Here is a 128,336-nt window from a genome sequence, read left to right on the forward strand (position 1 = left end):
TCAGAAATACCTGTATACAAGTCTCCAGAAATGTCTACAGAGGCTGTCCCAAGGCTGGTCCTTGGCTCGTTCCTATAGAATGGATGAGTTCGTGAACCTAGACCTTGGGGATGTTTCCACCCAATTGTGGTGATTCTAACAGTAACTGTAAACTCCAGAGCTTCCCTGGGAAACAACAGCCAATGAAGCCTTTACAAAGCTACAAGAATGGGCCACAGCGTCCATAAACTCCATATTTCTCCTGAGAAAATTACTTCATTTCTACTCAGAGGAACCCTTCAAATAAGCAGGCCACCGCAGATTAAAATTGCTGGTAGAACCATCAAACTGGCAAATAAAGTACCATGGGGTAATTCTCGACCCCAAGCTCACGTTTTATCCGCATCTATACTACTTTCATCGCAAAGTCAGGAACTACACTGCAATGGTAGCGAGGATCAGCAGGTCTGACTGGGGCCTAAATCGCTGCTCACTGCAAATGCTATACAAAGCTGTATTTATCCCTACTATAACATACTGTGCATGTGTCTGGTCTGCGCGGGTAGCACAGTGGTATCGTCACCGTCCACCCCACACCGAGTGGAAAAGGCCTGGGTTCGAATCCCGTCGATGACGCGAGGAACTTTAATGGGCTTTTTCACTCCGTGGCTGAGTTAGTCGGTCTCAGGCGTAGATAACAAGGTTTTTTCTCCCCAGTAACTGGGGTTTTTTCGTCCAGCAAAACAGGTAAATCGACAATAGAACATAAGCAATTTACAGACACAAATACGGGTTAATGTATTTAATTACGGGCAACCCTAAAATAATAATAATAATAATAATAATCTTCATGTGTCTGGTATCATCGAGCACTCCTCACTATCACCAGTACCTGCTGCACTGTAAGCAACCCAGCGCTCCAAGTCTTGGCAAGAGTTCTCCCTCTGGACCTGCAGGTAATTCGCAAAGGCATGTACTACCGGCTCGCAAAGGGACTCCCTACCACCATCCTGGATTTCAATACAAACCCAGCAAACACCATCAAAGAAGAAAAAAAGCGCCTTGCAGTCCACCTTCTTAACGCCTGGCAAAACAGATGGAATACCTCCCACAAAGGTTCCATCACTAAAAAAATTCTTACCTCAAATAACCCAGATCTACCCTAAAGCTCCAGCATGGTACAGCCCAGGTTTATACACCACTTTCCTGATTAGAGGCCATGGATCCATAAATCACAAACTTGCCTCTATGAACATCGTGGATGACCCTCGCTGTCTCTGTGATGTAAACGAAGATTGGGATAACCTATTCTATGTTTGCCCGCTCTACGAGGACCTGCGAACGTTGCTCATAACAAAAATGCATGCCTTGCCGCGAGAAAATGAACATTTTCTGATCAATGAGGAAGGCGAGTACCACGCTTTCTCTGCCTTCGCCCATGATCTCTTAACCAGAAGAATCACTGGTACAGCGTCCTGGAACTAATCCACATTGATCAGCACCCTTTTCTCATATACTGAACATTCTCCACCTCAGATTCGTCTGAATTCGACTGTCTTAACCCGACTGTGAACATCTTCACCTAGATTGTGATCACTTCTAGCTATTGGACTTGACACTCAGGTCGCTTGAATTGTTTCATCCGTGTCTCACTTGATACGTGACTGTCTTCCCACCCTCTAGAGGGCCCTATTCTTCCACTTTCTACTTAGGTGAGAGAAATCCCACTCAACCTGCGGAGGATGCCTTCCCTTACATCCTCCGTTGCTCTGTCTATACCTCTTTTCCTTTACTCTCTCCAGTACATCCTGTCCTTCCTGTACCCTATATCTTTTTTTTTTTTTTTACTTGGTCTCTTTCCAGGAAGCTCAGGCGACCTGGAGGAGAATAGCCAGAGAATTATGGGCAGCCTGGCTACCTCCTAGTGGTGTGTGCGGGCAACGTGGGGTCCCACTAGGGGCCCTGCAGTCAAAAACCAGGACACCCAACAGAACCCAGCACAATACTTCATTTGCAACACATAACACTTTCTGGCTTTCACAGTCATACTGTTTGTCTCTACAGAGTTTATATGGCGAAAATGTGGGAAACCACCTGAGGCACCTTTGCCCCAACACTCTGCACACTATGTAGCTGCTATCAAACGGAAACAGATACAACATAGACCAGTTAAGGGGTGGACACCTCAGCTTACTCTAATGAAAAAACAGGTATGTCCATGCTATCGCTAAACGGAAATATGACTGCTGGAAAACGTTGGTGAAAACAGCAGGAAATAATGAGCCTTGGGGATTGGTTTATAAAATTATTACTGGTAAATTCAGAGCAGCTGCTGATGTTGTATATTCAATCGCAAGCGCACCACTGAGACGTGTAGTTGGGAAGATTCCATGAGTGCAATCTTAGATCACCTTATAGGTGATGATAACCTATGTGTTAATCTAGAACATCGTAATATGCACGCGTTGAATGAGTCGTATGCTAACGACATTGAAGAATTACCCTTTACCCATAATGAACTTCTCACCGTTTTTAAGTCCATTAAAAATAACAAATGTCCAAGTAATGAAGGGATAAGTAATCAAAAAGTTCTCTAATCTTTATTCGAACGAATTGTTACAAGTTTTTAATAACTGTCTATGAGATGGTGTATTTTCGTCTCCTTGGAAGGATTTGCTGCTCAAGATTATCCTAAAACCTCCAACCAGTTCACTTGCTTCATATAGACCTGTTGCTTTGCTTCCTGGTCTTGGTAAAGTTTATGAGAAGCTTTTAGCCATGCGGATTGCTAGCTACCAAAGGAGTAATGTTGGCGTTTCTAACAAACAATATGGTTTCACTCCTGGTGTAGGTACTGAGGATGCACATCACTCTTTAGTTCGCAATGTTGGGGAATCGGACTATAAATATACCTTGTGAATTTTTGTAGGTTTTACTGGTGCCTTTCATTCCATTAGTTGGGACACTGTACTGATGATGTTGTGCATGGCTAAACGTTCTTTTAATATTTTCTCTATAATTAAAGAATACTTTAGGGATCGCACAATAACAGTTAAGTCGAATTTGGATCAATTAAGCGTCGTGTGACTCGAGGCTGTCTGCAGGGATCTGCCTTTAATGTAGAACTTGATTGGCTGAAGAGAGAATTTGACCACTCACACACAATAGCTTATGCAGATGATATGGTAATATTGTGCACGGAAACACTAGAAAGGAGCTTGAAATTAGGTCAGATTGCATATTGAAAGAATTATGCAAATGGTGTAATTTACATAGATTGACAATCTCTACATCCAAAACTAAAATCAAGATGTTGAAAGGTAAATTGGCTCTTATAGACCTCCGCTCGTAAGGTTGAATGGTATTTCCTTACAGCAGGTGTTAATGATTAAATACTTGGGAATATGTATTGCTAGTGGCTTGAACTTTATCCCGCATATTAACTATATATCAGAGAAAGTGAAGAAATTTATTGCAATGATCTCAAGAATAACGCGGGTGGAATGGGGGATAAATGGGAAAGCACTCCATTGGATTTATGATTGCATTTTCTGCCGATTGTTACGTATGGTGCATCAATCTGGGTTGGCCATGCAATCAAAGTAAGAACATCAGAAAGTTCTATTCTATACATCGAGTTATGGTTACTCAAAATGGTTATGGCCTGCAGAACGGTTTCCACAGAAGCTTTTTACGTGTTAGCTGACAAAATGCAACTTGATTTGCAGTTAGTGTTTAGAAGCCTATCCTTTTATTGGAGAAGAGGTATAAAATCCGAGTTGCTGGCCATCGAAATTCTCAAAATGATTTGAGAAACGAAAAGAAGAGGATTTGGAAGCTCCTTTTACAAAAATGGCAAAACAGATGGAATTGTTCGGAAAAAGGTAGAATAACATTCAAATGTTTACCTTATGTTAATGGTGTAAATTATATTAAACCAATCTGGTTAGTATCAAACCTACGGTGTGCATTCTTACTAACAGGTCACAGATCATTTTGTACTAAACTGAATAGTCTTGGAATCGTAGCAAGATGCAATTGTACGTGTGGTGATCTGGAAACATGGGAACATGTTGTTTTTAATTATTTGGAATATTTTGGAATATTTGCGTTCGAAGGATTTACTGAATAATGTTGATAATGTAACTCGCCTGGTGGATGACATTGAGCCATTACTTATTAAAACAAGGGAAACATTTATTGCCTTTCAAAATTTTGCAAATGTAGTTTTCATAAAAAGGAATATACTTTTGCAATTGGAAGAGTTAAGGTTGAATAATGGATGAATTGGTAGACTGTACCCTCTTCTTTACATGGAACAGTATGTTATTTTTTATATGAGAACAGAAATATTTTTTTTGCAGAGGTGGACAGGATGTTGGTACTCTGTTTCCTTAATGGGTGGGTGTCCACTTCTGCTCCTGACAACGTAGTTGGCAAGAAGCCCTAGTTGTTGTTTTTCTTGGACTTGATCCTGCAATAACACCTTCTTCCAGCTTTGTTTTGCTGGTTAATATGAGTAACTTCTGTTGAGCTCTCTGACTGCTGGCAGATGGCTGTTCGTTGAACTCTTATCTCTTTGGAGAATACCGGCGATGATCAATCTCTAGGATGTGATGCTTGTGCTCATCTGTGAAAGTGTCTCATCATCGGTTTCTGCTGTAGCCTACTTGCCAGATTGTTGTGCTGTAGCTGAGAGAATGACCATTGCACAGTATAGTTGATTTGTAATGTGAATGTGAAATTTGTATTGTTAATAATTGTATACTGTACCATACTATTTCTATATGTATGGTGGATTTGTCAGGTTTTTTGGCTAGGGGGCCGCTTTACTCAATAAATTAAAAATATATATATAATAGAAAAGTTTGTCCACTTTTTTGAAGCCTGCTTAATTTAGAGATGTAAAGTTGCCTGGTTCATGTTTTTCTCGATGGAGCTACAGTGACTGTGGTTATGATATTAGGAGAAACATACACTAATTTTTTGCAGAGGAGAGATATATTCGCCTATTTTATGAGTAGATGCAAGGGCATGTGTGAAGTTCTTTCACATAAGAACCTCATGCTTGAAGTTCTTATGTGAAAGCTTGTTGGAAATCTTTAAGTCTGACGTAACATGTAAAATTATATCATTGGGTTTGTTTAAAATAGGGATTCTAGACCTTTTTTCTTATAGTCGACTCCCTGCTTTAAACAAACTCAACGAGGTAATTTTATCTCATTGGGTTTGTCGCCACTCTGCCCTTATTCTATTTCAAACTTTATTAATTATTAGGAAGTCCACTCTATTATGAAGGCAGCGGGTTGCGGTTGACATCTTCGGTTTCTGTTCGCTGGTCACATGACTTGCCTGTCAATTAATCGTTTTGATTTCATAGTTTCATTTGCCGAAATTAAAAATTAGTGACGCAGGTTCTTCCTCCCCACCTCTTTGAATCAGATGTATTTCATATAGCGAGAAATATATGGTCAGAAAAATTCAATTTTGAAAACACCTCGTGGTTTGAAGCCACAATCTGCCTATTACAAAAACTTGAAAAGAAACAGGTGAAAATGAAGCAAAAAATTTGTGCGTATCTTATCTTGGAAGACTTTCTTACCTCGACTCTCTTAAGCGGACCATAAAGGTTCAAACAGATAGTCAAAACGTGTTTATTAATTAACACATTATTCTCAGTTGGGACATATCACTACCACACAAAAGCATATGGAGGCCTGAGCGGCGAAAGTGGAGGAAACACCATTGTGGTCAAATTTTATTACTTGTTCTTTAAGAAAAGTAGTCAAAGCTGACTGCAGCTGTGATCATGTTTTATTACATGAATCTTAAAGAACTTAAATCTGACCACACTTGCTGCGAAATTTTATTACTTGTTCTTTGAAAATAAGTAATGAAATTTTCTCCAAGTGCCAATGGTGTTCCCTCACTTTCGCTGCCCACGTCTCCATGTGCTTCAGTGTGTGTATCCTAACTAGCATAAATGTGCTGATTATACAGTGCTGATTAAAATTCAGGGTGATTCATATAGATTTGACGTCGTTAAATTCAAATATATTTGTATAAATATGTTTGTGTATAAATAAATATGTTTTCTGAATTCGTTTGGTCAGTTTTGTTGTATGGTGCCGAGACGTGGACACTGAAAACTAACACCTCGAAAAAACTAGAAGCATTTGAAATATGAACGTATAGAAGAATGCTAAAGATACTATGGACAGCAAGAGTGACCAATGAGAGTGTCCTGCAGAGAATTAAAAAAAACCCCGGGAATTGCTGAAGGACATAAAGAAAAGAAAAATGGAGTATCTCGGACATCTGATAAGGACGAACAAATATGCAATTCCACGGCTAATTATTGAGGAGAGAATTAAAGGAAGAAGAAAGCCTGGGAGAAGACGTACATAATAACATAATATACTATGTATATTATGTTATTATGAGGTATTTTTTTAAAAGTTACAATAAGTGCATGGGCAGTTTACAAAATAGCCACAATATATCGCTTTTAGTTTTATTTAAGAAAATCGGGAGCATTTTTAGGCCTTCTAGGGCTCTAAAAGTGCTTCCGGGATTCCACCCTATGCTACTTAAGTCCGGCACTTCTTGTGCCATTAAACTGGTCTGTTTGGTCAATATTTTGCTTTGTCACTGCTGCCAATTTTCTGTAAATAATTAAATCAAAATTATAACGAAATATTTATTAATTAATTATGTAACATGGAGACTGATTTAATCGAAATTAAGTAAATATGTCTCCAATTAGATTCCTCAGAATGCCTGTAGCGGGAATCGTATCATTGTAAAAAATGTGTGAATAAATAATTTTATTATTATTATTATTATTATTATTAGAAATAATAAAATAAAATTTAAGATGAAATAAATGAAGAATCTGATTTTACAGAGAAGTTAGCAGAGCAAAAAATATGGTCAAGAAAGACGTCTTGACATCGTCTTGACTTAGATGACATCGAGGAAAGCACTCTTAAGTTTCTCCAAACAACTGACTTTCAGCTTAATGGGGAAGTCTCAATTTGGTTCCGAAAAGTGACCTTTCACACCTCCTATTGAAACTCGGAAGCAATTAATCCCATTGAGTACTGTCTCATTCCTTTTTTTATAATTCGGAAAATTCCCGATGCTCTGAGACAAGCCATAGAACGAGATACAGCGAATTAAAGCTCGTGACAAAAAGTTGATAAGTATTTGTTTCCTTTATACACAGTAACATCTTCCTTCACTTGAAACAGCTCCGTGGCTTCCCTAAAACAATACGGTTAAACCCAAGCCATTAACTCGCATGTTTACGTCATGTTTTGCGTCATATACGACGCCAACGCATTCTTGCATTTCTTAGAGCTCCACAGAATTTCAGTCTCTGACTTTGAAAATCTGGTTACTGTAGTTTATAACTGCCTTTTCTGAAATAAAATGGCCAGCATTCCGTGAATCTGTGTATGTGCTAAAGATATTTAGGGCACGTTAGATTTGGGCTCTCTTTCTCTTCAGTTCTTAGTAGAATTATCGAAAATAGAACAAATTTTCAAAGAAACCAGTAGATAATTAACACCATTAATAAAGTGTTAGTATTAGTAGCGGCAAAATGAGACAAGGATACACGCCTTATGCGGCATCAGTCAAAAAAAATTCATTTTCCCGTTCTTTATAATAAGCTGTCTAATCTTTCTTTAATTTTATTCAAATTCCCACTTCTGCAATACTATAATCTGCTGCAACAATCAATTTCTCTTTTGCAGAAAGCAAATTTTCGCACGTCTATCCTGCAAGCATTCTTTTTTCAACATGTGTGTGTGTGTGTGTGTGTGTGAGAGAGAGAGAGAGAGAGAGAGAGAGAGAGAGAGAGAGAGAGAGAGAGGGTATAAGGATGCTATTAAGCATTTAGCTTATTCAATTCATTTAAAGTGCTAAGCACTTCAGTCAAATCTCCTTGCAAGTGCCTAGTTTCCAGATGTATCCAGACATCTCAAACCAGTAAATTAAATATTATTCTAAAGTAGACTTTAGAATAATATTTAATTAATTTAATTACTGTAAGAGAACAGTTATATATGTTTAGTTTTTATAATAAGATAAAAACTAAACATATATAACTGTTCTCTTACAGCGAGATCACATATTCAATAATCCTATTCATTCTGGATCAGTTTTGAATGAGGTTTGTTTTCATGATCGATCCTTAATTTGTTTAAGTTTACGTGGGCATATTTGGATCGAATAACAGAAATAGCAGAGAGTTTCTCAGCTTGCACTGAACCATAAAATGGAATTTGACATCACGAATATACCAAATCAGGTGAGAAATTTCGTTATGACTAAGGTTATTCGCTTCACGGTGCAGATTGTCAAATGCTTGGTACGATTTCCTTGCTATTGACTGAACTGGCTAATGATTTCCACTCCTGATTACTTCTGAAAGGTGCAAAGAAACACTTTCATGTCTTGTTCTCAGATTGCTCGATTTCTTTTTTGTAGTGTACTTCTAAATGACTTCGTAGACAAAACTTCAAATAATGACGCCACTACCCAGAAAGAAAGGAAGAAAGAAAGAATGAGAGACGTGATCAAATGTGATAAAATCTGGACCAATTTCTGGCATTTTTAACTTGCATGGAGAGTCTAACGTCTTGGTAATGTAACGCACTTTTCCTTGTCTTTTGTGGGGTAATGAGTGATAATAAAATGCAATTAAGGCTAATTAGCCAAGGTTTCTTTTGCCGCTAATTAAACGATCGTTCCCCAGCTAATGAGCTTTGTGAAAATTGATGCTTCAAGAATTCTAAGATTGCAGAAACGAGCGGACAGATATTAAACATAATTAATATGGGAAAAAAAGTAGTCATTAACTTACAAAAATGTGATAAACATTTGTTCATATATAAATATGTTTGCTTTGGGAATAAGGTTTTTCTAAACGAGATCAAGGATTTTGAAAATGTTCATTCAGATTTTTTTTTAAATCTATAGAAACCAGTCTGACTGTAAAATAGACTTTCATGTATGTTACGTGGAATGAAAAACTGGAATAGCTAACAGGAGAAACCCTTCTCCCTCCGCTTCAAATCGACTAACTACAAACTCGGTTGAAGAAGATTTAGAAATTCTTCTAGTCCTAGACGGGAATCAAACCCAGATTTCACAAAACGAGTGGCAGACTGTGATGTTTCGTGGGTATTTCAGATTAATGCGTTCCATGCTCTATCGAGTCATGGAGGGGTTCACTATACATATTTAAATTTAATATTAAGAACAAAAGGTATAGGAACAAAATTAAGTGCTACGTGGTTGCGAAATAAACCAACTAGAAAGGGTATACGTTTTCCGGGCCATTTCTTAAAACATCACACATAAAAAAGTAAAGTGCCGCCATTATCAACCCACTGCGGGATGGAAGCCTCCTCAACAATTTATGTTGAGGGAAATGGACCATAATCTGCCTCGCTGGTCCAGTGCGGGTTGGCAGATCGACCGTAATCAGCAGTCAGGAGCTTGAACCCCGGTCTACTCAAAGAGCGTGTGCTACTGTACTTCCGCTCCTGCCCACTCGGCTACAGAGCTACAACAAAACATCACACATACTTGTTACTAAGAATTACAAAAGCCAGTCCACTAAGTTCGAAGGGCTAATTGTGTCATGCCAATTTAAATCTGCTCGCATTGATATTGCAGTTATATTCCCCCCCCCCCCAAGACCCGATGCTGAAACTATAGATGAGATAACCAATTGGCTCATTCATGGGCTTCGTCACTCGGCAAGGCATGTTATCTGTGGGGTCTTCAACTCTTCCCCACAACTTCATTATCTTCAGTCCAGAATGCTAAATAACCTTCACCCATTAGGAATCCATCTAATTAATAATCTCTCGACCAGGGGTGACCACCATCTTGCTCTTGTGCTGTCATCAAGCAACTGTGAACTTGATTCTACAACAGAAATAGCTTTTCATTCTGATCCAATTTTAATTAATTTATATTTTCCGACTCCAAACTACAACATCTCGACTCGAGTCCACACCGAGGTAATAATGAGCCCCAAATTACTCAATATTAGTAAATGTTTAGAAGCAGCCACTGCAATTCCTTGGAATGCACTTGAGCAATATGATAATCAACTTGCCTTAGATATTTTAACTCGCTGGCTCGTCACAATTTCTAATTATGCAGCCTCAAAGAAAATAAGGATCCCCGAACGTACGAGAGGATGGTGAACTCCTGAGCTGAGCAAAGCTTTAAGCTTAAACAGAAACTCTACAAACAATAGAAAATGACAGGACCACTCTCCGACCGAATTGCGTACTCCAAAGGACGAACAAGCTTCAACCGCCTCAAGTCTCAAACTATAAAACATCACGTTGAAATCACACTTCGTAAGGACGATCCATCATACCCACAGAAGTACTGTGAACTTCCTCCACAGTTTGATCCTAAAGTGTGGATGGACTTTATTGCACGAGTTCAGCAAAATCACCATGAGCCCAGTGATATTCTCATGTCTGATGATGTGCCCAGAGATTCACTTGAAACCATCGAATTAACAAGACAAGACCTTTTATCGCAATTAATAAGTTGCCTGCAACTGGTATAACGGGAATCGAACCTGGGAAAAGTACCACAATTTATCATTAAATATTTGAGCCCATATCTAAGTGATCCCCTTCTAGTAATTTTAATACCATATTAAAAGGAGAATTTTTCCCTCCAATATGGAATATGTATTCTATTAGGCCACTCCCAAAAGTTTCCCAGCCAACTGAAGCCAGGCACTTTAGATCCATCTCTCGTTCCTCGTGTTTATTGAAATTGCTTGAAAAAAATAGTACTGAAAACACTTACTACGCACATTCTCCTTTACAGGCCTCAGCAAATTCATTATTCATTGCAAAACAGATCAACAGTTAGTAACCTGATTATGACTTCCAATGACATCCTTGGATCGTTTGAGGTGAAAGAAGAAATGGCAATCACATATCTAGATTTACAAGCTGCGTTTGATAGTGTTCACATCCCAGCCTTGCTTAAACATCTTCGAAATTATTATCACATCACAGGCAAAGTACTGAAGTTTCTGACATCCCTTCTTCAGAATAGAACAATCCAAATGTCCACAGGAAAGGAAAGGTATACTAGACAAATACAAGCAGGTGTTCCACAAGGAGGAGCCCTGTCTGGAATTCTTTTCACAGCTATCGTCTACCCGCTAACACACAATAGAACAGATATGATATCATATGCAGATGATTTAAAGATCTTAACAAAAATAAATTCGAACAATGAAGCAAGACACCACAGTAACCATCAACAAGATCTTATCAGAAGTACAGCAGTACCTCACGAAATTTGACCTGCAAGTGTACTCTGAGAAATCTGCCATCATGGTATTCTCACTTAAACCAACACCAACCATAATTCAGCCTGCGATTGACGGAGTCCTGATTCCCTGCGTCAAAAAGCAAAGAGATCTGGGTGTGATCTTCGACAGAAAATTAAGATTCCATCATCATACAGAAGAACTCTGTGCAAAATTCAACAAGAAACAGTGGGCTGCCAAGCGGCACTTGCTACACATTCAAAACATAAAACCTCATAAAAATATACATCAGGATGATAATTTTTGGAGGGTTACTGTATGGAGTAGAGTTGTGGGGCTCGGCTGCAAAACCCCACAATTAAACCATTAAAAGCCGCAGAATACTGGCTCCTGAAGTGGGCAACTTGGAAATGTTATCTCCCACCACAGCAGCACACAACGCAGATGGCCAAAGCGCTGAATTTAACCAGGTTTTCAGCATTAATGCACGAGAGAAGACTCATCCTCACTGCAAAAATCATCGCAGAAAGAGTCTCAGCGCCCAATATTTGGGACACCGTATGCTGGCGGATCCGCCAACCAGCTCTCCACTCCACTCCCAAGCTTCTTGCTCTTCCTTCGAGGTTACATTTTAAAGATCGGTTCCTCCCTTATCAGAAGCTCCATCTGGTTCAATTCCTGGATGCTAACTTGTTTAAAATAATATATGATAAAAAAAAGTATAGACGGCTTATCCTAGATCTGCACGTGGTCTCCACCTACCAACTGATCTCAGATCGTTACAGCTGGGCAAGAATCTCAGAAAACTGGACTCAAGAAAAACTATCTTTTGTTATCGCAATTTGTATTATTTTAGTCATTTATTTTTGTATTAGTTTTCCTTCCAAGTCAATATTATCTGCTATAAGATTTTTTTTAATGTTTTTATTTATATATACATAATCTGGCTATAATTTAATCTTTATACTCACGGCGAGGTTATATCTGCTCCCTGATAACCCCTGACATGATTCCGTGAAGGGTATTGTAGAGTCGTTGTACCTGCGTGTACCGTGAACCTTACAATAAAAATCTTATTTATTTATTTATTTCTATATAACACCAGCCAAGCCGATATGATGCATGAAAGATTTTTAGAAAACATAAAAATACTTAAAAATTGACTCTTACATAAATTTTTATTTGCAGTCAATTTATGTAATAGTGAATTTGTAGTGTTTTTTTTTTTTTTTTTTTGTTTTTTTTTTACAGTGAAGTTTGTATGCTTTTATATCGATACAGTATATAGTTAGTATCATACAGAAGCAACATGGATGCAGTATATAGTTAGTATCATACAAAGGCAACATGAATGAAATTTACTCTTCTTTGCTCTATTCATAATTCTCTGTACAAGCGAAATAATGAGTTTATTATATGCATATGACAGTTTTGTTTCTTACAGTAAAATATTAAATATAATAACGAAAAAAAAAACTTCAAAATAAATTTCGGATAACTGGAATTCCACTGTAATATAATTTTGTAATAAAATCATTAATGTGATTTTATGTTGGACTCAAGCAATCGATTGTGCCAATCTTTATCACCCGTCGTTTATTTTATTTATGAATGTGGCCACTTTAAATTATAGTCAAAGTAAGACCCCCACCTTACTCTGCTATTTCTCGTTTCAAGAACGACAATCCTCAAACAATTATCCCCGAAAGTTCGGCGTGGTTTGCGTTTCGTGATTTGTGACCATTCCTCAGGAGACCCACTAGTTCCACAAATGCGACGATCCCATTTCTTTTGCTTTAATAATAGATGGATAGCTTCTGTTGTTTTGCTGTCTGCGCTTCAAGGATCCATTTTCTTTTTTATTTAATTTAATTTTCTTTTTCCCGACCCTGCAACTGAGGAGCTAATAGCTCCGAGAAATAACAACAAATCTGTAAACTTTGTAAAAGTGAATATCGTAATATTTGTGGTGATTAACACATCTATTACTATTGTAATAGTTATTTGATCAGAAACGATTCTCGCACGAAAATCCGGGACTTTACAATCTGAATTCTTTAAAATTTGGCACATTTTACAAAAAAAAATCATCGTTTTACAGTCCGGAACTTGTATCAACGATCCACCGCACTTATCTTTAAGAATCTATGCAAAAACCAAAGAAAAAAGTATTATTTCTTTGTTTAGTGTCATTGCTTATTCAGTAAACTTTGTAATTTAGTGAGAACTGTGCTCGTGAAAATTACAGCTATGTGACTGGTGATGCAGCGCTTGTGTGAACCCGTGACCAGCTTGCCTTTACTTTAGCACAGCTGAAAGTAAAGAAAATTAGCCCAGCATACACTTTTCCAGCTGATGCATCCAGATGAACTGATGTTCAGCTGAATGCTTCATTAAATCTGATGTTAATCTCTTCCATAAACAGCAACTTACTGACATGCACAAAAAATAGATTTCATTCCAAACAATCAAGGCTTTTGCTGCATTATAACTAGTCATACAGCTCGTTAGCCACACAGTGACGGCAAAAACGAAATAGCGTTCTTATTATTATTAATAATAATAATACTTATTAATCATATTAAGATTAACTATCTCAATAAATTAAGATAGTTTAATACCTGCAAAAATTAATCGAATTTTTTCACATTCCTTTATTAAAATCAAAATATCACGTAAATTGATGAATATTGCACACACCTCGTTATAATTATTCCTAAGAGGAATAGTTAATTTTTTTTTATCCTCCAACGCGAAAGTATTTCTCTGGAGCACATTATTCATTAATACTTTCTCTGATACTGTAGTATCATTTTCAACATTTTCAACTGAGCGCAACATTTTCTGAGAGGTTGTTTATTGTCATCGGTTACATTTAACAATTTGAACTATTATTTACGTTATAGCACTACCTTTACATCATTATAAAAATATAAATAAGTTCAGTTATTGCTTAATATTCATTGAAACATGCCTCTCCAAACTGCTCACCGCTATACCTCTCTGAACTCTGGAAAATTTTAGAATCCAGCACATATCAATCCCTGAGAGTTACGGATTTTAAAAAGGTTTACCATAACCTATACACGTGTATATATACAGTATATGTTAAACTCTACAACTGTGAACTGTCCTTTCATTTTAACTAAATGAACCGCAATCAATGTATTTTCTAAACACGAGTTTTTCCAATATATGTGTTTCTTTATCACAGTTAATGAGATATACTTCTATTCCAAAATTTACGCTTTAAAAAACTGAAAACTACATTTTGCGAACTGCTTGCAAAAATTAATGAAAATTTTATAGCCTTTCCATTAATGTATAGTCAAAAAGTCAGGACAACTTTAAAAATAATAAAAATGAATAAAACAATTAAGTTTACATTATTCACAAACATAAATTAAACACATAACGTGTCTAACAGGTCCGTAATATCCTCGAGTTCAGTTCTGTTAAGCCTGAATATTAAGGAAGATATATGGTGGTAACGGGGTATGAATGCCTCCTTCCGCCTTTGTTCCTCTTCCCAAATATAGTTGTTCAAAATCTTCTGGGATAACACTTTCGGGATCTGCTGTGACACGTCTAACTTTCTCCAATCTATCATCGAAGGTGATAGACTGGAGGAAGTGGGACCACGCCCTCTCTAATAGGGCCCTAATTACGCAATTTTTATGAGTGTTGGCGTGTACCATACTGTAATACATGTATTGACGCCAACACATAGGTTTCCTATAGACTTTCGTCTTCATTTTAGGGCCATCCCTACAAGCCAACATGTCAAAAAAAGGGAAGATACCCTATACCTTTCCCCCTTTCATTCGGTTTACCTCGAGGTAAACCGAATGAAAGGGGAATCCCATTGAAAAAATTAGGATTAGTAGCGCATATGATGCAAGAAAGCAAGCTTATATAGGATCAGCCAAAAAAACTCCCTTCCCATTTCACCCATCCAATCACTTCAATTGTTGGTCTAGTTCTGCCTTGAACTTATTTAAGTTGCTGACCTCCACTACAACAGATGGAAGTTTATTCCAATTATCAACCACTCGCTGGCTAAGGGCGAATTTCCGCATATCTATTCTACAATTGTCTCTTCAATTTGAATTTATGGCCCATCAGGTGAGTCAATCTGAGCAAGAGGACGAATCCTATTAGCATTGAGCTTGCGCAATCCATTCAAGGCCTTATATACCTCAATTAGATAACCTCGCAGGTGTCTAGTCTCCAGAAGCTGCAATTTGCAGAACTTAAGCTTTCTTGGTAACGCCAACCTTTTGTTCCCCTCACCAATCTCGTTGCCCTAATCTGTACTCGTTCCAGCAGCTCTATATCTTTCCTAAAATGAGGCCTCCAGACCTGTACACAGTTTAACTAACAGCATAACCCCTCCTCCCTTCCAGTGTTGTCTATCCTTTCTGTACACATTGCACTCCTCAAATTCGAATTCTGATGCAGAACAAATTGTTCTCCAATTCAAATGGAGAACTTCGTCCTCTCCTCCCATCCGTATAACGGTGAACGTATCATCGGCATGGCGTTTCCACACACGTGCATGGAGGAAGCTAAACCGATCAATTAAAATTTCTAGAAGCTAGGATTTTTAATGCCTAAATTAGCAACAAGAGCACTCAGAGCCCATAGCTCCGCCATGAACCTGCTTATACATAATACCTTGGTATAACATAGTACTGCTAGAGATACATAATTCAACACTGCTGCAAATATTCTCCGTGCTATAAAGAATCCTGTCCCTTAAAGTGGCATCGCCCCTCCAATGCCACATGCACATACCTCACAGCGTGCTCAACGGGACGCACGTAAAGAGGGCGACACCACATCGAAGGACACTGTTGCCCCACATTCTTCAATTACCGGAGAGCGTAAAAAATCAACAAAGTATTTATTGTTCTTAATGGTAAATCTGGATCGCTTTAAACAGGGGATATCAATTTGGCCAGGAATCAGGAGAATGCATATGTTAGCGGTCTACAAATGACACAAAGGGCCTGAGCAGAATCTCTACCTTATGAACTTTCGGTAGGTCATAAAATCTAGGCAAATAGCAACCCGTGGCGTGCAACCTCCACTGGCTGCCAGTTATGTGTGTTAAACAGTGACGAGAATGGACATCGTAGCTAACGAAGTACGCGTTGGACTTCCGTGGTTTTGAGTCAGGCACGAGTCTAGCTCAAAACCACTGAAATTCAGCTTAAAAGGTGACCCGCAGAAATCCCTTAGTGGAACTAGAACGTCGTGTTAATAAAATCTTGCAGGGTTGGCTGAATGCCGGGAAGATTTTTAAGGACACATATTGGATGTTACATGCCACGAATTGCAAGTTGCCTAGATTTTATTTCCTCTAAGACTTTATTTACTCTGTTCCCTCCTAAAAACCTATCCATTCTAGTCCATATTTTCTGCATAATTTAAAGTAATAAAACAAGTGACATACTATTTATATACTGTAGCTGGATATCTGTATTCCTGAAACTATATTTGACATTGATTACTGAGATTTCGCCCATCAGCTAAATTACGTGCTAAATTTACGTGGACACCCATACACCTGACGGGATGATTTATCTTTTCTTTTTTTATTTATATCTATTTATATCTTTTCCTTATAAATTTCTTCAAAAATCTTTAAAGTCGTTTATAATATATAGGAATTCTCTATGCTTTTGACCTAAAATATTTATCACTTCCACCTCTAAAAATAGCAGCATTGAATTCCATAAAATATTTGCTGAAATATTTTATGGAATACTACTAAATACATTGTCAGAACCATATTCGACACTTATCTTATAGCAAGTACATTGCTATTTAATTTTTAGGAGGTCAATCCAAAGTCTCCCAATTGTAAGAATAAAAAGCTTGCGACGTCATCCCTCACACAATCAAAATACAAGTTTCGGAACATCAAATAATAAATTTTCAGTTATACTCCCAACAGCCACATAGGATTAGAGGGGGATTTACAAGACTGGGAGAATATAATAACAGCACAGTATTTAGCAGTAATGTGAGCTACAATCACGATAAACACAAATGCGTTTACTACTGTACCCTAGCGTTCGAATTACCAATTATCGTATTACTAATATTATAGTAGTGGAGAGATGATTGGACAATCGTCTAGCCACTTAAATACTATCTGGTATTTTAGTTGTCAACTTTCTTCGAAGCAACATTGAGTCAGTCCCTAAAGGGAACTGGGAGAATATAATAAGAGTGGTATTTGTATTCACCGGTCTGTATTTACTGTTCTATGTGCTGACGGCTTGTCTACCCACTCCCGTAATTTTTTTTCATTTTGGTCTATCTTCGTTTATTTTTAACTCCAAGACCTTAGAGTACTTGGAAAGTGATATAAATTCTACAGTAAGCCGTGCGGGAGTACCAGTATCATCATCCACACATAACATTGCGCTATTGGCATAGGCAACGGAACTACATCCCCCGAACAGCATCATTTCAATATATTTTAATAAGTAATGTCTCTAGAAAGAAAGCAAAAGTAAAGGGATTATAAGACACCCTTGCTTTATTCTCATCTCAATTTTATGCTTTGCAAAATTTTCCCATTATTAAGAAGTCGCATGTGCATAAAGATTTCTCAGAACTCTAAGTAATTTGCTTATCATATCTGTTACCCCAAGTATCGAGAAGAGTTAATCCTAATGGATTTTAACATAAAATGCCTTCTCCGGATCTATCGCAACTAATGCTCAACTGTAGTTTTTCTGTCAAAGGTTTTTTAATAAATCCTTAAGTAGTCGGAAGTAATATTCTATCAGGTTTGCTTCTGTTCCAAAACAAGGTGTACTACTAATGACCTGACTTAAATAACACTTAAATTTGCAGATAAAACCTTGGTAAACAACTTGCAATCACAATTTACCAACTTAATGGGCCTCCGGTTACCAATTTTTTGCAAATCACATCGCTGCTTAGGTATAAAAGTGACGTATGCGCTTAAAAATTCTTCTGAATAAACTCCCACGCTAATCGGGTTAAGAAACAGATTAAAAACTGCTAAAAAAAGATAGGAGCCAATAAACTTAAAAATTTGTTACACAATTCAAATCCCAAATCGTTGGACCCGGGTTTATCGAAATTTACATTTTTAGTATTATCATTTCCGCCCCCCCCCCCCCGCTACTGTTAGATTTGTCGTATTATTTCGCCAATATGCAGCTATGCACCATTGGCCGGACCGCCTAGTAAAATAACAAAAAGGTCCTTTTTTGTGCAGGTATAAATCGTCCAGTGGCCATTACGAATTATCCCTTACCTTGTATAGTCATGAACATACTTTTAAGTAATAATTTACAAAGCAGTCCATCATGGTGGATATTGTCGAATATGTTGCGCTATCTTCAATTACCTGGTTACTGTCGTAGCTAGTTTATGCACCATTTGTCTTCCTTGATAAAATGCCACTGAGAGCCTATCAGTTTCTTGAATTTGCAGCTTCATCTTCCGAGCATTAAACTCGTATTTCTCCTTCTCCAATTTCATTCCATCAGTGGTGATCTGTATGTACCACTGCTGCTCCCAATATTTCTCCACAGTCTTGATACAACCTTTTCTCCTGTATTAGATCTTTCATACATTCCCCTTTAAAATGAGGTTTCTGTGTCTACACTGCTCACAGAACTTCATATCTGGCTGCGCAATTATCCCTAGGTCTTTTTCGTTCTCCACTATCACCCAATTGATATGTTATTCTGGTATTAGTAATACTCGTATACACTATCTTGCATTTATCAATGTTGCCACTTTTCAGTTGCCTCAGTTGCCACTTTTCAGCCTATTTGCCTAATTCATTTTTCTGGGTCTTGTTGCAGTAGAATACTCTGATTTCTATCATTAACCCTCCTGTCACCTTTGTATCATCAGCAAACTTAGACATTTCCCCCAATATATACTAAGTGATCACTGAATTATGACCACCCCTATGAAAACTGAATGCGACCCATTGACCAAGTGAGGTACAAGAGTGCGCAGTTAGTCGATCTACGTAGCATAGATGTCAGTGTCAGTGGTTCAGTAGGTAGTAAAATTCCGAGCGTGATGGGTAAAAGGAAGGATTTATCGGACTTTGATAAAGAACATATTGTGGGTGCTCGACGAGCTGGTGCCTTGATTTCCCAAACGGCTGAACTGGTGGGGCGTTCGAGAGCCACCGTAGTTAAAATGTACCAGGACTGGCGTCAAAATGATCAAACAATGACCCGACGCCAAAACTGCAAAGGTCAGCGAAAGGATAATGTTACAGGTGAGCGCCGGGTCTGACAACTCGTGCAGGCGAACAGCCTCAGCACTGTTGAAGAGTTGACTATCTAGTACAACATGGGCCAACCCGGAACAATATCTGGCATCACCATGCATCGCACGTATGGGCTATACCAGCAGACGACCCCTACAGCATCCTGTCCTAACCAAGGTTCATCGGCGTAAAAGACTCGCCCGGTGCAAAGAGTATGCAAGTTGGACGATAGAAGACTGGAAGGTGTGCTGGTCGGATGAGTCACGTTATTTACTCCACACCGTGGATGGTCGTGTACGTATTTGGCATCAACAACATGAGGCTCTTGATCCATAATGCATGGTATCGAAAGTGCAGGCCGGTGGAGGCGGTTGTATGGTGTGGGGCACGTTTCACTGGGAGGAATTGGATCCCAGGTGCATGTGGAACAACGTATCAGTGGTCTCAACGTTTCAGTATCAACGTATCTAGACATGTATAGTATCTTATGTAGAACGGCACCTAAACGTCAATTCATCTCCGCCGTATCTATCGTCAACTGCTTGCTGACTGTGTACACCCCGCTATGTTACACTTTTTTTCCAAATGGCGATGGTGTCTTCCAAGATGACAATGCGCCGAGCCATCGGGCACTTGTGCAGAAATGGTTTGAGGAACACAATTCTGACTTTCAGCATATCGAAGCACGAAGATTAACAGATCTGTCTCCCGTGGTTGCCCCCAAGGATCTATTTTAGGTCCCTTGATTTGGAACCTAGTTCTCGATGATTGGCTGCTTAGGACTCCTGAATTTCAAAATGTGCAACAACTTGCGTATGCAGATGACATTATCATTTTAGTGAATGGAAACTCAAGATCTGAATTAGAACTCTATGCCAATAAAGTACTCTTTGAACTATCGTCCTGGTCCTCTAAGAACAAATTAAAATTATCCCCAACAAAATCGAAGATCATGATTTTTAAACAAAAATTAGACTATCGCAGACCACCAGTTGTAAAACTTGACAAGAAATCACTTCCACTTGTCCGAAGCACCAAATTTTTAGGAGTCATCATCGACGACCGCTTTTCCTTTACTGAGCATATTCAACATCTGTCTGTCAAAGTTAAGAGTTTTACCGCGATGCTGCTCCAAATTACCAGACAAGACTGGGGACTGAACACTAAAACCCTACATCTATTTTATAATGCTGCCATAATCCCAATTACAACCTACGCTGCCAGCCTTTGGTTTAGACGTACTGCACTCAAAACAGTACAAACCAAGTTATCCACTATTCAACGTTGCTTTCTCCTCAGCCTACTTCACGTTTGCCGAACAGTATCAACTCCAGCTTTACAGACTCTTGCAGGCACCATACCACTTGACTTGCATGTTGTGTTTAGAGGGCTTTGCTTTTACATCCGCAAAGGCATTTCTGCGGAATTTCAGGGAATCATTGTTAACCCTCAGACTGATCCCAAAACTGAGCGAACCAGATGCTGGAATTTGTTAGTGAATACCTGGCAGAATAGATGGAATTCTACCGAAAAAGGAGCTATCACCAAAAACTTCGTTCCCGACGTAACTGCACTACTCTCATCATCCACCAGAAAATGGTTTTCACCCTCACTGTTTACCTCCTACATACTAACTGGGCATGGTTCGCTTAACGCAAAACTCTACCAATTCAGACTTTCCAATACAGTCTCCTGTCGATGTGGGCTACCGGAAGACTCTCCTCACGTACTTTTTGAATGCTCCATTTACGAGGATCTAAGATCGGCTCTTAAGGCAACAGTACCAAACTTGTGTCCTGGAGGTGAGAAGATACTCATTTCTGTCAACAATTTCCAGGCCCTTCAAACCTTCTGCAATGCTGCTTTTAATCGCAGGAAGGCTCTCAACCTCAATGTTAATTCAAGAAATGAAACTGAAAATGCATCATAAATCATAATACAACTGTGCGCTGCCTCGTCGTCCTGATGACGTCATATACAAAATTGTTGTGGCTTTCAAGAACACGCAAAGATTTTGACAGATGCTGCACTTCTCTGACTCATCCTTTATCAAGACTCTGTTCAACTAAACCTCTGCTCAGTGATACCGTCATCTACCAGAGACTTCTGACACCACTCCAGTTTAACAGAATTCAGAATTATATCTAGAACTTGTTCCTGCCGATCATGATTGAATGACATTACAACTTCTGTTTGACAATACACCTTTTCTCTTTGTGGACCACTTTGGGCAGCACTGCATACAGATGTGGGCAAGAAATGGATAAAGATTTTATTTTATTTTTTTTTATTTTTTTTTTTTTTTTACTTTATGCTATTCTCATCCTTATTTCTTCGTCTTCTGCTGTCCCGTCTCCTGGGAGTGTGTGTGTGTGTGTGTGTGTGTGTGTGTGTGTGTGTGTGTGTGTGTGTGTGTGTGTGTGTGTGTGTGTGTGCGCGCGCGCGCGCTGTTGCCGGCTTGCTGGCGCGGGGTTCTTTTGAATGGCTCCAAACCCTCTTTGGACATTCAGTACGTGACTATTGAGGTTGGCCATGGTTCTTGCGCAGTTGTGGCCTACCTCCCCGTGGTGTAGACGGACACTGGGCAGGCTTTCCAGGTGATCGCCTGCCCGGTGACAAAACGGCCAGAAACAACTAAACAACACAACAACACATACACTGCACGAACATAACGTTACACACATTTCTGGCCTGTTACAGTGCTTTCTGTAACCATCACAGTGTACAAAGACGGAGTTGAACTTTCGTTCAGGTGCCGTCCTACATAAGATACTATACATGTCTACATGTCTACATATCGATTGGTCTCCTAACTCCGCCGATATCAATCCCATAGAGCACTTGTGGGATACGATGGGAAATCATATCAGGCGTCTGGATACACCAATCACCTCCATACCTGCATTGCTGATCGCATTACACACAGCTTGGTCGGCCATACCTCCCGAACGCTTCCGACATCTTGTTGAATCAATGCTACGTCGGACAGCTGCTGTACTGAGGGCAAAAGGAGGATCTACGAAGAATTAAGTAGGTGGTCATAATTCAGTGATCACTCAGGGTAATATCTCAGTCGCCTAAACAAATTATTTCTTCTTGGTATAGTATTTGAACTATTACGATTGTTTAATCGTTAATAAATATTGAAAACAATAAGGGGAACAGCACTGAAACCTGAGGGATTCCACTAATACTTCAGTGACTTGTCCAAGAACAGCAGTACCAACTGAAACCACCCTCAATCTTCTCCCACACAGCCATTCTTTTAACAATAGCAGTAACTAGCTTCTAATGTCACACTGCTCCAATTTGAACGACAGTCTTTCATGTGGAAGAATGTGGAATGGGGTATTTCATCTAGTCCCTTTGCTACTACGTCGTAATCAGACAAGGCATCCCCGACTGTTATATTTTTTCAATTATTGCATAAGCTCAATATTCTCTACCTAGACTTCCTCAATATTTGCGATTTAAAGTGACATCAGTAAACAAGTCCCCATTCCATATTACCGCCATATGATCAGAAATATTCCCTGCAAATTTTACGAGTCGTATCAGGCGCCTTTTATTCGTGTATCGTTGCATCACATAAGACCACTCAGTCTGCGTCGCAAAATTGTTAGGTATACTGGTGTGGCTCATTTACCTGAGTTTCTGCCCCTTCGAACATTTACTAAATCTCACTTAGTGCACATTGTCTGTGGTGCAGACAAACATTGGGGGGGGGGGAAATCTTCTCCACCTGTGTCTCCTTTGCTGGTTCACCTTTTGTCATTCACCTCCTCCAGCAAAAGTGCTCTGGCACATCGCATGTTTAATGTGTGAAGATTGCACACTTCCTACAGTTAGTACAAGTAGCCATTGTATTGATTTATGCCTTTGCAGTTAATGCAAACTGATTTTGGTATTTCCCCCCAACATTTCAACTCCACCGCTTCAAACATATTTGTTTGATTCTCTGATAAGGACGTGACGACCCATCAGATCTATAATATTAATAGGCACAGGAATTTTCATAATGATACGCACATGTACCATGCCCTAGAGAACTGCACGGGCCACAATTACAATTTTATCCGGCCCGAAGAGAGTTCCGCCTGACTCATACTCGAACCAGAAGGCTACTGTTGCTGCGCGATCCGTGCCCAGCCCTTGGCCGAGCATGAAGACCAGGTCCACCGAGCCCGTCTAGACCTTTTAACTTGGTTGTCAAGTGGTGTACCTTTCCATACATACTGCCAATTTCGTTAAGATTTTTTTTTTTTTTTTGTACATCAGAGCTGTATCATGTGATTAATCAAGTTATTTATAGTTATTCAAGTTATTTAAGTTCTAAGAAGTCATAACAATTCCCTCTCTCACTGTTTTTTCGCGGGCTTTAATGATCTAACGTATAAATGATATGAATATTGATCCGTTCCATCATTGTGCTAAAGGTTTAGCAGACACTAATTGCACAGTAGCGCTGTCTTAGATTTAAACTGCTATGATTTACCGAATTTTGTTGAATTATTCCACATGGCAGGAAGCATCTGTGTGAGCTTGTCTGATGTTTCCACACTTATAAGGTGCTGTATTCTGAGCATTGTGCTGTGACTGTAAATAAATGCAGAAGTTAAACATGGAGATATACCGATGATTAGAACACACTAACCTATATTTCATTACAGTCCTTAGAAAAATAAAGAGAATTTAAGAACTTAAAGCTGATTTATGAAATGTGAGTTATTCGCATGTGCAATGTAAATAAACAAATATTCATCCAATACAGACTGAAGGAAAAGCGTCTCAACTGGGATACCACGCAAACAAACTAATTCAAAGCTACAATATACTGTATATGTTAACATAATAACCTGCGCGTGTGATCTACGTAAAAGAGTGATTAAAAATAGTTTTACTCATGATGCACAAAACTTATTGTTAATGAATAGACAATTAAAATCACATATATTCTGCAAATGCGTTTAGGCAGAATATTTCAGAGGGGAAAAAGCTACAAAATACGTAAAAGATTATTTTAAAATAAACATGGAGTTGCAAACATTCAATGAAAGGTTAAATAATTCTCAACTCACCACATTCAACGTACGTTCGGGCTGAACATTCTCCGGGTTCATTTTGTTCCATATTATTGAGTAAAATCAAAACAGAACTAAAACTTTCACTACTTAAAGAGGTTCGACGCTGCTGCACAACGATCTTGACTAAAAGTGATTTCACTGCTTGCGCTGATGGCAGATACAAAATACATGCTTGGTAATTCTAGGTAGAAAACTTAAATTCCTGTCCATGGTTTCTCCACCAATCAATCAAGTCATTAAGTTCAACATAATCTACGTCAACATTCATATATTTCTCGATTTCATCTTCCTGACTTTTCGACTCTTCATTTGCATCTTAAAACATGCTGAAATCCAACATCTTCGGCTTCTTCTTATATGTTGGTTACTGGTACTCGCACTTTCCTCGCAAAGATTCCCCGATGTAGCGTGTTCGGAATTCGTCGTCACGCGCAAACTTTTCAATTAAATTTCGCACATCGCCCTTTGTTTCTTCTTGTTATTATCTTGAAAGCATTCCTAACTGGCGGAAATTTGGCCACAAGAACAAAGCGAACCTGTGCAATTTATGTGCTTTGAATTTTTCATTCAGAATCACATGAGCGTGATTTTTTAATTCAGCCAGTTCATGAGTGTCCGAAACCAACAAGTTCAAGTGATTTAGTAAATTAGATCGTATTGGCAGCACAAATGGAAGTGTGGCATACGTATCTGCTTCCAAGCTGCAATGAAGCTTCTTTGAATGGTGTCGACAGAAGCCTGCTTATAATAATACAGGACTTCCGCTTTCTCTAGTACCAATTGGGTGTTCTTAGTCCACGTGTTGTCCTCGATTGCAGTATAAATAGTGACGGATAACTTTATGACCTTTGTTTTCTCTTTCACGAGCTACGTGCTAATACAAATAACTTTTTCTTTGGAATAAGAAAATGGCTCCAGGAAGCCTGAAATACTTCTCATAAAGTTTCATAAAATTTAAACCCAAATATTACCCGACTGTGCCCGAACTCGAATGCCATCTGTGCTACTCAGTCCGAACAGAGCCCGATTATGATTTGTGCTGCCAGGCTCGAACCCGGCCCGAGGGCCGAGTCGGGAGTAGAGTTTGCAGATGTCATGATCCCTCACTATATGACTTGATACAGTTATACAGGTTTTCTGAAACCTTGGTGTACTGAAGACTCCATAAGATGCTGCGTCACCAAAGACGATCGAATGTACCAATAAAATTTATCATAATAACTTATAATCAGTGCGTGTTACTGATGTTTTCAGCCTCTAGATGGCGTTCTCAGTACTAGATCCTGATTTGAATCCAAATTGCAGTGGAGAGGATAGCTTTTCTTCCATATGGTAATTGGAACGTCGGTAAAGACGTCTTCCTAATAATTTGACTAGGACAGGGAGAAGAGAAATGGGCCTGTAGGACTTTCGAGGTGAACGGTGGTTGGCACGTCCAGGACAACAGATGGAACACTCAATTAACAGCAGACTATAAGCGAGGTGCATAGAGAAACGTTTCCGGGCACACAATCCAGCGGACGCTCTTGCGGATAGGCCTACTCTGGAGCCGGAACCTAATCAAGGTTCCGGCTCCAGCATGCAGATGAATGGGGTGCGTATTCAACGGCGAGCAGATGAACAGCAGCAACAAGACTGCACGGTTGGAGGAAAACAGCCGGCGCCGGAGATATCATGGTTCGAGAGATGTTTTCATGGGCATCAAAGCATTCCTCAAACCTGTCTATGCGCTCCGGTTATAATAACCTCAAGATCCTGGCCCGCTCTTGATGTTGAAGTCCTCAGACAGTCGTTTAAAGAGGCAAGAAACACCTAATAGAAACAGCTGAAAAAAGGAAGCCGAAAAGGCAAACATGGGAAAACTTAGTATCTACTATTGCAACACGGACCCCTGGGGGGTTGTGTACAAAGTAACCACCAACAAACTCCCTAGAGGGAAGGTTATCACTTCCATCAAGACGCCACAGGGCACGATGATCGTTTTCTGGTCGCAATCAATTAGAACATTCTGAACATCCTATTTCAAAACCCTGCCCTCCCATACGACTCCGAAACAGCTCCGGATGTGGCAAGAGAACAATCACTATGTGCCACAAAGCCTGGAGCCCGCATTCACCTTGTATGAACTCCAGGCTGCAGTCGCCTTAATTAGAAATAGGAATGCCCAGGACCGGAGCTGTTTGAGCCCCAAATTGTCAAGAAGACCATAGAGCCTTCTTGACAATTTCTTGACAGCCTTCAAACAGGAGTATTCCCAACAGAATAGAAAACTGCAAACATGAAACTTATTGTTAAAAATCCTAGTAAACCGCCAGAGCTACGGGGCTCCTATCTCCCAATAGCACTCCTCCCAGCGCTAAGTAAGTTATACGAATGACTTATACAGAAAAGAATACAGCACCAGTATGAAAATGCAAACCTAACATTGTAAAGCCAATTTGGATTCAAGCAGGATCACTCCACGGTCGAAGCCTTGCAGAACCACCTCACAGCTGTAAACCAGACGGATAAGAAGTGTTTCTTAGTCATTTCAGTGGACTTTGCCGGGCTGTTCAACTCACTCTGGTGGTCGAGCGTCCTGAGCCGACTCTGAAAGGCCAACATATCCAAGAAGCTCTACAATACCATTAAAACATACCTCTCTGATAGATCTGTGGTAGTCAATGAAACCATATCAGAAAATAACAAGAAAACTCTACAGAGACTGCCAGCTGCGCTCGATCCTGGGATCCTTATTATGAAACATAGTGATGGATGACTTCCCCTGAATTGATCTGTGGGAAGTCAAATCCCAAGCCTATGCTGACGATTTGATCATCACCGTGGCCGCTGACTCCAGGGCGCAGCTTGAGGCTCTTGCCAATCGTGCCCTTAAAATTCTCCAAGACTGAGCAAAACAAAACAACTTGCAGATCTACCCAACAAAAACTAATTCGATACTCCCGAAAGGCAAGCTAAACATCGCACGACCACCTAATATTAAAAATAGAAGGATCCACCATAAAGCTGTCAACACAAATGCTTTGAATAAATACCTTGGAATAACCTTGGACTCCAACCTTTCGTTCCAGCCACACCTCAAGACAAAAATCCTCCACGACTGGGGCCTGAACAAGCGTACCCCGTCATTATTTTACAGGGCGGTCTTCCTTCCAAAGGCGGCCTTCCTTCCTAACATACGCCTCCGGCATCTGGTATCACAAAGCATCTAACAGAAAAATACTGGATACAATTCAACGATCCAGTGGTACTTAAGCCATATTTTGTGGTAATGAAGTTAATATGCACCTATCCACTTTGCCAAGTGCTGAGTTTGTGAATAGTTGGATGCCTTTCATAATTCAATAATCAAAAGATTTTCAAAAGAAATCTCATATGAAAAAAGGACCAATAAAATATAAATTAATAAAAAAAACTAATTAATAAAAAGGATCACTTATTCTATGTCAATTTTAGCTAGGAATCTTGTGAATTATGATATAAATTAGGATTACATGATGTAGGTGGAGCGTAATATTCTGGATATCCTTCAGGTATCTGATCTGTGTAGTCTACTTTTAAGAGTTTATGTTAATGACATCCATTGGCATTCATTAATGAGAATGCGAGATGCTTGATCTATTCTGACACAGATCAAATCTCACCCTTTCATCAGAGTGAATGAAGATTTTCTCAAATAATGTGCATTTTTCTTAGGTTATCGATAAGTTCAACAATGCAGCTTTATACACCACCATACTAAAACACTACGGGACACACCTCTTATGTGTGATTACGAAATGTACAAACAGATTTGGCTATAAAGTTGTTAGATTGAAATTCATTTCAAATGATGAGCACATAGAAAGAGTGCAAAGAGTTTCAGAGGGAATGATCGTTAGATGCCGTATGAAGAAAATAGTTGTGTGTGGCTAGATAGTTGATTTCCTCATCTTATACTCAGAACGTTGAAGCTGCAAGCGACTACGGGAAAACCTACAACACATATAGAACTGAATGTAATAAATTTTTACGAATAGCTGTCATGATTGCCACATCAAAAATTTATATTCCGGACAATTCAAAGTGCCCTACATTGTAGCAATTTTATAGAAGCGGCCCTTGCACCTTCCAACACAACAACGCCTCATAACACACATTGTTAACACGCTTTGAGTGGTTTGAAGAGAATAACATCGAAACATTATAGTGGACTGCAAAGATGCCGACCTCAACCGATTTGAACATCTTTGGGATCAATTGGAACGCACTAAGAGTTCTAATTTTGCGTTCTGCAAATGCATGTGCCATCATCTGTATGTAAATAGACAGATCTGACCGTGCGTTACCTAGTTTGGATGTATACGAATGCGAAACTTGTCTCGGTAAGGTTTCATTGCCCAATAACAGAAAAACGTCTTATGACTGATTCACTATGGTGGAAAGTGTCCCGAGTCAGCAGCTCCACGATAGCTTCTTTCTTTGAATCTCTATAAGTATTACTCAGGTCAAACTGATATCACATCTGCCAAAAATCTACTGTAAAATTCAAATTCAGCCTTAAAGATAGCCGCTTGATTGCGCAGGCGATCCACGAGTTTTCCTTTTCGCTTCTGGCAGTTTACCAAGTACAGTAATGGAAAAATTAGTAATTTACAGTATTTACAAAAGCGTATATTAATTTAAAAAGCATACTGCCAGAAAAGCGTTCTACGATGGAAAAAGACAGAATCTAGCTACCGATAGTCTCTATTAATTTGTATTAGTTTTTATTGTGAATATTCGTGTTTATTGTAAATTTTTAAATTTTATGGTGACCACTTTTTTTTGTTATATACAGGCCCTACATGTATTTTAAAAACATATCCAAATGTATTTTAAATACATGTTTTCCATCTTGTACAATACGCTTCGCACCAATCGAGTTTATATCAAATTACAACTCCTACTTCAGTGAGAAATTTGGTTTTATATCATAAATTGCATATCTCCGACTCTTCTATTTATAGAATGATGGTAACCTTTGAAGAATGACTAAATGAAAATGTCTTTACGAATTCAGGGAGCTAAGATGTATCTTTTATGCGGCACTACTTATAATTAATGAAATATTTGTAAGTCTAGACGTTACAAAATCCTCCTGCTCTAAACAGAAGAGCACGCAACCCTTGAAGGTGAGTAAGCAAGTAAATTAACCTTCGAGTATACTCCCTGACTTATTTAGACGGTTCGCGAGTACAAAAGATGTTAATCAAGAAATAATGAGATTCTTTCTTTTAGAAAAGAGAGTGACGTTAATTTTGCCTTCAAACAATTTTTAGTTACGCTGAAAATCTGAGGAAAATTAACTTCATGCAAGCTGAAAATCGATCCAGAGGCATATTCGTTTAACTGAAGTTTCTTTCTGCTTCTTCTTCTTCTCATTCTTTTTTTTTTTTTTTTTTTTGTTTTTTTAGAAATTTGACTTTCTTTTCTCTGGTAGATATTTCTGTTTTGTTAGTTTATGCTTGTCGTTCCAATTTCTTCACAATTCTCGTGAGATCTTAATACGACAGCTTCATTTTCAGCTTCCCTTTTCTTTTAATGAAAGAAATAGTTTTTTATGTCCGGAACAATCTTAAGATTTTTGAAAAAGGGAAACGAAAATATTAAATGGGCATTACCAAATTATAAGAAAGGTAAAATAGGATTTCATTCTTACTCTAGCAGTGAACTGATCATTATTCGAGAACTGTGCTAGTATATTAAAAACAGTGTTCTCATTTAAAAAAATAAATAAATTCCTGAGGTTAAACATGCTTAATTATTATTATTATTAGCCATATGGTGCAAGGAAGCCTGAGTCTTGTCTTATGCTGCACCAGGAAAAAAAAAGTTCCCGAGTTACCCTGAGAGAGAGAGTCAAAAGTAGAAGGGAATCACCAAGAAAGAGAAGAATGATGATATCCAGCTAAGGACTGTGGGTGTGCCAAGCCCATACTCACCAGATGTGAGCCCCATAAGTATATACTGAGTTGGCCTTGCAGTAGCAATACCTACCTAATACCTCGTGAGGTCACCTTTTGTCCATAATACAACCCGTACACGTCTTGGAACAAACTCCACACGGTGACAAAATGTTGCAGGGGTAGTGCTACCCATCGTTGCACGTGACCAGCAATGCCCGCACATTGTCAGATCGATGATCGTAGCATCGAATGTCCTTTTCCAGCCCGAACAAGCTCAATTGGCTTGAGACCACATCGGTGAGTTGGACGACCGTAGGAGGACGGCAAATTCATCATGTTCCTGAACCCAATCGTCATCATGAAGGGGGTGTACTTGGTCGGCGAAGATAGAAAGGTAGGGACGTACACTGGTTTGCAAAACTTAAGAACCAACACTATTTCTAAAGGTTACAACCACAAAATCTTTACTTAGGTACTCTTTACTGATGAGAGTAGTTTCAATCTCAGCAACGATTCTGGACGTCAGCTAATCGGCAAGAGGGCACATGGTATCACCCCACAAACATCACTGAAAGAGATCGATATGGCGGTCGAGGTGTTCTCGTCTGGGGAGGCGCTATCTTGGATGGACGTACACAACTCCAGATACTGGACGGCAGTACTGTAACTGGTGCACGCTACTGTACTGAGGTAATCCTTCCCCGTGTGCGTCTGATCCGAGGTACGCGATGGTCAACACTTCTTGCATATGCTACACTCCTTGACCTCATGTCTCAGGTTCGTGTACTTCCTAATTTTTTTCTCATCTGTTTTCTGGACATTGCTAGTGTTGGGCACCGCTATGTCAATCAGGTAGGTAGCCTTTTCCATCTTATCCACATGGGGTATGTCCGGTATGGTCTTATCCGTTATTATGGCCCGGTCCCAGTACAGCTTGTGGGTTCGGTTCTCTAGTAATGCCTGGGGTTCGTACTTGTAGTATGGTTCACTTTCTTTGGTCAACTAGTATTTCCTCGCTAGCTTCTGATGTATTATTCTGCCTACCTGGTCGTCTCTATGAGTTTACTCAGTGTGGGTGATCACCTTGCACACCGCGGTGATGTGTTGGATCGTTTCTGAGGCCAGGTGGCATCGTCGACGTGTCATCTGACATTCTGGGCTCCTTTGCAATGTATTTTCTGTAGGTTCTGGTGTTGATTACTGGTCTTGGATGGCCAGCATGAATCCTTGTCTCGGGAAAGAGCGTCCCGCTTGTGAGCCATGCATTGGAAGCAATGTTATCGATGTGATCTTGATGGAGGTCATTGTAGTGTCTTCTTTGCTCATCTTTCTAACTTCGTTTCTTGCATCTGGGTGGGAGTGGATTCCCTCACTTAGGTTGTGTGGGGTATACCACTATACTTTTTTTTTTTAAGTATATCATCTTTGCAAGTTGATATTTCACAAAACACGATCCCGTCACTTACTGGAAGCCAATCTAAATTATTTTTCATTAATTATTATTATTATTATCAGCCAAATTGTGCAATGCTGGACCAACCAAAAAAATTCCCGAGTTACCCTGAGAGAGAGAGAGTCGGTTATACCGGGCTTGTCTTGTTTGATCAACTCGTATTGGGCAAGTTTACATTTAGTTAGTCTTAATCATCCGTTTAGCTATATTTCCTCTGTTGTACATATTTTATATACATTTGTAATTAGGGTGACCAGATTTATAAAACAAAATGGGACTGATGGCGAGTTGACATGATTTGACTGTCAATACTAGTTAAAATGATCCTCTTGTACTCGTTTCATTCCAACTAGCCAAAACTGTTTAGCTTGGTTAAAATTAGCATAGGTTACTTACATATTTATCGCTGTCTTAGTCTCACATTAATATTGTCATATTACACAAACCTTTATTGTGCAGACGGTTCAGGACATACACTACTAATATCTTTGTCATTTTTTTAGATGACTCAATTTCTTCCAAAAGATTTGGCTGTTTATGAAATTGTAAAAGTTCACGCAAGAAATGTTCTTAAAATGTGTTTTTGTAATTAATATTGTTGTTATTTTAGTTTTTAGGAGCATTAGCAACTAAGGCCATATTGCTCCGAGATATGCAGTGGTCATTCCCTGACCTTTCCGCATCCTCCGTATTTGGTGGTGACGGGCTCGAACCCCGGTCTAATCAAGAAGCGTGTGCTACGCACTGCTGCTCCTTCCCACCTGGCTACGGAGGCGCAATTAATATTGTCTGTACAGTTTCAACAGACAACTGGTTATTTCATCAGTCCAAACTGTGTTCATTAAAGAAAACACCCTCTCTAATGATGCATTTGTGCCTGATATTCCTAACCCGAAACACACAATGTGTATTTTTTTGTATTATATACACCAATGAGCCAAAACATTATGACCACCTACCTATGTTAGTCCTCCACGTGCAGCCAAAACAGCTCGTACCCGGCAAGCCATGGACGCTACAAGATTTCTAAACGTGTCTTGTGGTATCTGGTACCAACACGTAACCAGCAGATCCTTTAACTCCTGTAAGGTCCATGGTTGAGACAGCGCAGATCAGAGTTGCTGTTCCAACACAAACCACAGATGCTCGATGAGATTGATGTATGGAGAATTTGGAGGCCAGGGCAATATCTGTAAGTCTTCATGTTCTGCAAACCAGACGAACAATCCGGGCAGTGTGGCATGATGCATTATCCTGCAGAAAGACAGCACTGCCAGAGGGGAAGACGGTTGCCACGAAAGAGTGTACCTGGTCACCAATTATGTTTAGGTGTGTGTGGCCTGAGCAGAGCTCAGAGTTGTTTCCCCCATTAGCCGCTTCATTTCTTCTTGTAATATGGCATCTCTCTTCCAGCCATTGTTTTGTTGTGTAGTGGCCGGATCGGCAACCTAGCGGATGGGAGGGGGGGCAGAGACAGAGTCGCGGCCTCCATCCCCAACCCTGCTATGTGAAGGCATGTCGGGTTCTATCATCATGCTGAGCACTCCTAAAGAACTTTAGGTGTGCTCGAGGTAGAGCACGCCTAAAATGCTCGTGAAGATCAAGATTTTGTTGCCACTTTACAATCAGCATGGGTTAATGAGGCTCAATAATTCAAGGAATAATGATTCATTATCTAAGTATGCAGTACATTGTAATGTGGTATTGTTCTTGCATTCCCCATATTGTAGAGCAATGTCAACTGTAGCAGTGGCATGCCATTGCACCCTTTGCCCACGATGAATAATCCTTTAGTCAAGTCGGTGGGAAATAGTTTGACCTGTTCGACACCATTCTTTATACACCTTTACCAGTGGGTGGAGAAGCCAAGACGTGTCATTTCCAATATGGAATCACCCAATGCAAGAGCTGTCTTTTTGAAACTCCATATCTTTACTATCTTCCCATAACTGCTACTTTTACCACTTTCACACTCAGATGCAAATTATCACCGTTCTAGCAAAGCTGTTCGACTTTTTATATTGCAAGCTATTCAGCATTGTCCATTACGAATGGAGTTGTCATAATTCAGTGATCATTGCATGTGTGTAATGATACAATTAAAAACTTTGTGGAAGTAGTTTTTAATTGCAAACGGACTCACTGCATTCCACACTGCACTAATCCACATTATAGCTTGCAGTACATCTGTACTTTGGCAAAGTTTTGAATAACTTTTTCCTTTAAGTTTTGAAATCAGGTGTTTAAGAACTATTTGATATTTAACCTTCAAGTTTGCAATTATTTGATTTAATGGTTCAGCAGCAGAGGAAAAAACACCATTTCAACATTATTCAGCTTAATGTGCACAAGACATGGCATTGTCAAGAAATAAAATAATTTTCTCTTCTGGAAAACCATTCTTTTATCCAACTGGGGCAGTCGTTATCTCCCTAGTTATCCAAGCCTTGTTTGATTTCCAATGTACATTGAGTTTCTTAATTTCAAACCTTCAAAACACCTTGGTTTCATATATTTGCCTATAACAAGAGGTATTTCTGGAGTGCACGTCATGCTTGTACGCCAAAGTACAATTAGACTTTCCTTTGCCATTTTACCTCCAGCACATTTCCCTTTTTAAGGCACACTGCTTTATCAGGACCTGCACAAAAAAACTTGTTTCATCAGCATTTCTAGTGGGTATGCAACAATTACTGATGTCAGCAACGGTTTCCAAGTTAACATCAGTAGACCCCCCACAAATTGCCTTGAAGGAAATATTGATGTCTATGGAACTTACTTACCCAGCCATTAGATACTTTTAAAGTCAATGGTGCCAATTTCATTAGCAATTTCTAAAGCTTTTGTTTGAATCACAGACCCAGAGATTGGAATGTTTTGACTGCATACCTAACTAAACCAATCAAATGTCAATTTATCCACCAAACCACCATTGCCACGAGAAAATGTATGGTACCGCTTTCCATTTCCCCCGCCACTCTTAATTTTTGATAATTGCCACTGCTAAAGTCTTTCCAATTTTGAAACTATCAACTAACAAACCTCACTTTTCTTTTCTAGAATATTGTCACTTCTACTCTTTCTTTCAAAGTTAACTGCTTTCGAAATATACTGTAGTACAGTAAGAGTAACTGTAGATTCATACTAACTGTAGTCTGCCCTTACTTTAATCCATCAAATTTTAAATCCCTAGCAAGACATTCAAGTCCTAACAATGTCACCATTTAAAAAAAAAAAAAAAAAAAAAAAAAGAGAGTTGCTTCCCAGATATTACCCTGCGTATTAAATATGCCACAAAAATCATGAATGCAGTTGGTGGCAGTGTTGTCATCAGTACTGTAGATTGTAGCAGTGAAAATGTTTCTCAGCCATTGTATCTATAAGTGGTCCCCCACTAAACAATGTTCTTTGGCTGCAATAAAAATTATATCAACCAATGAAAGTGGAGTTCAAAGCAATGTATACGATGCACTTAATGGGATTCTGTCTTGCAGGAACCAAGTGGAAGATTATACAGAATGCACAGACATTACATTTAAAACCAATATCAACAACTTTGACAGAGGGAGAATTATTGATCTTCGAGAGGGTGGATGATCACTTTGTCCTGCAGTTGATTGTGTGAACTGTGACAATACCAGTGCACAGATGGTAACAGTGGCTGTAGGAAGGTATGACTGCACACTAAAGCATCACCTAATTGTGGTGATGCTTTGATGAAACATATAGGCTATTTTCTTATCTACTTTTTATATCACCCATTATATTTTTTTTATTTTTCCAGTTCAGCAAAAGCCTGTGGCTTCCTTGCACTGTATAGCTAATACTAAAACTGTATCATTTAATTTATTGTACCAGTTAATTAGACACAATATTGATTGTCCCCCAATGCTGTTATTTTTTTATTTTATTTTTTTTATGAAAACCCCAAACACAAAAGGTATCAAAACCTATAGTACTTAGTACCATGCATGGGTTGAAGGAGATGGGGAGGGAGGGAATGCTGGAACCTTTGCTCGGGTGACTAAACATCGGTTTCACCACTTCAAGTCTACAATAAGCAAAGTGGTGGTATTGCACCGGTTGATGAGTCATCTATCACCTTACCGAGATTATACTATATATTAAGGTTTTGCTATATTCATTATATTTCCCTTGCCTCTTTAGGCCTTTAATTTAAAGACCTAAAGAGTAAAAGCTTAATATAACAATTACAACAGTTCAATATATCAAAGATTCCGATAACCCTTTTATCTCTTTCAGGCATAGGTATACAGTGTATTTTTCTTGTGTATGCTTTGGGGAATATGTATGTAGATCTCAATTTTGAAATGTAAATTCCAAAACAGTCTGTTAAGTATGTATTGTTCTGAAATTTTTCCAGTATGTACGAGGGGGTATCAAAAAGTTCGTACCCTTACCTAGAAATAATAGCCCTAGAAAGGTGAAACTTCACAGGAACTTTTCTATGTACTCTCCATGTATAGTAACACATTTCTCCCATCTATGGATCAGTTGTTTAATGCCTTGATCATAGAAGTCCGCACCTTTTGCCTGAAACCACGATTCCACTTCAATGATGACTTCCTGAGGCGAATCAAAGTGGCGTCCACGAAATGGTTTCTTTATTTCTCGAAACAAGAAGTTTGATGGTGATAAGTCAGGGAATAGGGTGGGTTCAACCTATAAAAGTTCTCAACATCCGTATTACACAAATCCAACAGTTGAGGAGAACCTTGCATTCAACATTGCTTCTGCAAAGGTTTCTTAGAACCCATTGTGTGGAGACCTTGGACATGTGCAGATGGTCAGGTAAAATGCTGTGGGAAGACCCATAACTAATTCCCACTGCATTTGCAATGAAATGAACTGTCACTCGGCACAGCTGCTCAAACTTTGCAACCGTCTCACTGCCTGTGGATGTTGATGGCCTTCCTTCTCTTGGCTTGTCAAAGGCTCTTGTACGACCACACTGGAACTCCCATTTCCACTTTTTTAGTGTCATAGAATGGACAATTCTGCCCATACACAGCTTTCATTTCTTTGTCAATTTTCTGAGCTTTCTTGCCATGCAAATGTAGGAACTTGATCACTGCTTGATATTCCACTTTGTCAACCATAGTCCTTCCACAGATTCCTGGCCCCCACCTCTGATGTATGACGACTTACGGGAATGAATTTTCACATGTTAGCTACTGAACATGTAGACAACTTATATTAAAAATGGCATCTTCCTACTGATGTTTTATCTAGGTCAGGGTATGAACTTTTTGATACCTCCTCGCACTGCCATTAATTGTAGTGCAAAAATTTTTGAAAATTTTTGGAGATTGCACCTCTTGCACAACTTTTTGATACTCCCTCGTACTACCATTAATCATAGTGCAAACATTTTTGGAGATTGCCCCTCTTAACCTCAGTTGTATAAGTTGAGTTTAAAAAGCCAAAATTGAAGAAATTTTCTGGAATTCAGATCCAGTTAATAAAATTATCAAGTGATAAATTTTCAGTTTTTTTAAATGTCAGTCAAGGGTTTGATATTTTAACTTCACTGATGGGTAATCAAGTCAAAATATAAACACATTAATATTTTAAAGCATACATACAAAGTTTATTTTAAAAAAATTCAAAATTCCACAAAAAAAAAAAAAAAAAAACTCACTGACAAAGGGATTAACATGGTCATTTAGACTAATTTGAACAGCCATGAAAATAATATAAAATAATTAACAATTGCTTTATTCACCTGTCGAACACAATATGTTTACTGTTATGAGAAGTGTATTGTTGGAGTTGTTAAAATTTGGGTCTGTATCAAAATTCCTTATTGGTTTAATCATTGCAATTGAATTTTGTTTCAAAATAATCCATGTTTGCATTTGTAAGTAAATGCAAAATAAAGCAATTAGCAACTGGTTTATTAAAAAGAAAAAGAAAAAAAAAGAGCAAACATTCTCCCTAACCATGAAGTTTGACTGCTTAGTCAGTTATTAGTTATAATAAAAGAGAGATAACTGCCAATTCAGTACATACCAATGATTAGATGCACAGCAAAGCATTTAATTTTCTATTCTATTGTGCATTTAGAAATGTGCATATTGTGTTTAAAGTGAAATGCAATATATTTTTAGTTTAATAACAAATTTACATAAATTTTTTTATACCGAAACATTTATTAATCACAAAAGCCAGAACGACTGTTGTGCAGTTTGAAATACAGCAGCAAAAATATTCTACAGAAAAGAGAATGATTCATTCTTATAAAAACTTTAAAATTAATGCATAGTATTCACTTAACTCACATTCATGCTTAAAGAAAGAAATACATGGCAAATGGTATCAAAACTGCAACAGCAGAAATGCTATTTCATAAAAAAGCTCTGTAGCATATGCATGATCAATAACTTAGGTAATGTGCTGATTTCCAATTCTTAAATTAAAAGAAAAATTAGTAAATTTACTGACAGGATACACTGAGATTAATAGGAATACTCCTATTAATCTCAATGAATTAAAGACTTACAGAAAATGAGAAAGCTTTTCATTTAAGCCCATCAACATTTCATTTTCTCTCATGTTTAGAACGTTAAGAAAACTGCTGATTTTCAAACTTCAACAAAGCTGTTTAAAATTTATTAGCAACATATGATTTTCCATATGATAAAGTCTCAAGAAATTATTCTGAAAGAACTGAAGAATTATACAAATCATCTGTTTCAAAATGATAATGTAGACGAGTGCAAAAATTCTGTGCAAATTTCATTCTCAGTTATGCCCATTTGCAAAATAGCTATATGATGGAACGAAAAAATATCTCATATACAAATGCGTCAATATGATTTACACAACATCTATAAGAGTCTAGATTTTGGAAGAAAACTTATATTCAATCGGCCAATTTCTTTTTTTCTGTTACAAACAGAATACTGAAAAATTAAGAAGTGAATACTATTCTTCTTGAAGCTTGTTTTGAAAGGTTTGTCTAGAGAACTTAAGTTTTTAAAATTGAAAAGTATACTTTCTCCTCAGTTAAAAGTGATTTTTTTTAATGTCATACTATCTTAAAAATTTAAAGAAACAAATAATGAAAACAAAATTATAATACATTAATTAAACTGATATAAACTTTACCGAAAAAAAAAAAAAAAAAAAGAGTTATGATTCTTTAAACTCACATTAAAAAAAAAAAAAAAAAAAACTTTAATTTACACAAAATTAATGTGTATATAACCATCAAAATAATGCAATGCCAACAAATACTATATGAAGGCTTACATGATGTGACATGATTTATCAATTTTTCAAAACAAATCTTACCCACTTATCAAAACAAATAAGGTTTAGAGTCACATTTTTGAAGCACACAAAAACAAACAGTTAACAGAATTTAACAGAATTGCAGTAAATTGACAATTAACTGCAATCTATTTTCATACATTTTTACAGTGATGCATTCCAGCGGGAGGAAGAAATATTAAAACTTTTATTTAACAAGCAGAACACATACACACAAAGATAAATATAACCTTCAATAAAGAAGGAAAATATTTTAAAAACATGAAGCATAAATGTGTGTTGATCAAAGTTCTACGTTTTAGTAGCTGTTTATGTGCCTACAGGAACCTCAAGATTTTGATGCTGGTGCCATCTGTTGAGAAGCTAATGTAGCTTGAAGTTTGGTCTCCATTGTATCGATTACCACTGTACAGAGAGAGAGAGAGAGAGAGAGAGAGAAAACAAGAAAAATGTGCATTAGAACTCTGTAAATAGCACATTCACTATTTTTTTTTAATAGTCACTTGACAGAGCAAAAAAAAAAAAAAAACTTTTTACCCACTCTCAATTGATTGAACCATAAATTTTTCTAATCTTTCAAATTTATTCAAACTACTGACTTCCACAAAACCTGAGGTGGAGGTTTACTCCAACAATCAATGGGTCTGTTGGAGACAAATTTCTGCACATCTATTCTGAAGCCATCCTTTTTCAGTTTATGTTTCCTTGGATACGTCATCTCAAAGAGTAAAGATACCATCAGCATTAAACTTACCCAATTCATTTAACACGTTCACTGCTTCCTGAATGCAAATATGCAGCTTCAGATTTTAATTCACCTGGAGGGAAACCACCCTACTTTCAGAACTTTAATTTAACAAAAGAAAAACCAGACATTTCTGTCAAGCAACCTTCACCAGGGACTGATTAATTCAGTTGTAGTGAGAAGAAAGCCAAAAAATGTTTTGTCCAGATTGACTCAATCCCAGTTCGAAACTGATGTTGGTAAAGCCAGCAGCAAAAGTGTTAAAGTCTTAAACATTTCAATTAAGTCATCATGTAGTTCTCTAGTTTCCAGAAGCTGTAATTTTCAGAACCCCCAAGTCTTATTTGGTAATAATATCCTTTTGTATATCTAACTAATCTTGTTGCTTTTCTCAGCATCCTCTAATTCATTTTATATAGCAGGATAATCACCTCTTTATCCTGCTGGCAAGTTTCCTTATGTCACTTACAGAACCCCATGTGTTCTTACCACTTATGTGCATTGCTCAGAGAACGTCTTGTCTGACTGCAATTACCTCTAGATCTTTTTACATATCAATTATATTAATTCTGGTGCTACACAAAGATATATTAGTCAGGGATTACTGCTACCCAAATGCAGTACTTAACAATTCTGTGTTAAATCTGAATTGCCATTTTTCCATCTGTCCAGTTTGTCCACATACCTTGATGAATATCACTAACCCCCCTGCTTAACAAACTTAGACATCAAACTTCAAATGCTACATCAATATCATTTACAAATATTATAAACAATGAGGGGTCTAATCCCAAACCTTATGGTAACCACACAAAACATTAGTCCATGAAAATATATCAATACTAATTAAATTATTATACAATATATTATAGTAAATATATGTCTCCATATTGCTTTGTAAAGGCTTGCTTGCTTGCTTATGCAAAATTGCCTGGTGAAAATATCCTACTTGAGTAACCAACTTAAGAGTGAAATAATTCCTCCAGTCATTGAACTGGTTTCAATACTTTTCTTGTCAGTTTGTTGGTATAAAACAGAGCTACGGTGCTCAATACATTCTACATTGTATTTCAATATTTGTAAAAGAATAAGAGAAATTTACCTCAATATGATACGTAGAACACTTCCTTATAACAATCTCCAGCAATCAAATTGAATATAAAATTAATGCAAAATGATTACAGTAATAAAATTAATTAAAAACAAATTTAAAAAAATTAAAAAACTAAAGTCTAACAAACTTTGAAGGGAAAAAAAAAAAAAAAAAAAAAAGACTCCTTCCTGAAGCTGACAGCACTTTGACCATGTCTTGATCACAGGAATAAAAAAAACACAAAAAAAAAACACCGAATACATGTGAACTGGAATCTTAAAGAGAGAGATTATCTGTTTTCATGCACGCGTATAAAAGACCACGATTATTTGTCTTCATGCATGTGCGTAAAAGACCATGAATCAGAGATTAGATATGGATGGCAAACACTAACAGAATTCTCATGTCATTTAATTTTGATGGTTTCTGCAATTAATAGTTTAGTATAATAACGTTGGACACTAAGTATTTTGGCTTTGTTCAATAAAAATGCATAATTTTTGTTAACAGCATGAAAGGCCAATTCTGATGCTGCTGAACAAGAAGCATGGACTGAGGACACATGAAGCTTTACTCTCAAATCCAGCATGCATGAAGTTGAGCCCTGGTAAGACAAAGGTTATCACTGAAAGAAATGTATAACAGGTCATTTATTTGTGAAAAGAGGAAATGACTGAGTGATTGTTCAGTATAGTGTAATTTCTGTATTGGTCTGGGCACAATTTCAAATTTGGTATCTTTAAAGAATCTGTTAAGCTGTTTTGTGCTACTGGTCAATGTATAGAACAGAAACAGAAATATTTTTTGATGTAACTATTGTTGGTTGGTGCAGTTTTTTGTATTCTATCCTTACCCGAATTTAGTTTATTGTGGAAAGGGGGTAGCCCCTGTTTAAGAATCTGCTGGTTAATATCTGTATTTCTGAATCTAAAGCAGATTCCGTCATTGAATAATTGTAGGCATTGAGAAATCGATTAAAAATAATAGACCTTTTGTAGATGAACAGGTAACAGCTGTTATAATTCAGCAGAATACTGATATTTGTTGGTTTATGATAGATGTTAATGTAATGTGGGGTAGAAAAGATGTCAAATGTATACACTCAATCACTGAGAGGTAGACCTCTGATATTAAACCACTTAGACTCAATCCTATTGACAAACCAAAAATTTTTTTGTATACCTTGTCTAAAAATATGATATAGTTGGCTTCAACTAATAGTTTATTTTAATTAAGTGAAAAATTTCTTTAATAGGCAGCTTCATATAATTAATCGGTAAACTCTCTTTGAAACTTCGACTTTCTCAGTCTAACTTTCCTAACAGTGAAGTAATTTTCCTTGGTGATTTTAATGTTCACAACTCCAGCTGGATTCTGTTTTCTAGTCACACGGAGCGAACTGGTCGGGATGCTGATGCATTTGAATTACTAATGAACCCACACAGATTGTTCATTTACCTACCAGAAAACCAGACAATCCTAACCACGCAGCCAACACACTTGACTTTTTCTCACAACCCTTCTAAGTACATGATGTGAGTGGTCCTCTAGGTACTTCAGATCACAACTTCATGATGGTCTCTTTTGCAATGGCTCCTTTCTCTCGTGGCCATTCTCAACCTAGTGTTGTTTGGCATTACAAGAATGAAAAATGGGATGATCTGCGAGATTTCTTTTCTTCTTTTCCTTGGTCGGATTACCATTTCAAATCTTCTGATGTCAACATTTGCACAGATCATGTCGGTGAAATTATTCTTATAAGGATAAAATCCTTTATTCCACACTCCACCTTAAAATCTCATCCTTTATCTGAACCTTCATTTTCCAATGAATGTGTTAAATGCTGTTCAAGAGAACATTGCATATTGTAATTGGCTTGTATCCAAATCTCCAGGTTCATTTTCTGACTACACCAAAGTTCGCACCAATTAAAAAGCAGTTATTACTAGATTTAGTACAGGCTAAAAGTAGAAAACTTGCTTCTTGTCCAAATGGTAGTTGTGCATTCTGGTCTCTTGCCAAAACTATTGGTTGCAACTTTTGCCCGTCTCTGTTTGTACCTCTGTCAAAACCAGATAGTTCTATTGTCATTTCAGCCAAAGATAAAGCTGACCTGCTAGCATCTACTTTTCTTTCAACTCATGTATTGATGATCTTGGTAAATCACCTACTGCCATTCCCAGCAACACTGCATTCAATGCCTCCTGTGGCCTTCTGTCAAAAGGATTTTGAACAATCTTGATGCTAAGAAAGCTCCACGTCCTGATGGCATTTCTCCACTTGTTCTCAAAACGTGCTCCTGAACTTCCTCCTGTTGTGTGTCACCTTTTTTCACTTTCTTTTCCAAAGGTGTTTTCCCTTCTGTTTGGAAATTTGCTCATATCCAGCCAGTTCCTAAAAAGGGTGACAGAACAACTCTCATCCAATTATTGTCCCACTGCACTTGCTTCTACTTTATCTAAGTAATGGAGAAAACAATTAACCACCAACTCTTCTAGAAACCTTACATCTGATCAATGATTGCCAGTATAGATTCTGTAAGTGTCAATCCACTGGTGATATTCTGGCTTATGTTACTCATCTATGCACAAAATCAATGGAAACGTTTGGTGAAACCCAAACAGATGCTGTTGATATTTTAAAGATTTTTGATAGCATTTGGTATAGAGGTCATAAGCTTCCATCTTATGGTTTGCCAACTGTTTTTTGTAATTGGGAATCTAGTTTTCTCTCTGACTGCTCACTGCAGGTTGGTGGCTCTCTGCCTTTAACTTCTCCACTAATGCTGATGTTCCCCAAGTTTCAGTTCTTTCTCCCACACTTCTAATTTCTCTTGGCATAAGCACATTACAAATATTACTTCCTCTGCATCTAAAAAAACTGGCTTTTCTCTTGCTTGCCGTTACTCTTCTTCCAAACAGCTGCCCACTCTGTAAAATTACAAATCTACCCTACAATGGAGCAGTGCTCCCAAACCTCTCTCAGGCTTCTGGATGTCATTGAAAAGAGTTAGGTTAATTAATGACTTATCTGTAACAGAGTCCCAGAAGTCTGTCTCATAGATATTCTGTTTCTGTTGCATGCTTTCTATAGATACTTCCATGGGCACGGTTCTTCAGAATTGGCTTCTATAATTCCCGTTCTCTCTTCCAAATCAATCAGAACACATTGCGCAAACAGTCGACATCCATTTACTGTCCAACTTCAAACTCACAGAACCAACTTTTCTTCTTCCTCATTTATTCATTCAACTTCTGCTTTCTGGAACAACCTTCTTCCACATGTATTTCCTGAAAATTACAATCTATAGACAGAAGTTTAAGTCCAATGTCAACAAGTATACTATAGGTTCTAATATCTCTCTTGTTTGGGGTTTTCATTGAAAAAATAGGTTCTAATATCTCTCTTGTTTGGGGTTTTCATTGAAAAAAAAAAAAAGAAAAAAAAAAAAAAAAGAAGAAGAAGAAAAAAAGTGAAATGGGATTTTTTTTTTTTTTAAAGTAGGACCAAAAAGTTGGTCCTATTTTAATAAAATAGCTTTGGGTTAGGGGGAGATCATGTGGTCAAATTGTTGAAATTCTATTGAAATGCAATCCAAAACCTTTTCATTTATGCTTTGACAACTTTTTCACTAGTATAAAGCTAATGGCAAAGTTAAGAGATGTCAGTCAAAGTGACAGGAACCATTCATGATAACAGACTCAAAAATTGCAAAGTGGAAAAGAAAAATGATTTAAAAAAAAGGATAATAAAAGGCTCATTTGACTTTAGAACAGATGCAAACCATGAAGTAATAGTAGTAGAGTGATGCAAGGAAGCAAGCTTTTGCAGCATCAGCCAAAAAAAAAAAAAAAAAAAGAAAAGAAAACACTTCACACATCCATTCCCTCTAAAAGTTTATCCAGTTCCTCTTTGAATTTATTTAAGCTATCAACTTCAAAACCTATGGAAGTTTGGTCCAGCAATAAACTTCCTGCTGACTAAAGGCAAATTTTTGCATGTCTATTCTACAACTATCTTTCCTCAATTTAAATTTATGCCCCCTCAGGTTCATAATCTGAGCAAGAGGAAGAATCTCATCAGAATTGAGCCTGCTCAACTCATTCAAGACCTTATACATTTCTCAATCAGATCACTTCACAGGTGCCTAGTCTCCAGATGCTGCAATTTTCAGAACTTAAGCCTTTCTTGGTAAGAGGACCCCTTTGTTCCCCTCACCAATCTTGTTGCCCTTGTCTGTACTCACTCAAACAACTCTACATCCTTCCTAAAATGAGGCCGCCAGATGTGTATGCAGTACTCAAGGCATGGCTTACCCATTGCCTTATACAAAGGAATAATCACTTTTTCCCTACTAACAAAATTCCTGTATATCATTGACAATACCCCATGACCTGCTCTGGCAGCATGTTTGCACTGCTCAGAAATCTTCATACTTGACTGTCCAATTACTCGCAAGTCTTTTACATTTTCTACCAGCCTAAGTGTAGTACCACTTAGGGTATTCATCCTAAAAAGCAAATACTTATACAACTGCCATATCTTGTAAAAGTTTACAACGAACACGTTAGGAATAGACAATGGACCAGAATATATCAAAATACAGAAATGGTATTCAAGGAAAATGCCTGGCAGCTACATAGAACATGCAAAGGAAAAGATGCAATGGACCTATTAGGTTTCATAGAATTTTATTTAGATTTTATTTAGAGTGATATTGTAATACACAACAAGGCCAGCAAGGAAGACCACAGCAAAACTTAAATGAAAGTCGATTTGACATGCATGCATGTTGGGTTGTTCCCCAAGAAAATTTTCATATGAAAACAACAAGATATGAGAAATGTAATAGATGGTAAAATCCTTCAAGGCTTACCATATTCAGTAACACTAAAAATAATTTGTTTCTGTAAGGTATTTTCCTAGCATCCTATATATAGGACACCAGCCTATATATAGGACACCTTGTATTTTCAATGTAAATCATATTTTGATGAATTAAACTGCATTTCTCAAGTCATTAAGTTTTAATTGTCCTTGTTTCTCACATAAGTGTAAAATTCATAAAAAATTCTGACTTTAAGCATAAATGGGTTAATATTAAAAAACACACTATAAAGTATTTTAAGATTTTTTATCAAGCAATGAAAAATATACATAAAAAAATATTGAAATGATTAACAACTATACTAATTTTTAAACAAAATATCCTGCATGAGATTTTATCACTGCCTTACAGAGACATGGCATTCTTACCACTAATTTTATAATAGTGTTATGTAATGACACTATTAGTTTTATAATAGTGTCACATTATTCCAAGCAATCTACAAGGTTATCCATAAATTTTGTAAAGATGGGCAGACTTTGCGGACTTGATGGTCTAAATGATCCCATCAAAGCTCTATTGGGTTTAAGTCAGATGATTAGGTTAGCCACACCATAATTTGCAATACCTCCTCTGGTTGTTTAGTCTCAAAAAGTCCCTGCACAGCTTAGAGATGTGCTTTGAGTCATTGTCTTGTTGTAATATAAAATTTCTTCCACAAAGTTGAAGTCCAGAGGATATCGCATTATATTCAAGGATGTTTTTATAGCCTTCTTTTTTAAAATTCCTTCAATTCTGTTAATGTTATTGACTCCAGAAAAACAGAAGCAACCCTAGATCATGATGGAACCACTACCATGCTTGACTGTAGGCATTACACAATATGGCACTATTTTTATTTCAGCTGATTGTCTTGCAAACTATGCTTGGATCCAAAAATTTCAAATTTGGATTCATCCGTCCACAGTGTTTTTCCACTCTTCAATTGTTCAATGTTGATGGCTCTCAGCCCAAACCACCCATTTTTTTTCCAGTTTTAATAAGGGTTTTTGGACTACTATATGGCCTGTTTGTTTAAGACAAAGTTTTACAATGCATGTAGATAGGTGGTAGATGACTTTCATCAACCGGTGAAATACCACCACTTTGCTTATTGGAGGCTTGAAGTGGTGAAACCCATGTTTAGTCTAGAGCAAAGTTTCCGGCACCCCCTACCCCCATATTTCTCCTTCAACCCATGCACGGTACTAAGTACTATAGGTTTTGATACCTTTCGTGTTTGGGGTTTTCATAAAAAAAAAAAAAAAAAAAAGACAAGAGAGAAACTCTTGTGTCATTGTCTTGTTATAATATAAATTTCTTCCACAAAGTCGAAGTCCAGGGGGTATTGCATTATATTCAAGGATGTTTTTATAGGCTTCTTTTTAAAAATTCCTTCAATTCTGACAATGTCATTGACTCCAGAAAATCAGAAGCAACCCTAGATCATGATGGAACCACCACCACCACCACCACTACCAATAGAGCTTTTATTGAGATGTAGACAAGGGAGAAACTCCAGTGTCTACAACTTGTAAAATAGGGAGTATTTATTGAACTAAGCTGGGATGTCAGATGCAGTAAGTTGTCGATTGTGTTTAGAAATCAGTGTTATGGTCTTATCTTGTGCTTCCATTATTACATGCAAGATCCTGATCATGTTATGTCTTTAAACTGCTAGTCTCCTTGAATCGTTGAATGATAGTTTGTACTCCTTTAAATGAAAAATGTAGGGTTTTTTGCCATTACTTCTCATAGAAAAAACTTTCTTTATATAGAGTTGTAACAGCAGCACTTTGTTTTGCAACGCTTAGTTCCTTATTTCTTGCCATGTTTATGACGAAACAACTTACACCACTCATTCTTAATGACAGATGTTCGATTTTATAAGTTAGAGTTCTTACTCCTCAATTTATATTACTGCAAAACACTCTAGAATCATCTAAATCTTGCCCCTCTTTCTAGAATATTCTAGAAATTTCTAAAATATTTCTTTTTTGATTTTATACATAACAGAAAATATTTTAATAAAAAGTGGTAAAAAAGTTGGTCCTATTTTAATAAAAACTTTTAAAATTATAAAAAAATTAAACATGATTCCAAACTTTTAGGCAGGATCATATGTGTGTTGAGGTCATTTCAGATGTGTCCAATCATGTACATATTATCTATAAATATTCATACATGTGTTACCATATCATATCTGTGTTTCCAAGTAATTGCAGACAATTTATAACAGCTGGTTTAAGTGCCTAATGTAGCAGAGTGATTAACTGTGAGATTGCAGCAGTACACATGGAGTGTGGTTCAAGTACACATGCCTGCTAAATAGGATTGACTATTGTATTCATTGTTGAAATGATCAAATGTAAACGTAGTTCCATCTAATTTTTTTCCACAGTGCACAGAATGAATATTGCTTAGTGCACCTTATGCCACTGCACAGCTGGTCATCATACAAAAATAATTAGCATTAAGTATAGTAGTATTAATAATGGTAAATGATGCAAGAAAGCAAGCTTATAGAGATCATCCAAAAAGAAAAAAAAACTTTGCATACTACCTACCGACTGCTTCTAACAGGTTGTCTAGTTCTTTCTTGAATTTATTCAAACTCTCAACTTCCATATCACCAGATAGTTTGTTCCAACAAGCAACTATCTACTGTTTAAAGGAAAATTTCCACCTATCTACCTTGCAACCATCCTTCCTCAATTTGAATTTATGTCTCCTCATGTGTGTAGTCAAAGTAATAGGAAAAATGCTATCAGCACTGAGCTTACTCAATCCATTCAAAAGCCTTCTACACCTCAAACAGATCTCACAGATGCCTAGTCTCTAGATACTGTATTTTGCAGTATCTAGAGACTAGGTACTCTAGCCTTTACTGGTAAGCACCCTTCTGTTCCACTCAATCTCACTGCTCTTCCCTGCATCCATTCCAACAGATCCATATCTTCCTAAAATGAAATCTCCACACCTGTATGCAGTAGGTGTGGCCTAAATAATAACTTAAGCAACACAATAATCACCTCCTTATCTCTGCAGGCAAAGTTCTTATATTACTGACAAAACCAATGAACTGTCCTAGCAGCCCATCTGCACTGCTCAGAGAACTTCTTATCTGACTACATGATTACTTATGTCTTTTTCATTCTTCACTATCCTGAAAGTAGTACCACACAGTTGGTATGTTATTTTGGGATTGCTGGTACTTTGTATTTGTCAATGTTAAACCTCAACTGTGACTTCTCAGCCCATTTGCCTAACTTTTCTGGATTTTGTTGCAATAGCAGACCCAGCTTACTGTAAGTTTGCAGATTAGCATTAGCATTAGTAGAGGCATATGATGCAAGAAAGCAAGCTTATTCAGCATCAGCCAAAAAAAAAAAAAAAAAAAAAAAAACCCTCTCCCATTTCACCCCTCCGTTCGTTCAAAATACCTGTCCAGTTGAGCTTTAAATTTGTTTAGGCTATCAACTTCAACAACAAGTGATGGAAGTCGGTTCCACCAACCAACCACCCGCTGGCCAAAGGCAAATTTCCGCACATCTATCCGACATCCGTCCTTCCTCAATTTGAATTTATGCCCTCTGAGGTGATTATTCTGAGAAAGATGAAGAATCCCATTGGCATTGAGCATGCTCAAACCATTCAAAGCCTTATACACCTCTATCAGATCACCTCGCCGGTGCCTAGTCTCCAGACTCTGTAATTTGCAAAACTTAAGCCTTTCTTCGTAAGAGCAACCCTTTGTTCCATTTACTAATCTTGTTGCCCTTCTCTGTACCCGTTCCAGCAGCTCTACATCCTTCTTGAAATGAGGCCTCCAGACCTGTATACAGTACTCAAGATGTGGCCTAACCATTGCCTTATACAAGGGAATAATCACCTCCTTATCCCTGCTAGAAAAATTCCTGTATATCATTGACAAGACACCATGAGCTACTCTTGCAGCTCGTCTGCACTGCTCAGAGAACTTCATATCTGCCTGCACAATTACCCCCAGGTCCTTTTCATTCTCCACCACTGTCAGTGTAGTACCGCAGAGTTGATACATTGCTCTGGGGTTACTGTTACCCATATGTAGTACTTTACATTTGTCAATGTTAAACTTCATTTGCCACCTCTCAGCCCATCTGTTCAACCTTTCCAGATCCTGTTGCAGCAGCATAGCGTCAGTAGTGTCCTTAACGACCCTGCCAACCTTTGTATCATCTGCAAACTTAGACATTAAACTTGATATCCCATCATCAATATCATTCATAAACACCGAAAACAACAATGGACCCAACACTGAACCTTGAGGAACTCCACTAATAACATTAGTCCACGTTGAGCAGTGTCCATTGATTACCACTCTCTGTCTTCTGCCACTCAACCATCCCCTTATCCATAGCAGCAATTTGCCTCCAATGCCACACTGCTCCAATTTGTGCAGCAGTCTTCCATGTGCAACAGTATCAAAAGCCTTTCTAAGATCCAAATATATAATATCAAAGTTATTCCCTGCATCCAGTTCTTTTGTGACTACATCATAGTATCCAATCAAATTGGTCAGGCAAGACCTGCCCTTAACAAAACCATGCTGCGTCTGAGCTATAACTGAATTCTTGTCTAGATGATCCTGCAGTGCTTCTTTAACCAGTGCCTCCATTAATTTACCTGGAACAGAAGTTAAACTAACAGGTCTATAATTACTTGTGTCAGCCTTTGATCCTGCTTTGTGAATTGGGGTTACATTTGCACATCTCCAGTCTATGGGTACCTCCCCTGAGTCCAAAGAAGTTCTCATAATTATGGCTAGGGGTTTGCATACTTCCTTTGCTGCCTCCTTTAATATAACTGGATAGATCCCATCCACCCCAGGTGCCTTTTTTATGTTTATCCTCAACAATCTCTCCTCCACTTTCCTCTCGGTTATTACAAAATCATCCAGCTCACTGCCAATGTTTACTTTACCTACATCATTCTCCTTCCTGAATAACTCCTCATGCGTGAATGTAGATGCAAAATACTCGTTTAGATTGTTAGCCACCTGAGCAGGATCCTCAACTGTTGAACCATCAATATCCAGTGGACCAATCTGATTCATCCCTTTCCTTCTCGAGTTCAAGTATGTAAAGAACTCCTTTCTGTTTTTCTTTGCATCCTTTGCCAAGGATTTTTCGTAGTCTGCCTTTGCCTGCCTAATCTCCTTTGTGACTTGGTTACAGACCAACTTATATCTATCATAGGCTTCCATGTCACCCATTAATTTGTATGTATCCCATGCATTTTTCTTCTCTGCCACATGTCTCATTAGTCCATCTGACAACCATTTAGGCCTAAACCTTGAACAATATTTCTTAGTTGGTATGTAAAGCCTGGTAGCCACCAAGATTAGTTCCTTGAATGCTTCCCATTTTGAGTTTGCTGTTGGTAACATCATCAGTTGGTCCCACTGTATAGAATTTAAATACTGTCTCAGACCATCATAGTCGCCTTTACGAAAACAAAAGCCCTTCCCTTTACCTCTGATGGTAGTTACCTCCTTGAGTAAATCCCACTTCAACACACTGTGATCACTGCCACCTAGTGGTTCATTTATCTGCAGGTTCTTAATGCATGAAGAATCACTACTGATAATCAGATCAAGAGTATTGCTCCCTCTTGTTGCCTCACGAACATGCTGATGTAGAAAACAATCATTCAATAAATCCACAAAAGCCTTGCTAGTGTGCGAGTGACCAACCCACAAATTCCAGTCAATATCTGGGAAATTAAAATCCCCCATTATAAGACTCTCTGATTTACTGGCCCACTCTATTTCCCTGTACAATATATTATTATACTCATCAGAGTCATTAGGCCTATAGCACACTCCTACTCTCAATTTTGATTTCCCTATGCTTATGTCACACCAAACTGACTCGACACTGCCCTGTCCATCGATGTCAACTGGCTTCACTTCCTTTGACTTTATGTGTTTCTTAATTAATATCATAACCCCTCCTCCCCTCCTGTCCTGTCTATCCTTTCTATATACATTGTATTCCCCAAATTCCAGTTCCGCATTACTTATATCTGTGTGACACCACGTCTCTGATATCCCAACAATATCTGCCTTTGATGTTTTGAGCAATACCTCAAATTCATCAAATTTATTTACCAAACTCCTAGCATTGGTGTACACGCAGGTATACATGCACCTGTTTCTATTCTTAGCTACCCTAACACAACCCATGTGTTTACTTGTAACGCAATGACTACCAGCAGTCTCTGAAATATCCTGCATCTTGTTTTTCAGACTTCTGCTCATTTGAATAGAAGCAGTGCAAGAATCACTTCCACCTCTGCCAGTGGCTACTGTTAATCTATTAGTCCTTGTATCCCCCCCAACTAGCAGTTTTCCGACCCACCTAACACTGCCTCGACAGCATCAGCAAAAATTCTTGCACCCTTTCTATTTAAGTGTATCCCATCCCTGTAGAAGCAATCTCTCCTGTTAACAAGTACAGTCCAGGCTGAAAAAAATTCTACCCCTTGAGCCTTGCACAATCCCTCCAGGGCCGAATTGATCGACAAGGCTCTCATCATATACTCCCTCCTATCGTGTCTGGGCAGAATTGCAGACACTTTCAAGTTCAACCCTAATTCACGGCTTTTTTTCAACAGTGACCTGTACTTGCTAAGTAATTCCGCCGGTCTCCTACTCTTAATATCATTAGTGCCAACGTGTACAACTATATCACCCTTTGTGCCCTTAAAAGATGATATCCGCTCTACAACGTCATCAACCTTTGCCCCTGGCAGACATACCCTGGTCCTATTCCACCTATCCTTTTTACAAAGTATGTTCCCCGATTTGTATCAACAGCAAACTTAGACATTAAGACTGATATGCCATCAACAACCATTAACAGAGTACAATCGACCCAGCACTGAACCGTGGGAAGCCCCACTAATATCATTAGTGCCCACTGATAACTAATCTTTGTGTTCTGCCAACCAACCATCCCTTCCTCCCCCCCTCCCTTTTCCACAGCAGTAACTTGCCTGTAATGCCAAACTGCTCCAGTCTTTTTTGTGCAAATGCGCCAAAAGCTTTTCTGAAATCTAAGTAAATGATGCCAAAATTATTTTTTGTATCCAGTTCCTTTGTTACTTCATCAGATCCAATCAGCTTGTGACACAAAACTGCCCATCACAAACCCATTCTGTAATTGCAGTATGATAGCATTCTTATCTAGTTGGTCATGCATTAATTTTGTTTAACCAGTGATTCCATAATTCCCTGGAACAGAATTGGGAACACATTTGTACATGTCCAGTCCATAGGGAGTTCCTGATTTAAAGGATGCTTTCGTAACTAATAACTGTGAGATAACTCATAATTATTCTTATAATTAATGATCATAACCATTAACAATAATAATAATTACATGCGTTTTTACACATGAATTGGAAAATAAATAACGGATAATCACTATGCAGATTTCTAAGCCTAAGCATATTTCTAAGAGGTACAAGCTAAAGATTATAATGATTTATGCACCAACATCAAGCCATGATGATGAAGAGGTTGAAGAAATGTACACCGAAATTGAGTCTTCTAGATGAGCAGAAAACCCACTACACTATTATTATGGGGGACTTCAATGCTAAGGTTGGAAAAAGGGAAAACAGCGCAGAAAGAGGAACTATAGGAAACTTTGGAATTGGTGAAAGAAATAAAAGAGGTGAAAGACTTGTGGAATTTGCAGAATCTCAAGGAATGTCAGTAATGAACACTTTTTTCAAGAAAAGGGTGAACAGAAAGTGGACATGGAAGAGTCCAAATGGATTAACAACTAATGAAATCGACTTCATCCTCACTAACAGAAGATATATTGTGAATGATGTTACCGTCCTGAATAAGGTAAATGTTGGAAGTGATCACAGAATGGTAAGATGTACACTTGATATAGATGTAGGAAAGGAAAGGAAAAAACTGACTCGAGTAAATAATACAAAGGTCTTTGAGATAACAGAGGAGGAGAAAAAGCAGTATGTACTGGAACTTAAGAACAAGTTTGAGCTTTTGCAGACTGCTCAGGAGCAAGATATCGACGAGGAATATTACAACTTTCTGAAAGTGATAAAGCCCAAGAAACCTATAGGGAAACAGAAATCCAAAGAAGAAAAAAATAATCAAGAAACACTTGTCATGATGAACCGAAGACGACAAATGAAGAGCAAGAAAAACACTGACAGGGAGAAAATTGAGTATACTGAGTTATGCAAAGCCATTAGAAAGAGACTCAGAGAGGACATAAGAAGATTTAACACAAGAAAAGTAGAATAAGCATTACGGGAAAACAAAGGATTTAAATCAGCAGCCTTGAGCAGTAATACAGAAAGACAAATGATACTGAAACTGAAGAATAGCGATGGTGTACTTATAAACAGCAGAGAAGGCATAATTCAAATAGCAGAAGACTACTATAGAGAATTATACAAGCAGCGAGGGAATGACACCAGCAGTGGGGAAGATGGATTGCAAAGTAGCAACACATACGACATACCCGATATTCTTCCTGATGAAGTAGAACATGCATTGAAGAACATGTAGAATCGGAAAGCCCCGGCGGAAGATGAAGTTACTGTAGAGTTGTTAAAATTGGGAGGAAGAGACATAACACAAAAACTGGCAAAACTCTTCACAAAATACATTAGGAAAAGAGTGACACCTAAAGAGTGCAACAATGCAATCATAATTTTGCTACATAAGAAAGGAGTTAAATGAGAAATTCGAAATTATAGACCAATTAACCTGTTATCCCACATCTACAAGTTGTTCACAAGGGTCATTACTAACAGATTAGAAAGAATACTTGATGAGAATCAACTGAAAGAGTAAGCTGGCTTTAGGACAGGATTCTCAACTATGGATCACCTTCACGTAATATCACAGCTAATGGAGAAAGCAAATGAATATAAAACACCATTATGCCTGGCATTTGTGGATTATGAAAAGGCATTTGACTCCATACAGCATAAGGCAATGTTTCGGGCACTGGAAAGACAAAGCACAGATACCCCATATATTATGATTTTGAAGAAAATATATGAGAGTGCTACCTCCTTTATTAGACTAGACAAAGACAGTAGCAAATTTAAAATCGAGAAAGGAGTTCGACAAGGAGACACAATATCTCCGAAGCTGTTTATTGCTGCCCTTGAGGAACTTTCAGAAGATTAGACTGGTCGCAGAAGGGAGTCAATGTGAACGGAGAGTACCTAAACCATTTACGATTTGCAAATGACATTGTGGTTATAAGCCACGATCCCAAAGAATTAGAGGAAAATCTTAATCAGTTATGCACAGTTAGAAAGGATTTTGGACTAAAGATGAATATGGCTAAAACAAAAGTAATGATGAACAAGTATGCCACGGAAAGGGAAATAATGATTGAAGGAGCAGTAATTGAAAAGGTGGAGTCATATACTTATCTGGGACAAGTTATTAGCTGTAATAATGATAAATGGCTGGAAGTCAAGAGAAGAATAAATTTTGGATGGATAGCATTCAGGAAATATAGTCACATACTGAAGAGCAATATCCCAGTTTGTCTGAAACGTAAAATAATGAACCAATGTATACTCCCCACCATGACTTACGGAAGTGAAACTTGGGCACTCACCAAAAGAATGGAAGAGAAGCTGAGAACTACACAGCGAAGAATGGAACAAATTATATTGGGAATCAAACTGTTAGATAAGAAGAGAAACACATGGATTAGGCAGCAAACTCAAGTAAAGGACATTCTTATCAAAACTAAAGAACTAAAATGGTCTTGGGCAGGACACATAGCTCGAAGACATGATGACAGATGGACTAAGAAAATAACAGAATGGTACCCAAGAGGAGCTAGAAGAAAACCTGAAGGACAAAGGCGGAGATGGATAGATGAAATTCATGAGTTTTTGGGTAGTAAATGGATGGCCAGTGCTCAAAACAGAAGGAACTAGAAAGGCCTTCATCCTGCAGTGGATTGAAAATGGCTGATGATGAATGATGAATGAATCATAACTATTGAATTAAAAAGATTTTACAAATATAAAATTCTTTATGAAACCATTCTTGACAGTTTTAACAATTTTTATAAATTACAGAGTAAACATGTGGAAAATACATCCTTTACTGAAATTAACAATGTAATCTCTTATTGATGACTGTTAGGAGGTACATTTTCCTCAAAAAATAATTTCTTGAACTGTTTATGCTGTGGTTGTTCAAAGTTTTCATGAACATATGGTTCCTAACATATAAAGCATAATTTATATTCCAGTGATAGAAATGTGATCCCTTCACAAGGAATCCATGTCATACTGGGACTATGGTGCAGCCACATTCAGCTGTATTCCAGAATAAATACGAACACTGAAAAAATTTAGTGCTCGACAGTTCCAAAATTAATGTCCAGCCTTAGTTTTTAAACTCCTCTGACCTAGTGGACACTAGAGTACAAAGAGAATTTTAAATAGTTTTGAAAATCACAATTAAAAATTTGTATCTGTTAGTATTAGTTTTCTAATTTTGGAATACAAAAAGCAAAACTGAATAAATTTGAGGGAAAGTTCTGATTTATAAGTCAATGGAAACTGAACAAGTGATATATTAATAAATATAATAAGTTTGTTATTATTACTTCCTTCAAAAAGAAATGAACTGAGTTTATTACTTCATAATTTTTTGTCGTGATTATTTTTAAATCTGATTTGACTTTTGACAATAATTTCACTTATTGGACGATACAGTCAAAATAAGAACAAATGAATATTTAAAAAGTTATGTACGAAAATTAAATTCCACAAAGAAACACTTAACTTGACTACACATATCCAGGAACTCACTCTTGAAAGGGTTTAATGGTAATACAATACATTGTATTACACATGAAGTAGACTAGTCAAAGCAACACCTAATACATTTTAGTGCACTAATGAACAAACATATCAGTTTAGATAAACTGTGCAACAAACTCAACTTTAGCAAAGGAATAATGATAAGTGAGGTGTGAGCTATCCCATCGGCTCCATGATAATTAACTAATGACTATAAACAGTAACTACATTTGCAAAGGTTAATTACAGTGCCACAATTAATGAGCTGTTTCTAAATGCTATTCAATAAAATAATAATCATTATGAAAAAAACTTGAGACTTCAGTCTAAATCGGTTTTGTCAGTAACAAAAACAATGATGTACAATTCAGTATATCATTCTATCCCTAAGAAGAAGATGGAAACCACTTCATGGAGACATAAAGCCACTCTTGATGCAAAAAGTCCAAAGCAACCACGTGCTGAGAAGAAAATGACTATTTCATGTCTGGTATGGTCCTATAGTAGTGTATATAATTTTACTAGACAGAAGGAAGTGGCTGCTTCCTACTGTAAACTTTTATACAGCATTGTGAAGCCAACAATTCAGCCTGAATATATAGTTTCCTGATTAGAACCAAATGATGCTCATTTGACAACCAAATCTGAGACTGTAAGACATTTACTATTCAGTTCTGATCTTGTACCTTTTGTTTTTCATATGCTTGGGTAATTTAATCATCGTTTGAGGAGACAGGTTTGAGATGATGTAGAAGTTAAATATGTAGAGTATATTTGGCAAACATTTCTTCTCTAATGAAATCAGAAAGCTTGCCAGTAGCTGGAATATGAGTATGAACAGGATATGATTACTGACAAATAATGTATTCTCCATTCCTAAAATTCATTATTTAATGCCTTGTTCTCATATCTCTAGCAACCGGATATGATATTCTGTGGTATATAATGAAAGAGGCCTTCTTTTGTTAAGTATTAGAGATATAGCTTGACCCATAATCCATGACGTTAGCAATGGCATTTATCCATTGCACACAGGCCTTTCCTGTCCTACTGCATGGATTCAGCAAAGGGAAGGTGTCAAGTACATCCAACTTCCAGCCTGTGACATCGTGTTAGCAGTCTCACTGGCAAAACCACACTTGCTGCTTTTGATGCAGAGAAGGGTGGCTTATTATATAAACTGCCATGAATGCAATGAAAGCTATGTGGGTCAAACCAAAGGAGCCTACAAAATTGCACAGGCAAACATTTGAATTCTATTAGAGGGTGGGGGGAGTGCCAGATTCCCTTCTGGCTGTACATTTTTTTGAATAGAGGACTTGAGCTTGATCCCAATTTAACTGTAACTTGGGCTGAAGAATCAACTCCATTTTTGAATAGGCAATAAATGCAGAGCAGGTGGTGGGTGCCACAGAACATTGGTAACTGTTTGTGCAATGACAACCCAATTCATTCTGCTCTGGTACTGCTTCATTTGTCTATTTATTTACTGTAGCATTTCTCTAGAACTTCATGGTTGACAAACACATCCTGAGATGTCAAAAGCCAAAATTTTCTTTTTCTCAGTTTTTATCCTGTTTTTATCTTATTTTCACTTTATTTTACTTCTGTACACTTGGAGTTATTAAAGGACATTTTGATATGTCTCTAATATGTTTCAATAAGCACGCAATGAACAGTTTAGCAACTTGGATTTCAGAAATTTTTTCTTAAAGAATAATCAATCTCTTCTGTCGTAACTAGCCTTCAACTTAATAGATAACAGCAAACTTCCAAACTTAAAATTTACTTGGTAACACATTAATAACAATAAAGAACTATAAGAAATAAATCAACTAAAAAGATTTTATAGCTACCTTCACGCATTGTTATCTTATCCTGTGCTATTTGCTGAACCTTCTCTATTTGATTTGAAAGAAACTTCACTTTTCGCTTGAAGTAATCCTTTGTTGCAGATACATCCTGCAAGAAAATCAGGAATACAAGATTCTTGTACATCTGCAAATCTGAAAAAATTCTGTTTTTATTCCAATATATTATTTATTACTTTCCATAATTCTGCAATACCAATTTACAAAACATGATTTTTTTTTATGCCTTTAGTGAAATGGATATTTTCAAAGTATGAAGTAAACACTATAATGATCTGCTCAATGAAAAAGATGAAGACATCGCTAAATAAAAAGAAACCTTGAAAATGGAGGAAATTTGATACTCTCTATTATTGTGGTTGTAAAGATTATGGAAAAGAAAGTATGGAAAAGACCAACAGATGTAGCAAAAATTAGATCCAAAAAGCTGAAAGGAAAATACTGACATGATTGTTACACTGCATTACATGCAGATTATTTTCCAAAGGACAGGTTCTAGAATACTGGATAAAAGTATTGATCACTCCAAGAGACAAAAAGGAAAGTAAATCTGAATATGCAAATTACCAAGGAATTTCATTCCATAATGTATCAGGTAAAACCTAAGCATGTATCTTAGAGAAATGAGTTACAACTATTGCTGAATAGAAAACCTGAGAAAGAAAGGTTTCAGGCAAAATTCAACAATTCATGCTAAGGCAAATTACAGAAAAGCTGTAATTAGCAAACATTTGTATTTAGCATTGTTGAACTTAAAAATGCATATAATAAAGAACCAATATATCTGCTATTTCAAATTTAAAAAAATTGTAGCAGGAAGGATAAATATTTTAATGGGAGTAAATATTTTGTGCAAAAATGGCAAATCTGCAGTGAAGAGAAAAGCAGATGAAACTCAAAGAAAAAGGATGTACCTAACCTCACTTTTTTTATATATAATTTTCACGGACCATCTAAATAAAAGAATGTGACAAATTTTGGGGCAGGAGACCTAAAAACATAAATAGATATAAATAGTACAAAACAGAGCTACGATGCTCAATACATTCTACGTTGTACTTCAATATTTTTAGAAGAATAAGAGAAATTTACCTCACTATGATACATAGAACACTTCCTAATGACACTCTCCAGCAAATAAGCGAATATAAAATTAATGCAAAATTGTTTTTTTAAATTAATGTTATTACTGTAACATTTTGTATTAATTTTATATTCGCTTATTTGCTGGAGAGTCATTAGGAAGTGTTCTATGTATGAGGTAAATTTCTCTTATTCTTCTACAAATATAGATATAAATAACCTCAAGATCTTGAAGAATTGCTTAATAAAAATGATAAAAATTGTAGAGAATGTCGTTAAAGTTGGTTTACATACAAAAAAAAAAAAAAAAAAAATTTTTTTGAAATATGAGAGAATAATTTAGACTGCAGGCTAAATAACTAAAAATTGGAACAAGTTAGTAATTTTGTATCCAAGCACAATCTTTAATGAATACAGAGAAACTGACATGGATATAAACATGTAGTGCTGTAGAGGTGTAGGAAGATAATTAAAAAAAAAAAAAAAAATTTTTTTAAATGTGAGTAAAAGAAAAATTTGACAACAAAAGACAAAAATTAGCAATTTATATAACAGTTTCTAAGTCTATTTTAACCTATGAAGCTGTGAGCTTGGTGAGAAATAGAAAGGACTGATCAACAATTAGAATCCTCAGAAATGAGTTTTGAGAAAAATAAACAGAAGTAGGAGATGGAAGCTATGGCATACTCCAAACGAGGAAAGAAAAAATCTTGGGGTTAAGCACACATTAGCAAAAAGAGAACTCACTCCAGCTAGGGCAAAAATCTAACCAGAAATAGGACAGCCGTGAACAAAGTGATTACTATTATTAGTAGCAGTAGTGGGGGCTTATAATGCAAGAAAGCAAGTTCATAAAGAATAAACTCGTTTAAAAAAAAAAAAAAAAAACTTTCCACATCACCTGTACATCCCCTAAAATAATTTATCTAGTTCTTCCTTAAATATATTCAAACTATCCACTTCCACAAACGATGGAAATTTGGTCCACTATCAATCATCCACTGGTTGAAGGCAACTATCTGCACATCAATCCTGCAACCATCCTTACAGCAGAAAACAGTCATCCAATAAATCTACAAAAGTCTTGCTAGTGTACAAGTGACCAATCCACAAGTTTCAGTCAATATCCTAACAACCCACCTAACACTGCCTTGACAGCATCAAATATTCTCACACCAAATATTCTCCTATTTAAGTGTATCCCATCACTGTTATAACAAGCACAGACCAAGCTGAGAAAAATTCTACCCCATGAGTTTGCACAGTATATCCACGGCCGAACTGGTTGACAAGGCTCTCAACATGTATTCTCTCCTATCATGTCTGGGCAGAATTGCAGACATTTCAAATTTAATCCTAACTCGTGCCTTTTCCCAATGTTCCCCTGTTCTTATTATGTAAGTTCTCAGATCTCTTTACATCATTAGTGCCAACGTGTACAATAATATCACCTTTCTTGCCCTTAAAAGATGATATCTGCTTTACAATGTCATCTACTTTTGTCCACGGCAGACACCCTCATGCTATTCCACCTATTTTTGTTGCACAATATATTTCCCATTTCCCTGACAATAGTCATTGAAATAACTACCTCTTGTGAGACTAGCGCAGTCTGCCTTGGGGATTACCACTGTGTTGCTTGATGCACAAGTGAGGGATTCTGGCATTGAGTTGGGCAGCCGAGAGAGCTTGATGGATCCACCATTTTAATTCCTTCAATGGCATCCAGCCTGTTCTTCAAGTTCTCATAAAAGCCCATAAGAACATTGAATTTGCCCCTAATTTCCTCATACTCTTTGCACTTAACACACGCTCAGACATTCTTGGTTGTATTATGTCCTGTTCCAGATGGATCTGCAAACATTGCACAAGTAGTACATTTCCTAAGGCAGTAAGAACCCCCCCCCTTCAGTTCTCACCACAAGCCACATCAATCCCGATAATTTGCATGCAAGTCTGGAGGCCCACTTTTAGGAAGGATGTGGATTTGCTGGAATAGGTGCAGAGAAGAGCAATAAGATTTAGTGGAGAACAAAAGGGTGTTTCAATTCAGCAAACTGCAGCATCTGTAGAATAGGTACTTGTGAGGGTATCTGATTGAGGTGTTTAAAGTTTTAGATGGATTGGGTAAGCTCAATGCTGATGGCATTCTTCCTCTTGCTTAGACTACACACACACATGAAGGGACAAATTCAAATTGGGGTAGGTTGGTTGCAGGACAGATGTGTGGAAATCCATCAGCCAGTGGGTAGCTGACTGTTGCAACAAATTTCCATTCTAGCAAAAACGACGTGTGCATCTGGAATAAGCATACCAAAACAGATCTTGCCACTATCAACGGAATGTGAAGGTACAAAATAAAACTATTAAAAATACAGCAAAAATAAATTACAATGTACAGCAACTTATTAAGAATAGCAATAAAATATATATGGATAAAAGCTAAAAGTGATAAGAACATAAACAAAATATACATTAAGGTTTTAGAATAATGTGCCCCTTTATCAACTTAGAAAACAAGCAGTATGACATACATCATTAGATTGCACAGAGGTGCAACACATGCATTCACTACAACAAACCAATGCAGATTGTGAACAGTGAAATAAGGGGGGGGGGAAATCAGCCTTATGACTATGAATGTAAGCCAACACATTTTCCATGTTATAAGCTTGGCATCTTTCATCATGCTGTAAAATAAATGTTTCCATAACAGGGTGTATGCAGGTTCCACAACTGCAATTAATATTCAAGCCTGCTACAAATATATGGAGCACTTCCAACTAGAAGTGATGATGAGAACCATGCATGGTCCAAAATCTCAATATTAGAATATGGGTTACAATTAACTTTGCCCCTTCACAATCTTTCCCAGACAAATAATGACATGATTACATTATGGCCTTTCCAAAACCTAAAAAAGACCCTACCAATCTGCAAGAGTACCAGCCCATTGCTTTGACTAGCTACATGCAAGATCAGGAAAAAAATGATCAATGCTTAGTTGATTTGGTTTCTAGTGTAATGTGACCACCTCAATCCCATGCAGTGTGGTTTAGTAAAGGTGGATCCAGCCTCATCCTGCTGATTCAGTCCAAAATAAACCACCATCATGCTTTTAAACAAAAAGAACATGTTATGATACCATTTTATATAGAAAAGTCTTTGATACTGCATGGAGATAGGGCATACTGCAGGACCTATACGACACAGGATTGCAAGGAAATCTCACTGCTCATCAAAAACTTCCTGCTTGAATGAACTTTTCAGGTTCGTCTCCAAAACCATTTTTTTATAAACTTATCCAAGAGGAAGGGATCCCACAGGATTCAGCACTTAGTGCCACTTCATTTATCATAAAAATAAACTTGATAATGCAAAACAAAATATACATTAAGGTTTTAGAGTGATGTGCCCCTTTATCAACTTAGAAAACAAGCAGTATGACATACATCATTAGATTGCACAGAGGTGCAACACATGCATTCACTACAACAAACCAATGCAGATTGTGAGGAGTTATTCAGCGAGGGGAATGCCAGAGGTGTATTCAACTCTAGCAGTAAGCTAGAGAATCTTTAGCATTAGCATTAGTAGAGGCATATGATGCAAGAAAGCAAGCTTATTCAGCATCAGCCAAAAAAAAAAAAAAACCCCTCTCCCATTTCACCCCTCCGTTCGTTCGAAATACCTGTCCAGTTGAGCTTTAAATTTGTTTAGGCTATCAACTTCAACAACAAGTGATGGAAGTCGGTTCCACCAACCAACCACCCGCTGGCCAAAGGCAAATTTCCGCACATCTATCCGACATTCGTCCTTCCTCAATTTGAATTTATGCCCTCTGAGGTGATTATTCTGAGAGAGATGAAGAATCCCATTGGCATTGAGCATGCTCAAACCATTCAAAGCCTTATACACCTCTATCAGATCACCTCGCCGGTGCCTAGTGTCCAGACTCTGTAATTTGCAAAACTTAAGCCTTTCTTCGTAAGAGCAACCCTTTGTTCCATTTACTAATCTTGTTGCCCTTCTCTGTACCCGTTCCAGCAGCTCTACATCCTTCTTGAAATGAGGCCTCCAGACCTGTATACAGTACTCAAGATGTGGCCTAACCATTGCCTTATACAAGGGAATAATCACCTCCTTATCCCTGCTAGAAAAATTCCTGTATATCTTTGACAAGACACCATGAGCTACTCTTGCAGCCCGTCTGCACTGCTCAGAAAACTTCATATCTGCCTGCACAATTACCCCTGGGTCCTTTTCATTCTCTACCACTGTCAGTGTAGTACCACAGAGTTGATACGTTGCTCTGGGGTTGCTGTTTCCCATATGTAGTATTTTACATTTGTCAATATTAAACTTCATTTGCCACCTCTCAGCCCATCTGCTAAACCTTTCCAGATCCTGCTGCAGCAGCATAGCGTGAGTAGTGTCCTTAACAACCTGCCAACCTTTGTATCGTCTGCAAACTTGGACATTAAACTTGATATACCATCATCAATATCATTTATAAATACAGAAAACAATAATGGACCCAACACTGAACCCTGAGGGACTCCACTAATAACATTAGTCCACGATGAGCAGTGTCCATTGATTGCCACTATCTGTCTTCTCCCCCTCAACCATCCCTTTATCTATAGCAGCAATTTGCCTCCAATGCCACACTGCTCCAATTTGTGCAGCAGTCTTCCATGTGCAACAGTATCAAAAGCCTTTCTAAGATCCAAATATATAATATCAAAGTTATTCCCTGCATCCAGTTCTTTTGTGACTACATCATAGTATCCAATCAAATTGGTCAGGCAAGACCTGCCCTTAACAAAACCATGCTGCGTCTGAGCTATAACTGAATTCTTGTCTAGATGATCCTGCAGTGCTTCTTTAACCAGTGCCTCCATTAATTTACCTGGAACAGAAGTTAAACTAACAGGTCTATAATTACTTGTGTCAGCCTTTGATCCTCCTTTGTGAATTGGGGTTACATTTGCACATCTCCAGTCTATGGGTACCTCCCCTGAGTCCAAAGAAGCTCTCATAATTATGGCTAGGGGTTTGCATACTTCCTTTGCTGCCTCCTTTAATATAACTGGATAGATCCCATCCACCCCAGGTGCCTTTTTTATGTTTATCCTCAACAATCTCTCCTCCACTTTCCTCTCGGTTATTACAAAATCATCCAGCTCACTGCCAATGTTTACTTTACCTACATCATTCTCCTTCCTGAATAACTCCTCATGCGTGAATGTAGATGCAAAATACTCGTTTAGATTGTTAGCCACCTGAGCAGGATCCTCAACTGTTGAACCATCAATATCCAGTGGACCAATCTGATTCATCCCTTTCCTTCTCGAGTTCAAGTATGTAAAGAACTCCTTTCTGTTTTTCTTTGCATCCTTTGCCAAGGATTTTTCGTAGTCTGCCTTTGCCTGCCTAATCTCCTTTGTGACTTGGTTACAGACCAACTTATATCTATCATAGGCTTCCATGTCACCCATTAATTTGTATGTATCCCATGCATTTTTCTTCTCTGCCACATGTCTCATTAGTCCATCTGACAACCATTTAGGCCTAAACCTTGAACAATATTTCTTAGTTGGTATGTAAAGCCTGGTAGCCACCAAGATTAGTTCCTTGAATGCTTCCCATTTTGAGTTTGCTGTTGGTAACATCATCAGTTGGTCCCACTGTATAGAATTTAAATACTGTCTCAGACCATCATAGTCGCCTTTACGAAAACAAAAACCCTTCCCTTTACCTCTGATGGTAGTTACCTCCTTGAGTAAATCCCACTTCAACACACTGTGATCACTGCCACCTAGTGGTTCATTTATCTGCAGGTTCTTAATGCATGAAGAATCACTACTGATAATCAGATCAAGAGTATTGCTCCCTCTTGTTGCCTCACGAACAAGCTGATGTAGAAAACAATCATCCAATAAATCCACAAAAGCCTTGCTAGTGTGCGAGTGACCAACCCACAAATTCCAGTCAATATCTGGGAAATTAAAATCCCCCATTATAAGACTCTCTGATTTACTGGCCCACTCTATTTCCCTGTACAATATATTATTATACTCATCCGAGTCATTAGGCCTATAGCACACTCCTACTCTCAATTTTGATTTCCCTATGCTTATGTCACACCAAACTGACTCGACACTGCCCTGTCCATCGATGTCAACTGGCTTCACTTCCTTTGACTTTGTGTTTCTTAATTAATAGCATAACCCCTCCTCCCCTCCTGTCCTGTCTATCCTTTCTATATACATTGTATTCCCCAAATTCCAGTTCCGCATTACTTATATCTGTGTGACACCGCGTCTCTGATATCCCAACAATATCTGCCTTTGATGTTTTGAGCAATACCTCAAATTCATCAAATTTATTTACCAAACTCCTAGCATTGGTGTACACGCAGGTATACATGCACCTGTTTCTTTTCTTAGCTACCCTAACACAACCCATGTGTTTACTTGTAACGCAATGACTACCAGCAGTCTCTGAAATATCCTGCATCTTGTTTTTCAGACTTCTGCTCATTTGAATAGAAGCAGTGCAAGAATCACTTCCACCTCTGCCAGTGGCTACTGTTAATCTATTAGTCCTTGTATCCCCCCCAACTAGCAGTTTCCGACCCACCTAACACTGCCTCGACAGCATCAGCAAAAATTCTTGCACCCTTTCTATTTAAGTGTATCCCATCCCTGTAGAAGCAATCTCTCCTGTTAACAAGTACAGTCCAGGCTGAAAAAAATTCTACCCCTTGAGCCTTGCACAATCCCTCCAGGGCCGAATTGATCGACAAGGCTCTCATCATATACTCCCTCCTATCGTGTCTGGGCAGAATTGCAGACACTTTCAAGTTCAACCCTAATTCACGGCTTTTTTTAAACAGTGACCTGTACTTGCTAAGTAATTCCGCCGGTCTCCTACTCTTAATATCATTAGTGCCAACGTGTACAACTATATCACCTTTTGTGCCCTTAAAAGATGATATCCGCTCTACAACGTCATCAACCTTTGCCCCTGGCAGACATACCCTGGTCCTATTCCACCTATCCTATCTTGTAATAACTGAGAGCAAAGTGGAGGAGAAATTGTTGAAGATAAACACAAGAGAGGCACCTGGGGTGGATGGGATCTATCCAGTTATATTAAAGGAGGCAGCAAAGGAGGTAAGCAAACCCTTAGCCATAATTATGAGAGCTTCCTTGGACTCAGGGGAGGTACCCATGGACTGGAGATGTGCAAATGTGACCCCAATTCACAAGTAATTATAGACCTCTGAGTTTAACTTCTGTTCCCGGAAAATTAATGGAGGCACTGGTGAAAGAAGCATTGCAGGATCATCTAGACAAGACTTCAGTTATAGCTAGGACACAGCATGGTTTTGTTAAGGGTAAGTCTTGCCTGACCAATTTGATTGGATACTATGATGCAGTCACAAAAGAACTGGATGCAGGAAATAACTTTGATATTATATACTTGGATCTTAGAAAGGCTTTTGATACTGTTGCACATGGAAGACTGCTGCACAAATTGGAGCAGTGTGGCATTGGAGGCAAATTGCTGCTATGGATAAAGGGGTGGTTGAGGGGGAGAAGACAGAGAGTGGTAATCAATGGACACTGCTCATCGTGGACTAATGTTATTAGTGGAGTCCCTCAGGGTTCAGTATTGGGTCTTTATTGTTTTCTGTATTTATAAATGATATTGATGATGGTATATCAAGCTTAATGTCCAAGTTTGCAGACGATACGAAGGTTGGCAGGGTTGTCAAGGACACTACTGACACTGTGCTGCTGCAACAGGATTTGGAAAGGTTGAGCAGATGGGCTTCGAGGTGGCAAATGAAGTTTAACATTGACAAATGTAAAGTACTACATATGGGAAACAGCAACCCCAGAGCAACGTATCAACTCTGTGGTACTACACTGACAGTGGTAGAGAATGAAAGGGACCTGGGGGTGGTTGTGCAGGCAGATATGAAGTTCTCTGAGCAGTGCAGACGGGCTGCAAGAGTAGCTCATGGTGTATTGTCAATGATATATAGGAATTTTTCTAGCAGGGATAAGGAGGTGATTATTCCCTTGTATAAGGCAATGGTCAGGCCACACCTAGAGTACTGTATACAGGCCTGGAGGCCTCATTTCAAGAAGGATGTAGAGCTGCTGGAACGAGTACAGAGAAGGGCAACTAGATTGGTGAATGGGACAAAGGGGTGCTCTTACGAAGAAAGGCTTAAGTTTTGCGAATTACAGTGTCTGGAAACTAGGCACCAGCGAGGTGATCTGATAGAGGTGTACAAAGCCTTGAATGGTTTGAGCATGCTCAATGCTGATGGGATTCTTCCTCTTGCTCAGAATAATCACCTGAGAGGGCATAAATTCAAATTGAGGAAAGACAGATGTAGGATAGATGTGCGGAAATTTGCCTTTAGCCAGCGGGTGGTTGGTGGGTGGAACAGACTTCCATCCCTTGTCGTGGAAGTTGATAGCCTAAATAAGTTTAAGGCTCAGCTGGACAGGTATTTCGAACGAACAGAGGGGTGAAGTGGAAGTGGTTATTTTTATTTATTTATGTTACTTTTTTTTTTTTTTTTTTTTTTTGGCTGATGCTGCATAAGCTTGCTTTCTTGCATCAAATGCCTCTACTAATGCTAATGCTAACCTAAGAAATATAGCATGTACCACTCTGTATACAGATGACCTCAGCATCTCCCAACATTCCGGCAATATGCAAATGGAAAAAAGACAGTTACAAGTATAACAACAAAATTCTTACATGGACTAGAAACAATGGCTTCTGCCTTTCATCTCAAAAGACCACTGAGATACACTTTTGAAGATAATGTAATCTATATCAAGACCAAGAACCCCAACTGGACAATCAAGTAATTCCTATAGTTTCTAGCATCCACTTCCTAGGTGCAATATTTGATATGAAACTTACTTTCCCCGAGCATACGAAAGACCTTTGGATAGCATGCCTGAAAACACTAAACATCCTAAGAGTGCTATCTGCTACAATGTAAGGAGCCAAGTGATTTACACTGCTGCATCTGTACCATGTGCTAATATGGTCACAACTAGATTATGGCTCTATAGCCTACAGCTCTGCCTGCTAAACCAAGTGTTTTACAATAGCTTGATCCTATACATTACAGTGCCTTTCACACTTGCTAAAAGAGTTACTCTGCGTAAATTAAGGAAGGTTCATAGGCTTCAGCATAGAGGCTCTGGATGGGCCTCTATGCTGAAGCCTATGAACCTTCCTTAATTTACACAGAGTAACTCTTTTAGTATGCTATGCAGCAAAACTTAAAGGACAACTAACTCACCCAATTTGGAAACAACTTTTCTCCCCAAGATAGGAAAATTTTTAGAGCCAATCAATCCATCAACAGGGATACACCTTCAGTTCACACGTACTGATTGGCAACTTTAATTGAGTTATAGCCTACTGTTCGTTGTATGGTCCCTCCATAGATGTACCATGTTCTGCCATGTAATTTATCACTTGTAACAAGGGGTAAAAATTGCATGCATCACTGGCAGTTCAATATACAGAGTTTACTCCAGTGTATACATATGGATCTAAAACTGACAGTCATGTCAGTGTGGCTGCAATTTTCCCAATATCACCATAGCTAAGAAACTTACAACTGAATGTAGCAGCTTCGCTGTAGAACTCTATGCAATTATCATAGCTTAAAATTTCACATGGTCAATTGGTGATTAGTCAAGTTCAAGCTATACAGTGGAAGAATAAGAATGACAATCCATTACTCAGACAGATCTAGGATATTCTAACCAAATTAAATGAAAATAGGCAGAGCATCATCTTCTGCATGATCTCTGGTCATAGTGGTATCCTGGGAAATGAGCATGCAGATTTAGCTGCCAAAACTGCAATGCTACTGATCCTTACTTCAATGCACCTTTCTCACATTACAAGTTTATTTAGCAGAAATGTGCAAAAAAAAAAAAAAAAAAAAAAAATTGCAACAAACCTGGGAAAAACAAACCAACAAGTTATTCTGTAAAAAGATAGAATTGAAAGCATGAAGGATGATGGATTTCCTAGCTGGACTGTGGATCGATCACACCTACCTAACATCTGCATCTACTTAAAGTTATTGCACCTCAAGAATGTCCAAACTGTAATACACTGCTCACAATTCAACATATCCTTACAGACTATCCCATAGACAACAGAGACCAACAGGTGATCTTTGGCTGGTTTTCTACTAAAAGTACACTTCTCACATCAGCCTGAATATTAGCAGATACACTGTTTGTATAGGTTGACCAGATGCCCAATTTTTAGAATTTTGTCCTGGTGTCCCAAAAAGCAACCGGGACGTAGGAATGTCCCATATTTTAATATTTTCAGGAACCTTATGATTAAATATGAATAAAAAGTAATACTTTCAATGTAGGAAATGTTGCCAACATTGTTTCTCATTCGTTTTTCATGAAAACAATTTAAACAGCTTATCTCCATATGAAAGAAGAGAGTAATCGTGGCAGTGACAAGATAAAAGTTTCTATTTGGGCTTCAAATTACATCTCCATTTTTTCTTTGTAAATAATTCAGTATTCTTCTTCTGGGTATACTACACACATTTTAATAATGTAATAGGCTGGTGACATTTCAGCTTCATTTATCGGAGAGTTGTGTGCAGTGATTAAGCAAGCATTATTTCAGAACATTTCATTTCAGTTCAAGTCTTATGAGGTTTCTGGATTATGCTGCTTTAATACTGTCATCGAAGTTAAAACACGGCCAATAAACTGAAATCGAAGGCGTAAAAATTTTTATTATTCAAATTATTGGTGTCAAGCATTAATTCTTCCAGTTTCATTATCAAAAGCAAACTTACCATTAATTTAGAACACCTGTACGTATTAAGTATGTACTCAAATTCTTTTATTAAAATAACTTCAGAGCAGATTAGTTTATGTAATTATGTTATGTAATTATTACATATATATTGGCCATAGAGAGAAATCGGACATTAAGCAGCAGCATATATCATCATGTTGATGAAATCCCAGCAGAATTGATTAAAGCTACAGGTGTGAAGGGCACCGAATTTTTGCATAAAATTATTGTAAAAATTTCGGAAATGGGACGGGGGGGGGGGGCATCAGATTGGAAGAAATCAATTTTCATCCCCTTACCAAAAAAAGGAGATCTGTAGCCGAGTGGTCAGGAGCGGGAGTGCATACCACACGCTCCTTGAGTAGACCAGGGTTCAAGCCCCTGACTGCTGAATACGGTCAATCTGCCAACCCACACTGGACCAGCGTGGCAGATTATGGTCCATTTCCCTCAGCATGAATTGTTGAGGAGGCTTCCATCCTGCAGTGGGTTGATAATGGCTGCACTTTACCTTTTTACAGGACTATTAGCCTAATTTATCACGCTAGCAAGATTCTTCTTAAAATCATATTGAACAGAATCTCAAGAAAACTTGAAGAAGAAATGCCAGAAGAGCAAGCAGGTTTCAGAAGGGATAGAGAAACCAGAGATCAGATCTTAAGTCTACAACTGAACATTGAAAAATGCCAAGAATTCAATGTTCCAGTCATTTTGTGTTTTATAATTATGCAAAAACGTTTGATTGTGTTCAACATGAGAACCTATGGGAAACTATGATTATTATGGGTTTCCCAATCCACATAATTCAGCTGATTAAGCTACTGTACTAGGAACAAGGAAGGAACTGTAAGAACGAATATGGGAAACACAGACTTTTTCACAATAGGTAACAGTGTCAGGCAGGGCTGTATTTTGTCACCTCACTTTTTTAATCTTTATGCAGAAGATATCATGGGTGAAGCTTTGGAAGATTTAGAGACTGGCATCAAAATTGGAGGACTGAAGATAAACAACCTTCGTTAGGCAGATGATACTGTGCTAATTTGTAATTCTAAGGATCATCTTAAAGAAACTCTGAGGAGAGTATGTGAAGCAAGTAAGAAAAAAGGATTGTTTCTGAATGTGTGTAAAACTAAAATTATGGTGATTGGTGATAATCTCAATTCCAGTAAAGTGAAGGTTAATGGGAAAGATATCGAAAAAGTTGATGAATTTGATTACTTAGGGTCAAGAATAAATAAAAATAGTGATTGCTCAAACAATGTAAAGAGATGACGGGCAATTGCTAAAACGTTGGTCGCTGATCTGATAAAATTATGGACATCATGATCTGCCCGTAAAGACAAAGCTGAGAATCATTGATTTTTCCAGTTGCCATTTATGGATATGAGAAGGATGGAATCTGAAAAGAGTTGACAGGAAGAAAACTGAGGCATTTGAAATGTGGTGTTACAGGAGAATACTGCGTATTTCTTACTTGGATCGAAGAACAAATGAGTGGGTATTGAATAAAATTGGCAGGCCTAAAATTCTCCTTCATAACTTCAACAAAAGAAAACAAGTTTTTTGGTCATATAGTAAGAAGGGAAAACTTTCTGTTGAAGAATATAATGGAAGGAAAAACCAAGGGGAAGAGGTGCAGAGGAAGACATGCAACTAGGTGGAAGGATAGGATCAGTGAACTCCTGGTGATTGGTATTTTCGCAAAGTGTCATTGCATGACACTTTGTGATGCCGCTCATAGAGCACATGATCGATGCAGTTGGAGGAATTTGTTGGTGGCCAAAGAGCTCCTCAGGGAGCTATGTGACTGGAAGAAGAGATATATCATCACAAAAACATCAACATTTGATTTCAAATCATCAGAGAACATCAAAAAATATTTGATGTTCTCTAATTGACAAAAACAGATGAGGTGGGTAGATTTTTTGGGTAATGCTGTATAAGCTTGTTTCTTTGAATCGCTTACCACTACTAATACTAAAGTGACACAGTTTAATTATAACCATCCTGTGTATCATTACTATATGTATATGCTTCTTCAATATCTAAACAACATATATAAAAACAATCAATATCAGTAAAGTAAAATCACATGGCTACCTTATTTTAATTTATACAAAATGTGAAAATACATAATATCAGAATGACAAGTAGAGTCATCTTAAACTATTTTAATTTTTAAGTAATCACCTTTTCTACATAATAACCAGTTCCAATGTCAATCATCACCTTGTCTACTTCAACAAGGTAACCAGGAACATACATCTTGGATTTAATTAAGAATTAAATATTATGGCTATGTTTTGCACTAATATACTATTTTCAGCAAAAGCTTTAAGTTACAAAGAACATTAGCATATGTAAATGTAAACAGCTGAAACTTTAATTATATAACAAAACTCTGATAAATACGAATAGTATCACCTTTTCTACATAATAACCACTCTATGTGAAAACAGAGTTACATTTATCAAGCAGCAGGAGCAGCAGTTCTTAGAAGAGTATAAAATAGGAGTCACACCCACAGTATATTACTAACCTTGTTTCATCAGACTATCACTTTTTTTGGTTAGTTTAAGGATGGTCTTTGTGGGGAACACTTCAATAATGATAATACTGTCATTGCTGCCGTCAAGAAGCGGGCCTTGGAGGCTGGTAGCAACTTCTACGACGGAGGGGGGTAGATGTTTTGGTTCAGCAGTGGAGAAAACATATACAAAAGGGAGATGAATATGTGGAAAAATAAATGTGGGCACTTCAAGACTTTAAAGTACATCACATATAGTTTAAATTGTCATAACTATAGTAGTCTCCACGAAAAAATTTGGCAGCACTAGATTTGGAGCAACCTTCAACATTATACTTCGGTATCAACATAGTGTTACTGTGGTTGTAGCACAGTATTAAGAACAATATACAGTAGAAGTAAATAATTTAGCAGATGCATATAGCATCTGTTAAATTATTTGAGTACTGCATACACTATTTGACTACTGCATAGAATGTAATGCTAAAAAAAATCAAAATACAATAAAATGATAATATAATGAAGAAAAGAAGGGGAGAGATTAACTGTACATTACAGCATTCAACAGCAGATGAGCATGTATATGTGTGAGGTGGTGGAGGTTAAGAAAACAGGAGACCTCCATAATTTCCCATAACTGACATTTTCTCTCTAACCCAAGCTTTTTAATATCATTTTGTTTTATTTTGTTTAACTATCTTTCTACACATGCATCTACTCAATTATTTACTTATTATTTATTCTCATTTACTTATTATATTATTCTATGATGCCGTCTGGTACCTATATTCTATTCTTCCAGGAAAATTGATCATGCCACTCAATAAATATTACTATTTTAATGCAGATTGGTGTTCTGTCAGAGCTAGTATATTACTTGCATTTATAAGATTGTCCTTCAAGACACTGAATATTACCTTGTAAGAATGCTTTATTAGAAGTTATACAGTAATAAAAATAACACTCAAAAACAGATACATTAATTTCTCTTTTTTTTTTTATAATGGGATGAATTTCTTGAAAGTTTTGCATTAAGCAAAAATTCATTAAAAGAAAATGAATTTGTAAATTAAAGTTAATAATTGTAGATATGGTGACTGTTCATATATATACAGGGTGATTCACTACCAGTGCGACAAACTTGCAGGAGGTGTAGGGGGCACAAAGACGAATCGGAATCACATAGCATTGCAGGGTCTGAAATGCCTTCGTCATGCGGTAGAGGATGTTAAACGGGAAGTCGCATGAACAGCGATCCTGCTGGAAGTCAGCATTTGCGAACCGGTTCCCGAGGCAGTAGGATGGACGAGTATTCAAACGTTGAACTGGCCGACATGCACCTCACGTGTGGAGCTGCAGACTGTAATGGTCGCGCCGCTCTGCGCTTGTACCAGGAACGTTTCCCGCACAGGCGTGATCCTCATCATACGATTTTCGCACGTGTGCACAGAAGGTTACGTGAGACTGGTTGTTTCACGAGAGGTACCATGAATTGAGAGCGAACAACGAGGACGCCAGACAATGAGGAGAATGTCCTACGTCTTGCAGAAGGCAACCCGAGTACGAGTACTCAAGCGATAGGCCAATGATTGGGTATTTCCCAATCCACTGTATGGAGGATACTGTCAACAAACCAAATGAGTTCACACCATCTGCAACATGTCCAATCATTGGAGCCTGCGGATTATCCACTTCGGAGGACTTTTGCTACTTGGTTTCTTCAACAGAAACGGTTCGCAAATGCTGACTTCCAGCGGGATTGCTGTTCACGCGACCGCCCGTTCAACGTTCTCTACCGCATGACGAAGGCATTTCAGACCCTGCAATGCTATGTGATTCCGATTCGTCTTTGTGCCCCCTACACCTCCTGCAAGTTTGTTGCACTGGTAGTGAATCACCCTCTTTACTATAAATAATAGTAAAGAAAAGTAAATATATACATATGTGCATGTATATATTTACTTTTATATATACATGCACATATGTATATCATGTATATTTTCAGGTTGACTATTATAATGAATAATAATTTTAAATGAGCAGTAATAAATTAAAACAAAAATAGTATGAAAGAAAAAATAAACAAAATAATTCATTTACTGGTAAAAAGCTGATAAAAGATTAATATCAAAGTAATTACTAAAACTTTCCCTCGGCTCCCTTCACTGCTAGCTAAAGTGTCAGTGGGTCAGACAGGTAAAAATACAATTTGATAATTTTTTTACATGTACAACTATATCATCCTTTAAAAAAAAAAAAAATTCACAATTATTGCAGAAATATTATCTGGACCTGAAAAGTGCTAAAGTTGTCCATGAGCAAAAATGGCAACTTTGTTGAAAGTTTGAGCCTGAAATTTGACTGTGATGACCAAAGCTAAGAAACTGTCATCTCTTCAAAGTAAATGATGACAAGTTAGTTTCACTGGAGCTAAATCAATTCTCAGGATTTGAAAATTGGTTGAAAAAATTTTGGATTCCACCCTCCTTGAATTTTACTGCTAAATAAACCTTATTGCAAAAGAAATCAGGTCAAAAGCTTGTTTAGTATTTGAGTTATTCAAGTTCAAAGAGCAATCTGAACAGAGGAATATAAACAAATTATTATATAGATTCTTCAATGAGAGCAATAATATTTTTTGACACAACTGGCAGTGAACATCTTAAATCTTATTAATGCATTAGCCTTTGATTTTCTGACAGTCTATGGCAAGCCCTGCCTATAGTCAGGACTAGCAGCATATGCATCACTTGCCATGTTTTCACTGTGGAAAAAATTCACTGCATATTAATTTCTTAAATGTATCAGCATGAAAATTTGTTCAGTGACATTCATAAAACAAGGACTTAGTGTATCTTAAAAAAAAATATCTTGAATATGCATAATAGGCTTGTTGATACTACTTTAGGAAAGATGTTCACTTGGTGAAAATACAGAAAATAGAACAGAGATTGGTTAAGAGCAAAAAGGAGTATTCTTAACAAGATGAATTTCAGATTTTTGTCATTCCACAGATGGCTGATTTCCAATGCCACAGCATTTGGAAACCACCCAAGCTGCATTTAGTATGCTCAAACCTTTCAATATCCATATTAAATGGATTTGGAAATCACCCAATCAACATTTAGTATGCTCAAACCTCTCAAGTCAGAGAGTGGCAATCAATGGATAATGCTCTTCGTGCACTAATGTTATTAGTACAGTCGCCAGGATTCAGTGTTGAGCCCATCGTCGGTTTCTATATTTATCGATGATATTTATGAAGGTATATCAAGCTTAACATCCAAGTTTGAAGACAATACAAAGGTTGGCAGGGTTGTTAATGACAATCATCGTCATCAGCTGTTTTCAATCCACTGCAGGATGAAGGCCTCTATAGCAACATTCCAGTTTCTTCTGTTTCTGCACCAGTGACCATAGAGTCATCTATTATATGCTTTCCCCGATTCTGCCATTCCATCTTCACACACTTTCTCACAGCCAGAATTAATACGATTTTCCATTAGAAATATTGACTGGAATGCTTTTGACTCTTCCATTCTTCTGGACCTTGACGAACAGAAACTTGCTTCTTTTGAAACCTCACCTATTTCTCATCAAGTGAACTACATTCAAAATGCTATAATAAAAGCATCATATAAGTCTTCTAAGAAAAAGAGGGTTAATCAGAAGACGTGTTCATGGTGGATGCAGGAGTTATCCCAGTTAAGAAGGGAAGTTCACCGAGCTAGGTACTACCAAAGGCATAGAGACTGGCCCCAAACCGACGTTAATCGTTTTTACCAGCAGTATTCTTCATTGAGGAAAAGCTACGTGAAGGCCATTGCCTCTCGAAAGCATGAAACGTGGATGAATTTCATTCCCACCTCTGGAAAAGCTAACCCTTGGGGTCTTCTATACAAGATTGTAAGAGGAAAAACCTCTGGTTCTAACATATTTTGCTCAATTGTGGCAGACTCCGTGGAAATACTGAACTGGCATGATTCTGCAAATGCAATCTTAGATGCTCTTTTTCCGTTGGACGATCCTACCTCAGACTTAGCTGTTCATTCTAAAATGCGATCAGACAATGAATTTTATGTGTCCTCAACAACCACCAAACCTTTTACGTTGGATGAACTGCGGGCTGTCTCGCATAAAGTTAATGTTCAGAAGTGCCCAGGACTAGATCTTGTAGAAAATATTTTTATTATCAGTCTTGAAATTAAAACCTTATGTTCTTCTAAACTTATTCAACAGATGCCTTCAGTAAGAAACTTTTCCAGAAATTTGGATGGTCGCTCTAGTTAAGTTGATCAGAAAGCAGGATAAGCCTTCTGGAGTGGCTAGATCGTACAGGCCGATCGCTCTGCTGGCTAATTTGGGTAAATTGCTAGAGCAACTAATGGCCATTAGATTGAATATCTTACTAAAATTTTCCTTTAATCAAGGAGTGATTGACTGTTGGAATAAACTCTCACCTAATCTGGAATTTGAAAGTTTATTAAACTTAAGAAGAGACTGGATAAATACTTGAAAGAAATAAGTAAATGAAATGAGGGAAGATGACTGGTTACATTATCTTTTTAATTTAATTTATTTATTTGGCTGTTTTTTATTTATGCAAGCTTGTTTCCTTGCATAATTTTTCCACTACTAATACTTAAAAAAAAAAAAAAAAAAAAAACTGTACAACTATAGTATAGCTTTGAAATATCAATTTGTTTGTATCTTGACTTAATTGTCCAATCCAACATCAGAGTGAAGTTAGTTATTTTCAAAAATTAAATCAGAATGAAGGGGAAAAAAAAAAAAAAAAAATCACAAAAAACTTTTGTTTATTCAATAATATTTTCCACATCTATGTATCATGTTTCACTTCATCAACATTTTGATCAGAATTCCAGAGAATTTCTTCAGTTCTACCTTATGCAAGCCAAAATAGGATAATTGAAGCTAATAATCATGATCTCAGATTTTCAAAGCTGTTTTCATGCTGCCATCTATTATAAACTGTGCCTAATATTAGTCGGAAGAACAAAAGAGATGGCCAGCACATACTGAAGGATTTCAAGATGATTTATAGATTAGTGAGCATATTATTTGAAACAGCCTTTAAATGTGTACTCCCCAGACCCAAACATGAAAAATGTTAAAGTACATACTCCAGAAGGAATTAAATGTTCTTACCCATATAAACATCATAGATTCTGCCTAAAAGCAAACTGCTAAACTTGAAGAAGCTGAATCTCAGTAATAACAAAGATTGTGAAGAAATATTTATATTCTTCAGTTGAAAACTTCTTTTTCAACTGAGGAATATACTAATTCATCTGAACATACTATGCATTATTTGCTTTGCAATGTAAATAGGTAATCATATTTCAACTGCCTGATTGTAACATTCTAATAAAGGATACAGAACCAGTAAGAGGGACTAAAACCTCCTTCCCTTCCGACTCTGGACTCAGCTTTTCTATGCATTCTGCTGACTCTTGAAATTTTCCTTGTGCAGCCTTCAACTGTTGCAGTGAAGATCCAAACAGTTCTATTTCCTTGAAAGCAAAAGACAAAATATTTATTGAGAGTAAAAGTTCATTGATATTAAAAAGAATAAAATTTGGAAATATTTTTATATGATAAAAAGGTTTCATTATAAACATCTTTTGAAGCTATGTACACATACAATTTTCACTCTCTTTCCAAACCCCATGGATACCTCAAGTACTACATCCAGTGAGATTGCATATCCATGAAGATGACAAACTTGTCAAAGTTACATCTAGTGATATGAGTGAAAAATATTCTGAGAATGCTATCTGAAAGATTATTCTTTCGAGAACTATGAGAATTTTCTCAAGTAATGAATGAACTCTTTTGTTGATTTATGTTAACAGATTTTTCAGATTTAATTTTCTGGAATGTTTTAGAACATTTAATGTGAAATGAAACATTCTGAAATGTTCTAGAACTTTTCAGAATGCAATGGGATAGTGTCCTTTAAAATATGGGTTGAGCACGCTGAATTCTGATGGGATCCTTCCACTTGTTCAGATTACGAACCTAAGGGGACATAAATTCAAATTAAGAAAAGACAGATGTAGAAGAGATGTGTGGAAATTTGCCTTTAGCCAGTGGGTGGTTAACTGCTGGAACAAACTTCCATCTGTTGTTGTGGAAGTTGATAGGTTAAATAAATTTAAGGAGGAACTGGACAGGCATTCAGAGGGAATGGTGTGTTTTTTTTTTTTGGCTGATGTTGCATAAGCTCATACACTTGCTTTCTTGCATCACATGCTACTACTACTACATGACAATGTTCTGGTACAACTTTAGCATATATAAATAAGTGAACTCATTAATTCATTCTGTCAGTAATACTTAATCCTCATGAGTTAAAAGTAATATCAACTGAATGATTATTATTCCCACTAAAAGTCACTATATATTTCTATATACAGGGTGTCTCAAAAATACAAACTCTCAAAAAATACAAAAAGTACAAACGTTTAGGGGAGGTAGGTAACATCTAAAGGAATGTGAATCGCATAGGAACCGATAACCAGAAATGTAACCATAAGTCGGTACACGGCCCTGTTTATCAGTTTGCAGGAGGGAAAATTTCTGGTTTACTCATTCAAGCAGTAGTCGCACAAAGAGCACATCGATATACAAACTGTGAGCTGGTAGACATGCACCTAGTGTATGGATTAGCAGAGGGCCCACATGGTGTGCGCCCCATGCGGCACAACATCGCTTCGCAATAAATGTGTGGGCAGGTATGGTCAGTGACTGTTTAGTCGGCCCATACCTCTTGCCATCCTGCATGAACTCCGCTAAATATCGGATCTTTCTTGAACAAGTTCTACCAGGGTTACTTGACGATGTTCCAGCAAATGTGAGACGCAACATTTCGCTTCAACATAACGGGGCGCCTGCCCATTATGGAAGGTGTGTTCGTGGCCATTTGAACAGGCGTTTTGGGCATCGATGGATTGGGCGTGGTGGACCCGTTGCCTGGCCCGCACGCTCACCTGATTTATCAAGCCTTGATTTCTTTCTGTGGGGGTCCTCAAATCTATCGCGTATGAATCGCCTGTGAAATGAGACGGAAATGGATCTCTTGGCGAGACTCATCTGCGCTGCTGCTACTGTCAAAGAAACTCCAGTTGTGTTCGACCGTGTCCGCCAATCCATGCTGTGTCGGTGTCACGCATGCATCGCGTCTCGTGGTGGAACCTTCGAGCATCTGTTGTAACATCATGAAATGCATCCATCTCATACTCCATTGTTAATATTATGTCAAATAAATGTTTGCCACTAATTACTGTCTTGTGTCATTTCTGCTTCTTGTGCCTCTGCTACTACTTTCCCGTGACGTTTCCGGTTATGGGTTCCTATGCGATTCACATTCCTTTAGATGTTACCTACCTCCCCTAAACGTTTGTACCAATATTTTTGAGACACCCTGTATATATTACATATATTTCAATCCTAAACTCAGTCCTGTCATATCTCGCAAAAAAAGAATCCTACTCCTATGCTTATCTTCAATGACTTTGATTTCTAGGCAAAATAATATATCTCTATTGGGAATTACCCAGACTTCTAATCTCTCTTGTCATAAGCACATTACAAATACTGCTTCCTCTGCATCTAAAAATAAGTTTTCTCTTTCACTATCGGCATTACTTTTCTTCCATATAGCTGTTACTGTACAAATCACAAATCCACACTACCATGGAATATTGTTCCCACATCTGGGGGCGATGTCCTCAAAATCTCTCTCAGGCTTCTAGATTCAAACGCTAGGTTAATTAATGATTTTAATGCTCATCTCTAACAGAGTCTCTCCACACTGTCTCATAAACATTCTGTTACTGCTGCATGCCTTTTCTCTAGATACTTCCATGGGTACTGTTCTTCTGAATTGGCTTCTATAATTCCCGCTCTCTCTCTTCCAAAGCAGTCCAAACACATGCCGCTGCCTGTCAACATCCTTTTACTGTCCAACTTCAAACTCATAGAACCAACTTTTCTTCTTCCTCATTTATTCATTCAACTTCCGTTTTTTGGAACAGCCTTCCTTCAAACATATTTCCTGAAAATTTCAATCTACAGAAGTTCAAGTCTAATGTCAACAAGTAGCTTTTTAATCTTTTTAACCTTCAACCCATACACGGTACTAAGTTATTTGTTATTTGGTTTTTAGGAGCATTAGCAACTAAGGCCATATTGCTCGGGGATATGCGGTGGTCATTCCTGACCTTTCCGCATCCTCCGTATTTGGTGGTGACGGGCTCAAACTCCGGTCTAATCAAGAAGCGTGTGCTACGCACTGCTGCTCCTTCCCACCTGGCTACAGAGGCGGCGGCGGTACTAAGTACTGTAGATTCTAATACCTCTCGTGATTGGGGGTTTTCATACTATAATCACTAAGCAAAGTAACTGTGCTCAGTAATTGAATATGAAAAAGATTATGAAGCCAGGGATTTGCGCTTGGAATTATTTTCTGCAAAGATAGCCTTCTTCACAGAAAACAGATGATAGGTAGATGTGACAGACAAGACAGATGTGAAGATTTATAGTCTTCTATCAATGCAAATACCATGAAGCAGAATCTATTAAAAAAAAAAAATGCTACATGGATAAGAGCCACTTATATATTGCAGAACACCTATTTTTGTGAAAAAAAACAACCAGTAGATGGTTTCAAAAATTATTTTAATGAAAGTGTCTCTGAGTGTGCATCGGGATCAATTCTCTCTCTCTCTCTGTTGATGGTTCTGAACAGTTACTAGGCTTCAAACAGAAGCTGGTCCCTCTATTGCTTTTGACATATATAAAGAAAGTTGATATCAAAATTTCACAAAAAACAAAACTGGCAAAAGTAATAATTTTTTGACTCAATAAATAAATCTGAAAGTGGGGTGGTGAATAAATTTTTAACCAGAGCTATTTTGACTTCACATACACTTCTGTCTATGATTGAAAATAACCGATTTACATTTTTCCAAAGAATTACTGTCCTATAAGGTACCTACTCGGTTTTACTTTAAAACAAACTGCTGGGTAATGAGTATGAAAATTGTTGTTGTTGTTAGATTTATTGGTGCAAGGGCTACTAAGTCCATAGTATGCAAATATTTAAGGTCTCATAAAGATGAAGCTGGTTGAAGCTCCTTGTTTTTGGATGACAGTGTGATGCATGAAATAATCAGAGATCAATCAGTTACAAATTGCATAATAATGACACCTCAACCAGTACTTACAAGTTCCTGACCATGAAGACTGACAGAATATACAGCTAAAAAGACGGATCAGTCAAGACTGAAATGTATAACATCGCAACTTCAGGGGAAAAATCAGAATCAGGCCATGCACGTAATGCACATACTATAAATTTATTAACAGTTACACAATGTGCTTTAAGACTGTAAAAGACTTACAACTTGAGCCTAATCAACTGATGAGGAATTAATAACACAGATATTACAGGCTTCGTTCAATGCAATCCACCAGATAGAAAAAAAACAACACTGATACACTTCAATTACCCGTATATACAAGTGGTGTTCATTTCTATCTTGTTTAAAGAGCAGATTAGATTTGAAAGAAGTTCTAAAATTTCTTGCTGTATGAAGACACATTTTGGATGCATATGCAGAAAATGCTGACTTAATCATTCATGCTGTGAACTGAATCACAATTTTGGAATCTGATCACTTAATAAGTATGATTACCAATGTTAAAAAAAAAAAAAGAAACTTCAAACAGGTTAAACAAGCACGGGGGCAGGGAGATGCATATTTATTAGTAACAAACATAACTTATACAGGTGACCCCCGCTTAACGCTGATCATTCGTTCCGGAAAAACAGAGCGCTAAGTGAATCCGCGCTAAGCGAGCGCCGCTTTCCCATAAGGTAACATATGTATTTATGAGCTGCGGTCGGTGCCATAGGATATTTCCTAATGAATAATAAACAGTAATGAAAAGATGCACAAATGTCGGTCAAAATATTTAATATTCAAATATTTGCACATATAAAATATTCTGCTTTGCATACGTATAATTATGTGGTAACTTAATTTAAAGTAAGTAAATTTAAAATTCCAATTAAAATAATGAATTTAATTTAATTGATGAATTTAATCATGACAAATGTGTGGATTTTGAGTTGAACTTTGGCCCTCTTCCAAATAAACTAAAAGGGGTATTAATTTTAAATCCCCCGCAGCGTTACAAACAACAATAAAGTCAACCGATCCTTCGCCGCTTTGAAACCTGGCATGTTTTTTTCTTCTTTCAATATGAAACTTCTTTTAGGCATTCGTTTCCACAAAAGTCCTGCTTCAGCTATGTTAAAAACTTGTTGAGAAGTATAACACATAATACCCCTCTTCAACAATTTTAACAAGTTCTTTTTTGAAAGTTTCGGCTCCTTGATCTGCACTTGCGGCTTCTCCCTGGATTTTAAATCTATTCAACCAGCCCTTACCAATTTTAAATGGTTCCACATTTTTTTTTTTTTTTTTTTTTTTTAGGCGAGTTTTCTTCAGATCATCATATTGGCTAATCTCTTTCTCTCTCTCTCTTTTTTTAATATTTAACTTAACTGAATTCTGCACTGGAATATTATCTTCAATAAAATTAAAGTCTTTCCATTTCAATCCTAATAGCCAGCCTAGTCCTAGTTGCTTGCAGTGGAACAGCTATCTTTCCCGCTGCAAAAATTAATTCTTTATTTTTTTATAATTGTTCTTACAGTTAAAGTTGCAAGTCCTAAATTATGGCACACATCCGTTTGTCGTTGACCGGAATCGATTCGCTTCAAAACGTCTAATTTAATTTTCAAATTCAGTCTTTTTCTTACATTTATAGTCTTCGTACTACGCCCAGACGTTGCATTTTCATTCCTATCAGTCATTATTAGCTCTTCGAAAATGTAACTGTGTTGGTTGAATTAATTACGATACAACGTTCAAGTAAACTTTCCGTTACGCACGATGTCTAATACTCTACTGAGTGATGACTAGACTTCGCATAAATGCATATAACGCACATTTTACAAGCAATATACTTGATCATTTTTTAAAATGTTGATCTCGGAACTACGTAACAAGTCACTGTACTGAAACTAAATTAGCGTGCGAGAATATTTCACTGAGCGTGGGAAAATTTCTCAAGTCGGCGTGGGAAACGTTTTAATGCTGTTTTGCTATTCATTTTCAAACTATCGACTCCATCAAATGAAACGATTTCGTTAAATATGCCAAAAATGCAATCTGTAAAAGAGCGTTATAGTGATCTGTGACAGCGTTATAGTCAGATACGGGTTATAATATAAGAACAGCGTTATAGCAAATCAGGGTAAAGCGAACCGCGTTATAACGGGGGCCTGCTGTACTATTTTTAAAGTTTGGACATTGGTTCTCACAACCTTGAAGATGCTTACTATTAAAGTTAAGACCACAGTACATATCATATTTGACAATTTCATTCATATTTCACAATTCTATGGGTACAGCAGATGAATTTGGATTCAAGAGTTAGCAGTTGCAAGGAACAAAAATTTCTCCCTTTACTCTGTGGACAAGTGGTTAGTAAATTAGGTTAATAAATTAGTGGTTTGGATTCAGTAGACTAATTTTTTCTTTTCTGCTAAATTTCTTAAATATATTGAAATTTTAATTTTAATAAAAGTTACTTTCTTTGATATTTTATCAATTTAACAATGGTTGCTACTAGATCCACAATGAATACTCCATCTGAGGATATTGTGACTGTTCCCAATGTAAGGAATATACCAATCTCTGATCAGAACTTGTGCATTACTAGAAGGATTACTTGCCGTGGAGACAAATATAACTGGTAAAACATCAATGACTCAAGATTCTAATAACCTGGCAGGTGATGCACTTCCAGTTGTGATCAAGAGTCATGCTCCACTAATATAACCATGTTGTCAGCATATGCTACTATATTTACATTAGCATTAGTAAAGACATATGATACAAGAAAGCAAGCTTGTATAGCAGCCAAAAAAAAAAAAAGAAAAAATCTCATTTCACCCATTCACTTGCTCCAAATGTTTGTCTAGTTCTGCCTCGAATCTATTTAAGCTATCAACTTCTACAACAGATGGAAGTTTGTTCCAGCACTCAACCACCCGCTAGCTAAAGGCAAACTTCCACACATCTATCCTACAACTGTCTTTCCTCAATTTGAATTTATGCCCTCTCAGGCAATTATTCTGAGCAAGAGGAAGAATCCCATTAGCATTGAGCATGCTCAATCCATTCATGGCCTACTACACCTCAATCAGATCACCTCGCAGGTGCCTAGTCTCCAGACACTGTAATTTGCAAAACTTAAGCCTTTCTTCGTAAGAGCAACCCTTTATACCAGTCACTAATATTGTTTCCCTTTTCTGTACTCATTCCAGCAGCTCTACATCCTTCTTAAAATGAGGCCTCCAGACCTATACACAGTACTCCAGGTGTGGCCTGACCCCTTGTATAATGGGATAATTGCCTCCCTGTCCCTGCTAGCAAAATTCCTATATATCATTGACAAGACTCCATGACCTGCCCAGGCCGCCCGTCTGCACTGCTCAGCAAACTTCATATTTGACTGCACAATTACCGCCAGGTCTTTTTCACATTCCACTTCCCTGAGTGTAGTACCACACAGTTGGTACGTTTCTGTTTGGTTACTGCTACCCATATGCAGTACATTACATTTGACAATGTTAAACTACAGTTGCCACCTCTCAGCCCATCTGCTCAACTTTTCTAGATCCTGTTGCAGTAGCATACTGTCATTAACAACCCTGTCGACCTTCGTATCGTCTGCAAACTTAGACATTACACCTGATATACCATCAACAATATCATTAATAAATACAGAAAACAACAATGGACCCAACACTGAACCCTGGGGGACTCCACTAATAACATTAGTCCATGAAGAGCAGTGTTCATTGATTACCACCCTCTGTCTTCTCCCACTCAAACATTCCTTTATCCATAGCAGCAATCCCTGCTCCAAATTTGTGCATCAGTCTTCCATGTTCAATAGCATCAAAAGCCTTTATAAGATATTCGATAGATATATGATATCAAAATTATTCTCTACATCCAGTTCCTTTGTAACCACATCATAGTATTGAATCAAATTGGTCAGACGAGAATACCCCTTAACAAACCCATGCTATGACTAAAGTCTTCTCTAGATGATCCTGCAGTGCTTCTTTAACCAGTGCCTCCATTATTTTCCCTGTAGCAGAAGTTAAACTAAAAGTAAAAAAAACTAAAGTGCAGCCATTATCAACCCACTGCAGGATGGAAGCCTCCTCAACAATTTATGTCGAGGGAAATGGACCATAATCTGCCACGCTAGTCCAGTATGGGTTGGCAGATTGACCGTATTCAGCAGTCAGGGGCTTGAATCCCGGTCTACTTAAAGAGCGTGTGCTACTGCACTCCCGCTCCTGCCCACTCGGCTACAGAGGCCTTGTGTCACCCTTCGATCCTCCTTTGTGAATTTGAACATCTCCAGTCCACGGGTATTTCTCCTGAGTCCAAGGAAGCTCTCATAACTATGGCTAAGGGTTTACTTGCTTACTTTGCTGCCTCCTTTAATATAATTGAATAGATCCCCTCCACCTAATGTGCCTTTCTTATGTTTATCTTCAACAATTTCTCCTCCACATTCCTCTCAGTTATTACAAAATCATCTAGCTACCTGCCATAGTTTAATACATCTCCAGCATTCCCCTCCCTGAATAATGTAGATGCAAAATACTCATTTAGTTTGTTAGCTACCTAAGCAGGATCATCCAACATTTGAATCATCAATATCAAGTGGACCAATCTGAATCATCCCCTTTCTGCTAGAGTTTACATAAGTAAAGAACTCTTTGCTTGTTTTTCGTAGCATTCTTTGCCAAAGATTTCTCATAATCTGCCTTTGCCTGCCTATCCTCCTTTGTGACTTGGTTACAGACCAGCTTACATCTATTCATAAGCTTCCGTGTCACTTGTTAATTTATATGTATCCCATGCATTTTTCTTCTGTGCCACATGTCTCATTAGTTCATCTGAATTCCATTAGGCCTAAACCTTGAACAATATTTGTTAGTTGGTATGAAAAGCCTAGTAGCTTCCAAGATTATTTCTTTGAATGCTTCCCGTTTTAAATTTGCCATTGGCAACATCATCAGTTGGTCCTACCGTACAGAATTTAAAAACTGTCTCAGACCACTGTAGTCACCTTTATGAAAGCAAAAACCCTTCCCTTTACACCTGATGGTAGTTACCTCTTTGAGTAAATCCCACTTAATCACACTGTGATCACTGCCACCTAGTGGTTCCTTTATCTGCAGATTCTTAATATATGAAGAATCATTACTGAAAATCAGATCAAGAGTATTACTCTCTCTAGTTGCCTCCCAAACATGCTGCTGTAGAAAACAATCATCCAATAAATCCACAAAAAAGCCTTGCTAGTGTGTGAGTGACCAACCCACAAATTCCAGTCAATATCTGGGAAATTAAAATCCTCCATTATAAGACACTGATTTACCACTATTTCTCTGTACAGTTGTTTATTATACTCATCATAGTCATTAGGCCTATAAACACACTTCTACTCTCAAATTTGCTTTCTCGGTGCTTATGTCACATCAAACTGACTCGACACTGCTCTGTTCACCCATGTCGACTAGCTGTACTTCTTTGGATTTCATGTGATTCCTAACTAATAGCATAACCCCTCCTCCCTTCCCAACCTGTCTTTCCTTCCTGTACACATTGTACTCCCCAAATTCCATTTCTGCATTCCTATATCTGTGTGACATCACATCTCTGATATACCAACAATATCTGCCTTTGACACTTTGACCAACACCTTAAATTCATCAAATTTATTTACCAAACTCCTAGCATTGGTGTACATGCAAGTACTGTATACATGCACCTGTTCCTATTCTTAGCTATCCTAACACAGCCCTTTTATTTGTTCCACAATGATACCCAGCAGTCTCTGAAATTCTCTGCACCTTGTTTTCCAGGCTGCTGCTCATTCAAATAGAAGCAGTGCAAGAATCACTTTCATCTCTGCCAGCAGGCTACTGTTAATCTATTAGTCCGTGTATCCCGCCAAGCTAGCAGTTTTCCTACCCACCTAACACAGCCTCGATAGCATCAGCAAATATTCTTGCACCCTTTCTATTTAAGTGTATCCCATCCCTGTAGAAGCAGTCTCTCCTGTTAACAAGCACAGACCAGGCTGAGAAAAATTATACCCCTTGAGTCTTTCACAATCTCTCCAGGCCGAATTGAACGACAATGCTCTCATCATAAACTCCCTCCTATTGTATATGAACAGAATTGCAGACACTTTCATATTCAACCTTAACTCACAGCTTTTTTTTCAACATTGACCTGTACTAGTTAAGTAATTCCGCTGGTCTCCTAAGCTTAATATCATTAGTGCCAACAGGTACAACAATATCACCTTTTGTGTCCTTAAAAGATGATATCTGCTCTACAACATCATCAACCTTTGCCCCTAGGAGACATACCCTGGTTCTGTTCCACCTATCACATTGATGTAGTTGTGTTTCAGCCAGTCATTTAAGACAATCCAATTCTGGTAAATAACCAAGAAGCAGATTTAACAGTGACATTCCTGTTGTTGAAGTAATTGTTGATTACCGAATAAATCTGAGGGGAACATTTAACCTCATGTAACACCATTAAGACACTTTGCCAGATTATTGTATTGAATGCTCCCACAAAATCAACAAATATACCTAGACGGTAGGTATTTCACCTGCAAATGATGCACTATAGTCACTAGTCATCTATTCCTTTGCCTTGAGTTGTGCATTGTACATCTGACAGGATGTTACTGTCACAACCATATCTCATTATTCTAACAGCTAACGTACATTCATAGACTTTCCCCAATTCACTCAACGATGCCATCAGACAGTATGAATTCACCAATTCTGGAGGCTTTGATGGCAATTTCAAAATTAATTTCAACAATGCCTCTTTCCAAATATCTGGGAAAATTCCAAGCAGACATAGTAAACATATATGCTGGCATCACAGAAAACTTCTTTTAATTACCTCACCTTCGACCAGATCCATACAGAGACATCGTTTTTTTTATTTTATGAATTTCCATCTCCTCTGTTTGAAATTGGGGCTCATTTCCCATACCTGAGTGATTCTCATTAAGCAATATCATATCTTTGTATACTGAAATATCAGTTTCATTCTCACTGCGATGGTTCAAATCACACACCAAACGGTCCAGTAACAATGTTATACTTTCCTCCCAAGTACAAGTTGTCCTTTCTCCGGAATGAATTGAATGTGCAATGTCAGTTTGTCCACCACTTGACCAGAGCATGTCTTATTTGGGTGCGTCTCGCAGCCTTTGTAGACACCTCCTGTGACTAATCTTGTAATAATTGGGCAGCTGTAGTTCCAAGTAGCAAACCAATCTCATCCAGTGTTACTGCTCCAGTTTTGGAATGCAACTGCACATCAAAAGTATCCCAGTTTGCTGATTTTAATGAAAATCTACGCAATATGATTATATGTATAATGACAATTGTGTATAATCACAAATAATAAAAATCAGATGTCTGAATAGTTGACAGCATCACAATATTGGCTTCTCTGTTTACCGTCCAAAATGTGCTGTGTTCAGATTGCTGGTTGTGAATGAACAAATCATGCTGAGTAATTAACTCCTCCAACAATCTCCCCTATTTATCAGTAGCTATACTGAACGATAACATGTTTTTCGAGTTAAGAGTCCCTGCAGATAATAACCCTCTCACTTTGAAGTGGTCCAGCAATCTCTCAATGTAATTCAAATGTAATGCAATGTCACCATCATGATGAAAATAAATGCTCACCAAATAAAATTTAATCTCTTCTCTTCAACACAAATACAAATTGAACCAAGGGTACAATACTGATGGAGCAGGGTGACGGAGAAGTGATTAAACTGCTCTGATTGCACAAGGCAATTTTGGCGCCCAGTGAATAACCCCCGATTCTGCTGTCACATTCGTATGGCTCCTGAATACAGGCAAAATCAATTCTTTCACGGTTATAGTCTATTTGCAATTCATCCACATTTCTGGACCTTTGCCCATTATGTGGTATCACGTTAAGTCTTGTAGTTCTTTGTCACCCCATTTTGTGCTACAAATTTCTGCATATCAATGTTTGCATGCTAAGTTTATTCTGCTGATACATTATTATGTAAGGAATAATCTATCCATTCAATTATAAGTAATAATCTGGACACATTTTACTTAAGGGTTTGCTTATTATTAATCTTTTCATAATCTGGACACATTTTTCCTCTAACAGAGTGGCTTGATCCATTCTCTCTTGATATACAGGTTGCACATTAGGGTGGTTTACAGATATTAGGACAGTTATGGCATGAATATAGATAAGAATAGACATGTAATTAGAGTATGCAATGAGTTTGGTATTGATAAAATCTGCAGAGAGCCACTCATCCATTATAATATTCCAGACAAGTTACCCCAGAACAGAACCTTGTGGGCCAGTGTCTTGCAACCAGCCTGGAGACAATGATATATTGTAGCAAAGTTTCTTCAGTCAATGGCTGATAATATGCTCAGCTGAACATAAAACTATGAAGTTGATGATATTCACAATTTGATAAATTGTGAATATCGTCAATATTGCTACTTAGACTTCTACAGTTTCATTGAATCACCTGATTATTTAGCTTTAGAAGAAGTAAGTGTTTCTGATGCTTTTTTAGAGAAAATCTGTTTATAGCATTTCAATTTCAGTTTATCTTTTCTCGGGAATATGTGTTGTGGAGTAACCTCTTCTTCCTCAGCATGTATTTCTTTTTTTTGTTGTTGTTGTTGGTATTGGGCTTAACGACACAAGGGCTACTGCGGCCAAATTGTGTCTGCTCATAGTTTACATATTGGCAACATATTAATTTATATACATATTCCTGTACAGGCCAATATATTTTAGATGCAACAAAAGTTCTTCTACCATTTGCTTCATTTCCTATGAAGTGAGATAAATTATGTGAGATGTTCAATGTGGAAGGTGACTGAAAAGTGTTTGACCAGACGGTTGAATGTAAGAGACAATGAATCGGAAAATGATGGAACGTAACTTGTGTGTGACAGGAGGAACACCGAGGTGGGTTTTCTCCCAATAGTAGGAAGAGATGAGTATGACGAGTGTGTCCAATTCTGAGTCTTGCCACTACCACTTCCTCTCGTCTGTTTCGTCAGAAGCCAGAGAGCCACAGCTTGTTCTTGCTTTATCTGGTAAAGTTTATTGTTATTGTTGGTGTTATTTTTACAGATTTGTGACCATTTATTGTAGCAAGCTTTGCGTATGACAAACGTATAGTCAGTGTAAGGATGTTATGAGAGAGTGGCAAAGTCAGCACTTTCATTTCCCGGAATGACAGAATGGTCAGGAATCCAACAAAATATGATTACCTGATTGGACACAATGCAAGAGAATAGTTGGGAATGAATCTGTTTCAAGATAGGAGGAGAAGATGAGAAATTCTTCCTTATGGCAGAGATAGCACTGAGGGAGTCAGTGTAAATTGTGGCAGGTGAGATGGAAAGTTCAATAATTTTACTAAGTGCTAACTTGATAGCATATAATTCAGCAGTAAAGACGCTGCAGGCTCGCTTACTGTTGCAGCCTCACTACCACTCACTAGTGGTAGTGAGGCTGTAACAGTAAGTGGAGGAAAAGCTGCAGCAGCATCTAACGTGCTGGCAGTTTTCGATCCATCAGTATAGATTTTATAGGCACGGTTTTTCATAGTAGCATGAGCTAAATGTAACTGTCTGATACTGTGGGTAGGTATAATATTCTTTCCCCACTGGAGAAAGTGTATATCTTGAGAGGCAGATACATGTCCAAGGTGGAACAGAGGCAGTTGTGTCCAGAAAAATTTCATTAAAATTGCAATTCCAACTCAAAACAAGTTCTCTCATCCTGAGTGAGGCAGGTCTATTTTCATTTGGCTTGCTCTCATAGAAGGATTCCCACTGAGTATTATATACTCCCAACTGGAATGCAATGGCAGACTGGATCTTAGCAGCATAGTGGAACAGTAGTGTTTTTCTATGCAAGTGTAATGGGGGATCATGCACTTTAACATAAAGACTTTGGATTGGAGAAGTCCTGAAAGCTCCTAGTACAGTCCTCAGAGCACTGTGCTGAATGATGTTTAGCCGCTTTATAGTAGTGCTCCTAGCAGAGTAATATACTGAACAACCATAAACTAGGCATGAACAGATTAAAACTCTATAAAGATGCAGTAAAGTATACCGATCAGCTCCCCATGACATGGATGAGACTGATCGAAGTATATTCAAATACAGTGTTCTCGCCAGAAAAATTTTGCCAGCTGGGTGGCATTATGAAGTAGCTGGGTGGGGAAGTGTAATACTTTGCATAATATGTTCAAATTAATATTGATCGAGATCAGTGAGCAGTACCATACAGTACTGCAAGAATCGTTTAAATTTTAGACAGGCGGTCAGTTAAATTCACCGGGCAATGCATCCATTTGATAGGTCCTGAGGAGAACACTGCAAATGCTTTATACAAGCAGTTCAATGATTGATGTGAGCTTGGTAATTCAGTTTGCTGTCTAATATTACTCCAAGAAATTTAACTATTAATGAGTGGGATTGCCGTATTGTTTATTTGTAGCTAAGGACCAGGATAGAGAGCCCATCGCTTGCAAAAGTGAGTGGCAGTGTATTTCTTTTCTGATAGTCGGTAACCGTTCCGTGAAGTCCAGATTACTATTTTGATCATGGAAAGTTGGAACTGCTGTTCAATGGTGTTCATACTTTGAGACTGACAGGAGATGGTAAGGTCATCTGCACATATATATGTTTCAACAGTTTATGAGATATCTCATGTGATGCTGCTAATTCAGATTGGAAAAAGTGTTGAACTAAGTATAGATTCTTGGAGGACACCTTCCTGAATGTGATGTGGAGAGTGTGTTTTTATATCAGACCTGGAAAGAATACAATTGCAGGAAATTGAGTTATTTCAGACAGATGGCCCCTAAGCACCAAATGGTAAAGATCCATAACAATGTCATGATGCCAAGTAGTGTCAAATGCCTTTTCAAGATCTAAGTTGACCATGACTAGATGTTTCATAACATGTTGTTTGCATAGGAGTCAGAAGCAGAGGTTGTTGCAAACACTACTACTGCGTTAGCAACTTCTTTAGCTGTAGATAGGTCATTCCCTTTACAGTGAAGTATTGGTGAAGGAAATCGAACAAATTTGCCATTCAGTACCTGTATTCTTCTCCATATGAGCAGTGTTGTCTGTGTCTTCGGTCTCAGTCGAGGCAAAAGCAATCCACAAATCCCATTTCACTTTCCATCTAATTTGTCTTCCTTTAGCCTTAAGTCTTTTATAAGTAATGAGGTTACTTATAGAAATTATTCTAAGACTGGTTTTTCTCCTGTTTGGCATTAAAGCAATCTGTATTCCACCAATGATTTTGGAGAGTGAGATAGGTCTTTGATTTTGGTATGGAGGCACTGATCACCAGGAATCATCATGACATTCTGCTTCTCTTTGAAGTCTTTTAAGTTGACTTGAGTCATGGTCATTGTTAGAAGTTTCTGCTCTCGAGCTTAAAGGCTCTGAGTGTGGATAATTTTTTTTTATCCATGACAAACCCCCATGGCCCCTTTAGGCCATGGGGGTTTGTCTTTACCACCCAGGCTATCGACCCCACCAAGGGGAGGCAAGAGCAGTGCCACTTGGTAACCAAGCATAGAGGTTAGTAAGTTAGTACAACTAACTAAATCAAAGAAAAGGGTACTTTCCATCTTCTGGGCTCTCTTCTTAGTGGTTTTAAAAAAGTAGAGCTACTTAACAGAAAGGTTAATAAGTAAGGGAGAAAACAAGGAAAATGCTCTTACAATGCCCTTCCTGCAATCCAGTCTTGGCCACAGAAATGCTTCACACCAGGGGCCTTTTCTAAGATGGTTTCATCATTGTATTAGTATTGCCATAATGGCCATATGGTGCAAGGAAGCCTAAGGCTAATGCTACACCAGCCAAAAAAAAAAAAACAAAAAAAAAACAGTAAAATAATAATAGTAAAATGAAATTAAATAAATAATTAATAAATAATAAAATAAAAGGAAATAGACAACCTATGTTCCTCCCCCCCCCCCCACCGTAGGTAACTATCCAGCTGACCTTTGAATTTCCCCAAACTGTCAGCCTCTACCATTCATGTAGGTAACTTATTCCAGTAATTTATAACTTGCTGAGGCGCCTCTGTAGCCAGGTGGGCAGGAGCAGCAGTGCATAGCACACGCTTCTTAATTAGATCGGGGTTTGAGCCCGTGACCACCAAATACAGAGGATGTGGAAAGGTCACAGAATGACCACTGCATATCCCCAGAGCAATATGGCCTTAGTTGCTAATGCTCCTAAAAACCAAGTAACAACAACATAACTCGCTGACTAAAATAAAACTTCCTGCAATCCAGTCTAAACATCTCTCCCCTCCCATAATTTGAATTTATGGTACCATTTGGTTCTAGAATCATTTATAACCGGAAATGGTTCTAGAATCATTTATAACCGTGAAAATTTCGGCCTCATTCATTTTACTTTTCCTCTCAGAGCCTTAAAAACACCTCAACCAAGTTTCCTCTAAAGTGCCTAGTTTCCAAGCTGTGCAACCCACATATTCAAAGTCTTTCCTCATATGGATGCCCTTTTGTTGATCTCACCAAGCAAGTTACCTGACTTTGGACCCTTTCAAGAAACACAATGTCTTTCTTTAGGTGAGGTCTCCATACCTGAACACAGAATTCCAAGTGTGGTCTAACAATAGCTTTATATAATGAAATTATCCTTATCTCTACTCACAATTGTTCGATAAATCATTGATATGACACCATGGGCCTTCCTTGCAACTTGTCTACACTGCTCAGAGAACTTCATGCCTGACCGTATCGTAACATCCAAGTCCCTTTCTTCCACTACTGACTTTAGTTCAACTCCACAAGTGTATAAGTTATTTTGGGGTTACTATTCCCCAGGTGTAAGACCTTACACTTTGCTGGATTAAAGTAAAGCTGCCATTTTTCTGACCATCCCTGAAGTCTGTCTAGGTCATTCTGAAGCTCTGCTTGGCAGTGATCATTAACTACTCTACCGATCTTTACATCATTAACTACTCTACCGATCTTTACATCATTAACTACTCTACCGATCTTTACATCATCTGCAAATTTAGACATCATGCCCTCTATCCCTTCATCGATGTCATTTAAGAAAATCAAAAACAACAGTGGTCGCAATACTGATCCCTGGAGAACCACACTTCTTACATTAACCAATCTGAGGAATAACAATTTATCACAACCCTCAAAGTAACTGCTCATGTGGGACTGAGTCAAATGCTTTGCTGAAATCTAAATAAACAATGTTGAAATTATTCCCTAAATCCAGATCATGAGTGACCCTCTCAAAAGAGCTAACCAGATTTGTTAAACATGATTTTTTTTTTTTTTACAAAACCATGCTGCGTATCTTCCAGAATTCCATTTCTATCTAAATGATCTTGAATTCCACCCTTGATCAATGCCTCCATGATTTTCCCTACTACTGTTGTTGAAGTTAAACATAAGAAAGGCACCTGGGGTGGATGGAATCTATCCAATTATATTAAACGAGGCAGCAAAGGAACTAAGCAAATCCTTAAGCATAATTATGAGAGCAGCAAAGTAACTAAGCAAACTCTTAGGCATAATTATGAGAGCAACAAAGATTGGCAAGGCTGTTAACAACAGTAAAAACAGTATGCTACTCCAACTAGATCTAGATAAGTTGGGAAAATGGGCTGGGAAGTGGTAATTGAAGTTTAACATTGACAAATGAAAAGTACTGCATATGGGTAGCAGTAACCGAAGAGAAACGTACCAACTGTGTGGTACTATACTCAGGGAAGTGGAAAGTGAAAGACCTGGGGGTAATTGCACAGTCAAATATGAAGTTTGCTGAGCAGTGCAGATGGACTGCCAGGGCAGGTCATGGAGTCTTGTCAATGATATATAGGGATTTTGCTAGCAGGGACAGGGAGGCGATTATCCCAGTATACAAGGCAATGGTGAGGCCACACTGAGTACTGTGTACAGGTCTGGAGGCCTCATTTTAGGAAGGATGTAGAGTTGCTAGAACTAGTACAAAGAAGGGGAACAAAGGGGTGCTCTTACCAATAAAGGCTTATGTTCTGCAAATTACAGCACCTGGAGAGTAGGCACCTGTGAGGTGATCTGATTGAGGTGTATAAGGCTTTGAATGGGTTGAGCACACTGAATTCTGATGGAATTCTTCCACTTGCTCAGATTACGAACCTAAGGGGACACAGTTTCAAATTGAGGAAAGATAATTGTAGAATAGATGTGCAGAAATTTGCCTTTAGCCAGCGGGCAGTTGATTGGTGGAACAGGCTTCCATCTTTTGTTGTGGAAGCTAATAGCTTAAATAAATTTAAGGCTGAGCTGGACAGGCATTTAGAACAAATGGAGGGGTAAAATGGGAGGGTTTTTTTTTTTTTTTTGGCTGATGCTGCATAAGATTGCTTTCTTGCATTGCATGCTTCTACTAATGCTAATCCTTGGACTCAGGGGAAGTCCCCACAGACTGGAGATGTGCAAATGTATCCCCAATTCACAAAGGGGCATTGAACGGTGACAAGTAATTACAACCAAGTTAATTTAACTTCTGTTCCAGGTAAAATAGTGGAGTCACTGGTTAAAGATGCAAGGTCATCTAGACAAGACTGCAGCAATAATTCCGACACAGCATGAGTTTGCTAAGGGAAAGTCTTGTCTGACAAATTTGATTGGATACTATGATGTGGCTACAAAGGAACTGGATGCAAAAAATAATTTTGATATATATTTGAATTTCAGGAAAGCTTTTGACACTGTTGCGCATGGAAGACTACTGTACAAATCGGTGCAGAATGGTATTAAGTGTAAGTTGCTACAATGGATAAAAGGGTGGTTGAGTGGGAGAAGACAGATTGGTAATCACTGGACGCTGCACTTCGTGGACTAATGTTATTAGTGGAGCTCCCCCACCCGGGTTTGGTGTTGAGCCCACTGTTGTTTTGCATATTTATCAATGATATTGATGAAGGTATATTAGGCTTAGTGTCGAAGTTTGCAGATGATACAAAGGTTGACAGGGTTGTTAATGACAGTGTGCTACTGCAACAGGATATAGAAAATTTGGGCAGATGCCCTGAGATGTGGCAATTGAAGTTTAACACTGACAAATGCAAAGTACTTCATATGGGTAGAAGTAACCCCAGAGGAACGTACCAACTGTGTGGTACTACACTTGGGGTGGTAGAAAATGAAAAATACCTGGGAGTAATTGTGCAGTCAGATATGAAGTTTTTTGAGCAATGCAAACAGGCTCAAGAGCAGGTCATGGGGTTTTGTCAATGATATACAGGAATTTTTCTAGCAGGAAAAAGGAGGTGATTATCCCTTTGTATATGGCAATGGTCAGACCACATATTGAGTACTTTGTACAGGTCTGGAGGCCTCATTTTAAAAGGATCTAGATTTGCTTGAGCATGTACAGAGAAGGGCAACAAGATTGGTGAGGGAAGGCAAGGGTTCTCTTACCAAGAGAGGCTTACATTCTGCAAATTTCAGCGGCTGGAGACTAGGCACCTGTGAGGTGATCTGATTGAGGTGTATAACGCCTTCAATGGGTTAAGCACGTTGAATTCTGATGGAATTCTTCCGCTTGCTCAGATTACAAACCTAAGGGGACATAAATTCAAATTGAGGAAAGGCAGTTGTAGAATAGATGTCAAAATTTGCCTTTAGCTAGTGAGTGGTTAATTGCCGGAACATCTTCCAACTGTTGTTGTGGAAGTTGATTGCTTAAATAAATTCAAGGATCAACTGGACAAACTTTTAGAGGGAATGGCTGTGTGAATTTTTTTTTTTTCCGTAGCTGATGCTACATAAGCTCATACACTTGCTTTCTTGCATCACATGCCACTATTACTGAAGTTAGACTGACCAGTCGATAATTTCATACTACTCTTAGAACCTACCCTTAGGTATTGGAGATACATTGGGACTTTTACAATCCAACGGAATCTCTCCTGAGTCCAGTGATGCTCTCATAATTAGCCTCAATAGTTCAGTGCACTCACTTGCCACCTACCTTAAAATTATAGGGTATATGCCATCAACCCCAGGAGCCTTACTTGCCTGTAGGCTCAAAGGTTTTTTCATTAAATAATGTGAAATTTCGATATCACTAATTACATATTTTTCAACTTCACTTCCATAATTTCTCAATGACAAAGGATTTTTCTTCTGTAAATATCGATGCAGAGTACCATATTTGCCAGGTTATAAGGTGCTGCTACGTGGAAGACGCACCCTAATTTTGGAACAATAAATTTAAGGAAAAAACTTTAAAAAAATATTTACTGTTAATACAATGGAAATATAAAATTCAATAAAAATAAAACCCAAAAGCCAATAAAGAAAGGTATAGGATTATTACTCTTATTATTTTAGTATTATTCAACTTCATTACTGACTTATCTTCATTATCCTCAACATCATAATCATTATCACCATCCTCTTCATCAGTATCACCGTCACTCTCATACAATAAATGATCTTCAGTGCCATCCATTGCATTACTTATACCACATTTTTTAAAGGACTTCGACCACAATTTCTGTCTTAACATCATGCCATGATGGCACCCATTCACATACCAATTCTGTGTTCATCATTTCGGCCAGTTGTCTGATATTTTCAGTTCTACGTGCTCTAAACTGACCCCATATTAGTAGTGCATTTTTACACAGTAGTCCACCAGGATGCTTGGACCGAACTTTTTTACAATCGCAAACTTGATACATTCCTTATCCATCCATCCCTTGTACAAGCACGTGAATTCCATTTGGCAGTTTATCTTTTGGTAAAGTTTTTCTTTTAAAAATTAACATTGGTGGAAGTTTGGTCCCATCAGCACAACAAATTAAACCTGCGGTGTAGTATCTTTTCATGTCCAGTGGTTTTAATAGTTATAGATTTTTGCCCTCTCAGATTTACGGTTTTATCGGATGGCACATGAAAATTCAGCGGAATTTCATCAGTGTTCCCGATTTGGCTAAGTTTTAGCTGCTTTGTTTTCTAGCATTAAGGACAAATTTACGGAAATCTAATATTTTCTGTTCATACTCAGCATGTTTATTTATTTGGGTTTTTTTTAGGAGCATTAGCAACTAAGGCCATATTGGGGATATTCGGTGGTCATTCCCTGACCTTTCCACATCCTCTGTAATTGGTGGTGATGGGCTCGAACCCCAGTCTAATCAAGAAGCGTGTGCTACGCACTGCCGCTATGGAGGCACCAGTTGTTGAGTTCATCTACAACTTCAGCTGGGGTATCTAATACTATCCCATGTCCATTACATACAGGTCTGATTTGGTTTGTCCTTCTCTCATTTGCATTTATATATGTGAAGAATTCCTTATTCCCACTCTTTGCTAGCCTAACCTTTTCTGTGGCACTATTACAGATCAATTTGTGGCTGTTATAGGCTTCAGTACTTTTTATTGCTCTAACTTTTCCCTGGCATCTTATTCTGCTCAAGTAATCTAGCAACTTCATTCTTAATCTAGCAACTTCAACAACATCCAACTTGGAATCCTCCCCATGGAGTATTTTTTTTAAATGGTATATACGCATTCAAGGCTTCTGTGATTGTTGGTGGTATCATCAATTCCCATGTCTGCAGTTAAAATCTTTGGCGAGTTAGAGTTTTTCAGTTTCACAGTATCTGAATGGGATGGAGCTGCATACCATGACCGGGATATTATTTGCTTGGTCTTTGACATGTCCTTTAAGGGACTGCTGCAGAACAGTCCGAGCCCAGTTAAAATGAATATGGCTGTTGGTATGGATATACAGTTTGAGTTCGTTTTGATCTGTACTTTTGTGTTGCCAATGCATATGCGTATTTGGTACAATAAGTAAAACTTGTTTCCTTGCTTCTTGGTAGTCACTTTGTGTTCTATTTTATACTTTTTATCTTCTTTCCAGTTTTCCATGTTTTGCAGACTTTCCAGTAAGCTGGATGGTTATCCTTACAATATGGACATACTGGTGTTTGTGCCATGCAGTTTGTCGGCTTGTTTCTTGAATACACAGTTGGGGCACACTGAGCTAAACTAAATTTTTGGCACTTGAAACACCTGGGAGGATTATTGATAAAAGGCCGGATACAGCAGTTCAGGTATCCAGGCTTCACTCTAAGTGGAAAGTTGGTGCAGAAACAAGTTTACCATATTTCTTGATTTTAATTCTCTTTGCCTGTACAACTTTTTGTTCTTACAGCTCTTGGACTAATTCCTCTTCGGAAACATTTAAATCCCACTCAGACAGGACTCCTTTAGAGGTATTTAGGGTGGCATGTGGAGCAAATGTGGCAGGAATACCTGCAAAGTTTGATATTCTGTTTTGTTTGGATTTTTATGACACAAAAACAACTATGGTTATAATGCGCCAAGTCACTTGATATTCTGAGTAGAGCTTCAGTGTATCCTTACAATATGGACATAGACTCTATACATAAATCTTACAGTTCATAGACTCTATACATAAATCTCCAGAGTGGAGACTTTTCACCATTTTAGATGATCCAGCAGCACTCTTGAGACATTTCTGAATAAGAAATGGAGAAAGTGCACCTATCAGTAGACTTGTCTAGGAATATACAAAGGGTACTAGGAAAGTTTTGCAATATGACGCAACAATGAATCACAGGAAGCTGCACGTTGCTGCATGTTGAGACATGTTCATACGTGCATAGTAGCCGCCGCGCCAAGTCGATGGGCTCAGTTATTCATTAGTAGTGAGAGTGTAAAGTGCTTGCGATGGCATTGTGGTCACGAAATGAGATAAGGACAGTTTTGCAGTATAATTTCGTGCGTGGTTTAACCATAGACCAGTGCTTAGAAGAAATGACTCTTGCACTAGATGATGATTGTCCACATCGTACAACAATATTCAGGTGTTATAGAGAATTCCAAAGGGGAAATTTCACTCTGGAGGATTCTGAGAGGCCGGGAAGGCCACGAACGTCAGTTACGGAGGAAAACGTTACTGCTGTGAGGAAAATGCTTGACGAAAACAGGCGAGTGACCTACCAACAGATAGAGGATACTTTGGGCCTAAATGCACCAGCAATTCGTTCGATTCTGCAAGATCATTTGCACGTGAAGAAACTTTGTTCTCTCTGGGTGCCGCATCAACTGACTAAAGAGCAGATGACACAACGTGTGACTTGGTGCCGGGAGATGTTAAAAAAGTTTGATAAGGGACAATTTCGGTATGTGAACAACGTCATGACAGGTGACGAGACTTGGCTGTACTATTATGATCTGCCGACCAAGGCTTAAAACAAAGTTTGGGTCTTTGATGATGACGACACACCCATAATTGTCAGAAAATCCCGATCTGTAAAGAAGAAAATGATAGCTGTATTTTTCAAATCGAGTGGAATTGTGGAACGTGTCGTTTTGGACACGCAGAAGACAGTCACAGCTAAGTGGTATACTGAACAATGCCTGCCTAAAGTCATTGGATCTATGAAGAACCTGTGGCCAAAGTCAAGAATGGACACCTGGTACCTCCATCACGATAATGCTCCAGCTCACCGTGCCAAAGCCTGCACCGAATATTTGACCACGACAGGACTGAAACTTCTCGAGCACCGTCCCTACAGTCCAGACCTTGCTCCTTGCGACTTTGCACTGTTCCCGCATGTGAAAATGAAGCTAAAAGGGTGGCGGTTTTCCAGTGATGAGGACCTTCTACGGGCTTGGGACAACGAGTGTGTTTTACTCCCTAGTGAAACTTGGCAGAACTGGTTTAAAGATTGGTTTCGGAGGATGGAGAGGTGTATTGAATGTAGAGGAAATTACTTTGTAAAAATTAAATAAACAAAGCTGTATTGCAAAACTTTCCTAGTACCCTTTGCATTATTAGGAACAGTGGTGATTCCTTTTTGGATTCTTTTGTTCTTTGTCTCTTGGGATGAAATGTGTCAAAATAGGTTGGATTTCTCCTTGAAGAAGCTGAGCCACGAGGCTCAAGCGATAGATAACTTTCTTCATAAGCCACATTAGCTCCTTTCAGCCCTTAGCAGATTAACTTTCCTGCCATGATACAAGAAATGCTACCAAATAAAAGGATTTCTTAGAGGATTGTAAAAATTCACTTTTTAGAAAATCACAGTGAAAGCTCAGAGAAATCACTTGACACCTAGGACCTTTAGTTTTGTAAGTTAAAACTGTAGCTGATGCACTTGTATTTTGTATGTGCATTAATAAATAATTTAATATAACACAGATGCACACTGATTTATTTATTAACAATCACAAACACTTTGTACCTCCTAGTAAGTATTCATTATTGTTGTTCATAGGAGTGGCTCAATTTTGAAAAAAAAAAAAAAAACTATAGACGGTATAAAAAAACTGTCATACTAAGTATGACAGGTTTATGCAAGTTCTCATCACGAGAACCTACTCATCTGCCCATGTGTAATGCATCCATAAATTGCATGTTCTCTGGTCAATTCCTCTGTTTTGTTTTACAAAAAATCAGTTCCCCAGGGCAACCTTGCTAGCCACACTCAAGACCGACCAGCTCAGCTATAGAATGGAAAAACCTATAAAAGTACCTCACATCACTGATGGGATTAAAACTTAGCCTTTTCAATGCAATGTGAAGAAGGAAGATGGTGATTATAACCACTGTGTTATCTGCGTGGACATTATGCAGGTACATTCCTTCTTCACACTGCATTTTTTTTTCGCATTATCACACAATTCTCTGATGATATACATGTGAATTAGTGGTGATAGCTAGTATTTTTTTCTTTTTAACCCAGCAGTGGTTGCATGGCAACACCTGAAGGCTTATTTCTTGATTTTTTTAAATTTTTAATGTAGTATATCGTTTTAACAATGGAGTGCATTAATTATTATATGGAATTTATTTTTAACAAAAAATTTTAAATTTAAAATTTCAACAAAAAATTTTAAATTTAAAATTTCAACAAAAATTAATTTTGTTGAAAGCCACATATAAAACTGCTGTCACATGTGGCTTTCAACAAAACAAAGCTTCTATTAATTCTGCTTAAAATAAAATTTAAAAAATGTTATAAATACATAATATAAATATGAAAGTACTGTACTAGTTCCTTCTATCATATCAAGTATCAGTTCCTTCCATTAATATCAAGCACTCACTAGTTTAAAAAGCCCTCAAAACCCCCATATCAAGCACTCAAAAACTGTTGAAGGCTTGATATTTAAAAATTGCACATGGGTGCCTATTTCTGCTTACATACAGTGGTTATAAAGACTTAATGCACTTTTAAAAATTAACAACTCAAACTATAGGATAAACATATTGATACATGATTTGTTGCATTGTAATCAGTACATGTGAATTTTTTAAATAAAAAAGAAAGTCTTAAATATTAACAATAATTAATTTGTAAAAATAACAAGGTTGTATATATTTTTAATTCATTATTAATAATCAAATCTCCTTGTGTGTATTTGTTTATTTTTTTTAATAAGCAGTAAGATGTAGAATTGCATTTTCCATAGTTGCCTTCAGAATTTCCAGAAGAATTTTCACTTCATCCTGATGGATTGCATCCTTCATATGTGGAATATGCTGACCAGAAAGCATTAGCATTAATAGTGGCATATGATGCAAGAAAACAAGCTTATTCAGCATCAGCCAAAAAAAAAAAAAAAAACCTTCCCATTTCACCTATCCTTTCACTCCAGAAGTTTGTCTATTTCTTCTTTGAATCTATTTAAGCTATCAACTTCTGCAACGACAGATTTTTTACCAGAAATCGACCACTCGCTGGCTAAAGGCAAATTTCCACATCTATTCTGCAACTGTCTTTCCTCAATTAGAATTTATGCTTCAAGTGAGTAATCTGTGCAAGAGGAAGAATCCCAACAGCAATGAGCTTGCTCATTGCTGTTGGGATTCAAAGACTTATACACTTCAATCAGATCACTTAACAGGTGCCTAGTCTCCAGACACTGCAATTTGCAAAACTTAAGCCATTCTTGGTAAGAGCACTCCTTTGTTCCCCTCACCAATCTCACTGCCCTTCTCTGCATTTGCTCCAGCAGCTCTACATCCTTCCCAAAAGGACACCTCCAGACCCATATGCAGTACTCAAGGTGTGGCCTGACCATTGCCTTACACAAAGTGATAATCACCTTTTTCCTACTAGCAAAATACCTCTATATCACTGCCAAGACCCCATGAGCTGTTCTGGCAGCCTGTCTTCACTGCTCTGCAAACCATATCTGCTGCACAATTACCCCCAATACTATGTAAACATGGTGTTTCAGATATCCCTACAACCAAAAGCGTGCTGGAGTTACTTATTGTCAGTGAGAATAAGTAACAAGTCTTCTCTTTTAGTGAGGCGTTACTTATTCGACAAAACAAATGCATCCATAAATTGCATGTTCTCTGGTCAATTCCTCTGTTTTGTTTTACAAAAATTCAGTTCCCCAGGGCAACCTTGCTAGCCACACTCAAGACCGACCAGAGGTAGTGCAATACATGGAAACTCGTTGTGAAGGATGAGCACAACATGAGATACAGATAAAATAATGCCCCTTCGCACTACAAATGTAGTTTTTTTCGTTTAAGAGTTTTCTATGGTGTATTTACACCAATATTATATAGACAAAATATATAATATCAGTGATTTTAATTTAATTCCGAAGTCTCCAGAATGTTCAAAAAATTACAGCACACTCAAGAAAAGTAACACTGAAATAACACACAGAGCGGTTAATTTATAACACCGAAAATTCGAAGACTATAATAAGAGAAATAGGAATTACTAGGAGCACATGGCACGGAATCGCCTGTCAGCAAATCAGAACTACCAAAAAATAAATAAATAAGCTATCATTTAGCAATAAACATAAAACTAATACAGCAAATTATAAAGGGGCTAAAAAATTATTCTACCTGGTCTAACTGCTGTTTCAACTGTGTAATCTGGGCTAAACCTAATTTCGATATATCAATCGTTACTGGTTTCCCACCTGCCATTTTTTCTAGCTATTCTAACAGTGCCCTCTGTGGCGAAAATAAAGGGTTACAAAGCGCTTCCATAATGATAATGTCGTAAAAAAAAAAAAAGTAAAGTGCAGCCATTATCAACCCACTGCAGGGTGGAAGCCTCCTCAACTGTCGTAATATAATACAATTATCCATTAAACTCGACGAAAGAAACACATATTATCAACAAACTTGCTAGAAAATTATGAAAGTGCTATTGCTGGATCGAAATAAAATAAAAAAAAAAATGCTGTAATACTGTACTGTACTAAATTACCGGTTGCGTGGAGTAGAAGAGCCTTAAATTTAAACACTATGACTCTAATGATATTTACCCAGGCTGCAAGAAGTGATTTGAGGAACTACTAGTTTCTTGGCAGCGAAACAGTTTTAACTGATGGTAAAAAGTAGCAGACTGAGGCTGTTATTATTATTTTATTTATTATTATTATTAGCTATATGGTGCAAGGAAGCCTGAGGCTTATGCTGCACCAGCCAAAAAAAAATTCCCGAGTTACCCTAAGAGAGAGAGAGAGAGAGAGAGAGAGAAAAGTAGAAGGGAATCACCAAGAAAGAGAAGAATGATGATATCCAGCTCAGGACCCTGGGTGTGCCAAGGGTCCTGAGCTGGATATCATCATTCTTCTCTTTCTTGGTGATTCCCTTCTACTTTTCTCTCTCTCTCTCTCTCTCTCTCTCTCTCTCTCTCTCTCTCTCTCTCTCTCTCTCTCTCTTAGGGTAACTCGGGAATTTTTTTTTGGCTGGTGCAGCATAAGCCTCAGGCTTCCTTGCACCATATAGCTAATAATAATAATAAATAAAATAATAATAACAGCCTCAGTCTGCTACTTTTTACCATCAGTTAAAACTGTTTCACTGCCAAGAAACTAGTAGTTCCTCAAATCACTTCTTGCAGCCTGGGTAAATATCATTAGAGTCATAGTGTTTAAATTTAAGGCTCTTCTACTCCACGCAACCGGTAATTTAGTACAGTACAGTATTACAGCATTTTTTTTTTTTTTTATTTCGATCCGGCAATAGCACTTTCATAATTTTCTAGCAAGTTTGTTGATAATATGTGTTTCTTTCGTCGAGTTTAATGGATAATTGTATTATATTACGACTGTTGAGGAGGCTTCCACCCTGCAGTGGGTTGATAATGGCTGCACTTTACTTTTTTTTTTTTTTTACGACATTATCATTATGGAAGCGCTTTGTAACCCTTTATTTTCGCCACAGAGGGCACTGTTAGAATAGCTAGAAAAATGGCAGGTGGGAAACCAGTTATATCAGTGGAGCGAGGACGGAAACCGTTTAGTGTATCCTGTTCGTTATTTCCGTCTGCGCGGTAGCACAGTGGTATCGTCACCGTCCTCACACCGGGTGGAAATAGGCCCGGGTTCGAATCCCGTTGGTGACGCGAGGAACTTTAATGGGCTTTTTTCATTCCGTGGCTGAGTTAGTCGGTCTCAGGCGTAGATTCAAGGTTTTTCTCCCCAGAAACTGGGATTTTTTTCGTCCAGCAAAACAGGCAAATCGCCTATAGAACACACGCAATTTACAGACACAAATACGTGTTAATGTATTCAATTACGGGCAACCTTAATATAATATAATATAAAAATGGTCGTGATTGACGTCTGCGCGTGTAGCACAGTAGTATCATCACCGTCCTACCCACAACAGGTGTAAAAGACCCTGGTTAGAATCCCGTTCGAATCTCGCGATGACGCGAAGAACTTTGATGGGATTTTTGCACTCCGTGGCTGAGCTAGTCAGTCTCAGGCACAGATAGCAAGGTTTCCCCCCTAGAAACTGGGGTTTGGTTTTTTCGTCCAGCAAAACAGCCAAATCGACCACAGAACACATGCAATTTTAACAGATATAATACGTATATGAGCATATATAATAAATTATGGGTGGCCATAATATAATAGTTTGAGTTTTTATTTTTTATTTTTTTTTATTCATTATTTCCGTAGTTTTCTAAATTTAGATTCGTTAAAACGAGGATTTACTCTACACTGTTTTCTTTCTCATGCTACATACTATAAAAATGTGAACATTTTTACATCGTAAAATATTCTCATAAATAGCCATACATTACTTTATATGTGTGAAGTAATAAGGCCGGTTTGAAAGTTGTTTTGTCTGATTCTATTCTTAGGAAAGCAGTAATCGAATTTCCATCTCACTCCCATAGTTTCGGTCAATCCACGGCATGAAGCCGACACTCGATAGGGTCAGCTAACTCGTGTCGCGTTAGCATAACTCGGGTATACAGTGGCAAAATCTGTGGGTGCAAATGAGTAAATCGGAATCAAGAAGGTACTCTTGAGTGAAATTCGAACTTATTACTGCGAGTTGACTGTTGTCAGAAAATGGATAGAGATGAATAGACTTTGAATGAAGAGAATACCTTGGTATAACCCGGTATATCACCGCATATCAATTAATAATTTGCTCCTTTCTCTTGATAGATTTCTCAAATTAAACGTGTCTAATTACGAGGACAGGTGATCCTAGATTTGCTTTTACCCACAGGAATAGGCTGCTAACCAATCAAAAGAGGGCCATCCAAAAGGGGAGAGGGACATTTATATATTGGGAATAGGGGAAAAACGAGGAGTTGTTGGAGAGTTTGTTGGTAAGCTAACTTGCGAAGATATCCTCAATGGCTGATGTTAGAGGGCAGGTGGTGCCTGGCAAATCGCCATGCAGCTTTTTGGGTAAGTACGACTTTTAGTTTAACGGCCGATTATCTGGATTTCTTAAATAGCCACATCTACTATATCCCCTGCTTAATACAGCATGCAAACATCTCTCCTCCCAGATAAATACACTGTGGAATGTCCATTTTCTGTATTAATGCTAGAATGTGTCATCAATTGCATGGACTACTGGATTTTTCTGTATTAATGCTAGAATGTGTCATCAATTGCATGGACTACTGGATACTATGTTTCCAGTCACGATAAAGAAAATTATATGTCAACCCCACACATTTGCCCATAATATAAGAAACTAAAATCATAGTTTCTTATATTACTTAGTATTTTTTTTTTTTTTTTTTTGTAAATAAATGTACATATCCATATATGTGCAATAAACTATACTTTGTTTGTTGATCTCTCCTTCTTCAAGACTATTCTCTAATGTACACGTTTGATTGTATTCAAATAAGTTGTTTAAAAGAACCATTAATTGCGGTCACCCTTATCTAAGAGGTACCTCTGGGTGAAAAACACAACGCCTCTTCATGTTGCAGTTTGCTCTGTACCTCTCAGAGTCAATCTAAGAACACAAGATTTTGTCTTGAATGAACTGCTAGACGCTCATATAAATCCCAGTCTTTCTGGTTTCTCATTTTAGTGTTGGAAACCTGCCTAGGAATCTTGTTATTCATATTAAACACCGTCCAGCAGGTGCCCTACACTATAACGGAAACGACTTCGAAACAATACACTGATACTCAAAATCCATGAAACGCCGAGAGATTGTTATTTATACAGGGTGTCTCAAAATACATGGCATAACTTCAGGAATGAGTAAAATAAAAATATTTTATATCAATATAGTTCCGGAAATTGTTGGTTTCCGAGTTTTGAAGGTCTGTCTATGACACTTAACTGTTCACATCACCTTATAGTAATTGTTCAAAATGTCCACCTTCTGCCAGAATACAGGCCTCACTTCGACGTCTCATGGACTTGCGAAGACGATGCCAAATTCCTGGAATGTTTTGTATTGTCTCACAATCTGCCACAATTCGATTGCGGAGAGTTTCCACATCAGCTACCGGAGTCGAATACACCAATGACTTTAAATGGCCCCACAAGAAGAAATCTAGTGGGTTTAAATCAGTGAGCGTGGAGGCCAGGCAGTTGGTCCACCGCTGTACTTCAGGAGTTGTAGATCTTGGTCGTCCTCTGTTGGCAGCACGAGGTGTAAAGGTCCCATGTTCACAAAGGCGGCGATGGATACCTTCAAACGTTTTCCTGTCTGGACATCTTCGTTCTGAGAACCTTTCGTGGTACAAACGACGAGCCTCCAGAGCATTTCCTCCGTCAAACCGTACATAAAGTGCATATCCGCTTGCTCCTGATTTGAGTAAATGGTCGGAATGGAAAACCACCAGATCCTGTCAGTACCTTGTGATGAAGGAAATCACCTGCGGGAGATAAGACATTCGGGTTAATAACTCGGGAACCAAGCATTTCCGGAACTATGTTGATATAAAATATTTTTATTGTCTACATATGAGGAACTCATTCCTGAAGTTATGCCGTGTATTTTTGAGACACCCTGTATATTGCATCAGCACCTAAGGATATACTGCACTGAGCACCAGTGGTGGAATGGCCCACAAAGACACCGGGGAATTTTTGGAATGCACTTAACTGCAAGAATATCAAATTTAATAGCTTACTCTTAAATTTATTACGGTTTTTCATGTTCCGCTTTACGGCTGGTTCACGTTTTGGGGATTTGGGGCAAGTTGTCTGTTTTGTTCACGGTAAGCTCATTCACATAGTTTATTGTACATAGTATTAGTCTAAGTAGTTGCAAATGATGAAAGAAAGCAAACTTATGTAGCATCAGCCATAAAAAAAAAAAAGAAAAAAATGTATCCAACATTACTTCTAATAATTTGTAGAAAAACTCACTGTTACATTTATTCTTTAGAAATTTACATTTATTCTTTAGTTACATTTAAAACTGTTACATTTATTCTTTAGAAATGGTTGTCAGATGAACTAATGAGACATGTGGCAGAGAAGAAAAATGCATGGGATACATATAAATTAATGGGTGACATGGAAGCCTATGATAGATATAAGTTGGTCTGTAACCAAGTCACAAAGGAGATTAGGCAGGCAAAGGCAGACTACGAAAAATCCTTGGCAAAGGATGCAAAGAAAAACAGAAAAGAGTTCTTTACATACTTGAACTCGAGAAGGAAAGGGATGAATCAGATTGGTCCACTGGATATTGATGGTTCAACAGTTGAGGATCCTGCTCAGGTGGCTAACAATCTAAACGAGTATTTTGCATCTACATTCACGCATGAGGAGTTATTCAGGAAGGAGAATGATGTAGGTAAAGTAAACATTGGCAGTGAGCTGGATGATTTTGTAATAACTGAGAGGAAAGTGGAGGAGAGATTGTTGAGGATAAACATAAAAAAGGCACCTGGGGTGGATGGGATCTATCCAGTTATATTAAAGGAGGCAGCAAAGGAAGTATGCAAACCCCTAGCCATAATTATGAGAGCTTCTTTGGACTCAGGGGAGGTACCCATAGACTGGAGATGTGCAAATGTAACCCCAATTCACAAAGGAGGATCAAAGGCTGACACAAGTAATTATAGACCTGTTAGTTTAACTTCTGTTCCAGGTAAATTAATGGAGGCACTGGTTAAAGAAGCACTGCAGGATCATCTAGACAAGAATTCAGTTATAGCTCAGACGCAGCATGGTTTTGTTAAGGGCAGGTCTTGCCTGACCAATTTGATTGGATACTATGATGTAGTCACAAAAGAACTGGATGCAGGGAATAACTTTGATATTATATATTTGGATCTTAGAAAGGCTTTTGATACTGTTGCACATGGAAGACTGCTGCACAAATTGGAGCAGTGTGGCATTGGAGGCAAATTGCTACTATGGATAAGGGGATGGTTGAGTGGCAGAAGACAGAGAGTGGTAATCAATGGACACTGCTCAACGTGGACTAATGTTATTAGTGGAGTTCCTCAAGGTTCAGTGTTGGGTCCGTTGTTGTTTTCGGTGTTTATGAATGATATTGATGATGGGATATCAAGTTTAATGTCCAAGTTTGCAGATGATACAAAGGTTGGCAGGGTCGTTAAGGACACTACTGACGCTATGCTGCTGCAACAGGATCTGGAAAGGTTGAACAGATGGGCTGAGAGGTGGCAAATGAAGTTTAACATTGACAAATGTAAAGTACTACATATGGGAAACAGTAACCCCAGAGCAACGTATCAACTCTGCGGTACTGCACTGACAGTGGTGGAGAATGAAAAGGACCTGGGGGTAATTGTGCAGGGAGATATGAAGTTCTCTGAGCAGTGCAGACGAGCTGCAAGAGTAGCTCATGGTGTCTTGTCAATGATATATAGGAATTTTTCTAGCAGGGATAAGGAGGTGATTATTCCCTTGTATAAGGCAATGGTTAGGCCACATCTTGAGTACTGTATACAGGTCTGGAGGCCTCATTTCAAGAAGGATGTAGAGCTGCTGGAACGGGTACAGAGAAGGGCAACAAGATTAGTAAATGGAACAAAGGGTTGCTCTTACGAAGAAAGGCTTAAGTTTTGCAAATTACAGAGTCTGGAGACTAGGCACCGGCGAGGTGATCTGATAGAGGTGTATAAGGCCTTGAATGGTTTGAGCATGCTCAATGCCAATGGGATTCTTCATCTTTCTCAGAATAATCACCTCAGAGGGCATAAATTCAAATTGAGGAAGGACGGATGTCGGATAGATGTGCGGAAATTTGCCTTTGGCCAGCGGTGGTTGGTTGGTGGAACCGACTTCCATCACTTGTTGTTGAAGTTGATAGCCTAAACAAATTTAAAGCTCAACTGGACAGGTATTTCGAACGAACGGAGGGGTGAAATGGGAGTGGGTTTTTTTTTTTTTTTTTTTTTTTTTTTTTGGCTGATGCTGAATAAGCTTGCTTTCTTGCATCGTATGCCTCTACTAATGCTAATGCTAATGCTAATTTGTTACATTTATTCAAATTACTCACTCCCACAACACACCAGATGAACGTTTATTTCCAACAATCAAGCACTCTGGTTGAAAGAAAATTTTTGCCCCAGCTGTCCAACAAACAACATATTCAATGTAATATAATTATGTTCTTTAGTTTACTCAATACATTTAAAGACTTAAGAATTTCAATCAAGTCTTCTCGAAGGTGCCTAAATTCCATGCAGCTACGCTACTGCAGAGAAGTCAACCAAACCGAGGAAAATTTGAAACAGCAAATGCCAACGTTTGCTCAGATCATGTCAGTGAAATTATAAAATTGATAATCTTCAAATTCTTGCTGGCATTCTTTTCCTTGATCTCCGTTTAACTTCAGAGAACTTTCATTCTACATTCGGAAGTGTCGTCTACTTGCATTCGATGATATTCGGATTGATCCGGAGGCATCTACTAAAATTGAAAAACTCATTGCTCTCAAATTATGATCTCTCGCTGGCAGAAACGATGGTTCTCTTCCTCTAAAGGCAGAATCACTTATCAATTCTTTCCTACTGGCTTCGTCATGCAACTTTAAAATGGCTATCTCACATCCCTGGTTCTATTATTTCAACAAGCTGCTTGTATTTTTAATTTATCTACAACTCCACTCTGTTTTTCTGGTCTTCCTGAAAATGTTGCCGATATTCTTTTTCAATTGTCCTGTATATGAGACCCTTATACAACGGCTATTTTTTTACATTAGTCCGGTCATTCCTGTGCAAGAAAAAGTATTTATCACATCCAGAAACAATTTTCAAGCACAGAAAGAGTTTTCATTCCGAAGTATTCTCCCTAAGAAAGACGTTAACTGCTCATTCTTCTTCATACTCTTAAAACTTTTTGACTAAACATACTACTGTTCTGGACCTTGTTGATATATATATATATATATATATATATTACCCTGAGTGTTCACTGAATTATGACCAACTACTACATCGTAGGTCCTCCTTTTGCCCTCAGTACAGCAGCTATCCTACATGGCATTGATTCAACAAGAGGCCAGAAGTGTTCGGGAAGTACGGCCAACCAAGCTGTGTGTAATGCGGTCAGCAATGCTGGTATGGAAGTGATTGGTGTATCCAGACGCCTGGTATGCCTTTTCATAGTGTCCTACAAGTGCTCTATGGGATTGATATCGGTGGAGGTCAGAGGCCACTTGATATGCTGGAAGTCAGAACTGTGTTCCTCAAACCATCGGGCACTTATTACTGCACAATAATAGCTCAATGGCTTGGCGCATTGTCATCTTGGATGACACCATCACCATTGGGGTGTGCACAGTCAGCAAGCAGTTGACAATAGTGGAGGCCACTGATACGTTGTTCCACATGCACCTGGGGTCAAAGTTCCTGCCAGTGAAGCATGCCCAACACCATACAACCGCCTCCACCAACGTGCACTTTTAATACCATGCATGATGGTTGAAGAGCCTGTTATTGATGCCAAATCCGTACACGACCATCCACGTTGTGGAGAAAATAATGTGACTCATCTGACCAGCACACCTTTCAGTCTCCTAACATCCAACTTGCATGCTCTTTGCACCAGGCGAGTCTTTTACACTGATGAACCTTGTCTTGAATGATATCTGGGCAAAAAAGATGCCGTAGGGATGGTCTGCTGGTATATGTGGACATGTGTTTTTGTAAGGGGCGGCTCCTAGAATGTTAGTTCAACTCTGCCTCGTATATCTGTGAAGATCAGTATCGCTGGTATAGCCATACATGCGAGTGTGTGATGCATGGTCATGCCAGATATTGTTCTGGGTTGGCCAATGTTGTACTGGGTAGTCAACTCTTCAACAGTGCTACGCCTGTTCGAGTCATCGGACTTCACGCTCACCTCTAACATCAGCCTTTCGCTGACCTCTGCAGTTTTGCCATGGGGTCGTTGTTTGACCATTTTGATGCCAGTCTGGTACACTTTTAACTACAGCGGCTCTAGAACACTCCACCAGTTCAGCCGTTTGGGAAATCGAGACACAGCTCGCCGAGCACCCACAATCTGTCCTTTACCAAAGTCAATAAATCCTTCCTTTTACTATCACGCTCGGAATTTTACTACCTACTGAACCACTGACACCTTATCTATGCTATATAGGTCGACTAACTCTGCACTCTCGCACCTCACGTGGTCAACGGATCACATTCAGTTTTCATAGGGGTGGTCATAATTCAATGATCACTCAGTGTCGACAGTTGGAATTTTATCGTTTAAAACTAATTGTTAATGACTATAATTCCTGATACTATTTACTGCAGGAATTGACTTGGAATGACATGGATTTGCTTGTTTTCTGCCTTTGTCTTCATATATTCAAATGGATGTTTTCTATCGAGTGGTTATTACTGATTGTTTGCCTTTTTGTTTATTATGCTATTGAACTCATGTTTATGATACCCCAGGGGCTCACATCTGGCTTGGCACACCAAAGGTCCTGAAGAATGAAGGTATCCACCTGAGCTGGATACCTTCATTCTTCTCTTTCTCGGTGATTCCTTTCTACTTCTCTCTCTCAGGGTAACTCAGGAATTTTTTTTGGCTGGTGCAGCATAAGCCTCAGGCTTCCTTGCACCATATAGCTAATAATAATAATAATAATAAGAAGAAAATTTATATATTTACCTTCTACCAGCACTTTGATAAAAAGAATGTCTGGTGGATTTGAAAATCCAAAGTTTTGTGGTGCTTTCTTCAGATGCCTTAAAGGACTTCCAAGTGTTGCATCTTCTGCATAGATGAAATGATTTGAACCGCAATCTATTACGTCAGTTACAAAGATGGGCTTTGAAGCTGCAGCTGGCCAATCATTGGGTGAAGAGGCTGATACCAGGCTTACCAGCAAATTATTTTTTTATGATTCGTGGCATAAATCTTCCCTGGAAACAGTTGGTTGTTTATATACTTTCGTGCAGAGGGGTGTCTGGTTTGCCTCAGTGTAATCATGTCACAACATGCATTCAGAAGCTGGAATATGTTGCAGGATTAAATGTCGTTGGATTCGCCTGTGATCAAGGTGAAAACAATATGAAAATGACCACTGAATTTGGAGTTACCTAAGAAATGAAATTCCTTCTGTTTTTTTTTTTTTTTTTTGTTAATAGTCAAAAGATCTATTTTATTTATGATCCACCCCATCTATTAAAATCAGTAAGGAAAAATTTATAAAAATATAATATTGAATTTTGATCAAAAACAAATAAGTTTATTTCAACAAATACAAATTAGCAAATACGTTTAATACTTATATTAGTGTTTTGTCTCGACAAAAAAATCGATTATCGTTTATGTCTAAAATTGATTACATCTCACATAAATACAAATGGAAGCCATACAATGAAAGTAACACTGGCTGCACAAGTTTTAAGTTATTCTGTAGAGCTACCATTATGTGTGCCTTTGTGGCTGGAAGTTTTTGCCAGCTATTGCTTCAGCAACTGCTGATATCATAATAAAAATATATAATTTATTTGATAAACTGCATAACCATACTTTTGAAGGAAAAAAAAAAGGTTTGCCAGTGCTACATAAGGGCATTAATGCTTTGGGAGAAGCAAAGTTTGCTGAAATTTTTTTTCTGAGTAGTCATTCATTAATGCAGATGGATATATGAAATATGTACACTGCTAAAATGGATGGTTAATAATGCTATAATCCGCTTAATAAAAGATTTATTAGAAGACCAAGCATTTATTTTAATGAGAGGTGTGAACCACCTAGATGTCTCGGAAAACACATTTAGCATCAGAGGAAAAAGGGGATTTCATAATTCTCCTGATGCTTTACGACTTATGATTTCTGTAAGAGCCATTGCAATTTAACAATTTATTTCAAGGTTCCAAACTTGGCAACTGTGAATAAGATAATGATGAAGTGACTTAATGAAGATGATTAATAGCTATATTTTTAATGATTGATGGCATTTTGAGAACTAAACTTTAGAAATATAAATAAATTATGATGCAATCAAATAATAATTTACATAACTGAACACACACACACTGTGGTACCACATACAAAAACAACTACAAACTGCAAGTAATGCTGAAGAGGCAATAAATGCTACCTGCACACAAGCGAAAAAAAAAAAAAGAAAATAAATAGATAAATATTAAAATTGTAAAATTTACTTATTTTTGCTGATTGCAATAAAGATATTAAACCCATGGAAGTACAGTGGCACACAGGGTGGCCAATCATCCTGATATTAGCATTAGTAGAGGCATACGATGCAAGAAAGCAAGCTTATGCAGCATCAGCCAAAAAAAAAAAAACGCTCCCATTGCACACCTCCATTCATTCCAAATACCTGTCCAGCTCAGCCTTAAATTTATTTAGGCTATCAACTTCCACAACAAAAGATGGAAGTCTGTTCCACCAATCAACTACCAGCTAGCTAAAGGCAAGGTTTCACACAACTATCCTACAATTGCCTTTCCTCACTTTGAATTTATGCCCTCTCAGGTGATTATTCTGAGCAAGAGGAAGAATCCCATCACATTGAGCATGCTTAAACCATTCAAGGCTTTATACACCTCAATCAGATCACCTCGCAGGCGCCTAGTCTCCAAACACTGTAACCTGCAAAACTCAAGCCTTTCTTTGTAAGAGCAAGCCTTCGTTCCATTCACTAATCTCGTTACCCTTCTCTGTACTCGTTCCATCAACTCTACATCCTTCTTAAAATGAGGCCTCCAGACTGGTATACAGTAATCAAGGTGTGGCCTGACCATTGCCTTATACAAGGGGATAATCACCTCCTTACCCCTGCTAGAAAAATTCCTGTATATCATTGACAAGACACCATGAGCTACTCTTGCAGACCGCCTGCACTGCTCAGAAAACTTCATATCTGCCTCCTCAATTACCCCCAAGTACTTCACATTCTCCCACTGTCAGTGTAGTACCACAGAGTTGATATGTTACTCTGGGGTTAGTGCTTCCCATATGTAGTACTTTACATGTGTCAATGTTAAACTTAATTTGCCACCTCTCAATCCATCTGCTCAACTTTTCTAGATCCTGTTGCAGCAGCATACTGTCACTAGTGTCCTGAAAAACCCTGCCAACCTTCGTATTATCTGCAAACTTGGACATTAAGCCTGATATACCATCATCAATATCATATATAAATACAGAAAACAACAATGGACCCAACACTGAATCCTGAGGTACTCCACAAATAACATTATTCCATGAAGAGTAGTCTCCACTGATTACCACTCTGTCTTCTCCCACTCAACCATTTCTTTATCGATAGCAGCAATTTTCCTCCAATGTCACACTGCTCCAATTTGTGCAGCAGTCTTCCATGTGCAACAGTATCAAAAGCCTTTTTACGATCCAAACATATGATATCAAAGTTATTCCCTGCATCCAGTTGCTTTGTGACCACATCATAGTATCCAATCAAATTGATCAGACAAGATGTCCCCTTAACAAAAACATGCTGTGTCTGAGCTACAACTGAAGTCTTGTCCAGATGATCCTGCAGTGCTTCTTTAACCAGCCCCTCCATTAATTTCCCTGGAACAGAAGTTAAACTAATGGGTCTATAATTACTTGTGTCTCCCTCTGATCCTCCTTTGTGGATTGGGATCACATTTGCACATCTACAGTCCATAGGTACCTCCCCTGAGTCCAAGGAAGCTCTCATAATTATGGCTAAGGGTTTGCTTACTTCCTTTGCTGCCACCTTTAATATAACTGGATAGATTCCATCCACCCTAAGTGCCTTTTTATGTTTATCTTCAACAATTTCTTCTCCACTTTACTCTCAGTTAGTACAAGATTATCTAGCTTACTGACAGAGTTTAATACACCTCTGGCATTCCCCTCCCTGAATAACTCCTCATGTGTGAATGTAGATGCAAAATATTCATTGTTTTCTAGCTACCTGAGCAGGATCATCAACAGTTGAACCATTGATATCAAGTGGACCAATCTGATTCATCCCCTTCCTTCTATAGTTTACATAATTAAAGATTTCTTTGCTGTTTTAGTCACCTTTATGAAAGCAAAAACTCTTCCCTTTACTCCTGATGGTAGTTACCTCTTTAAGTAAATCCCACTTAAGCACACTGTGATCACTGCCACCTAGTGGTTCCTTTATCTGCAGATTCTTAATGCATGAAGAATCGCTACTGATAATCAGATCAAGAGTATTACTCCCTCTAGTTGCCTCCCGAACATGCTGCTGCTGTAGAAAACAATCTTCCAATAAATCCACAAAAGCCTTGCTAGTTGTGTGTGTGTGAACAACCTACAAATTACAGTCAATCTCTGGAAAATTAAAATCCCCCATTATATGACACTCTGATTTACTGGCCCACTCTATTTCTCTGCACAACTGCTCATTATACTCATCAGATTCATTAGGCAATAACACACACACACCTACTCTCATTTTTCCTTTCCCAGTGCTTATGTCACACCAAACAGACCCAACATTGCATTGTCCACCAACATCAATTAGATGCAGTTCCTTAGATTTTATGTTTCTTAACTAATAGCATAATCTCTCCTCCCTTCCTGTCCTGTCTGTCATTTCTATACACATTATACTCCCCAAATTCCAATTCTGCACTGCATGTCTGTGTGACACTACATCTCTGATATCCCAACAATGTCTTGACTAGCACTTCAAGCTCATCAAATATATTAACTATACTCCTAGCGTTGGTGTACACACAAGTATACATGCAACTTTTTCTACTCTTAGTTACCCTAACACAACCCTACCAACTTCTTGCAAAGTCCTACCAAACAGCCCTATCAGCTACTTCATATCAACTAAGAAATACTATTCAAGATTTAGGCCTGAATGGATGTCAGATGAACTACTGAGGCCTGTGGCAGAGAACAAAAATGTGTGGGATGCATATAAATTAGCAGCTGATGCAGAAGCCTATGGCATATATAAGCTAGTCTGTAATCAAATCACAAAGGAGGTTAAGCAAGTGAAGGCTGATTATGAGAAATCCTTGGCAAAGGATGCAAAGAAAAACAACAAAGCCTTCTTTACTTATGTAAACTTTAGAAGGAAGGGGATGAATCAGATTGGTCCACTTGGTGATCCTGTTCAGATAGCTGACAAATTGAATGAGTATTTTGCATCTACATTCACACATGAGGAATTCTGTAAGGGAGGACAGAAATTTACCAAGCTCTAACAGGGAGCTAAACGATTTTGTAATAACGGAGAGCAAAGTGGAGGAGAAATTGTTGAAGATAAATATAAAAAATGCACCCGGGGCAGATGGAATCTATTCAGTTATATTGAAGGAGGCAGCGAAGGAAGTAAGCGAACCCTTAGCCATAATTATGAGATAATCCTTAGATTCATGGGAGGTCCCCATGGACTGGAGATGTGCAAATGTATCCCCAATTCACAGGGTAGGTTCAAAGGGTGACGGAAATAATTATAGACCTGATAGTTTAACTTCTGTTCTGGGGAAAATAATAGAGTCACTGGTTAAAGAAATGATGCAGAATCACTAGACCAGACTGCAGTAATAGTTCAGACGTAGCATGGGTTTGTTAGTGGTAAGTCTTGTCTAACTAATCTAATTGGATACTACGATGTGGTCACAAAGGAACTGGATGGAAAAAATAATTTTGATATCATATACTTGGATTTCAGGAAAGCTTTTGATACTGTTGCACATGGAAGACTGCTGTAGAAACTGGAGTTGTATGGCATTAAAGGCAAGTTGCTGTAATGGATAAAGGGATGGTTGCATGGGAGATGGCAGAGAGTGTTAATAAATGGACACTGCTCTATGTGGAGTAATGTTATTAGTGGAGTCCCCCAGGATTCAGTGCTGGGCCAATTGATGTTTTTTGTATTTATCAATGATATCGATGAAGGTAAATCAGGTTTAATGTCCAAGTTTGCAGATAATACAAAGGTTGGCAAGGTTGTTAATGATAGTAAAGACAGTATGCTACTGCAACGGGATCTTGAAAAGTTAGGTAGATGGGCTGAGAAGTGGCAACAACTGAAGTTTAATATTGAGAAATGCAAAGTACTGCATATGGGTAGCAGTAACCCAAGAGAAACATACCAATTGTGTGGTACTACACTCAGGGAGGTGAAGAATGAAAATGACCTGGGGGTAATTGTGCACTCAGATATGAAGTTCTCTGACCAGGGCAGACAGGCTGCCAGAGCAAGTCATGGAGTTTTGTCAATGGCACATAGGAATTTTGCTAGCAGAGACAAGGATGTGATTATACCTTTGTATAAGGCAATGGTCAAGCCACACCTTGAGTACTGCGTACAGGTCTGGAGGCCTCATTTTTGGAAGGATGTAGAGTTGCTAGAATAAGTACAGAAAAGGTGAGAGGAACAAAGGGGTTCTCTTACCAGGAGAGGCTTAAATTCTGTCAGTTGCAGCATCTGGAGACTAGGCATCAGCAAGGTGTACAAGGCCTTGAATGGTTTGAGAAGGCTAAATGCTGATGGGATACTTCCACTTGCTGAGATTAAGAACCTGAGGAGGCATAGATATTCAAATTGAGGGAAGACAGTTGTAGAATAGATGTGCAGAAGTTTGCCTTTAGCCAGTGGGTAGTTGATTGCTGGAATAGACTTCCATCTGTTGTTGTGGAAGTTGACAGCTTAAATAAATTTAAGGCTGAACTAGACAAATATTTGGAGTGACCAGATGGGTGAAATGGGAAAGTGTTTTTTCCTTTGGCTGATGTTCTATAAGCTTGCTTTCTTGCATCATATTCCGCAACTAATGCTAATGTTAATTCCATATTTTTCTTATCCTTAAGGTTTGTTATACATTTCAAGACATCATAAAAGTTAGGTACCATTAATGAACAGGAGTTTGTAGTACTAAAGTCATTCAAATTGCTGATTAGTTTTTGAGAACAAAACTTCTCATTTAAATGAGAGGCATCATTAAAGGTTAGAGCAAACTTATTTGCTAATGAAAGGATATCTTTCTGCAGCAAGGAAGGTAGTAATTTCTGAAGGTAAGAGGAAGAACAAGAAAAGTTTTTTTTTGTAAATTATTTTATTAATGTCATCCCATTTCTGTTTCTGAGATGTCGATTTATTACCAAATAATTCAATATCAGTACTTCTGTTTAACAAGTAATATCTTATATCTAATATCTTAGAGGGGCAATTTCTAAATTGATTGAAAAATCTATCTGATTCATTAACTGTTTTATTTCCAAAGTTATCCAACGTTTGGCTTTAGTCAGCTAAACCTTGGATAACTTTGTAATGAGTAACTGAGATCTATACCTTGTAATCTTATTATTCTAGAGTTGGTAATGGCTTGATAGATTCCATTCATAAAATTATGCAATGTTAGGTAAAGATAACCTGAATCAATTTGAAAGATATTTTTCATGAAGGATGTTAGTAATATAGGATTAATAAATCCAGCACTTCTTTTAGCATTAGTATTAGTAGGAGGTATATGATGCAAGAAAGCAAGCTTATACAGCATCCGCAAAAAAAAAACCTTTCCCATTTCACCTATCCATTCGCTCCAAATGTTTGTCTAGTTCTGCCTTGAATTTATTTAAGCTGTCCACTTCTACAACGACAGATGGAAGTTTGTTCCAGAAATCAACCACCCACTGGCTAAAGGCAAATTTCTGCACATCTATTCTACAACTGTCTTTCCTCAATTTTAATTTATGTCCCTTCAAGTGATTAATCTGGGCTAGAGGAAGAATCCCATCAGCATTGCTCAAACCATTCAAGGCCTTATACACCTCAATCAGATCACTTCACAGGTGCCCATATGCATTACTTTACTTACTGCCCATATGCAGTCAATGTTAAACTTCAGTTGCCACCTCTCAGCCCATCCACTCAACTTTTCTAGATCCTGTTGCAGTAGTGTACTGTCATTAGCAACCCTGCCAACCTTCGTATCGTCTGCAAACTTAGACATTAATAGACAGTATAATTATAATAATGTGGATTATCTTTTCCTGGTGAACCCCCAGAATAGATAACATCCACAACTTCTGGTACAAGAGGCACACTTGCACACACAAGCATCTAGCAGAGCAGTTCACCCAGAAGAAAAGTCACCCAGAGACATTCCCACAGTTTTTTACTCAAGGAATCACATACCTGAAGGCTAAGGACCAAGACACAAGAAACTGGCCAAATACAGGCCAATCACCTGTCTCCCAGCAATGTATGAGATCCTGACCGGCTCCTAAGAAGATATAAGACCACTTGGAGAGCCAGAACTTCATGGCCAAACAGCAGAAGAGATGCAAGCAGATGAGCAAAGGATTCAAGGAACAATTACCAGATGCCATAGTTATAGAACAAGCCTACAAGAAGCACCACAACCTATACGCAGCCTACATCAATTACCACGAGGCCTTTGACTCTGTGTCATGTAGCTGGCTAACAGAGATGCTGAAGATCTACAAAGTCAATCCGACAGTGACAAAATTCCTGGAATTTTGTGAAATGGAGTAGCACCATCAAGGTCAAGAACATCACAACCAGGCCAATCTCCATCAGGAGAGTAATCTTTCATGGAGATGCCCTGAGCCCACTGTGGTTCTGTCTAGCACTCAACTATTGTTCACCATACTCAACAACAGAAAGTATGGATACACCCTCAAAGAAGGAAGGAAAAATCTATACACCCTTTCCCACTTGACGTACACGGATGACATCAAGCTTTATGCAGCACCCAAGAAGCAATTCCAGTAGCTACTCTGGATTACCACAGAATTCAGCAATGATACCAGGATGAAATTTTGTCTAGACAAATGTAAGACCCATGGACTGCATGAGGGGAAATTAGTCAGCTGAAACTAACAGCTGCAGCCTGGTAAAAAGATCAAAGCCATGGCGGGGGAGAGACCTACAAATACCCGGGGATGATGTACGCACAGCAATTAGAGCACAAGATCAAGGCCTGCCTGACCGAAAAATAGCATCAGAGGCTCAGAATATTGAAATAATTACACTCAAACACCAGCCAAGCGGTTAAAATTTTACTATAAAATAAAATAAGATATAAAATAAAATAAATATGATACAAATATCGGTTAAACTGGACTATTACAATAAATACAATAAAATAGGTTAAAACAATTAAAAACAATGCTAAAATCATTAAAATATACTAAAATACCGAATCTTTCGGAGACCACTGTCTCCTTCCTCAACAGTGTACTATTACTGGCACGACACATCCATAAGTAACAGGCCCGTGGCTCTCAAACACGTGATTCAACAGGCACGTAGTTGGCATTTCCCACTTGCACACCAGAAACGGAAGTGGCTCGGGAGCATGCCATACGAAATCGATCATCATATATGAGGACAACCGCCTCAAACAAACAGGGGGGGTGTAGGACTGCCCACAAAAGCAGGCATAAGGCAGGTAAAATATCTAAAGAAGTTTACTGGACTTTACATGCCTCAGGATGCCGAATACCCTGGTTTTATGGCCTCCCAAAGACACAAAGTGGGTGTTTCACTGAGACCAATAGTATCCTTTGTGGGCAGTCCTACCTATGCCTTATCGGGATTTCTAGCCAGAATTATTTCTCCTATAGTGGGACGCTCTAGTTTGGTAATTAAGAACAGCAAGGAATTTGTAAATTTTATAAGAAATCAGTTTATAAGGGAAGATGAACTCATGATCTCCTTTGACGTGGTATCTTTGCTCACGTGTATCCCCATTGGACATAGGGTGCATTGTGTAAAATTAGCTTTAGAACAGGACGATACCTTAAGTGCCAGATGTCTATTAAGCATTGATGATATCTGTAAAGGTGTGGAGTTCTGCCTTGCTAGCACTACCATGATTTTTCAAAATGTTATGTATAAACAGGTCCATGGCACGGCTGTGGGTTCCCCCATTAGCGCTATTGTGGCTAATCTAGCCATGGAGGAACTAGAAACCAGGATTTTTCACCAGTTGGATTTCCCCATACACGAGTGGAAGCGATACGTAGATGATACATTTACCATTATAAAAAAGGGGAAGGAAGATGAAGTGCTCAACTTACTTAATAGCTTCTCCCCATTTATACAATTTACCTCCGAGATGGAAACAGCTGGGACCCTCCGATTTCTAGATGTCCTGGTTAGTAGGGATGGTCTTAGATTAAAGACAACAGTATATAGAAAGCCGATGAGCCGCAGCCGATATATTCATTATAGCTCAGCATAGGCTTATCAATATAAGAATAGTGTAGCGAGGGCGTTGCTGAATAGGGTGTCGACCCACTGTAGTACCCCCGATGATAGAGAAATGGAAATATGTAGAGTCACGGCAGTCCTCAGTAAGTGCGGGTAGCCCCAGAGGGTCTTGGACAAATATATTAATAGGGTTGAGACCAATCGTAGGGAGTCGCCTGCCCCTGTGGCTACCGCATACATCCCTTACTATCTGGGCCTTTCTGAACGTGTTGTACGGTCATTATGGGAGTGTCAGACCTGCTGTGTGCAACTTCCGGGACAGAGGTTGCACACAGTGGTGTCGCAAGTTAAAGACCCCATAACCCAAGACTCCACTAGTAGTGTGGTCTATGAGATCAAGTGCCCGGATTGTGAGGAGTGCTATGTGGGGGAGACGTTTAAAAGACTGTCTGGGGGAGCACACGACCACTATAAAGACTACGAACTAGGAGAGGTCTGCTGTGGCAGAGCATTTCTGGGAGAAGCAACATCGTATCTCCCCTGAGGACGCGGTCATAACTGACCATGCCCATGGGTTCTGGGAACGCAAGTGGCTCAAGAGCTTATGAATCGGTGCATCTAGTCATAATACTATCAACAGGGACAGGGGTATGCGTTTACACCCTGTTTGAGGCAGTTGTCCTCAGACGTGATCGATTTTGTATAGGACGCTCCCGAGCCACTTCCGTTTCCAGTGCGCAAGTGGGAAATGCTGACTATGTACCTGGTAAATCATGTGTTTGAGTGCCATGGGCCTGTTACTTAAGGATGTGTCGTGCCAGTAATAGTACACTGTTGAGGAAGGAGACAGTGGTCTCCAAAAGCTTCGGTATTTTAGTATATTTTAACGATTTTAGCATTGTTTTTAATTATTTTTAATTGTTTTAACCTGTTTTATTGTATTTATTGTAATACTCTAGTTTAGCTGATATTTGTATCATATTTTATTTTATAGTAAAATTTTAACTGCTTGGCTGGTGTTTGAGTGTAATTATTTCGATATGGAATTACCCAGCCCCATAGGGCTTTTTGAAGATAGAGGCTCAGAAGCCTGCTAAAAGCAAAACTGAATGGAGGGAACACAGAAAAAACCATAAACATGAATGAAGTCCCAGTGCTAACATACTCCTTCGGGATCATAAACTGGACTAACAGAGCTGGAGGATATCATGAGAAAGACAAGGAAAGGACAATGGTGACCATGAGCTGTCAACAACACCTGAAGTCAGTCATGGAGAGACTAACTACAGTGCAGAAAGGAGGAAGGGGCTTGATGGACCTCATCAAGCAACAGAAGAAAGTGATAGCAAACCCGAAGAATTACTTCTAGAAAAACATAGAGCCACTTGACCAGGCCATAAGGAAGATAGACAAGCAGCAGCATACCCTCACTCAACCTAAGCTAGGAAACCCCTCCTGTCTAAATGGAACAAACAAAGCTTGAAAGATGGGCAAAAAAGACACTACAATGATCTCCATCAAGGCCGCAAGTTAAAATGGCTTCCAATGCATTGGGGGAGAGCATCTCACTTGTGAGCTGGACACTCTTCCCCAACACTGAAGGATTCATGTTTGCCATCCAAGACCAGGTAACCAACACCAGGAACTACAGAAAGTATATCACAAAGGTGCCCAGAAAGACAGATGACACAATCAGCGAAGCCACCTGGCCACTGAAATAATCCAACACATCACTGCAGGATGCAGGGTGATCACCCAGGTAGAGTACTCATAGACATGGCCAGGTAGCCAGGATAATACATCAGAAGTTAGAGAGGAAATATAAGTTGATCAAAGAAAGTGTAGTGTATTAAAAGCAACAGAAACCCCAGGCCATACCAGAGATTCCAACCCACAAGGTTTACTGAGACCATGCCATAATAATGGACAACACAATTCCACACAACAAACTGGATATAATCCTCGTCAACAAGAAGGAAAAGGCTACCTATCTGATCAACATAGTGGTGTCCAATGCTGGCAACCTCCAGAAAACTAACAAGGATAAGATCAGGAAGTACACAGACCTAAGACAGGAGATCAAAGAGATGTGGCATATGCAACAAGTAACAACCATTCTGATCATCATGTCAACCACCAGTATGGTGCCAAATACCCTACACAAGAGCCTAACTGCAATAGGTCTCTCAGAGAACACCTACAAGGAACTCCAGAAAGTTGCAATCTTGAACACCTGTCAGAGAGTTCCTTAACCAACAGTAACACTGAACATAACTACCCTGTGCATTTAGTACCAGTACCTATCACAGGATGGAACCCCCCCATCAGAGAGAAATAATATAACAATCATAATAATAATAATGTCATTATTATTATAATATCAGCTGTAGGACAGTCAAAGAGTTCCTCAACCAACAGTAATAGCTGGACATAACCACCACTCTGTACACTTGGTAAGAGTACCCATCATGGGATGGAATCCCCCTCCCCTCCCCATCAGGGAGAAATAACATAATAATATATATCAATAGATGCATGCAAGAATCAATTGTACCTCTGCATATGGCTATTTGTGTAAGATCCCAAACTAGAAGTTTTCTGAATTAATGAATGTTGTTTAAAATATTCTTCACATAGTTCATTAGAATTCACATATATTACATTTATGTGTGCTACAAAAAAAAATGAACGCAAGTTCTGTTACAACTAACGTTTATAAATTACAGCTAGACTCAGAACAATTAATTAGCTCATTTTGAAATGAAGGTCTATTTTGTTTATTTAGTACTGTACTTTTCTAGTGGGTTACAGTGGCAGTCCCAGCTTGGAGCTAAAGGAGTTACAGACCCCCCCCCCACCCCAAGGTCGAAATTAATGCTTTTTTTTTTTTTTTTATTGCTACATGATGGTTTGAAGATTTGCAGAATACTGCTTTAAATCCTACATTTAAGCAATTTTGCATTCCCTTTTAGAAAATACTGGGTCCACCGCTGGTGGGCTATAATTTTATGAGTGGCTATATCAACATCAGTTATGTCTGATGTAAGAAGAATAAATAGTCATGATGCAGATTGTGCTACAAACAAGTTTTATTTTATATATTTGGTACTCATAAAATTTCTTGTATGCTATAATTATATGTGTGGTTATAGGAAATTAAGCACTGCCTATTAATTAAAAGAATGTATAGTATATTCATTTTAGTGATGCTTGTTGTAGAAATCAAGTATTACTTCGGAACTCAAACTCAGCCAACCCAACTTATTAAAATTAATTATAGAAAACTTATTAAAAAGTATACTTGGAAAATTGGAATCTGTGACACAAGGAAATGATATTGAGCTGAATTTATTTCACTAAAAAAGAGACCAAGTAGTTATTAAAGTCAGTATGAGAAAATCACAGATTAGTATTAATTTGTGGAGAAAATAGCATACTCTACTAAAGTATTAAAATTTCGATTATTTAAAGAAGTTTTTGCATGATTAGTGTTGCCGTTTTGAAGTGTAGATTTAGGACTCTTGATTTCTGCTCATTGTAGAAATTACTAGAATGCATATAAATATGGTCTTTATTATAAGGGGCAAAGTTACATGCAGGTACCCTAACATTACAAAACTCTTCATTAAGCCGGGGGTTAATAGCATTAGTAGAGGCATATGATGCAAGAAAGCAAGCTTATGCAGCATCAGCCAAAAAAAAAAAAAAAAAAAAAACACTTCCATTTCACCCCTCTGTTCGTTCAAAATACCTGTCCGGCTGAGCCTTAAATTTTTTTAGGCTATCAACTTCCACAACAAGGGATGGAAGTCTGTTCCACCA

General features: G+C 38.0%; 1 protein-coding gene across 1 annotated transcript; it reads right to left on the reverse strand.

Annotated features, from left to right (window-relative positions):
- Positions 1-39,470: 39,470 nt before the first annotated feature.
- Pfdn5 (prefoldin 5) lies at positions 39,471-105,588 on the reverse strand. The gene is made up of 5 exons (XM_090370712.1): positions 105,486-105,588; positions 78,700-78,834; positions 72,964-73,038; positions 58,780-58,885; positions 39,471-39,754 (listed from the first exon to the last, which is right to left on the reverse strand). The coding sequence occupies exons 1-5, from the start codon at positions 105,567-105,569 to the stop codon at positions 39,678-39,680; spliced, it is 477 nt and encodes a 158-aa protein (XP_090226838.1). The 5' UTR covers positions 105,570-105,588; the 3' UTR covers positions 39,471-39,677.
- Between the last annotated feature and the right edge of the window lie 22,748 nt (positions 105,589-128,336).

Source organism: Mastigoproctus giganteus, chromosome 3, assembly GCF_048544385.1.
Source record: "Mastigoproctus giganteus isolate SK-2022 chromosome 3, ASM4854438v1, whole genome shotgun sequence".
Lineage (NCBI taxonomy): Eukaryota > Metazoa > Arthropoda > Arachnida > Uropygi > Thelyphonidae > Mastigoproctus > Mastigoproctus giganteus.

What these genes read in the sequence shown, in the direction of transcription:
- Pfdn5 (XM_090370712.1), bottom strand. Translation starts at nt 105,569, where the DNA reads ATGGCAGGTGGGAAACCAGTAACGATTGATATATCGAAATTAGGTTTA. An exon ending in TGAAACAGCAGTTAGACCAG is followed by an intron (nt 78,835 to 105,485) that starts GTAGAATAATTT and finishes TTTGCTTTCAAG; the next exon opens with GAAATAGAACTGTTTGGATC. An exon ending in TAGTCCCTCTTACTGGTTCT is followed by an intron (nt 73,039 to 78,699) that starts GTATCCTTTATT and finishes ATTAAATCCAAG; the next exon opens with ATGTATGTTCCTGGTTACCT.